The 125,076-nt window shown below is 56.0% G+C and overlaps 9 protein-coding genes and 1 non-coding gene across 19 annotated transcripts; 5 read left to right on the top strand and 5 right to left on the bottom strand.

The window, feature by feature from the left end:
• Positions 1 to 2,567: 2,567 nt before the first annotated feature.
• Positions 2,568 to 5,353, bottom strand: CD209 (CD209 molecule). The gene is made up of 8 exons (XM_061188819.1): positions 5,314 to 5,353; positions 5,060 to 5,134; positions 4,859 to 4,945; positions 4,471 to 4,560; positions 4,115 to 4,207; positions 3,720 to 3,871; positions 3,118 to 3,230; positions 2,568 to 2,709 (listed from the first exon to the last, which is right to left on the bottom strand). Exons 1-8 carry the CDS (start codon positions 5,351 to 5,353, stop codon positions 2,568 to 2,570), a joined length of 792 nt encoding a protein of 263 aa, XP_061044802.1.
• Positions 5,354 to 8,139: 2,786 nt separating this feature from the next.
• Positions 8,140 to 8,246, bottom strand: LOC133091670 (U6 spliceosomal RNA). The gene has a single exon (XR_009700994.1). It is a non-coding gene; the product is annotated as a U6 spliceosomal RNA (small nuclear RNA).
• A 20,758-nt stretch (positions 8,247 to 29,004) lies between these two features.
• On the top strand, positions 29,005 to 58,664 carry EVI5L (ecotropic viral integration site 5 like). 3 transcript variants are annotated; one of them, XM_061190595.1, is made up of 20 exons: positions 29,005 to 29,129; positions 40,074 to 40,257; positions 41,623 to 41,812; positions 42,219 to 42,443; positions 42,528 to 42,602; positions 43,264 to 43,389; positions 44,576 to 44,719; positions 44,868 to 44,957; positions 46,105 to 46,202; positions 46,286 to 46,346; positions 49,572 to 49,625; positions 50,511 to 50,543; positions 51,540 to 51,680; positions 54,514 to 54,642; positions 56,046 to 56,186; positions 56,268 to 56,423; positions 56,510 to 56,656; positions 56,735 to 56,830; positions 56,911 to 57,006; positions 57,196 to 58,664. In XM_061190595.1, the coding sequence occupies exons 2-20, from the start codon at positions 40,121 to 40,123 to the stop codon at positions 57,439 to 57,441; spliced, it is 2,385 nt and encodes a 794-aa protein (XP_061046578.1). In that variant the 5' UTR covers positions 29,005 to 29,129; positions 40,074 to 40,120; the 3' UTR covers positions 57,442 to 58,664. The 3 variants fall into 3 exon arrangements, with proteins under 3 accessions (XP_061046578.1, XP_061046576.1, XP_061046577.1); XM_061190593.1 differs by having other exon boundaries at positions 57,163 to 58,664; XM_061190594.1 differs by lacking the exon at positions 50,511 to 50,543 and having other exon boundaries at positions 29,006 to 29,129; positions 57,163 to 58,664.
• A 3,018-nt stretch (positions 58,665 to 61,682) lies between these two features.
• PRR36 (proline rich 36) lies at positions 61,683 to 68,181 on the bottom strand. Of its 2 annotated transcripts, none has more exons than XM_061188817.1 (6): positions 68,138 to 68,181; positions 65,287 to 65,561; positions 65,071 to 65,170; positions 64,726 to 64,838; positions 62,713 to 64,632; positions 61,683 to 62,511 (listed from the first exon to the last, which is right to left on the bottom strand). In XM_061188817.1, exons 1-6 carry the CDS (start codon positions 68,164 to 68,166, stop codon positions 61,997 to 61,999), a joined length of 2,952 nt encoding a protein of 983 aa, XP_061044800.1. In that variant the 5' UTR covers positions 68,167 to 68,181; the 3' UTR covers positions 61,683 to 61,996. The 2 variants fall into 2 exon arrangements, with proteins under 2 accessions (XP_061044800.1, XP_061044801.1); XM_061188818.1 differs by lacking the exon at positions 68,138 to 68,181 and adding an exon at positions 66,109 to 66,186.
• A 1,777-nt stretch (positions 68,182 to 69,958) lies between these two features.
• On the top strand, positions 69,959 to 77,507 carry LRRC8E (leucine rich repeat containing 8 VRAC subunit E). 3 transcript variants are annotated; one of them, XM_061188814.1, is made up of 3 exons: positions 69,975 to 70,005; positions 73,393 to 73,535; positions 74,182 to 77,507. In XM_061188814.1, the coding sequence occupies exons 2-3, from the start codon at positions 73,398 to 73,400 to the stop codon at positions 76,429 to 76,431; spliced, it is 2,388 nt and encodes a 795-aa protein (XP_061044797.1). In that variant the 5' UTR covers positions 69,975 to 70,005; positions 73,393 to 73,397; the 3' UTR covers positions 76,432 to 77,507. The 3 variants fall into 3 exon arrangements, with proteins under 3 accessions (XP_061044799.1, XP_061044797.1, XP_061044798.1); XM_061188815.1 differs by lacking the exon at positions 69,975 to 70,005 and adding an exon at positions 72,970 to 73,003; XM_061188816.1 differs by lacking the exon at positions 73,393 to 73,535 and having other exon boundaries at positions 69,959 to 70,005.
• A 1,359-nt stretch (positions 77,508 to 78,866) lies between these two features.
• MAP2K7 (mitogen-activated protein kinase kinase 7) lies at positions 78,867 to 88,854 on the top strand. 2 transcript variants are annotated; one of them, XM_061190587.1, is made up of 12 exons: positions 78,867 to 79,041; positions 80,970 to 81,017; positions 84,040 to 84,181; positions 84,351 to 84,417; positions 84,536 to 84,649; positions 84,722 to 84,841; positions 84,989 to 85,096; positions 85,193 to 85,372; positions 85,473 to 85,553; positions 85,676 to 85,818; positions 86,456 to 86,501; positions 86,624 to 88,854. In XM_061190587.1, the coding sequence occupies exons 1-12, from the start codon at positions 78,918 to 78,920 to the stop codon at positions 86,756 to 86,758; spliced, it is 1,308 nt and encodes a 435-aa protein (XP_061046570.1). In that variant the 5' UTR covers positions 78,867 to 78,917; the 3' UTR covers positions 86,759 to 88,854. The 2 variants fall into 2 exon arrangements, with proteins under 2 accessions (XP_061046570.1, XP_061046571.1); XM_061190588.1 differs by lacking the exon at positions 80,970 to 81,017.
• Positions 88,855 to 88,991: 137 nt separating this feature from the next.
• On the top strand, positions 88,992 to 92,473 carry TGFBR3L (transforming growth factor beta receptor 3 like). Of its 4 annotated transcripts, none has more exons than XM_061190591.1 (7): positions 88,992 to 89,340; positions 90,339 to 90,475; positions 90,553 to 90,861; positions 91,203 to 91,329; positions 91,432 to 91,590; positions 91,798 to 91,870; positions 92,327 to 92,473. In XM_061190591.1, the coding sequence occupies exons 1-6, from the start codon at positions 89,157 to 89,159 to the stop codon at positions 91,863 to 91,865; spliced, it is 984 nt and encodes a 327-aa protein (XP_061046574.1). In that variant the 5' UTR covers positions 88,992 to 89,156; the 3' UTR covers positions 91,866 to 91,870; positions 92,327 to 92,473. The 4 variants fall into 4 exon arrangements, with proteins under 4 accessions (XP_061046574.1, XP_061046575.1, XP_061046573.1 ...); XM_061190592.1 differs by lacking the exon at positions 92,327 to 92,473 and adding an exon at positions 91,975 to 92,022; XM_061190590.1 differs by lacking the exons at positions 91,798 to 91,870; positions 92,327 to 92,473 and having other exon boundaries at positions 91,432 to 91,780.
• An 826-nt stretch (positions 92,474 to 93,299) lies between these two features.
• SNAPC2 (small nuclear RNA activating complex polypeptide 2) lies at positions 93,300 to 96,101 on the top strand. The gene is made up of 5 exons (XM_061188812.1): positions 93,300 to 93,525; positions 94,226 to 94,345; positions 94,495 to 94,563; positions 94,857 to 95,187; positions 95,296 to 96,101. Exons 1-5 carry the CDS (start codon positions 93,343 to 93,345, stop codon positions 95,625 to 95,627), a joined length of 1,035 nt encoding a protein of 344 aa, XP_061044795.1. The 5' UTR covers positions 93,300 to 93,342; the 3' UTR covers positions 95,628 to 96,101.
• Positions 96,102 to 97,401: 1,300 nt separating this feature from the next.
• Positions 97,402 to 99,073, bottom strand: CTXN1 (cortexin 1). The gene is made up of 2 exons (XM_061188811.1): positions 98,892 to 99,073; positions 97,402 to 98,521 (listed from the first exon to the last, which is right to left on the bottom strand). The coding sequence occupies exon 2, from the start codon at positions 98,499 to 98,501 to the stop codon at positions 98,253 to 98,255; it is 249 nt and encodes an 82-aa protein (XP_061044794.1). The 5' UTR covers positions 98,502 to 98,521; positions 98,892 to 99,073; the 3' UTR covers positions 97,402 to 98,252.
• A 572-nt stretch (positions 99,074 to 99,645) lies between these two features.
• Positions 99,646 to 113,682, bottom strand: TIMM44 (translocase of inner mitochondrial membrane 44). Its single transcript, XM_061190586.1, has 13 exons — positions 113,571 to 113,682; positions 111,679 to 111,780; positions 108,914 to 109,084; positions 107,830 to 107,910; positions 106,944 to 107,093; positions 105,788 to 105,927; positions 105,408 to 105,493; positions 104,722 to 104,814; positions 104,501 to 104,625; positions 103,066 to 103,116; positions 101,217 to 101,306; positions 100,516 to 100,626; positions 99,646 to 100,195 (listed from the first exon to the last, which is right to left on the bottom strand). The coding sequence occupies exons 1-13, from the start codon at positions 113,616 to 113,618 to the stop codon at positions 100,076 to 100,078; spliced, it is 1,368 nt and encodes a 455-aa protein (XP_061046569.1). The 5' UTR covers positions 113,619 to 113,682; the 3' UTR covers positions 99,646 to 100,075.
• Between the last annotated feature and the right edge of the window lie 11,394 nt (positions 113,683 to 125,076).

Here is a 125,076-nt window from a genome sequence, read left to right as displayed (position 1 = left end):
CATGGGGATCTCTTAATTCTGTCTTTACAAACACAAGCTGGTAAATAGGAATTATAATAATTACTGGAGGGATTTTTCTTGAGAAAAGCCATTCCAGCATTCACTGAATTTGGACAGTGTGATTCCTGGATCATTTTTGTTTTCAACACAGTTCAACGGTTTCCATTTTTTCCCCCTTTGTCCCCTTTTATTTCACTGGAATTATTTTTAATAATCAGTTATGCTAGCCTCATAGAATGAGCTAGGAAGAATTCTCTCCTCTACATGCCAGGTGCATGGCTGGGAGCCGAGGTTCTGGAATTCCTCTGTGGGCAAGTTAATAAGAATCTGCTACACTATGCCACAAATAGCAAATACACCCCAACATCTCAGCAATGTAACACAACACAGTCATGGCCAAAACACGCTCTTGCAAAACTGTTGCAGATCAGAGAAGCTATCTTGCATCCAAGTTGCAATTGTGGGTTCCCGCGTTGGCAAGGGGAGAGAAGAGTGTGCAGGGAGGTGACCACCAATCGTTCTTAAATGTCCCAGTCTGGAAATGACATGGTCAATCTAGTCTCAGCCCATCTATTTACCAGGCGTGTTTCTGATGCACTGCTTGAAATGAGTCCCATGAGCCCAACCTGAATTTGGTTCAGTTCCCCCAGACGCAGGCCTTAAGACAAGGATTTCAGTACAAGAGGTTGATTTGTTGTGTCATCCTCAGAGGGCACTAGGAGAGAAGGGAAGGAAGCCATAAGAAAGCATTATTTTTTTAAAATTTTTATTTATTTTTTGGCTGCATTGGGTCTTCGTTGCTGCACGTGGGCTTTCTCTAGATGCGGCGAGCAGGGGCTACTCTTCATTGCTGTGCGTGGGCTTCTCATTGCGGTGGCTTCTCTTGTTGCGGAGCACAGGCTCTAGGTGTGCGGGCTTCAGTAGTTGCAGCTCACGGGCTCAGTGGTTGCAGCACGTGGGCCCTAGAGTGCGAGGGCTTCAGTAGTTGTGGCTCGCGGGCTCTAGAGCGCAGGCTCAGTAGTTGTGGCACATGGGCTTAGTTGCTCCATGGCATGTGGAATCTTCCCGGACCAGGGATCGAACCGTGTCCCCTGCATTGGCAGGCGTATTCTTAACCACTGTGCCACTAGGGAAACCCCAAGAAAGCATTATTGGCATTATTGAGCAGGTGGTTTATTCCTCTTGCTAACCTCTAAAAGCTCTGAAAAATGCCTCAGAGTTGTGTAAGTCAAGAGCAGAGAGAGTTGGCATATTACCCACCAACTCATTGAGATTTACCTCATACAGCACATCCATAAGAAGTACAACACGTGGTAGACAGAATAACATCCCCCCTAAAGATGCCCATGTCCTAATACCCAGGACTTATGAATAGTTTATGTTACATGGAAAAGCAGGAAGTAAGGTTGCAGGTAGAAATGAGGCCCCTAATCAGCTGATCTGAAAATTGTGAGATTAGACTGCATTATTCAGGTGGGCCCAATGTAATCACCGGGTCTTTTAAATGTGGAAGAGGGAGGGAATTCCTTGGTGGTCCAGTGGTTAGGGCTCCGTTCTTCCACTTCAGGGGGCACAGGTTCGATCCCTGGTCAGGGAACTAGATCCCACGTGCTGCAACTAAGACCCAGCGCAGCCAAATAAATAAATATTTAGAAAAAAAATTTATATGAAGAAAATCATAAAACTTTACTGAAGGACATTTTTAAAGTACCCAAATAGGGGAGGGAGGGTGGGGGAGGGTGGATTGGGAGTTTGGGGTTAGCAGATGAAAATTATTATATATAGAATGGATAAACAAGATCCTACTGTATAGCACAGGGAACTATATTCAATATCCTGTAATAAACCATAATGGAAAAGAATATGAATAAAAAATATATATGTATAAAATCACTTTCCTGTACACTGGAAACTAACACAACATTGTGAATCAACTATACTTCAATAAAATATATTTTGAAAAAATAAAGTACCTGAATAAATAATTGGTTCATGAATCAATGAACACATAGCTAGACAGACACATACATACCTATATGTATTGTATATATATACATATATGTATATATGTACATTCCCAACCAAAATTACAAACTGATTCAAAACTGTATCTGGGAAATAAAATACGCAGTAGTAGAGAAAAACATATTGAAAAAAGGCAATGTCCTAGTGTACATCAAACAGATTATCAAACTATAGTAACTGAAAAAAAAAAAACGATAGTTAACTGAAACAGTGGCAAAGGAACAAAAATAAGTTCAATGGGACACATAATGCAATGTATGACTTTATTAAGGGGATGTCATGGGGGGGCTGAGGGGGGCTGAGACCATCAATAGATGAAAAAAGATGGCCTGTAGCCTATGGTGGGATGGGTCTTAGAGGATAAGGGGGTCTCAGAATCTCCCTCAGGATCTCGAAGACCTCCGTACAGGAGGGGGATGGGAATTCACCAAAGGGAAAAACAGAAACGGGTGGGGCCTGAGAGAAACCAGCAGACCGCATGTCTCAGTCGCCAGGTCTCTGCGAACCAGGACAGGGTGGGGTCGGGGGGGAGGCAGTGACCCTCAGAGGGCTGGGCAGGGAGCCGAGGGCTTCTCACAGATCCAGGAGTTTTGTGTGCTACATTTGCCATCATTCCAGCCATCGTTGTACAATTCCACACAGTCCTCATCTTCGTGGTTGTTGGGTTCCCCTTTTTTCCAGAAGCTGTGAACCCCATGAGAGCTCTGAGCCCCCTACTCCACCCAGAGCCCACCCCCAGGCCCCCCTTTGGAGGAGCTGGTCCCTGGGCTTTGGCGGTAAATTGCCAAGTACCAGCCAGAGGGTGGTGAGGAGTTTGGAGGCAGGGTTTTGGAAATGTGGGTTAGGGTTGGAATCCACCTCCATTAGCATCAGCTCTGGCAAAGTTAAAATGCAGATTCTTGGGCCCTTACCCAGACTTATAGGATCCGAGGTCCCCACCACCACCACTCCCACCCCCAGAATGAAGGCAGGACTCTGCATCTTCACCAAGCGCCTCAGGTGATACTTTCTAGTCCCAGAGTCTGAGCAACCCTGCTTTGAAGGAGGGGCGTCCCTGCCCACACCCTCGGGCCATTGTCACTGGGAGGTCACCTGAGTTGGAGGGGGCTGTTGTCCACCCATTTCCAGGAACCCTCATTGTGGTGGTCACTGAGGCCAATCCAGGTGGGTTTATTATATCTGACATACCAAATCTTCAGGAATTTCTGGGGGTGGGGGTGGGGAGAGGGGTATCAGGAGGAAGATCCCTGAACACCACGCGTCCCATGTTTGCCCACGTTCCCATGGTCCCCTGCCTCCCATGGAAGTTCCTTTCACAGTCTAGCCTATAGCCCCTACTCCAGTTGTATGTGTTCACATGTGCATGGAGGCTGTGGATGTGTGTTAATATACATACATGTGTGGATATGTGTTAACTTGTGTCTCATTTGACATACATTATGTGTGGTCTCAAGGGTGCTCTGAATTCCTTTTCTGTCCAGACATGGACTCCTCTCAAACATGTTCTTCTCTCACTTGACCTTCCCGAGTCCCTTATGGTTCCTCCTCCAGGAAGTCTTCCCTGACTGCCTCTCACCTCTCACCCCCATCTACCCCGTGGACCTCCATCTCTCAGAGGGCAGAGGAGTGCAGCAGAAAGCTCTTTGCTGACCAGTCATATGGCCCAGCCCCAAGGGGAACCTTGCCCAGCCCACCTGCTCCTCAGGACTCTTGATGATCACCAGCTGGGCCCCAATGTCCTGACAGGCGGAGACAGCAGATTTCCAGTCACTCTGGGTCCAGGAGAATAAGTAGCAGCTTCCCTGGAAGAGTCCCCAGTTCCAAGGACAGGGACGGCACAGGCCAGCTGGGAAGGAGGAATGGGGTTGGGACAGAGAGGTCACTTGGCTCCTAGGCCCCAGACACCTGCATCAGATCTTGGGAACCTAGGGCCGGCCCCTGTGCTCAACTGTCAGCTCAGTCCCCAAGAAATCCATGAGAAAGATCCCAGCTCTGCCCTGCCCTCCTCAGCGTGGCAGCCATAGAAGGTGGGTCCCAGCCCCACCCGCAATCCTGTGACTTCCTCTTGACCTTGGCATGGGACCCTTACCCAGGGTGGCATTCATCCAGGTCAGGTGCTGCAGGATCTCCTCCAGGTTTGATTGCATCTGCCCCTGTGCAACATCAACTGGAGGGAGAGGGCCTCAATTATTAAGCACCTACTGTGTGCTTGGTGCAGAGAGGGCCCCATGACAACATTATGTATGGATCTCACAGGGACCTGAAGAGCCCATGACACAAACGAAAAAGTTGAGGCTTAGAGAGTGACTTGCCCAACATTGCCAGCCCCCAGGACCTCTTGCAGGGCTCCAATCCCCTCTCCCGCTCCTGCCCGTTCTCCTTCACCCCTGGTGGTGATGGCTGGTCCAAGGTCATGCTCCCTCGGAGCCCCATCCCCTCTCTGACTCCGGAACCCGGCGTCCAGCCCCTCATCCAGGCTGTTGTTCTCCTCGTGGTGGTCCCCCAAATCTCTCTGCAGGACCTGGATCCTGGAAACTACAACAGAGCAGAGAATTCCCCCTTTATGAGCGCCGACTCTGTACCTGACCCGGTGCCAAGTCCGGTTTCAAGGTCTCAGGGAAACTAAGCTCCCCACAGGGGAGGATGCACTGCATTTCACTTGAGGAAACAGGATCAGAGAGGGGGAGTACTGGTCCACGGTCACACAGAAGGTGACACAGAGCCCAAACGCCCCAGCCCTAGTAGGTCTGGGGAATGTGGAAAAGGGCAAAGACCACCCCAGAGAGAAAACCCAAAGGGACCCAGGACTCCAAACCCCCAGATGCTGACTCACCTTGAACCAGGGTGGTCAGCTGCAGCATGAAGAAACCCAGTGAGATGAAGAGCAGCAGGGGAAGCAGAGGGTTCCGGGTCAGACACCCTGCAGGACCAGCAGATGGGCAGAGCTTGGGGCTCAGGGGCAGACCCTGTCCCACCCCGCCCCCTAACCGCCCCCTTCCCCAACTGCCTGCTCCTGAACCAGCCACTCTGGTACCTGGTGAGCTCCTCAAACTGCATAAGAGTCCAGGGTGTCTCTCAGCCAATCTCTGGCCCCCAAATGTCTCCTCCTCTGAATAGGACAGAGCACATGCAGTTGAACTTGGAAGCCTGCTGAGCCCTCTCTCAGAACTGCAAGCTGGAGACCAGACCCTCCCCCTTCCCTGCAAGCTGAAGGTCAGGCCCCAGCACCCTCAGGACACTGGGGCCCTGTCATCCCACCATCACCCCAGACTGGGAGTCCAGCCTCACCGGAGCCACCTGGCTCCTTGGGGTTACACATCTCTGCCATCCTCCTTTCCTCTCTGCCCCTCTTTCTAACTCCTCTCTGGACTATGGTTTTTATAACCCCACGTATTTCCCTCTGTAGCCCTGCCTCAGATCTGTTCTTTCTCAACTCAGGAAGAATGAGGAACAGGATGGGGATAACGCTTCCTCTCAGAAAAATCCGGGGAGGGATAAAGCGCCTGACACAACTGAGAGGTCAGTTAGGATCAGGCAGAAGCTGTGCAGTCAACTTTGGCGCCAGAAGGCACTGTTCCAACCCCTATCCAGTCCTGGGACCTTCAGCCTCACATTCTCAGAGCCTCAGTTTCCTCAACTGTGAAATGGGACAATTACCCTGCCTCACACTGTAATTGTAAAGTTGAATACAGCGCACTAGTAATGGGTGTAAATTGCCTATTCTAATGATGAATACTCAGTAGTAACAGCACTTAAGCATGTGCCCACTGTTCCCCCTGGTGTGTGTTCTCCCTCACTGTAGCAAGTAATAAGCCCGGATTTGCTAACCACAGGTGTGTTCCTAGTGGTCTAACAGTTCTCACAATAGCCCTATGAGAAAGGTAGTTATTATTCTGCTTTACAGATGAGGAAACTGAGAAACAGAGAGGACAAGCAACTGCCTGAGGTCACGTAGCTCAAAAGCAGTGGGGCTGGGAGTTGACCCATGAGTCCCTGCTTAACCACTACACAAAGCAGTTACCTTTTCCCCCTTTGTAGTTACTAAGTATTTTGTAGAGAGTCACTTTGAAACTTTGTGTATTGAGCTTCCAATTTATTTCTGTATGGACCCTGGTCTCCTATCTTATGCAATTGGGTGTATGTTACAATCTTTTTTTTTTTTAATCTAAAGTGAGTCTCTTGGGGCTTCCCTGGTGGCGCAGTGGTTAAGAATCCGCCTGCCAATGCAGGGAACACAGGTTCAAGCCCTGGTCTGGGAAGATGCCACATGCCGCAACTAAGCCTGTGCACCACAACTACTGGAGTCCGCGTGCCTAGAGCCCATGCTCTGCAACAAGAGAAGCCACAGCAATGAGAAGCCTGTGCGCTGCAACAAAGAGTGGCCCCCCTCGCCACAACTAGAGAAAACCTGTGTGCAGCAACGAAGACCCAATGTAACTAAAAATAAATAAATAGAACAAATAAATTTATTTTAAAAAATAAAGTGAGTCTCTTGTAGACAGCATATAATTGGATCATCTTTTTTATTCATTCTGTCAATCTCTACCTTTTAATTGGATAATTTAACTCTTTTATATTTAATGTAATTACTGATAAGGTAGGGTTTCTATCTGCCATTTTGCTATTTGTTTTTCATCTGTCTTATTTCTTTTTCATTCCTCAGTTCCTTCGTTACTACTTTTCTCATGTTAAATAGATACTTCTTTTTTTTTAAATTGAAATATAGTGATTTACAATGTTGTATTAGTTTCTGGTGTACGTCAAAGTGATTCAGTACATATATATTCTTTTTTCATATTCTTTTCCATTATAGTTTATTACAAGATATTGAATGTACTTCCTTGTGCTATACAGTAAATCGTTGTTGTTTATCTATTTTATATATAGTAGTTTTTTATATAGTAGTTCACCCTCTCCAGCATTTTTTATTAATTAATTAATTTATTTATTTATTTTTGGCTGCGTTGGGTTTTCGTTGCTGCACACGGGCTTTCTCTAGTTGCAGCGAGCAGGGGCTACTCTTTGTTGCCGTGCACAGGCTTCTCATTGTGGTGGCTTCTCTCGTTGCAGAGCATGGTCTCTAGGATGCTCAGGCTTCAGTAGTTGTGGCATGGGCTTAGTTGCTCCGCAGCATAAGGGATCTTCCCTGACCAGGGCTCGAACCCATGTCCCCTGCATTGGTAGGCAGATTCTTAACCACTGCACCACCAGGGAATTCCTCCAGCATTTATTATTTGTAACTTTTTAAATTTATTTTTTGAATTATTTATTTATTTATTTATTTATTTATTTTGGCTGCACCAGATCTTAGTTGCAGCATGTGGGATCTTCATTGCGACATGTATTGCAGGATCAGTTCCCCGACCAGGGACTGAACCCTGGCCCCCTGCATTGGGAGCTCAGAGTCTTACCCACTGGACCACCAAGGAGGTCCCCTGTAAATTTTTAATGGTGGCTATTCTGACCGGTGTGAGGTGGTACCTCACTGTAGTTTTGGTTTGCATTTCTCTAATAATTAGCAATGTTGAGCATATTTTCATGTGCCTATTGGCCATCTGTGCGTCTTCTTTGGAGGAATGTCTATTTAGTTCTTCTGCCCATTTTTTTTAATTCTCTTGTCCTTTTATTTAACCAGTTTTTTTTTAAAAATAGATCTTTATTGGAGTATAATTGCTTCACAATACTGTGTTAGTTTCTGTTGTACATCAAAGTGAATCAGCCATATGCATACATATGTCCCCATATCCCCTCCCTCTTGAGCCTCCCTCTCATCCTCCCTATCCCACCCCTCTCGGTCATCGCAAACACCGAGCTGATCTCCCTGTGCTATGCTGCTGCTTCCAACTAGCTAAATATTTTACATTCAGTAGTGTATATATGTCGATGCTACTCTCACTTCGCCCCAGCTTCCCCCTCCCACCCCGTGTCCTCAAGTCCATTCTCTATGTCTACATCTTTATTCCTGCCCTGCAACTAGGTTCATCAGTGCCTTTTTTTTTTTTTTTTTTAGATTCCATATATATGCGTTAGCATACAGCATTTGTTTTTCTCTTTCTGACTTACTTCACTCTGTATGACAGACTCTAGGTCCATCCACCTCACTACAAATAACTCAAAAATATAGAACACCTCATGAATTTGCGTGTCATCCTTGCGCAGTGGCCATGTTAATCTTCTCTGTATCGTCCCAATTTTAGTATATGTGCTGCCAAAGCGAGCACTTCTGCCCATTTGTTGATTGGGTTGTTTTGTTGTTGTTGTTGAGTTGTATGAGCTGTTTGTATATTTTGGAACTTAAGCCCTTGTCGGTCGTATCATTTACAAATATTTTCTCCCTAGTTGTAGGTTGTATTTTCGTTTTGTTTATGGTTTCCTTAGCTGTGCAAAAGTTTATGAGTTTGATTAGGTCCCATTTGTTTATTTTTGCTTTTATTTCTTTTGCCTTGGTAGACTGACCTAAGGAAACATTGGTACAATTTATGTCAGAGAATGTTTTGCCTATGCTCTCTTCTAGGAGTTTTATGGTGTCATGTCTTATATTTAAGTTTTTAAACCATTTTGAGTTTATTTTTGTGTAGGGTGTGAGGGTGTGTTCTAACTTCATTGATTTACATGTGGCTGTCCAGCTTTCCCAACACCACTTGCTAAAGAGACTGTCTTTTCTTCATTATATATTCTTGCCTCCTTTGTCAAACAGTAATTGACCGTAGGTGTGTGGGTTTGTTTCTGGGCTCTCTATTCTGTTCCATTGATCCTTTTGTCTGTTTCTGTGCCAATACCATGCTGTTTGATTACTGTAGCTTTGTAGTATTGTCTGAAGTCTGGAAGGGTTATGCCTCCAGCTTTGTTCTTTTTCCTCAAGATTGCTTTGGCAATTCTGGTTTTTTTAAGGTTTCATATAAATGTTAGGATTATTTCTACTAGTTCTGTGGAAAATGTCATGGGTAGTATGAGAGGGATCACATTAAATCTGTAGGTTGCTTTGGGTAGTATGGCCATTTTAATCAATATTAATTCTTCCAATCCAAGAGCATGGGATATCTTTCTATCTCTTTGAATCATTTTCAGTTTCCTTTTTCAATGTTGTATAGTTCTCAGCTTATAAGTCTTTCACTTCCTTGGTCAGGTTAATTCCTAAGAACTTCATTTTATTTTGTTGTTGTTGCAGTTTAAAAAGAGATTTTTTTAACTTTTCCTTTTTGATATTTCATTGTTAGTGTAAAGAAATACAACAGATTTCTGTATGTTAATCTTGTATCCTGCTATCTTGCTGAATATGTTTATCAGTTCTAGTAGTTTTTGTGTGGAGTCTTTAGGGTTTTCTATTAAATAGATATTTTCTAGTGTATCATTTTAAATCTCTTGTTTCTTTTACTATATATTTTTGACTTATTTTCTTAGTGGTTGCCCTGGGGTTTACTATTAACATTGTTAATTTATAACAATCTAGTTCAGAGTAATATCAACTTAATTTTAATAATATACAAAACTTTGCTCCTATTTAGTTCAATTTCCGCCTTCTTTTGTGCAGCTGTTATCACAAATTACATCTTTATACACATGTCCCCATCAACTTAGATTTCTAATGATTGCATTAAACAGTTGTTTTTTAAATCAGATGTAGGAAAAAAGGAGTTGCAAACCAAAAATACATGTATACTATCTTTTATATTTACCTGTGTCATTACCTTTGTTGGTGCTTTTTATTTCTTCATGTGGATTTGAGTTACCATCTAGTGTTCTTTCATTTCATCCTGAAATACTCCTTTCATTTCTTTTATTGTGGGAAAATACATGTAACATAGATTTTACCATGTGAACCATACAGTTCAGTAGCATTCAGTACATTCATAATGTTGTCAATTTTGTGCAACCATCACCAATATCTAGTTTCAGAACATTTTCATCACCCCAAAAGGAAACCCCATACCCATTAAGCAGTCCCCACCTCCCCCCAGAGCCAGAAACCACTAATCTACTTTCTGTCTCTATGGATTTACCTATTCTGGATTTACCTATTTCATATATATGGAATCATACAACACCCTTTTGTGTCTGGCTTCTTTTGCTTAGCATAATGTTTTCAAGGCTCATGCATGATGTGACATTTATCAGTACTGTATTCCTGTCTATGGTTGAATGAAGTAGTTTTGCTGGATATAGAATCTTTGATTGACAGGTTTTTTTCTTTCAGCATTTCAAATATGTCTTCCCACTGCCTTCTGGCCTCCACAGTTTCTGATGAGAAATACACTGTTAATCTAATTGAGGATCACTTGTACAAAGTGAGACATTTTTCTCTTGCTGTGTTCAAGATTCTCTTTGTCTTTGAACAGTTTGATTATTATGTGTCTAAGTGTGGATCTCTTTGAATTTATCCTCCTTGGAGTTCATTTAGCTTCTGGATATGTAGCCTAACATTTTCATCAAATGTTGGATGTTTTCAAATGTTATTTCTTCAAACATTCTTTCTGTCCCTTTCTGTCCTTATTCTCCTTCTGACACTCCCATTATGCATATGTTGGTATGCTTGCTGGTGTTCCACATGTCTCTGATGCTCTGTTAATTTTTTTTCTGTTCCTCAGACTGGATAATCTCAATGGATCCATTTTCATTTTTTGCTGATACTTCCTTCTACCTACTCAAATCAATAGCAATTTGCCCTCTAGTAAAATTTTCATTTCAGTTATTGTACTTTTATTTATTTATTTATTTATTTTTGACTGCATTGGGTCTTCATTGCTGTACGTGGGTTTTCTCTAGTTGCAGCGAGCGGGGGCTACCCTTCCTTGTGGTGTGCGGGCTTCTCATTGAGGTGGCTTCTCTTGTTTCAGAGCTCAGGCTCTAAGCACACAGGCTTTGGTAGTTGTGGCACGCAGGCTCAGTAGTTGTGGTGCATGGGCTTAGTTGCTCTGTGGTATGTGGGATCTTCCCAGACCAGGGCTCAAACCCGTGTCCCCTGCATTGGCAGGTGGATTCTTAACCAGTGTGCCACAAGGGAAGTCCCTGTACTTTTTAACCCCAGAATGGTCTACATTGTTCCTTTTTATAATTTCTATCTCTTTATTGATATTCTCTAGTTAGTGATACATTATTCTCATACTTCTCTAGTTTATTAAATATGATTTACTTTTGCTCATTGATCACTTTAAAAACAGCTGATTTGAAGTCTTTGTCTAGTAACCAATATCTGGACTTTCTCAGGGACGGTTTCTATTCACTTTTTTCATGTGTATGGGTAATATTTTCTGGTTTCTTTGTATTTCTCATAATTTTTTGCTGAAAACTGGACATTTCAAATGCAAGCATGCCTCATTTTATGGTGCTTCACTTTATTAGGCTTTGCGATAATGCATTTTTTTACAATTGAAGGTTTTTGGCAACTCTAAGTTGTCAGATGATGATTAGTAATTTTTAGCAATAAAGTATTTTTAATTAAGGTATGTACAGTGTTCTTTTAGACATAATGCTATTGCACACTTAATAGACTACAATATAGTGTAAACATAACTTTTATATGCACTGGGAAACCAAAAAATTTATGTGGCTTGCTTTATTTCAATATTTGCTTTATTGTGCTAGTCTGGAACCAAACCCAAAATATCTCTCAGGTATGCCTTGTAATATAATATGGCAACTATGGAAATTAGATTCTACCTCCTCCTGAAGGTTTGTTACCATTGCTGTTTTTCCATAGTAGTTGTTTTTTTGTTTATTTAATGACTTTTCTGAACTAATTCTGCAGTCTCTATTCTCTGTCATGTACGGTTACTAAAATCTCTACTTAGCTTGGTGCTTAGCTAGTGATTGAACAGACTTCCTTGAAAACCTGAAACTAAAAGTCCCCCAGTCTTCACCCAAGATCTCTGTGTGTTTAGACACAACTTCAACACTCAGCCAGGAAGATTACAACTCTGCCTTCGCCTCCCCTTCCTGCTTTCTCAGAGCCTCAAAGTCTGCCAGAATTAAGAGCTTAGCACCTTTTCAGATCTTTCCTGGGTATGCACACAGCCCTCCACATGCATGTGGCCTTCCAGATTCCCAGGGTATGTTGGAACTTGTCAAAGTCCCTAGGGACATCTCATTCCTTAACGTTTCCTTTTAAGACTTTTTAGTTAAGCTATTATTTACCCCCAACTGTTATCCATCACCTCAGGCAGCTGTGTTGTTAAAGCATTTGACAGGTGCTCCCTGCGGAGAGGTTTTTAGCATTGGGCAAGTTCAAGTGAGGTCAATTAAAGACAAGCTGTTTCAGTGTGGTCTTCTGGGGAACCACTAGACAGATCAGATAATTACTCTTCCTTGGGAATGAGGCTTTGTAAGAGCTCCTTACAAAGAAGGAGAACTTTGTAAGTTCTCCTTCTGTAAGAAGAAGAACTCTGTTCTTCTTCTTCAGTACCAGGAATGTGGGCTGTTATTTTTTAAGGCTATTTCTTTTTTTTTAATATTTTTCTTTTCTTTTTTTCTTCTTTCCTTCTTCCTTTCTTTCTTTCTTCCTTCCTTTCTGGCTGCGTTGGGTCTTCGTTGCTGTGCACGGGCTTTCTCTAGTTGCGGTGAGTGGGAGCCACTCTTCACTGCGGTGCGAGGGCTTCCCATTTGGGTGGCTTCTTTTGTTGCAGAGCACGGGCTCTAGGCACGCGGGCTTCAGTAGTCGTGGCACCTGGGCTCAGTAGCTGTGGCTCAAGAGCTCTAGACCACAGGCTCAGTAGTTGTGGCACACGGGCTTAGTTGCTCTGCGGCATGTGGGATCTTCCCGGACCAGGGCTCGAACCTGTGTCCCCTGCATTGGCAGGAGGATTCTTTACCACTGTGCCACCAGGGAAGTCCCAAGGCTATTTCTTTTTTTTAAATTTATTTTATTGAAGTATAGTTGATTTACGGTGTTGTGTTAATTTCTACTGTACAGCAAAGTGATTCAATTATACATATATATACATTCTTTTTCATATTCTTTTCCATTATGGTTTATCACAGGATATTGAATATAGTTCCCTGTGCTGTACAGTAGGACTTTGTTGTTTATCCATTCTCTATATAATAGTTTGCATCTACTAGTCCCAAACTTCCAATCCATTCCCCCCGACCCCCACCCCTTGGCAACCACAAGTCAGTTCTCTATGTCTGTGAGTCTGTAAGGCTATTTCTGAGTTGGAGAGTGGGGAATGGGACTAGGGTACGTTAAAATTCCACCACGCTCATTGTTCTTTACTGAGATTCAGGCTTGACTAAATACTCCCTGAATTACTGTACGCTTTTGGTTGATTGCCAGAGTTCTAAAAGTGTTGATTCTGACAAATTCTGTGGTTTTTTTCATTGTTTTTATGGAAAGGCAAATTTTACTCGCCATTTCTGCTGACATTCCTTTTTTCCTTTCTGTTTTTTGATGCTTAAATTTTCTTTGATTTGGCCAGTGGAAGCCTTTCATGCTGGCTTCTGTGTCCTTTTGACATGTGCCTATCAGTTTTTTGCTGAACAGACTTTCCTTGTCTGAACCCTGGAATCAACCATTTTTCCAAAGAGCCCTGGTTGCTTTTAAGTGGAGAATGGCATTCAGAAACCAAGACCTGAGTATTAAGTATGCTCATTATTATTGGGGGTGTCACTTATCCCAGGACTTCTGAGTAGGCAGATGAGAAAACACACACAGACACACACACACATTTATTTCTCTATATATTTTGAAAACCATGAGTTCACACCAACACCTCCCATTAAATACAATAAGGTTCATTCTAACTTTCCCTTCATTCACTTTTTTTTTTTTTTTTTTTGGCCACACAGCTTGCAGCATCTCAGTTCCCCAAGCAGGGACTGAACCCTGGGCATGGCAGTGAAAGCCTGGAATCCTAACCACTAGGCCACCAGGGAACTCCCGCTCCATTCATCTTTGTAACACTCTTTTCCGATGGTGGGAAACCTGGTTCCCATTACCCTGCAGGATTTATTTATTTCATCAATCCCCCTATATATAGCCAATCTCATTTTCCCATCACTATCCCCTACGCCAGCGGTCCCCAACCTTTTTGGCACCAGGGACCAGTTTTGTGGAAGATGATTTTTACACGGACCAGGGTGGGGGTCGGGGGATGGTTCAGGCGGTAATGCAAGCAATGGGGAGCGGCAGATGAAGATTCTCTCACTGGCCTGCCACTCACCTCCTGCTGTGCAGCCCAGTTCCTAACGGGCCATGAACCGGGTGTTGGGGACCCCTGCCCTACGCTATATAGATGCCCTCCTCACTGCACTTGGACACTGACCCTCTCCCTCCAGGTAGACAGACTCCCATGTTGTTGTCCTGCTTACCTCACTTGGGCTCTGACATCATCCCATACCAGCCATCCCTCCACGAGGATGCTCTCCTCACCAAGTTTGGACTCCAGCACTCTGGTGCCCACCATTTGGAATGCTTACTCTTGTCATCTAAGAACTGGATGATTTACCCTGTCCCCTAAACACCTCTCCATCTATGCAAGTCCATCCATACCCAGAGCTGATGTCTGCCTGCCCCCTGGTATGGACGCTAAAACTGCTCTTGGCTCACCTATGAAGAGTTCTTTTTTTTTTAATTGTTTTTTAATTTTTTGGCCACGCCACTTGGCATGTGAGATCTTTGTTCCCCGACCAGGGATCGAACCTGTGCCCCCTGCAGTGGAAGCTCAGAGTCTTAACCACTGGACCACCAGGGAAGTCCCTGAAGGGCTCATTTTTATGTCTGAAACCTGGCTCATCAAGGCTTCCTTGCATTCACTCTTGACTAGTCCTATTGAAAAGTATGGGTTTTTCTAGTTATCACCATGGAAGGGAGGGTCTTTGGGGGACTTCTACATTCTCAACAGAAATGGAAATCCTGCCAGCACTCCTTCACCACTTACTTTGTGCTAAAGCCAGGAGGGTGTGGGGTGGGAATTGATAGTTTTGCCTCTCTTAATTAGGAAGTCAGAGAGAGAGAGAGAGAGAGAGAGAGAGAGAGAGAGAGAGAGAGAGGGCCAGATTCAGGTTCAAAGTTTTATCTGTCTACTAGCTGTCTCACCCTGAATGTAACCTTCTAGACCAAGAATTGGCAAATGTTTTCTGAAAAGGGACAGATAGCAAGTATTTTTCGGCCCTGTGGGTCAGTCAGTCTCTGACACAGCTCCTCCACTCTGCCCCTGCAACATGAAAGCACCCGGACAATATGTCAGTGAATGGGTGGGGCTGAGTTTCGCTAAACTATTTATAAAAACAGCTGGGAGCCAGCTGTTCAGAGGGAGGAGACTGAGTCTATTTTCTTCACTGCTACATCCCCAAAGTCAAGAACACTGCCTGGCAGGTAGTGGGCACTCCAACAATGATAATAAATGAGTTATTATCACTTGTATATTCTTTTTTTTTCTTTTAAGTTTTTTTAGCCACGCCGGGCAGCTTGTGGGATCTTAATTCCCCGACCAGGGATTGAACCCACGCCCCCTACAGTGGAAGCATGGAGTCTTAACCGCTGGACCACCAGGGAAGTCCCTCCCTTGTATATTCTTGATGGAAAAGTAATGACACAACCAGAGTGACCAGTGCTGGTGGATGGTTGAACAGAGCATGGGAGATCCAACTGTGCGGCATGTTCAAGGTCTTTCGGAGGGGTTTTTGTTCCTTAAAGAAAGGAGGAGGGGGACTGCCCTGGCGGTCTAGTGGTTAAGACTCCGTGCTTCCACTGCAGGGGGCGAGGGTTCGATCCCTGGTCAGGGAAGTAGATCCCACATGCTGCCTGCCCAGCACGGCCAAAAAAATAAAAGAAGAAGAAGAAAAAAAAAAGAAAGAAAGAAAGGAGGAGGGAAAGAACTTTTATTGGGCATCTGTTTGGTACCAAGAGACCTAACTTTTCTCATGACAGCCCTGTGAGGTGGGTTTGTATCATCGACTGGATGTTTGTGTCCCACTCCGCCACATCCCTATATTGAAACCTAATCCCTAAGGGGATGATATTCTGAAGTGGGCATTTGGGAAGTGATTAGCTCGTGAATGACATTAGTGCTCTTATAAAAGAGACCCCAGAGAGCTCTCTCACCCCTTCTGCCATGTGAAGACACAGCCAGAAGATGGTCTTCTGTGAATCAGGAGGCGAGTCCTCACCAGACACCAAATCTCCCCACACGTTGATCTTAGACTTCCAGCCTCCAGAACTGTGAGAAATAAATGTTGGTTGTTTAAGCCCCCCGTCTATGGCATTGTGTTATCGCAGCCTGAAAGGACTAAGACGCTCTGTGTCCCCATTTCACATATGGGGAAAACTGAGGCTCAGGATTTGAGGAGACACGCTCACGGCCTCACAGCTGGAGGCAGATCTGGGGAGGTGGTGGCTTTCCTATCTCCAGAGACACATGAACAGAGCTGGAACACCAACCTCTCAGGAAGATGAAACAAGATACCTCTCTTGGATGGGCTATGCCTACTACTGTTCATTATAAACCCCTCCGCCTGGTGTTCAACACTTTGTGATTGGATCCTGGACCAGCCATCCCGTTTTTCCTCCTGGGGCTCTAAAGTCCTGCTGAAAAACTTTCAGTTCCTCTAGGAAGCCACATTCTCTTTCACTTCCTGACCTTTGCACGTGCGGATCGCTCGAACTGAAAACACCCTTTCTCCTACCACCCTGTTGCATCTCCTCTCAAACAACTCGTCCTTCGGCATGTAACCTTTCCCCTAGAACGTGACCGTCAGAAAGCTCTGGAGTATTTTCCAACATCACCAAGCCACTCTCCCAGTCTCACCCGACTCCGACTGGATGTCCTACAGATTGAACGCAGTCCTGACACTATCCACCTGGAGACAGCATCAGATCTGTTTAAAAAAAAAAAAAAAAGCAACTGTGTACACGTTAAAGATCTTATTGGCTTTATTCAATGATTCATGAATTGGGCAGCAACCAGTCTAGCAGATAGAAAGGAGCCCTGAAGGGCTGTACAAGGCTAGAGGTTTTTTGGTTTGGGGTTTTTTTGTTTTTTATTTTCTATTTTGGGGCCGCACCGCGCGGCATGCGGGATCTTAGCTGCCCAACCAGGGATCGAACCCATGCCCCCTGCAATGGAAGAGCAGTCTCTTAACCACTGGACCACCAGGGAAGTCCCAAGCTAGAGGTTTTATAGGCAGAAGGGAGCAGGATCAAGGAAGTCGTACCGACAAAAAAGTGGGTGGGTCACTGTAAGATTATTTTCCTGTAAGGGGATGGCAGGGGTCTATCAGACGATTCCTTATTGGCTGGTTTAAGATTCCATTGCTGAGAGAGCTCTGTCATTAAGACTGAGTTTGGTGATGTGAGGCTCACTATAAGTGACTCCATTTTGGCTCTGTTGTCTTGTTTTTAACAGATCCCACAGGTTAAGGGGTCAGTCCCACAAAACTGTCCTCAACTTCAGACACGAAGTGTAGATCCAGGCCATGCATACTTCTGACCCACCCACTACAAATCAGGGTTTCCCATGACTCCCTCCTCAAGTCTGATAATTTGTTAGAATGCACAAATCTTAGGGAAACATTTACTTACCAAAACATTTACTGGTTTGTTATAAAGGATATTATAAAGGAGACAGATGAGCAACCAGATAAAGTACATAAGGCAAGGTCCAGAAGGATCCTGCGTGGAGGTGCTTCTGTCCCCGTGGAACTGGTGTGTGCCACCCTTACCAACTGGGAAGCTCATCAGATCTCAACAAATGTCTAGTAAACAGATGACATGAGTGAGGAAATACTGTTTCACTCCATTACCTAGTTCATCTTCTGTACCACACAGACATATGTAGCTGCCCAGTCCTACATTCCCGCCTGGATTCTCATCTCTCCCTTCCACCGACAAATCGCATCATCTTTTAATACCACCTCCCCCAGGAAGTCTTCCTTGCCTACCCACGTGGACCTCCTTCCCAGACCAGTTGAGCTGCACAGACTCTGTCATACCTTATAAGCTTTGATCTGACAGCAGAAGGATTTCCCCAAAGATCTGCCCCAGGTTATACCCCACCTTCCTCCCTGATTCTCAGACAAGTGCCACCTGCTGCTTTAGAGGTGTCATTGAAATGGGACCCAGGCTGGGCTGGCCTCACAGAAACCTGCCAGCACCAGAATTCCAGAACCTCAGCTAACATACACAGACCAGGAGGAGACAACTGTGGGCTGTGGGCAGGAATCAGGGAATGCACAGCCTACTGTGTTTCTCGCCAGGCTGGACAGCACCACCCAGTGGTCAAAGAGGCTTCAGCACAGGTTTACAGAACAGATACCTTCCTGCCTCCTTGCCTTTGCATTAGCTGGTCCCTCTGCCTGGCATGCTGCCCTTCCTCCCTCTCTCAGTATTTTACCTATTCTTGAGAGTGACTTCACAATCTTCCGGGTTTGCTCATTTCCTCATCTTGAGCCTTAGACCCTCCTGAGCACTGATGACCTCCAGAGCCCCAGGAAGGAAGGCGTGCCCCATCACACATTCTGCCCTGCAGTAAAGGGTCCTGGGTGAGCTGTTGCTCCAGCCTCGAAGGCTCCATTCCTGGTGATGTGGATGAGTTGTGCCTCACGTCTTGGAACAGGAAGACTTCCAGGAACAGAGGCACGCTTCTTCCATCTTTGGGGAAAAACCTCTAGGTGTCACCACACTTCTTAGAAAAGGGCTGTTCTCACTCCTGCCTTCACCCCTCCCAAAACCACCAATGGCAGTATCTACTTTTCCTTTGAGAACACCAGCAGACCCATTTTTGTCTTGGCCTCACCCTTGATAAAGGTGGCCACTCCCTCCTTCGTGCTTGAACCCCACTTTCCTGGGACTCCCCTGATGGCTTCACTTGCTGGGTCTCCTCCTTCCTCCCAGCCCGCTCTTGGTCCATCTCCTTCCTCTTCTTTTGCCTGACCTTGCAATTTGCCTGTCATTTATGAACCTTTGCAATCCAAATCCCCTTCTGCTGTTGGAAGGACGAGAAAGGAAGAGAACCAGGGGTGGACTGATTGTCCAGTTTCTCCAGGATTACAGCCAGCCTGAGGCTGCAGAGGGCAGCAAAGTCAGAGGGAGACACCAAGACCAGAACTGAGTGAGAAACCACCCAAGATCCAATAGGTCAAAAGTGAAAGCCCAAGGTGGTTATAAACACCAAATGGCCACAAGCTGGGGTATAGGGAGACAAGGGTAAGGCTATAAAACAATCTTGTTCTGATGTTGTTTTAGGTACTAGATCTTTAATTACTTTCCTTTCTAGTGTCTTGTATGATATTTAGTCTGCTCAGTTTTTTTGTTTGTTTGTTTTTTGTTTGTTTATTTAGTCTGCACTAGGTCTTTTTTTTAATATAAATTTATCTATTTTATTTATTTTATTTTTGGCTCTGTTAGGTCTTCATTGCTGTGTACAGGCTTTCTCCAGTTGCGGTGAGCGGAGGCTACTCTTCATTGCGGTGCACGGGCTTCTCATTTCGGTGGCTTCTCTTGTTGTGGAACACAGGCTCTAGGGGTGCGGGTTTCAGTAGTTATGGCACGCAGGCTCAGTAGTTGTGGTGCATGGGCTTAGTTGTTCCGTGGCATGTGGGATCTTCCCAGATCAGGGCTCTAACCCATGTCCCCTGCATTAGCAGGCATATTCTTAAACACTGCGCCACCAGGGAAGCCCCTGCGCTGGGTCTTAGTTGCAGAGTGCTGGATCTTTTAATTGCAGCATGCAGACTCTTAGTTGCAGCATGCATGCAGGATCTAGTTCCCCGACCAAGGATTCAACACGGGTCCCCTGCATTGGGAGCACAGAGTCTTACCCACTGGACCTCCAGGGAAGCCCCAGTTGGCTCGGATTTCAAGCTTCTTCTTGGGTCCCTTTGGATATCTTGTATCACTCTGTGATCTATCTCCAAATTGTTCATTGATTTGCTTGTTTCACCTCTGGCTCCCCTACATAGAAGTTATCTGTTACTATATAACAAATTGCCACAAACTGAATGGATTAAAACAACACACATTTGTTATCCCAGGTTTTTGCAGGTCAGGAATCTAGCCATGACTTAGTGGATCCTTTGCCTGGGATCTCTCTTGAGGCTGCAATTAGGGGGATGGTCAGGAGGACTAGGGTTTCATCTGAAAGTTGGATAGGGGAAGGATTCACTTCCAACCTCACTCATGTGGGTTTTGATCAGATTTGTTTCCTGTGGGATGTTGGACTGAGTCTCAGTTCCTAGCTATCTGTTGGTCAAAGGATGCCTTTAGTTATTTACCACATGAGTTTCTCCAACAAGGCAACTTCATCAAAGCCAGCAAGGAAGAAAGTGCCAGCAAGACAGCAGTCAGAATCTTTTGTAACCTAATTTCCGAAATGGCATTTCTTCATGATGAGATATTCTACTGGTTAGAAGCAAATTACTCTTTAGTAGAGGATTACACAAGGCCATGAATACCAAGAGGTAGGGACCATTTTAGAAATGGCTTACCATATCCCACCAGACTATAATTCTGTTAGTGCTGGGACCGTTTTGTTCACATTAACTATCATGTCTCCAGTGTTTTCGAGTGAATGGCATATAGTAGATGCTCAATTAATATCTGTAAAATGAGAGACTAAATGGAGTAAGCTGTATAGTCTAAGAGTAGAACAGCTAAGGAGTGCTTCAACATTTCTTTTATTATGTTCAGGGTTCTGTTCACGGGTTGTTGAAACTAATCAAGGAGCAGTGGGATGGGTGGAATTGTCATGGCAGGTAAAACCAAGGGCAGTGGACTGTAGGGTGAACACAGACAGGGAGGAGTCATTGAACTACAGAAGCCATGGGTCTGCTCATTTGCATCACCTTGCAGGGCTCCAGGAAGTGATCAGCAGATATTAGGCATGGTGAGTGCTATGTACCTGCCAAGATGTATCAGTTAGCATTTGCTGCATAACAAACTGCCCCTCCCCAAAAATTAATGATTCAAAATAAAAACTATTTAGTTCATAATTGTGTGGTTCAGCAGTTCGGGTCTGGCTCTGTTGGAAAGTTCTGCTGAGCACAGGTGAGCTCATTCATGCATCTGTGGTCAGCTGGTGGGTCGATTAAGTCTGGCTACGTAGCCAGTGCAGTTTTACAAGATAAGTGAAAATACTTTGACAATGCTCCCATCAAGAGAGGAGGTCTTGATCCCCCTGAATCTGGGTGGGCTTGGACTGCTTCAACGAATAGAGTATAGCAGAAGCAATATTATATGATCTCCAACACTAGATCATAAAAGACCATGCAAGCTGCTTCCTTGTTTGCTGGAAGACTCACTCCCAGAGACTTGAGACATCATGTAAGGAGTCCAACTACCTTGAAGCTGCCATGCTAGAGATGCCATGTGGAGGGAACTACATGGAGACACCCTGAGACTACAGAAAAAAAGAGGGATTCCCCCCCAAGAGATCCCAATCATTTGAGTGATCCCAGCCCAGAAACCAGACATGTGAATAGAAATACCACCAGATAATTCCAGCTCCCAGCCATTCTAGGCAGCCCCCAGCCCTTCAAGTCTTCCCAGCTTAAGTCCTAGATGCCATGGAGCAGAAACAAGCCATCCCTGTTGTGCCCTGTCCAGGCTCCTGACCCACAGAACCCATGAATATATTTTAAATGGTTGCTATTTTATGTTACTGAGTTCTACGGTGGTTTGTTGCACAGCAATAGAAAATGGGAACAGATGGACTTATTCATAGCTGGAGGTTGATTGGTTGGTGATTGAGGCCACAGGGGTGACTGAGTCATGTGCCTCTCATCACCCAGGTTACTGGGCTAAATGGCAGAGTAGGCAGCTCTCTCATCAACCCCCAACAGAAACATCAAAAAACAAGCAGAAACTGTCATAACCAAATTTCTCAACAGTCAAAGGTTTATAGCAACCCTACCCAGTAAAGAGTTTAAGGTATTGATCACAATGATGCTCAAAGAACTAAGGAGGAAAATGGATGAACAGAGTGAGAAGTTAGGCTTTTTTTTTTTTTTTTTGGCTGTGCTGCACAGCTTATAGGATCTTAGTTCCCTGACCAGCGATTGAACCTGAGCCTTCAGCAGTGAAAGCGCAGAGTCCTAACCACTGGACTGCCAGGGAATTCCCAGAAGTTAGGCATTTTAAAAAAAAGTTGGAAAATATAAAGAAAAAACCAACAGAGCTGAAGAGTACAATAACTGAAATTAAAAATACACTTGAGGGACTTCCCTGGTGGTCCAGGGGTTAAGACTCCGCACTCCTAATGCAGGGGGTCGGGGTTTGATCCCTGGTCATGGAACTAGATCCCGTATGCCACAACTAAGAGATCCTGTACACCGCAACGAAGATCCTGCGTGCCGCAAATAAGACCCAGGGCAGCCAAATAAATAAATATTTTTTTAAAAAATACACTTGAAGGAATCAACAGTAGATTAGATGATACAGAAGAATGGATCGGTGAACTGGAAGAAAGAATAGTGGAAATCACTCAAGCTGAACAGAAAAAAAGAAAAAAGAATTTTTAAAAATGAGGACAGTTTAAGAGACCTCTGGAACAACATCAAGCGTACTGACATTCACATTATAGGGGTCCCAGAAGGAGAAGAGAGAGAGAGAAAGGGGCAGAGAACATATTTGAAGACATAATAGCTGAAAACTTCCCTAACCTGGGAAAGGAAACAAACATGCAGGTCCAGGAATCACAGAGAGTCCCAATCAGGATCAACCCAAAGAGGACCATAAAAAGACATGTTGTAATTAAGATGGCAAAAATTAAAGACAAAGGGAGAATATTAAAAGCAGCAATAGAAAAGCAAGAAGTTATGTACAAGAGAAGTCCCATAAAGCTATCAGCTGACTCTTCAGCAGAAACTCTGCAGGTCAGAAGAGAGTGGCATAATATATTTTAAGCGATGAAATGGAAAAACCTACAACCAAGAATACTCTACCCAGCAAGGTTCTCGTTCAGATTTGAAGGAGAGATCAAAAGTTTTACAGACAAGCAAAACTAAAAGACTTCAGCACCACCAAACCAGCTTTACAAGAAATGTTAAAGGGACTTCTCTAAGCGGAAAAGTCCATAACTAAAACTGTGAAATTATGAAAGGAAAAATCTCATTGTTAAAGGCAAATATACAGTAAAGGTAGTAGATCAACCACTTATAAAGCTACTAGGGGGTTTCCCTGGTGGCGCAGTGGTTAAGAATCCGCCTGACAATGCAGGGGACACGGGTTCAAGCCCTGGCCCGGGAAGATCCCACATGCCGCGGAGCAACTAAGCCGGTGCGCCACAACTACTGAGCCTGAGCTCTAGAGCCCGCAAACCACAACTACTGAGCCCACGTGCCACAACTACTGAAGCCTGTGCGCCTAGAGCCCGTGCTCCGCAACAAGATAAGCCACGACAATGAGAAGCCTGTGCACCGCAACGAACGGTAGCCCCCGCTCACCGCAACTAGAGAAAGCCTGCGCACAGCAACAACGACCCAACAGAGCCAAAAATAAATAAATAAATAAATAAATACATTTATTAAAAAAAAAAAAGCTAGTAGGAAGGTTAAAAGACAAAAGTAATAAAGTAATCTATATCCACAATAAGTAGTTGAGGGATACACGAAACAAAAATATGTAAAATATGATGTCAAAAACAGTAAACATTGCGGGGGGAGGAAAAATGCAGGGTTGTTAAAATATGATCAAACTGAAGAGATCAGCAACTTAAAATAATCATGTACATACACAGATTTCTATATATAAACCTCATGGTAACCACAAACCAAAAATCTATAATAGATACATACACAAAAAAAGAGAAAGGAATCCAAACATAACTCTAAAGATACTCATCAAATCACAAGCAAAGAGAGCAAAAGAAGAAAGGAAGAAAGAAGAACTACAAAACACCACCACAACAATTAACAAAATTGCAATAAGTACATCAATAACTACCTTAAATGTAAAGCTGACAGGACTCATACGTTCTGATTTTAAACTTAATACAAAGCTACAGTAACAAAACAGTTCGAAACAGTGTGGTCTGGCACAAGGATAGATGTATTACCAATGGAATAGAATTGAAAATCCAGAAATAAACCCATACATCTATGGCCAGTTGATTTTTCACAACAGTGCCAAGTCCATTCAATGGGGAAAAAAATAGTGTCTTCAACAAATGGTGCTGGGACAACTGGATTTCCACATGCAAAAGAATGAAATTGGACCTTTACTTCACATCATATATAAAAATTAACTAAAAGTGGAAAAACAACCTAAATATAAGAGCTAAAACTATTAAACTCTTAGAAGAAAACATAGGAGTAAATCTGTATGATATTGAATTTGGCAATGGATTTTTAGATATGACATCCAAAGCATAGGCGACAAAAGAAAAAATAAATTGGACTTCATCAAAATTTAAAACTTTTATGCATCAAAGGATGTCTTCAAGAAGGTGAAAAGACAACATACAGAATGGGAGGAAATACTTGCAAATCATATATCTGATAAGAGCGTAATATCCAGAACATATAAAGAAATCCTGCAACTCAATAACAACAACAAAAAACATACAACTCAGTTTAAAAATGGGCAAAAGACTTGAATAGACATTTCCCCAAAGATGATATATGACATTTCCCCAAAGATGATATACGAACGGCCGATAAGCACATAAAAAGATGCTCAATATTATTAGTCACTAGGTAAATGCAAGTCAAAGCCACAGTGAGATAACAGTTCACACCTACTAGGATAGCTATAGTTTTTTTTTAATAACAAATATTGGCAAGGATGTAGAGAAATTGGAACCCCCATGCATTGCTGGTGGGAATTTAAAATGGTGCAGCCACTGTAGAAAACACTTTGGCGGTTGCTCAAAAAGCTAAACATAGAAGTACCATAGGATCCAGCAGTTTCACTCCTGGGTATATATCAAAATAATAGAAAGCAGGGTCTCAAACAGATACTTTTGCACCCGTGTTCATAGCAGCATTATTCACAGTAACCAAAAGGTGGAAACAACCCAAGCGTCCATTGACAGATGAATGGATAAGCAAAATATAGTTCATACAAACATCAGAATATGATTTAGCTTTTAGTAAAAAGGAATGAAGTTCTAATACAACATGGATGAACCTGAAAATATTTGCTAAGTGAAATAAACCAGACGAAAAGACAAATATTGTATGATTCCACTTAGGTGAACTACCTAGAATAGATAAATTCATAGAGACAGAAAGTGGAATAGAGGTTACCAGGGGCTGGGGGTGGGGCAGGGGGGAATGAGGAGTTATTGTTTCATGGGGACAGAGTTTCTACTTGGGAATGATGAAAAAATTTTGGAAGTAGGTAGTGATGATTGCAGAGCATTGTGAATGCAGCGAATGCCACTGAATTGTACACTTAAAAATGGCAAATGTTAGGTTATATATATTTTACCACAATTAAAAATTCTCCAAAAAACAAAAAGAGCAGAAGCTGCTAAGCCTCTTAAGATCTAGGCTCAGAACTAGCCCAGCATCACTTCTGATGCATTCTGTTGGTCAGAACAAGTGATAAAGCCAGCTCAAATTCAAGTGATGGGGAAACAGACTCTACTTCTTCATAGGAGGAGCTACATATATTGTCCCCTTTTTCGCTCTTTATAAGACAAAGTATCAAGTCTGAGCCCATATTAATCAATATTCCCAACAAACAAATTTTGAGTCCAAAGCTTAGTCCAGAAAAAAATTTTTGATTGTGCTAAAACTTATCTGCTAAATACTGAGAAGAGTCTTTTAATAAATTTAAATATGCAAAATTTGACTCTGAAGAAATGACAACCACTCCCCCCAAAAAAATCACAGAGGTAGAATTGACAGCTGGTAAAAATTGGACAAAAAGAGTCCAATTAATGAATCAAATGTTTACTGCAAAAATCACATGGAAAAAAACGTTCCTGATAAAAATGATTTCAATCAAGTAAAAATGAACACTGAAAAAAAATTGGGAACGGTTTAAGTGCACTGAATAGCAAAGTGATCCAGCAATCTAATTGGCTAGATTCAGCTTAGGATTCAAAAGTCTTTTCCAACAGAAATGTGTTGGATTTTTTTTCCCACTGTGCTTATAAAAATGGAATCAAAGTGTCCCCAGAATAAAACCATCCTTTGTGTGAATACGGCAGAGTAAGGATGAGAGGGTCAGATGCCCTGTGCATCTTCCTAGTGTTTAACTTTATTCCCCAGACACCAGATGCCACTTATCTCCTAGGCAAGGTCCCAGAAACGATCTGGTCATGACCTCTATCTAGGTGGCCTTGGACCCCACCCAGGTCTGTGCCTCTGCAGAGCCCTCTGTCCCCCACCTTCTGTACCAGCCCAGGTTCTTCTGTTCCTTGGAAGTTGTGGGTCACATCAAACTGTTCTTTTCTGAAGGCAAACCCCAAGATTTGTCCTTTATGATGGCTTCTCACTCCTCCGCACTGAGGGACCACGGGCAGCCAGCTCAGAGATTGTCCTTTGGTGACTACTTGACCCTCACCACATCCTGGTGTCACTCTTGCCCTCCTGACTTACCCTGCATCCTATCTCTAACGTGCCCATAGGGGTCCTCGCCCCGCCTCCCAAGTCCACCCAGGAATCAGAGGACAATGTCCATAAGATTCTCTTCAGCTTCATACTCTGCAAATCCAAGGTCACCTTGGATTTGTCAAGGACTATGAAACGTCCAGCACATAAGCTTTAAAAGAAGGAAGGCAAATAGGGACTCCCCTGGCGGTCCAGTGGTTAAGACTCCACCCTTCCACTGCAAAGGGCATGGGTTCCATCCCTGGCCCGGGAACTAAGATCCCCCCACCAAAAAAAAAAGGGAGGAGGAGGCAAAGATATGCTTTTCTTTTTTTTTTTTTTTTTCGGCCCTGCGGCACATGGGATCTTAGTTCCCCAACCAGGAATGGAACCTGGGCCCTCGGCAGTGAAAGCATGGAGTCCTAACCACTGGACAGCCAGGGGATCAAAGATATGTTCTTTTTTTATATATATATAATTTCATTTATTTATTTTTGGCTGCGTTGGGTCTTTGTTGCTGTGCATGGGCTTTCTCTAGTTGCAGTGAGCAGGGGCTACTCTTCCTTACGGTGCGCGTGCTTCTCATTGCAGTGGCTTCTCTAGTTGCGAAGCATGGGCTTTAGGCGCACGGGCTTCAGTAGTTGTGGCACAAGGGCTCAGTAGTTGGGCACACAGGCTTAGTTGCTCCGCAGCATGTGGGATCTTCCTGGACCAGGACTCAAACCCATGTCCCCTGCACTGACAGGCAGATTCTTAACCACTGCGCCACCAGGAAAGTCCCAAAGATATGTTCTTTTTTTTAAAAATGGGATATGCGGGTATATGGGCATGTGGGGGAGAAGGAATTCATTATAATTATTTTTACCACAGAGTTTTTAGAAATACGCTTGGAAGCTTTTCTTAACAGTTCCAAAATTTTAATAGATGCAATGTACAATAGATAGTAAAAGAGAGGGAGAGAGGGAAGACACAGAGAGGGAGTATAGACAGCGGCAGAGAGGGTGTAGACAGATTCAGAGTAGAGACAGAGACAAAGAGAGAATAGACAGAGGCAAAATGTAGACGGGACAGAGCGTAGACAGAGGCGGAGACGGATGGACAGGGGCAGAAAGCGTGGCTGTATGGCATTCACCGCTCCCAAAACCAGAAGGAACCCCCTACCTACTATTTAGAAGGTTGAGATCTCAAACCTCAGAAGGTCCTGACACTCCCCACTCTGGGTGCCAGCCTTCCCCGTTTCCATTTCTGTCTCTCCGTTTTGAACTTACTATGTCGCCCTCTCTTCTGTGACAGGGTCCTTCCCTGCCCCACCCCCCTCCAGGGCCCACCCCTGCATCTTGGGGTGGAAACTTGTCCTTTTCTCTAAGTCTTGCCCCCTTTACGTAACTGCCTCTACATCTCCCTCCCCAGCCTGAGCGATCCCCCCACCCTTCCCTTTCCTGTGAATAATCTTGGGCCCGCCATTCATTCATTCATCAGACATTTATAAGCAGTTCCCATGTTCTGGGCCCCTGCTCAGCAATGCCAGGGACGCCCTGACCTAGGCCCTGCCTTCCCCCGCCCCCATCTATCTAGGAGGGGTGGGGGATGGGAGGGCCATGTAAACAGTGATAACAGCGTGCTCTGAGTTTGATGGGGGAACATAAGACACTGTCAGCCTCAGAGAAGATACCTAACCCGGCCTAGACTAGAGAATGGGACAGGCCTGAGTCTCCGGTGTGACACCCTGACCACCCAAAGCCCCGCCCTCAGCACAGAGCCGGGCTCAGAGAAGATGTGGTCCCTCAGCCTAAGGGATTTCTGGCAACGCCCCTTCTCAGACCCAACCCATTAGCCTCTACCTGATCTGCCCCCGCCCCATCACTGATCTAGGCCACGCCCTTCTCAGCCCCTCCCGTACTTCATTCACACCGGGTCTCAAGCCCCACCGCCCGGGAGGCTAACCTCACACGATCTCGTTGGCCAGAGAGCGTCACTTCACCGCCCTCCTTCAGTGTCATTGGCTCCCTAGGTGTCAATCTTCTTTATAGAGGCCCAAGAGTTACCATGGCCGAGGTTTGAGGGGCAGATAATAATGGCCGTCCCAGGAAGTCTCGTTATTGGGCAAAAAGCCCTGCTCTGGGCGGGGCTTAGAGCCAAACGCTGGCCTGCCTCTGGGGTTCCTCAGGGACGCAGCCTTCCCTCAGAGACACACCCCTCTCTCCTTCCTATTGGCCCTGCCAAGTGTTGATCAACAGGATTCCACATTCCGATAGGCAAAACACCCCGTCCTTCACTGCTTCCCTAATTTCAATTCGCTTCTCTCCTTAAAGGCGGCAACCTTCTGGCCGTAGCCAGGGCCCTCGCCCTCCTTACGGAGTGACCATGGATTGGCCAGACACCCCGTCACTCCTGGCCAGCGGGCGGAGCCAGAGCGCCTGGGGGCGGTGAATTGGCTGACTGGGCCTCGGGGGCGGGGCAGCGGCTCCTGTCAGCGGGTGAAATGGCAGCGACAGAGCCGGTGGCGGCCGCGGTCCCGGGGGGCGGCTGAGGGGGCCGGGCCGGGCTGCGGGGCGAGAGACGCGGCGGGGCCCGGGACGGCGGCGCGGCCCGGGACGGCGAGGCTCGGCATGGCTATGGCGGCGCGCTCTTCGCAGGTAGGTAGGCGGCGCGGGCCGGGCCTCCCGGGCGCCTTCTCAGGCCCGCGGCTCCGCGCTGCGGCCCACGGGGGCCGGGCAAGACTGGGACTCGGGCCCCCTCGCCCCGGAACCCGCGCCGGGAGCCCTCGGCACTCCCAGCACGGACCCTGGCCGTCAGCCTCGGGCCCTGGCCCCTGTCCATCCTCGTTCCGAAGCTTCCCGACCCCTCAGGGCCCCTCCCACGACTCCTCCGGGCGCCCTCCTCCCCCACGCCGCCCCCTCCCCGGGAGGCCCCCTCAGGCCCGTGACCCCCGCTGACCCTCTTTACTGACCCTCAGGACCCCTTCCCGGACCCTTCAGGGCTCCCCCAGTCCCCACCCCGCAGACCCGGCCCCTACGAGCGCCCCCGCAAGCCCAGGACCTCCGCCCTCTCTCTGTCCCGATCCCTCAAGACCCCCTTCATCTGTAGACCCCTTGCCACGCCATCCCTCCCCTCACTTCACATCCTATCTCTGGGCCCAGACCTGCCCCCGCCCCCAAGGATGCCCGTCTTAGAGCCATACCCCTCCCTTCTGACCGCACAGGACCCCTCCCCAGCCTCTGTAAATCCGGATTCCTGCCCGCAGGCCTCACCTCAGCCTGCTGGGCCATCTCCCACCCCCAGCAGCCCCATGCCCAAGGGCACCCCTGAAAGCCACTCCTCAGGGTCCTCGTCGCACACACACCCTGATCCTGACTCGTCTTGATCCCTACTTCCTGAAAATCCACCCTCACCTCATGCTCAGGACCTCCCAGCAGATGTTCTGAACCCCACTCCCAAGGGACACCCACCTCTGTGAGGGCCCCACTCACACACACAAGCGCGCGCGCACACACACACACACACACACACACATCTGGGATGCAACAGAGCAAAACCCATGAACCCCCAACATCTCATACTGATAGACACCCTGGGCCCCTCACACACAGACATTCAGGAGCCCTTCACACACGCGCACACACACACACGGACAGACACACACACACACGGACAGACACTTGGATCCCCAACCCACGCAGAAAAACTTAAGACCTCCAACACAGAGCCAGGCAATTGGGACCTGCCCCCCTCCATGCGCACACACACACACACACACACACACACACACACACACACACACAGGGCTCCTCAGCACTTTAGCACCCCTCCTTGGAATTCACCTGCCCAGGTCCTCCTGGAGGCCCCAACAGCTCCCAGCTCAGGCAGAGACTCAGAGACATGAGCTACCTGCCCTGCCCCAGGCAGCCAGCCTTCCCATCCACACCAGCCTCCCTGAGCCCGTGCCCCCACTGGGGCCCTGGAGGTGGTGGGGTGACCCAGAATCTCCCAGCACCCCTGTGGACACCTGCCCCAGGCCTCTTCCCCTTTATTCATCTCCCCCGCTTTACCCTTCTTCAAAGGGAAGGATGCTCCCTCTCTCTCCTACACCAGTCTCCCCAAAAGAACCACTGCCTGCCCCCTGATTTCTGCCACCCCTGGCAGAGGGGTAGGCGTACCGCCTGCTCCTGGCCCCGGTCCTAAAGTCTGACCAGACTGGTAGGACCAGCATCCTGACCCCATCACGCCCGCTGGCCTCAGATGGCAGGGCCAGCCCCTGACAGCCCCGAGAACTCTTTCACCCACGACTGGCGTGTCATGCCAAGATGAAACAGCTTCCTTCGATCCTGGCATTTGAGACCCAGTGGGGCTGGGTTTGGGCCTGCCAGAAGCAGACAGCTCTTTGTTAAGGAATATTTTCAGAAGGGAAAAATGTGTTGAAGAGGCTCTGGTGGAACACGAGTGAGGAGTTGGCTTGGTTTTTTTTCCCTCAGCCAGGCTGGGATGGATCTGGGGGACCCATGTCGTCGTGTCTTTCCAGGTGTACTGGCTCTTCCCGCCCATACAGCCCACACCCTCGGGTCCAACCTGTGGGTTCCCCTGGGCTTCTGTGGTTGGCTGCAGGTGGTTTGGTTTGACTGCAGGTTGGGATGAGGCAAGTCAAAGAGGAGGGCAGATCACAGAACTGGCGAGACAGCGCAGCCAGGACCGCAGGGACTGAGAAGGAGCCCCAGGTCCTGCCTGGGGGGAATCCAGATCAGGCCAGCACTGCCTGTCTGACATAAGCGTGCCTGGAAAACCCCAGAGGAACAAGCCCAGGCTTCTTTGTGGATATTTACCAGTGGATTCTGGATGGCTCTGAGGAAAAGCGCATCTAAGCTTGGGGCCTTGACTTACCCATCTAGAAAATGGGGAGAGAAATCCCGAGACCAGGACTTTGTACTTCAGGGGAGCCAGAGAGGTTAGGATGTGGCCCTGAATGTCCCCTGGGCACCATGTGGAAGGGGTCAGTGGGGTCCAGGAGGGCAGTCGCCCACCTGTGGGTGCTAGCAGAGTCACTGGGCATCCTGGGCCCCTGGTTGGAATTAGCTGATGCCTCAGTGGATAATGGCTGTCTTTCCATGGCTGAGCCAGTTTACATCAGGGCTAAGAGACAGTTGGTTGTGGGATTTGTGGCCCCACAGGGACCTCCCAGGGGGGCAGAGGGCAGTCGGGTGCCTGCTTGCTGGCAGTGCCCACACCCCACATAGACCTCTGACGCTGGGCGGGGAGAGGTTTGTTCTGCCCACGTGCTGAAGGGAGGAGTGAACGAAGAGACTTCTGAAGGTCACGAGGCACACAGGAAACAAACTCCACGGCCTCCCCAGGGGGTACTTTGTGCAGATGCAGTGGGGTCAGAAGCCTCCCCGGGATAGACTGTGGACTCCTTAGGAAAACACGAGAAGGCTCCCGGGAAGGGCTGGTGAAAGACATCAGTGCCCTTTACCCTAGACTGGGGGGCCGGGGCCGGGTCTTTGTGCATGTGCTTTTGATGGGTGCAGGGGGAACGGAGGATTGTGCTCTAGTTTCTTCTTGCAGAATATGGGTGCTGGTTGTTCCGGATGAGGCCCCCACCACGTACTGGGAATCGAGTCAGGGGCTGGGGTGTGAAGGAACGTCAGGGGTGGCCCCTGCCCTGCATCTAAAGACCCTCTCCACGTCAGCAGGCAAGAGCTGAAACCAGGAGCGCACACTGATCAGGCCGTGCTGCGCACCAGGCCCTGTACCAAGCCCCACTGACATACTATCTCATTTAATCCCCCCAAACCACCCGGAGGGACCAGCATTCCAGCCCGTGCCCTTACCGTCCCATCCCATGTGGAAGCAGGAGACAGATTAACGGACAGCATGCTGTGGAGCAGAGAAAAGGGCCTGGCGCATCCCCGGGGCATCAGGGAAGGTGGAGCAGAGATGACATACGAGTTGGGAGAGGAGCTCTCTGGGCAGGCGTGGCAGGGAGGGGTGTTCCAGGCAGCCCAAGTGCTTGGAAGATGCCCAGGCGGCAGGAGCAAGCATGGTGCATGCAGGGAAGCGTGCCTTGTTTGGTGGGTTTCATCCTATAGGCCTTCGTGTCCCAAATGCCATCCACGGGGCACACACCATGGGACGCTCCCTGGTCAAAGGGACCAGTATTTGGAATTGAACTTGGAAAGGCAGCAAACCTCTCCCCCCCGCCCCCCACCCAGGGATGTCTGCTGCACACATGTTCTAGAAGCCAAACAGAGGGCAAGAGGGAGGTTAGTTAGGAGAACTAACAACTCACCAGGGCTGGGGAAGACATTGATCCCTTCCAGGGAGATTTCAAGAGCCCCACTGGCACTTTTCTTTCATTTCTCAGCGCACCGTGATGTGTTTGTGAGATTGTTTTTTGTTGTTGTTTTTTATCTTTTGGCCACGCCACGCGGCCTGTGGGATCTTAGTTCCCCACCGAGGATGGAACCCGTGCCCCCTGCGTTGGAAGCATGGAGTCTTAACCACTGGACTGCCAGGGAAGTCCCTGTGAGATTGTTTCATTGAGGGCTATCTCCCAGCCCAAGAGTCCCACGAGGGCAGGGCACATGTCTGTTTGTTCATGGTTGAGTCCTAGGCAAGAACAGGGCACGTAACAGATGCCTAGTAGACACTTGGTTGATTTTAGGAGCTGACAGTCCTCCCTACTCACCCACTTCTGAAAGAGGGCCTGGATCTCTTCTGCAGAAAGAGGTCAGATCCATCTGCTTGGAGAGCCCCCAAAGGCAGGGCCGACCCACCTCGCCCTGGGCCCTGGCCCAGCCAGCCTTTGCAGCAGGAAAGATACCATCTTGGCTTTGAAGAGCCGAGAGCCTTTACAAGATGCCACTTCTCTTATCCACCTGTCCCTTGAAGGCTTATGAGGGCTTTAAATTGTTTCCTTTGTCATTCTCAGGGATACTGAAATATAGAGAAATCAGGGATTTGCCAGGAAGGAACCTGTGATGGTGGCAGAAAGTAGCTGCTGACATGCAAGGTAGTAAACTTTTTTTTTAGGTCAGAAGGGATTCCACAGGTCCTAGGTCAGAAGGGATTCCACAGGTCCTTCCACAGCTGATTTTAGCCTGAAGGTACCTGCCGCTGCTGCTATTACTACCAATAACAATGATTTTAGTTTTATTGCGTTTAATATTTAAACAGGGCCGCCACGTAAGGGGTGGGCCTGCTGAGGAGGGGAAGTTTGTTTATTCAGTCCACAAATATCAGATGCCTGATGGTACACTAGACTCTGGGGATCCACTAGTAGGCTAGCCAGCCCCTGCCCTCATGGAACTTTCCACCCAGGGGGAAATAAATATCATGGGCCAGCTCCTGTACTAAGTACTTGACAGGTTTTAGCTCATCTATTCCTCCCAACAAAACCTGTGAGGTCGGTACTATCATCAGCCCTGTTTTCAGATGAGGAAACTGAGACAAAGCACATTGTACCCAGATCAGAAAGATAGAAAAGTAGGTGAGGAGGGATTTGAACCCAGGCTGCTGGCCCTGAAGTCCTCCTGGGAGGCCAAGAGATCTGGGATCATTTATCCACACACACAGCCATGGAGGAAGGTACATCGATGTGGAAACATCCCGGGTGGCACGGAGGAGCGGCTAGAACTGGGGACAAGAGGAGGGCCGGCAGTGACTGCTGAATTCCAGCAGCCGTCCTTGTTACCTGAGGGGCAGCTCGCCCATCAAATGCCCACCCCATGGCCAAGGAAAAGACCCGGAGACGTCAGGCCGTCTCCCCAGGAGTCGGGGTGGTCTGAGTGGCCCAGCTGATAGTCTGTCCGTCTGGGCAGATGGGGTCATGTGGCATCTCTCAAGGCTTCAGATTTAGAAATGACTCTGGGTCCCCATAATCATTAGAGGTAGAGGATCAGAAGCTGGGCTGGTAGGGGGTGGGGCATGGAGGAGGGGTAGGTAGGAAAGCAAAATTAAAGGAGTCTTGGGGTCTTCTGCCTGCCTCTGAAAGATGGCACACACACACTCACTCACTCTCCCTGTTGAAAAAGAGTAACTCATTTACTGAGTGCTCACTGCACTCGGTGTTTTACGTAGGTTGTTTCTAAAGTCATTGAATGCAGAGTGACAGCTCAGCTGATCAACTTGGGGCAAAGGCTCTGGAGTCAGAAATCCAAGTGCAGGGAATTCCCTGGTAGTCCAGTGGTTAGGACTCTGCACTTTCACTGCTGAGGGCACAGGTTCAGTCCCTGGTCGGGGAACTAAGATCCTGCAAGCCGCTCAGTGAAAATAAAATGAAATGGTTTTCTTAAAAATACGTGGGTCACTCCGTATTTAAAGAAAAAAAAAAGAAAGAGAAAAGAAATCCAAGTGCAAATCCTTCTTCCTCTACGGCCTCGTCAGGAGACCCAGTGAGCAACTCTCTACTCGCTAGGGCACCTCTCACATGTTATAAAACTGTCCTTTACGTTTCTGTCTACGCTGGTACAGAACCTTCTTTTTTTTTTTTTTTTTAATTTTAAAAATAGACTTTAGTTTTCAAAACAGTTTTAGCTTTACAGAAAAATTGAGAAGATCGGGACTTCCCTGGTGGCGCAGTGGTTAAGAATCCGCCTGCCAATGCAGGGAACACGGGTTCGAGCCTTGGTCCAGGAAGATCCCACATGCTGCAGAGCAACTAAGCCTATGCTCCACAACTACTGAGCCTGCGTTCTAGAGCCTGCGAGCCACAACTACTGAGCCCGCGTGCCAAGAACCTGGTCTCTGCAGCAAGAAAAGCCACGGCAATGAGAAGCCCGCGCACCGCCACGAAGGGTAGCCCCTGCTCGCCGCAACTAAAAAAGCCCACGCACAGCAATGAAGACCCAATGCAGCCAAAAATAAATAAATAAATAGATGTAATCTCTCATCATTTCTTAAAAAAAAAAAAGAAAAATTGAGAAGATAGTACAAAGCATTCCCACAGACCCCACACTCACAGCCAGTTTCCCCATATTAGTAACATCGTCTGGTAAGTTTGTTATAATTTATGGACCAATATTGATACATTATTATTAACTAAAGTCCATACTTTATGCAGATCTCCTTAGTTTTTCCCTAATTTCCTTTTTCTTTCCCAGGGCCCCTTCCTGGATCCCATAGGACATTTTGTCCTCACATCTCCTGAGGTTCCTCTTATCTGGGACAGTTTTCTTAGGCTTTCCTTGTTTTTGATGACTTTGACAGTTTTGAGGAGGACTAGTCAGGAATTTTCTAAAGTGTCTCCTAATCTGGATTGGTCACATGTTTTCCTCATAGTCTTGGGGAGAAAGGCCCAGAGATGAAGTGCCCTTCTCATGTCAGCGTTATCAAGTGCACATGCTCTCAACATGACTTATCACTGATGGTGTTGACCTTGATCACCTGGCTGAGCAGCACAGGGGTTTTTCTCTTCCTTCGTCCAGCAGACATTGATTGAGCACCTACTAACGGCCAGATGCTGCATTAGGGGCTTGGAGTAGAAAATTAAGAAGATAGGCCTTTGCCCCCAGAAGGTTCATGACCCAGTAGGGCAGGCAGGCGTGTATAGTAGGAATTGCCATAGAATGTGTCTTGGGCTGGGGTATAAGGGTAGGTATTTTCGGGGAGAGGGGAGAGAAGTGAGCCAGAACCCTGGAGGTGGTCAGGGGCAGGGGGTGGTTTGCCAGGAAAGAGTTCACCGAAAAAAATCAGTTTCCTTCTTTTTTATGGTTGAATACCATTCCATTGTCTGGATGGACCACATTTCATTTATCCATTCATCCATCGACGTTTGGGTTGTTTCCACTTTCTGGCTATTGTGAATCGCGCTGCTGTGAACAATTGTGTACAGGTGGGACTTCCCTGCAGGTCTAGTGGTTAAGACTCCACGCTTCCAATGCAGGGGGCGCTGGTTCGATCCCTGGTTGAGGAGCTAAGATCCCACGTGCCGTGCGGCCCGGCCAGGAAAAAAAAAAAAAAAAGAATTAAAAAAAGAACTGTGTACAGGTTTTCCTGTGAATGTACGTTTTCCATTCTCTCAGGTAGATAACCTAGAAGCGGAATTGCTGGGTCATATTGGCAACTCTCTGTCTACCTTTTTGAGGAACTGCCAGACTGTTTTCCACTCTACCTCATCTTTTATTCCATGCGTTTCTCTCAGTCTGTAATAGAAAGTGCAGATGATCATCTCTTGGTCTCTGCCCGCCCCCCACCCCCGTATGCTCTGGGCGTGCAGGGGCTGCTTCTGTCTTTGCCCAGCAGTATTCAGCCCTCAGCATGGTGCCCAGGACCTGGCTGGCACTAAGGAAATACCGGTGGGTGGGCAGGCAGGTTCTATTCCTCCAATATTTCTCGACTCTCACGTTGTACCAGGCTCAGTGCGGGTCGCAGAAGTAGCAGGGACCCAGACAGTGGTGATTCCTACCCCGGTGGTGGATCTGATTGAGCCATCCTGGAGCCAGTTGGCAATCTTGGCTGGTGCTCAGGAGAAAGGAGAAGATGGGGACGAGGGTGTCACAATCACCGACATGTATCTGGTCATTTAAGTCCTGAAAGTGAGCTCACCGAGGGCATGAAGGGATAAGAGCCAAAGCAGGGCCTGTGGAGGAAGGGGCGCCAGGCTGGGCCGAGGCAGGAGGAGCCTCAGGAACCTGGCCTCTTGGAAACTAGATGGGAGAGGACTTCAAGAAGGAGGAAGCATGGCTGGCAGTGTCCAAACGCCCCTGCGAGGGAGAGGAAAAGGGAGGTGGGGGGTCCCCAGCATCTGGACCTTTCTGCCCCCCGACCCCACCCCCAGCTCACCGGCAGTCTTCTCCCACCCCTCTGGCTTGGCGCAGCTTCCTAAGCCATGGGCCACCTTATAAGGACGTGGCGGGCGGTGGTGCCAGCAGGGACGGCATTAGGTGGCCCACTGCCCACTCCGCAGGAGCCAGGAACCCCCTTCGGGTGGCTGCAGTGAAGCAGAAGCAAAGGGCATTGAAATGGGGCCGTTGAGAGACTGGGACCCCAGACCTGGAGGGCCTGTGTGTGGATCTCAGAGGCCAGTGGCCCCTCAGCACTTGAGGGGACCTGCCTTGTCTCTGCGACTCTGCCCATCCAGCAAGGGTAGGGCGGCTGCGTGCCCTGGGGAGATGGGGGCTCATTCACCTCGTTCCACTCCACATCCCTGCCCCTAGAACAGTGCCCGGCCCTCAGACGGCCCCCAGTAAGCGCCAGGGAAGGAGGGACTGAGGCAGTAAGAGTCCGGGCGCTCTGGAGAAGGGACAGGGCTGCTCACAGAGCTAGGAGGGCAGTGAGCCCATGTCCATCCGTATGTACTCGGTTCCAGGCGTGGCGAGACCTGGTCAGTGCAGGAAGCGTGCGTGTGTGTGTGTACGTGTGCACGTATGGGCAAAGGGGTGTGTGGGTGTGAGATAGTGTGTGATTGTGTATCTGACCGTGTAGGTGTGCGACTGTGTGAGTGTATGTCAGAGCGTGTGTGCATGTGCACGCAAGACTGTGTGAGGTGGTTTGTGAGTGTGAATGTATCTGAGTGTGTGGGGTGTGAGGTTGTGGGTAAGTGTGAGTGTGTGAGTGTGAAGGAGTGTGTGTCTCTGTGCGTGCATCAGGAGGATGGCTTCTGGGGCTGCGCAGCATTTAGAGAGTATGGGGATGAGTCAAGAGAAAGTTCCTGAGGGACCAGAAGGTTCTGCCTCTCAGACTGCAAATTTAAGCCCTGGGTATTGAATACATTTTATTTCTTGTATGAAATACACATTAATTTGTGATAAGTATCTGAGCAAACTCTGCTAGTGGATTGCCCTAGTAGTTTCTTTTAATCGGAAACTCAGAGCTGAACCATTCTCTTGGGCTCTTTGCAGGCCAGGGTTGTGGTTGGGGGGGAAGGCAATGCGCTTCTGAGGCTGGGGTCCCCTGGGCTCAGCATGGAGACAGTGGGCCCCAGCCCCAGCCCTGGCCACGTGTGGTCTTTGTCTCTGAGGCCCCCACTACTCCCCAAATCCAGCTGTGCTTATGGGGCTCCAGTCCTCGCCTCCACCACCTACTCCCCTCTCCCAGCTCTGAAGTTGGGAAACCTACGTGGCCTTCCCAGCCCCTCCCTGCCCAGAGAGATCCTTCCAAGTCAGCACTCCTTGTCCATGGCCCCTCTCTGCCCCGGGCCAGCCACAGACTTTGCGGGAAGCCCCGGAGCGGCCCCCACTGTCCCTCTCTCAGGAATGATTAACTCCTGGCTTGGTGGCGCACCGTGGCTTGGTCTTTGGGGCAGGTTGTCCCTGGCCAGCTGGGCAACAGGAGGAAAAGGTCTTCTGCTTCTGATGGGAGCTATCGCCTAGAGTTTGTACCACTCACCAAAAGCTAGAGCCCTCAGTGCCCGACAAACTCGGGGGGCCGTCAGGGGCCAGAAGCAGAACCAGTGGCCCTGGGGAGCCACAGAGTCCTGGGGTGGGAGGGTTATGAGCCCCCCACTAGGTGAAAGAAAAATGGTGCCCCCTGCCCCTTGACAGGGGAGCACAAGGGAAGGAGACTAGAATCAAGTGCATGGCCAGGATCAAGTCCAGCTGACCTGTGGACCCTCAGGTGTTGGTTGGGGGCTGAGCTTGGGCTGTGGGAAGGTGCTCAGTGACCTGAGGGTGCCAGGCAGGTGCAAAATGGGCTGCTTTTGTTCTGTGACTGTCCTCCTGCTGCCTGGAGACCAGATGCCCCCTCTCCAGGAACTGGGCGAGGGCCCCTCTGTGGCTGAGCTGTCAGAGCCAGGTCAGGTGAGGTCCAAGGGGAGCCACACTTCAGACACTGTTCCATTTGAGTCCAGAGCCTTTGCTTTCGGCACAGCCAGTGTCCCTGAAGCTCCCAGGAGGGTGGGGCTGGACCATCCCCAGGAGGAGTAGGAGAGATGGGCCGGCACCCACCCAGCACATGTCAGGCCAAGATCAGGATACTGATCAGAGCCTGTAGCTCTCACTCTGAGGCCATCAGAGCACAGATTCCTAGCACTTTGACATGTCCCTGGCTTCCCAGCCCAAGGGGAGTTGACTCTTCTGGCCATTGGCAGCACCAGACAATCAACAGTAGAGAATAATTGCTTGTGGCTGTGCCAGCAGCCCACTTTGGTTGATGAGACAGGGAAGGTCAGATGCCGAGGCAGGGCTCCCAGGACAGGCCGCAGCTGGGGACAGGGACCAAAGCTGTCAGGAACAGCCACCAAAGCAGGGGCATCGGCACCCCCAAGGTCGCAGCAGGGACCCTGAGTGTGACGGGGAGCCTTGGCCCCTGGCCCTGCTGAAGACTCAAGGGTGTCAGTTGAGACTTGGTGCTCATGCGCAGGGACAGCAGGACAGCTCAGGCGCTGGCCGTTGCCCTCCTGATCCCATCCAGGCATCTGGACTACCAAGGCAGGGATCCCAGTAGCCAGCCCCCAGAGCAGAACAAGCCGGCCAGGCCGTCAACTAGACTGGGCTGCGTGGGGATGAGGAGTGACCAAGTGGACAGACCAGAGGTGGGAAGCCCCGGGTGAGGAAATGTCTCTGGGTGACCAGCAGGCTCACTGGTCCAGAGCCGGCGGGACAGTGTGGGCACCCTGCTCAAAGCTGACCACACATGTCTCTGGTCCCCAGACAGAGCTGTGACCGGGCCCTGCTCGCGGCTGAGGAGCCTGCCCACCATGGCGAGCCCCACTCTGAGCCCCGACTCCTCGTCCCAGGAGGCCCTGTCGGGCCCCACCTGCTCCCCCACCTCTGACTCCGAGAACCTCAGCCCCGATGAGCTAGAGCTGCTGGCCAAACTCGAAGAGCAGAACCGGTGAGTTGGGACCTGAGGGAAAGGGAGAGGCCCCAGGGGTACAGCCTGGGCCCCAAACAGAAGTTACTGGTGCCACCTCACACTCAGAGCTAGGCCTGGCCCTGGGCCAAGTGACAGCTCCCACCAGAGGCTTGACAAGGATGTTTGCCGTCACCTCCCACCGGAGGGTTCTCCCACTCAGATGAGGAGACCACGGTATCAGGGGGCCCAGTGAACCTGGCCTTCACTTCTCTAGCCTTTGTTGAAGGGAAGAGTAAATCCTCTGAGTCTGAAGTTGGCCCTTCCCACTTCTCCTCTGGCCCACCCCCTGTTTTAAAGTGTAGGTTTTATTATTATGCCAGTATGGCGAGGCCAGCAGATCAGGAGATGACTGCCATTAAAAAGACAGTTTGGGGAATTCCCTGGTGGTCCAGTGGTTAAGACTCCATGCTTCCACTGCAGGGGGCATGGGTTCGATCCCTGGTCAGGGAACTAACATCCCACGTGCCTCGCGGCATGGCCCAAAAAAAAAAAAAAAAAGACAGTTTGTTACGCACAGATTCCAAGAGGAGGGGCACAACACGCCATGCACCATGCAGGGCCATCCAGGGAAGCACCAGGGTCAGTCAGGAGGCAGAGGGAATGAGAAAAATGTGGGCAAGAGCCTTTATTGTGGTTTCTGCCAGAAGGAACGGTGAGGCAATGTAATCAGGCTTAGGACTGGCTAGTCTGAATACCTTCAGCAAGCTGGGGGCATAGGGGCTGGGCCTATTTGTCTAGTAGCCGGCCCTGGGGTGATTAGGGCAGAGGGATAGTGGCCCTGAGTGCAAGAGCCTAACAGAGGTGGGTGGTTTGTGGGTTCTGGATTGGTTGGTTTGCATATGAAAAGTGCACTAGCAGGCAAGTCCTTAATTATCTCTAGGAATCTGCTAGGCCTGGGAGGGGCAGTCTCTCCTGGGTAAGGGAGGCCCCAGATGTCAAAGCCTCAGAAATAGGTGGTTAATGCAACCCCTTGCTAGTTGGGTGCCCCCAGCCGGCATCTCACCCTCTCTGTACCTCGTCTGTAAACAAATCTTTACAAAACCCGCCCCACAGGGTTGGTACGAGACTAAGTGAGCTACTCCCCATGCTTCTCAGCCCAGGGCCGGGCACAGAATGGGACGCATGAATGGCAGCCTCTCCAGGGCTCCCGGGATCAGGACCAGGGCTCAGAGAGGTTAGGGCACTGGCCAAAGTCACTCAGCACGTGCCGCTCAGGAAAAATAACTTAGACCCAATCCCTGGTATCCTCTGGGACCCCAGGGAGGAGGGGCCAGGCTCTTTGGGACCCAGGGGCCAGGGTGGGAAGCTCCTGCAGCCTCCACCCTCCCCCCCTGCCACACCCAGGCTCCTGGAAGCCGACTCCAAGTCCATGCGCTCCATGAATGGCTCCCGGCGGAACAGCGGCTCCTCGCTGGTGTCCAGCTCCTCAGCCTCCTCCAACCTGAGCCACCTGGAGGAGGACACATGGATCCTGTGGGGCCGGATCGCCAACGAGTGGGAGGAGTGGCGGCGCAGGAAGGAGAAGCTGCTCAAGGTGGCGCAGGCGGCGGGGCTGGGCGGGCGGCCAGAGGGTGGGCAAGGTCTGCCAGGGGCCCCAGCACGAGCAAAGGGCAGGACTGGAGGTGTGTGGGCACTTTCGGGGTGCCTTGCCAGGGCCGGGGGGATGGGTGTGGAGATGAGGGAGGGGCTGGCACCCCAGGCACCCTCCTGCTTCCCGCCCGTGAGTTCCATGATGGGTTGGGGCGGCGCATTCAGCCTCGTGGACTCCATGTGCCGTGCAGTGGCTCGGCCGAGCTCTGGGCCCCGGGTGAGGCGTGGGTGGACCCGATCTCAGAGGCCGGGTTGGGCGGCCGTGGGGAGGCTGCACTGGGATGGGGTCCAGCCCGGACTCCCGATCCCACCCCCCGACCCCCCCCACCCCGTTCTGACCCTGTCGCCAGGAGCTGATCCGCAAGGGCATCCCGCACCATTTCCGGGCCATCGTGTGGCAGCTCCTGTGCAGCGCCACGGACATGCCAGTCAAGAACCAGTACTCGGAGCTGCTCAAGATGTCCTCACCTTGCGAGAAGCTGATCCGCAGGGACATCGCCCGCACCTACCCGGAGCACGAGTTCTTCAAGGGCCAGGACAGCCTCGGCCAGGAGGTGCTCTTCAACGTCATGAAGGTGAGGCCCCCTGGCCCCACGGAGAGCCGCTGCGGTCACCAGCCCGGCAGAACCCTGCCCTGACTCGCACGTGTTCCCTCGCAGGCCTACTCCCTGGTGGACCGGGAGGTGGGCTACTGCCAGGGCAGCGCCTTCATCGTGGGCCTACTCCTCATGCAGGTAGGTGGCCTGGGCCCGGTCCCTCCTGGCTCTGTCTGCCCCCAGAAGGTGGACAAAAGGAGAGTGTTTTCCCTCCATCCAGTGTCCTCCTAGGTCAGAACCTCCCTCTGTGTCCACCTGTGACCTCTGACAGTCTCCCAGCCAGGCCTCCAGGGGGTGAGCACAGAGGGCTGGCCACCTGTTCTGTCCCCTATCCCGTCCCAAGATTGGAGGGAGGGGTAGGCCGTCCTACTCAGTCACCTCCCAGGGTTGGATGGGACACTCAGGCTTAGGTCAGCCAGTGTGATGTTTATGGGGCTTGGGGTTTCCTCCAGAGAATCCAGCAGGCTTAGGAGGGGGAGAGTGGAGATGGCTGGGAATGGACCAGAGGATGCCTCCACCGTGGGCTCTGGAGGTGACCAGACCTGGGGTTCAAGTCCCAGCTCCACTGTTTCCTGCCAGGCTGCCTTGGGCAGGTGACTTCAGCCTCAGGAGGCTTCCTGTCATTGAAACAGGGTGATGATATTTACCAGAGAGGTTTGCTGTGTGGGTCCGGGCAGCCCGGCACTGTCCACGTTCAATAAAAGTAAATGGAGCAGAGACAAGCAAAGCCATAAGAAGAGCAGTGGGCGCCCCCGCCCCCCCCACCCCCACTCACAGCCCCCTGCCCGCCCACCCCCAGATGCCTGAGGAGGAGGCCTTCTGTGTGTTCGTGCGGCTGATGCAGGAGTACCGCCTGCGGGAGCTCTTCAAGCCCAGCATGGCAGAGCTGGGGCTCTGCATCTACCAGTTCGAGTACATGCTACAGGTGAGTGGGCCCAGGGGCGGTCCCGCCTGCCCCACCCCTCTCCAGCAGCCCACACGTACGGGTGCTAACGTCGGCCGTCCCGGTGAGTCTCTTTGACTGAAAATTCCACGCCTGAGAAATCACATCCAGACGTTCCAGCTCAGAGAGGGGCTCTACTCCCCAAGGAGCCGTAAAGCACTGCCCTGAAGGATGCTTTGAGGGACCAGGCAGGGGCCAGCCCCTTCCAGTGGGGGCTCCTCAGAGCTCGGGGCTCCCAGAGCCATTGCGGCCAGGGTGGAGGGGTCAGTCCGGCTCAGACACACCCACTGCGCCCTCCTGTCTGCTCCCCGGTGTGGCAGAAGGAGGGAAGGTGTTGTCTGCCTGCCTTTGCTGATTACTGGAGAACCGCAGCCGCCTCTGTTTATAAATAGCAGCCCCACAGGGCCCGCTCCTGGCTGGCAGAGAGAGCCGGTATACGTGTGTACACACACACACACACACACACACACACTGGCCTGCTCTGGAAGCCGGTCGCAGGTGGGGCTGTGCAGCTCTGCGCCACAGTGGGCAGGACGCGCCCAGTTGTGAAAGCCCCCTTCCTCAGGCCCAGAGGATGGGGAGGTGCCGTCGGTCGAGGGAACCGGTAGTGCCAGCAAGCAGGTGTTCCAGGGCCACAGAGAAGGAGCAATCCCACCCCAGGCTGGGGAGCTGACAGCTCCCGTGGCGAAGGAGCTGGCCGCCACCAGAGAGCTCCTGAGGCAGGAAGCCCAGGGCAGGCCGGGGGACAGCCCGAGGGTCTGTTCTCCCAGTGAAGGACCTCCAGGGAGTCCTACCGCCTTCTCCAGCCTCAGTTCCCCAAGTTTCTGTCGCTTTCCAGCAGTCTGAAGTTCAGACCAGTCAGACAGGCATCCCTTGAGCATTGCTGGGCACAAAGCACAGAGCATTGTGGGGGGCAGTGGTGAGGGTCCCAGGGACAGCTGGGCCTCTTGCCATCCCTGCCATGTCCCCACCCAGTGCTACTCAGAGCTCTGGGGTGCTGCCGCCCCACCCAGAGACAGTGCGGGGGGCTGCCCAGGGCAGGTCAGGGAAGGCTCCCTGGAGGTGCAGGCACTGAGGCCTAGCACTTCCGGGTGGAGGGAGCCTGTGGGTGCTGACAGCTGTGCCCAGCACCCTCCTCATGGTGCCTGGCCTCCTCCCCCCACCCCAGGAGCAGCTCCCGGACCTGAACACCCACTTCCGCTCCCAGAGCTTCCACACGTCCATGTATGCCTCCTCCTGGTTCCTCACGCTCTTCCTGACCACCTTCCCACTGCCCGTCGCCACGCGTGTCTTTGACATCTTCATGTACGAGGTGAGGACCACATGCCCCTTCCTCTCCTGGCCACTCTGGATGGAGTGACTCACGCCCCCAGTGGAAACGATTCCAGGGCTCAGGGAGGGGTCAGGCGGCTCCCCAGGAGAGCGTGACCAGAGACGCACTACCCCCGCCTCCTTCGCAGGGCCTGGAGGTCGTGTTCCGGGTGGGCCTTGCCCTGCTGCAGGTGAACCAGATGGAGCTGATGCAGCTGGACATGGAGGGGATGTCCCAGGTGGGCCAGGAGGGCCAGGGCGGGCAGGCTTGCCCCCCAGCAGGGCACCTGGGCAGGTGGAGCCCTTCTGAGAGATGGGGAGGCCCTGGACTTGCTGAGCGCCCTGATCCTTTCTCATCACCTCTGCCCCCCCGAGGTCTCCATGGAGGACCGGGGTGGGGGCTGTGCCCGAGGAGCCCCAGGCTCTGCCAGATACAGCCCAGGGCCAGCAACCTGGCAGCAGGGAGAGAGGAAGGCCTAGGCCGAGCCCTGGGAGTCCCCCCGCTTCACCTGCCCCCAGCTCTGTGTCCCCAGAGCCTAACATGGCAAATAGTAATACTGGCCAAACCAGGAGGCGTTGGGTGTGGTTTCGGCCCCAGCAACTAGGTCGGGCGAGGGCACAGGAGGGAGTGAGGGGTCTGGGGCAGACTCTCGCCCTGCCCCACCACAGCCTACCCCAGCTGCCCTGCCTGCTGAGAAGAGGCCGGCCTGCATCTCACCGCCATGTCCCCATCATGCAGGCCCCCGCCCCCTCCCAGCGTCCTCCAGCTGGTGCTTCGGGGAAGAATGCACAAAGGCCACAGTTGTGTCCACGAACACGGGCATCCATTGTCCGCAGCTGCCAGAGGGGGCCAGCTGGGCTAGGGAGCGGGAGCCAGCCTGGCCCCGAACTGCAGCAAGCTGTGTCCACCCGGCAGCTTGCACTTAACTCTTTGCGGAGGTTCCAGGGGCCCCAGGCGAGCAGGCAGACCACTGAGGGGTCCTCCCTCTGGCTTCCTCCGCACCACCCCGATCCTTCAGCCTCTTCCGTCTCCTCCCACTGCCCTGGGGCAGCGGCATGTCTCCCCCTTCCTCCATGAAGGTCCTCTGTGCTCGGACCCCACCCCCACCCACACCTGGCCTTCGCCCTCAGGAGCTCCCGAAGCCCGCTTTCCCTGCAAACAGAGGTCCTGGCTGCAGGCAGCTCCTTCTCACGATTCCTGCTTCTCACACTCGCTCACTCGATCCACACAACAGGCCAGGTGATGGCGAGCGCCCAGGCCGACCGGCTCTGGCCGTCCCTCCTGGTGTACCCAGGCCCTCCTCCAGGGAAGCAGGGTGCCGCAGGGACTCGGGTGGCCCCAGGCGGTCAGGGCCCGTGTGTCCGTGACCACCCGTGTCCCCACAGTACTTCCAGAGGGTAATCCCCCATCAGTTCGACAGCTGCCCGGACAAGCTGATCCTCAAGGCTTACCAGGTCAAGTACAACCCCAAGAAGATGAAGAGGTCAGTACCGGGAGGCCAGGGTGCTGGCAGAAAGTGGGTCCCCAAGGGTGAGACAGTGAGCACGTCGGCCTTCCCCTCTGCAGGCTGGAGAAGGAGTACGCAGCCATGAAGAGCAAGGAGATGGAAGAGCAGATCGAGATCAAAGTGAGTCCCCGGTTGGCCTGGGCAGGGCTGGCGGGAAGCAGGGGGGCGGTTGAGGGGGGGGGCTTGATGGTGGTGGTGGATATGCCCTTGGGAGCCCCCTCGACGGCTGCTAGAGGGCAGCCCACCCAGCGTGGACCACACAGCAGGGGGTACTTAGGCTCTGAGAGGTGGTCCCTCGGCCTGCCTGTCCTTTCACTCACCACCAGGCCGGCATGGGAGCAAGGGCCACCCCCACCCCCAGCATTGGGGACACGGTGGTGAACAGGTCCACTGAGATTCAACCTCCAGCCCTTTCCCCTCCCAGGGGTCTGAGGGTGGGACTGAAAGGTCCAACCCTCTCATCAGAGGACTGGATCCCCTGGCAACCAGCACCATCCTTAGGTGATGGGGGGGTGGGGGGCGTGGGGAGGGCTTTCCAAAAGTCATCTCATTAACATAACAAAGACGCCTTTATTCCTCTCCTCACTTAGGAAATTCCCAGGGTTTTAGGAGCCTGTGCCAGGACCAGGGACAAAGACCAAGTATATATTCCTTGTAAATCACAACATCATAGAGGGTTTTCTGGGTGTGCAGAACCTCTGAACCCAGACGTCTGTCCATCTCCTTCCCTCTGCTTTCATCCCTCCAGACGTGATTTTGGTTATTCCCTCAACAGGCGTTTAGTGAGCACTATGTGTCAGAGTCACAGCAGGACTGAGGGCCCCCAGTCCAGTGGAGGTGGGGGACAGACACAAACACAAACACCAGCACAGCCTGGCTCTGTCCTCTTCAGGGGCAGAGTCCCACAGTGGCTGGGACTAGAGTCCCACAGACCAGAGTTCAAATCCCAACTCCTGCAGACCAGCTATGTGACCTGCCGGGAAGGTGAATTCACCTCTCTGAGCCTCAGTGTCCCCTTCTGCAAAATAGGGATGACGCTCTTCTGTTCAAATAATTATTATTATTAACCACCACCATCATCGTCATCCCTACCTCCTCTAGAAAAGCAGAGACAGAACCTAGATTAGAATCCAGGTCACCTGCCACCCATACCTGAGTGGCGAAAGAGGGCATCATTGTCCCAGCCCTGTTTGTAAGTTTTTGAGAAATAGTCTTGTGTCCTGAGTTTTTAAGCATCTCCCTTTCTCAGGAATGGCAGCTTTACTGATGCACCAGTCCAAACGTGTATGTTTTGCTCATGCACAGACAAGGGCCTGCTGCCATATGGTGACCATGATGGCTCAGCAGTAGGGAAGGACACAGCGGATCCTTAAACCACATGCCCAGCCTGGAAATTTATCACGAGAGGAGACTGCGTGCCCAAGGGCAGGGCAGATGCCTTCTCCCCTGACCCTGCCCTGTGCCCTTTCACCTTTCACCTGTTTAAAAATGTACCTGGGATTTGTTTTAATCAGGTATGGTGAGGTGACAGACACAGAGACAACTGCCTTCAAAAGAAGAGTTTATTACTCACAGGAGGGGGCACACCTCTGCACGCAGGGCCACATGGGGAAGCACCAGGGTGGGTCAGGAGGCAGAAGAAGAAAAGCATGGGCCAGAGCCCTTATTGTGGTTTCCACAGGAAGGGATGGGCGAGGCAGGGTAGGCAAGTTCAAGAGAGTTCAGGATTGGCTAGTTTGAATAATTTCCAGGCTCTGGGCTATAGGGGTGGTTCCTAGCTGTCCTGGAACAATTGAGAGCAGGGGAAATACTAGCTTGGTGTGCGAGAGTTAGATAAGGGAGGTGGGTGGGGGCATGGGCTCTGGATTGGCTGGTTTGCCTGTGGAAGGCAAGCTAGCAGGCAGGTTGCCTACTCTCCCTAGGAATTAGCTAGCCCTGGGAGGGGCAGTGTCTCCAGGATTAGCAAGGCCGCAGGATGTCAAGACATCAAAAATACAGAAAAAAAGGGACTTCCCCGGTGGTCCAGTGGTTAAGACTCTGCGCCCCCACTGCAGGGGCCACAGGTTCAATCCCTGGTTGGGGAACTAAGAGCCCGCATGCCGCATGGCAAAAAAAGAAAAAAAAAGTTTAATAGTGTGATTAGTACATAGGCCCCCGTAGTCCTTTTTCACTCTCTGTCTGGTTTTCCCTTGGGAGGAAGAGGAGAGAGGCTAGTTGTTGGTCGGTACATCCAGCTCCTCCAGGGATGGCTGAGCTTGTGGCATCAATGCGTTGAGGCCAGAAAGGGGGCATACATTCCAGGGGTCAGGAGTCAGGGGTCAGGACTCTGGTTCTGGATCCCTATGAGCAACAGAGACCTGTGCCGGCAACAGCTCTGACCCCAGCGAGCCGGGAGCCTCGGGCAAGACACTGCCTGCCTCTGACTCAGTTTCCCCTCCCATGAAATGAGTCCTTGCCCATCAATCAAGTCTGCAATTCTCTCTGACCACAGTTGCTTCCTGGGAGTGTTCTGGGTGTTTCCATCACCTTTTTCTCCCCCGGTAGAAACCAGGCAATGTTCTGTGTGATCCACAGGGAAGCAGGACCCTCACTAATCCGCCGATCAAAACTATTTCTGTACCCACTGCTTAAGGGGTACGTAGTTAGAAACTAGGTGCAAGGCAGATGTGAACCTCCCCTGCTTCCCAAAAGGCTGTGAGGGAACCTAAAACCACAAATATATAACCAAGACTACCAGCACAGGATGGAAGGCGGAAGCAAGGAGACCATCTCCAGAATCCCAGCCGTGGGAAAGTGACAACTCTTGGGTACAGCTGGCTCTCAGTGGGTTGCGGAAATGTAGTTGTCAAACTGAAAGAAGCATGTGTTCAGCAAGACCTCTTCCCCTGGACCCAGACTCTGAGTTTGTCCTCCGAGAATTCAACCCTGGCACTCCAAGTGAAGCAGTGAGGGGTGGGGCCTGTTTGCGACCGGCTTCCCCCAAAACACAGAGGCCTTTGCCCTGTGGGAGGCGTCACATTGGCCCTTGACAGGCTCAAGCGTGGGGTAGAAACAGACTCCGGAGGAGGGACCACCGCCCCCAAAGCCCCCACCTCCCGCACACACAGTGCATAGCCACCAAAGTGATCACATTGTTTTTACTGAACCAGAGTTTGTTTTTTAAAAAACACCTGGTGGACCATTCCCAACGGGAATTGGCCTTGACTGTTTTCTGGAATCACTGACCCAGAGCATGAGACACTGGCGCCGTCCTGCCTGGAAGTGGCCTAGCCCTGAAGGGACAGACCTCTGTGCGTACAGGAGCAGGCGGCGGGCTCTGACGTGCTCTCCCCTCTCCCCGCATAGAGGCTTCGGACAGAGAACCGGCTCCTGAAGCAGCGGATTGAGACCCTGGAGAAGGTGAGGGGTGCGGCCACCAGCCTGTGGCACCGAACCCTCCCAGCCCCAAGCAGGACCCAGCAGCCAGAGGGCCAGCCAGCCTCCTGCCCCGGGCGCCGCGCCCCACCCCACCCCCACCCCCCCAAGCCTGTGGCGTAAATCCCAGAGGCCCCACCACAAGCCCCACTGAGATTTGGGCTGCTGTATAAATTTGGGACTGTGGCGAAACTTTGCCTGAGGAGGGATTGAGTTATAACCCTGTTAACTGCAAACACGGAAATCCATTTGTGCCCGGTGCCCTCCCGGGCTGCCTGGGTGCGGGCTACTGGGACAAAAGAAAGGAGACAGGGTGGGGGAGGAGGGGGCGGCCTTGCACTCCGGAGGGGGTGCCATAGCCTTGACCCTGGCCCCCAACCTGTTTTTAAAGATAGGAGTAGAGACGGGGATCCTCTCCTTCCAGCTCCCCACTCAGTCTTGCTTGACCCTCCGCTGACCACAGGGAGTAGGTGGAATTTGTTGCCCTTGCCCCAAAGCCTTGATTCTTGCTTTGCCTCCAAATTAAAATGCACCCACCGGGCCCAGTGCTTCCCTCCCCTGCCCCCTCCCCGGATGGCACCTCCTCACTCACGAGTGAGGCCCCCGCCTGGCGGCCCCCGTGAGTGACACTGCCCTCCCCACTCACACGCAGACCCCTCTCCAGGACGGAGCTGGCTCTGGCTTTGGTCTTCCTCTGGGTCCTCTCCTGCTGGTTCTCTGGTTCTCTGGTCTCACTCCTCTCTCCCTGCTTCTAGAGACAGGCCACTGCGTTAGTGACAAGTGGTTCTTGTCTGTCTCTCCCTCTCTCCTGTCCCCGCGTCTTCTGCTCTGCCTCTTCCCCCTGTCGCTCGGAACCCCTCCACCGGGTAGGAGAGCGCTGCTCTGGCTGATAGGCTAATCCAGGTACTGTAGCTTTTCGTCTCCCGCTCCCACTTCTTCCTGGTCCCCGCACATGACCACCAGACCACCTCTTCCCTGGCCGCTGCCATCCCCCGGGGGGTGAGGGGGGCAGGCCTGGAGCTGCGCATGGGGGTGACTGGGGACCGCTTCTCCTGGGAGACGGAGGCTTCCCTCTGGGGGAGGGGGCGTGCGTGTGAACGCGTGGTGCGTGTGGGCGCATCTGTGAGTGTTCCCACACGCACATGCACAGGTTTCCTCCCTCCAGGGGACACAAGTGGGGACCCAGGAGGGCTCGGGGACCCTGAGGCTGCATCAGCAACAGGCCCTGGTGTGTGCACGGCTGAGCCTCCGCAATACACACACACACACCCACACACACCCCCATTCTGGCCCCTCACGCTCTCCTCTGCTCCCACCTGCAAGGCCTGCCATCTTCTTTCACTCACCTGCTTCTGCTGCTGCCTCATCTTGAATGGCTTTATCTGGAAGCTTCTGCCCACTACCTAGTGGCTCTGAGCCTGGAATGGGGGGCCTAAATTGGGTGGGCTGAAGGGATGAGGCTGGGGGGGCCTCGGGCAGGTGGAAGTCCCGGGCTCCAGGACTGGAGAAGGCCCTGGGAGAGGTGTATCCCACCCCCCGACCAGGCCCTAAGGAGCCAGCCCTGAGCCTCTGGGCCCTTGGCTACCCCCACATCCCCAGCGTCACCAGCAGAGCCCAGCCTCTGCTGTGCCATGTGCCCTGGATAAGGACTTCTTTCTCCTCACCTGGGACAGAGGCTGAGAGCCAGAGCCTGGGCCCCGGCTGGCTGTGTCCCTCCAGGTTCCTCCCAGTGTCCTGTTCCTGCCGGTCCCCCCATCCCCAGGCCCCGCGGGGCGCCCCATCCCAGGCTCTGAGTGTGGGAGGCCTCACCCCTCTTCCTTCCACCCCACCTCCACCCTCTCTGGGCCTCGCCTGGGGTGTGAGCAGAGGGTCACGGGCCCCTGTCCTCGCTGTGCTCAGGGGCAGGTGACACGAGCGCAGGAGGCTGAGGAGAACTACGTCATCAAGCGGGAGCTGGCAGTGGTGCGGCAGCAGTGCAGCTCAGCGGCCGAGGACCTGCAGAAGGCACAGAGCACCATCCGGCAACTGCAGGAGCAGCAGGTAGCAGGCTGGGTGGGCGGGGCCACCCGGGCCAGGCCACGCCCCGTGCCCAGCTGCCTGCAGGGCTCTTGAGCAAATGGCTCCAAATCAGCCCTGCCTCAGCCCCTGGCCCGCCTGTTCCTTGCTGGGGGGCAGGGGACCCAGAGCAGAGTGCAGATTCTCCCCCATCCTCAGCAGCGAACTGCCCCACACCCAGGGGGGATCCCGTGTTTTCCGTTTCCCACCCCCCAATAGGGTGTCTGGCCTACCACACTGAGAGGAAAGCAGTCACCCTCCCTGGCCCCCAGCCTCAGCACAAGAGCCCCTGGGAGCCAGCTGTCCCTGCCGGGACCCCTCCTTCCACTGATGGGGCTGTGATTCCTTGGGGGAGCCCTGGTGTCTCCCCAGGGTCTGAAGGGCTGTTGGGCTGTTATCGAACTAAGCCCGGGTCCGCTCACCTGACATGCAGCAAAGCCAATCCACCAACACTGGGTTGTGGCCAAGGAAAGTAAAGCATCTATTGCAAACAACGAGAACAGGCAGCTCATGCTCAAAAGAACCCATAAAGTCCCCAATGGCTTTTAGGCAGGGGTTTTTAAAGACGGTGTTAGGGGAGAGGGTCCTAGGATGCATGATCAGCTCATGGACCTCCTTCCGATTGGCTGGTGGTGAGGTAACAGAGTGATGTTTCGGGAATCTTCGGCATCAGCCTTCTGGCTCCAGCCAGTCTGGCGTGTGCGTGCTTGTGTTCAGCATGCAGTCACTGTCTTCCACCTGGCTGGGGGTCTCAGTTTCTGCAGAACAGCTCAAAGATCCGTGTCAGACGGTTATCTGTGTCCCTTCAGGAGGACCTAGGCGTCCTGTGACCTACCGCCCTCATCATTAACTGCTTGCTGCGCTCTGGAACTCAGGGAAGGCCTAGGAGACTAAAGCCTTTTTCTACAAGCAAGCAACGGGGACACCGAAGGGTTTTTGTACCCGGGAAGGCCCCACAGGGTCCTGCTCGGTTTCAATCCCCCCTTTTCTTTGAAACTTGTCAATCCTGACGGGGGGAGGGGTGGCACAGAAAAGCAGTAAAGTCTTGGATGGAGAGGTTAATCCTAAGCTTGGCAGGGGAACTCAGCATTAGGGGGACTCAGTTTCAGGGCTTCCCCGGGGGGGCCAGCCATGCAGGGCAGGAGCTGGGACAAGGGAGAGGGTAACCCCTTCCAGCACCCAGCACTTTGCCCTCGGAAGAGGGTCTGGCCTGTGCCCACCAGTCTGAGCCGGTGGGATGGGGGTGAGGGGGCAGCCCAAGTCTGTTGTGGGGTCATGAACTTCGGATGGGTAGTGGGAGGACCCATGGGCTGGAGCACTGCAGAGAGTCAGCTTCTCCCAGAGAGGGCTTTCAGAACTTTCCTCCAGCCGTACCCAGCAGGCTGCCTGCCTTATGTGGCAACCCACCAGCAGCTGCAGCCTGCAAACTCAGCATGCATGCCCCAGCGCAGGTCCCAGAGGGGCAGGGAAGGATGCTGTAGGCTCCCTGCGATCCAGGGCTGAACCCAGCAGGGCCTGGCAGTGAGCTGGGGGCGGGGGGGGTGGGTCCCTGATTTGGAGAAACCACAGGGTGCTCAAGAAACAGTGGGTGGAGAGACGGAAGGGTCATTCGCTGAGGAGGGCCCCCTCACCCAGGCCTGGAGACCTGGCCTGAGGGATGCAAGCTGATTCTTCGCTCCCAGGTACAGGGGGGTGGAACTTCACCGTTGCTCACCTGCATCCACCTCCTGCCCCGCAACTTCGAGTGCTGTAGCCCCACCTGGCTCTAAAGCAGCCAGGGCAGTGGGGAAACTGAGGCTGGGCTAACCCCACCCATGGCATGATGCCCCCTCTCAGGCCAGTCAGAGAGACATTCACCCGCCACCTCTGAGCTCTGGCCTTTAGGGTCTAATCAGAGCTGGGTGAGGCAGGGAGGCCGCTGCAGGCAGAGGGAGGGAGTGCGGGAGGTGCCAGTGCAGCCCCTGAGCACCGTCTCCAGAGGCTCCTGGAGGAGGTGCAGCCTGGCAAGAGGTTGGCATGGGGCCTGGAGCCCATCTGAGCCAAGGGAGAGCCACTGGTACCCATGGGCCTCAGAGACCCCCAGTGGTCAAGGGCAGCGAGCAGACCTGGGCAGCTAAGCAGGTGGGGGAAGAGGGTGGCAGCTGCCCTGCCAGGCTCCCCAAGCAGCAAGATGCAGGCCCCGCTCTGACCCCAGGGGCTACCCTCCCCCACTGGCCAGGTTTGTTTTGTTTTGTTCTGGCTGCACCACGCGGCATGCGGGATCCTATTTCCCCGACCAGGGATCGAACCTGTGCCCCCTGCAGTGGAAGTGCGGAGTCTTAACCACAGGACCGCCAGGGAAGTCCCACGGCCAGGTCTTCTTTATTGGGCCCACCCATCACCCCTGGGACTCCTAGCGTACCTTTGAGAAGCCCCTGGGCACTGACCAAGAAAGGAGTCTCAGCAAACTCTTTCCCCATCTGCCCCATGGCATGTGGGCCACGGGCCACACAGCAGGAAGGGGTCCCCGGAGAACTCACCCTCCGTCCTCATCCCAGTGATCCTGGGAACCAGTCACTGGTGTCCCTTTCCATGGTGTCCTGAGGCCATGGAAAGTCCCCTCTGTTCCCAGGACCCCTAGACACAGAGCATCAGGGCCCCCATGGCATCCGGCCCCTCCGGCGGATCCGGAGTTTCTCCTCACCCCGCTCTCCACCCACAGCCCGGCCCTGGAGGTGGACGGGGTGGGGCCAGGCCTGGGCCCACAGCCGGCTGGCAGGAAGGCTGCCCACCTCTGGCCGCAGCCTGGGGCCCAACGCAGCCCTCTGCCCGCCCCCAGGATAACCCGCGCCTCACCGAGGACTTTGTGGCCCACCTGGAGACGGAGCTGGAGCAGTCACGGCTGCGGGAGACCGAGACTCTGGGGGCCCTGCGGGAGATGCAGGACAAGGTTCTAGACATGGAGAAGGTGCGACTGGGCAGGTGCTGGGGGAACCCTGGGGAAGGGGAGGTGACAAGAGGCCCTAGCCAAGGAGAAGGGGCGGCCAGGGGGACCAGTGGGACAGGCCCTGGAGTCAGAGCCCCCTGCCCCAGCAGCCCCCACGGAGCTCAGGGCACCTCCCTCGGCCCCTGCCTCCTTCTCCTTGGTCTCCACACCAGGGTCTGGGCAGATGGGAAGTTGGGCCCCTCACCCTCAGACCCTCTCAAGCCCTGGAAGTACACACGTGCGTGCGCACACACACACACGAGCATACAAAAAGCAACACGACTCCACAAGGGGTGTGCCCGCCCTCATGTGTCAGGCACCAGGCCACCAGTGCGGTGGCCTTCATGGGCTCCCTGGGCTGTATGTGTCCCCCTCAGGCCCTGGGTTCCAGGATGGAGAGAGGGGAAGGGAAGGCCAAGGCCCAGGCCCATCAGGGCTGCTCCCCTCCATGGAGACACCACCCAGGGGGCCATCCTCTCCCACCTGCAGCCCTGCAGGGGGCACCAGGCCTCATGGTCCCTTCCCAGCCCCTTCCACACCGGTTATTGTCTCAATTCCCAGTGCGCTGCCAGAAGGGAGGTGCCCCGGCCACCAGAGGGCAGCACTCACCCACTGGCAGGAGCCATGCCCCCCACCTCCAAGCTGCGCTATTTTGGGTGCCCTCCCAGGTGGGGTGTCTCTGCCACAGCCTTGCATGGGGCCATCGGCCTCTCGGTCCCCAACTGCCCGCCTGCCCAGAGCTGGGCTTCCCACCCCCCTCCCTCCACATCAGAGGGAAATGTGGGCCCAGTAGGTCTGCCACCACCCCCCCACCCCAACTCCCAGACTCAAACAAGGGTCAGGGAGAACCTCATGCAGCGAGTTGGCTTTTGGTCCAAGAGGCTGGAGCACGAATCTCTCATCACTGAGCCCTTGGGAGGCCAGGATAGGGCCTAAGGCGGCCCTCAGTGCATCCCCAGGGAGACGGTGCTGAAATCCACGGTCTTCTCTGCTCCAGCTGGGCCAGGTCCCGGGTCTGGGCCCGGAGGGTGTGGATCTCAGATTCCCAGGTGGGTAGCGCCCGTCCTCTCCCAGCCCACCCAGTGTTACTAGCAGTCACATGTTGTGAGGGGGTTGCCCTAGGCCAGTCGTGCCAGAGAGCAGGTGCTGTTATTACACCGATTTTACAGACCAGGATGTCCAGCTGGGGCGGCAAGGGCGGGGTCTCCTCCCCTCGGGCCTGGTCCTTGTTCCCCCGGCGCATCCTGGGGTCCAGGGTGCGCCCTCTCCCAGCCGGGCCGCCCAAGGCGGAGCGCAGAGGAGAGGGGAGCCGGGGCGTGGGGCCTGCGGGAAGGGCCGCGTGGCCGCGCAGCTCCCCTGGGCTCTGACCGCTCCTCTCCCCGCAGAGGAACAGCTCGCTGCCCGACGAGAACAACGTGGCGCGGCTGCAGGAGGAGCTGAAGGCGCTCAAGGTGCGGGAGGGTGAGGCCGTGGCCTCGGCGCGGGAACTGAAACTGCAGCTGCAGGAGCTCTCGGACACCTGGCAGGTGAGGGAGGGCCTCGTCCGACGCGCACGAAGCGGCCTCGGGGCTCCCAGGCGGAGGCCGACCGCCGACCTCTCCCCGCAGGCCCATCTGTCCCGCGGCGGCCGCTGGAAGGAGTCCCCGCGGAAGCTGGTCGTGGGCGAGCTGCAGGACGAACTGATGAGCGTGCGGCTGCGCGAGGCCCAGGCTCTGGCCGAGGGCCGCGAGCTGCGGCAGCGCGTGGTGGAGCTCGAGACGCAGGTGGGCCGCTGCCCGCCTGGGGAGGGGACTCGGAGCCCGGGGCCGGCCCCGCGGCGAGGCCGTGACCCCCGCCCGTCCGCCCCCAGGACCACATCCACCGCAACCTGCTGAACCGCGTGGAGGCGGAGCGAGCGGCGCTGCAGGAGAAGCTGCAGTATCTGGCGGCGCAGAACAAGGGGCTGCAGACGCAGCTCAGCGAGAGCCGCCGCAAGCAGGCGGAGGCCGAGTGCAAGGTGCCGCGCCCCCGCCCCCGCGCCCGCGCCCCCGCCCGCCCCGCCGCGCCCCTTGACCGCGTGTCCCCCCGCCCCCAGAGCAAGGAGGAGGTGATGGCCGTGCGCCTGAGGGAGGCGGACAGCATGGCGGCGGTGGCCGAGATGCGGCAGCGCATCGCCGAGCTGGAAATCCAGGTAAGCGGCGGGGCCGGGGCTGGGGCCGGGCTGCGGGGCGGGACCCCGCGCTGAAGTCCGGCGACCTGGCCCGCCCGCAGAGGGAGGAGGGCCGCATCCAGGGCCAGCTGAACCACTCGGACTCGTCGCAGTACATCCGCGAGCTCAAGGACCAGATCGAGGAGCTGAAAGCCGAGGTGAGCGCGGGAGGGGCGTAAGAGCCCCGGTGTCCTCGGCCGGTCACGGGCCGGGAGTCGGCGCCTCGGGGAGCGGGAGAGGAGGGGGCCCGGCGGCCGGACTCCGTCCGTGGGTACGTCGGTCCACGCCTCCAGCGCGCGGGTCCCCCGCCCCAGGTGCGGCTTCTGAAGGGCCCGCCGCCCTTCGAGGACCCGCTGGCCTTCGATGGGCTCGGCCTGGCGCGGCACCTGGATGAGGACTCGCTGCCGTCGTCGGACGAGGAGCTGCTCGGCGTGGGCGTGGGCGCGGCGCTGCAGGACGCGCTCTACCCGCTGTCCCCGCGCGACGCGCGCTTCTTCCGCCGTCTGGAGCGGCCGGCCAAGGACAGTGAGGGCAGCTCAGACAGCGATGCCGACGAGCTGGCCGCGCCCTACAGCCAGGGCCTGGACAACTGAGGCAGTGCCCCGCGTGCTCGGAGCCCGGGGCCGCCGCCTGCCCGCTCCTTCGCCGCCACCCGCACTTAACAAACTCCAGGCCCTCGGCGGTCCCGCCCACCCCGAGGGCCAGGACCAGCGCGGCAGGGCGCAGAGGGTAGGACCGAAGTCTGGGGATCCTGAGTCCCCTGGCAGGCCGACTCTCCCCAGCAGTGTTTATCCATCTTGGTCCATACCCCTCTGGGCCCAGTTACCTGGAGGGTCTGCCCCTCTTAACAGCCAGGGCAGGGGAGGACCCAGGGGTCCCAGGACTGGAGGAGCAGGAACGTCCCCCCTCCTAGCTGGCCTCCTTCTGGGACAAGGGTGGCCCGGCTGGGAAGGACCCAGGAGCTAGAGGAGGCCTGAGGAAGAAGAGGCCGCTCTAGGCCCGTCGTTACCACCCCGAACCACCCTCGGGACCCTTGGCCTCTGGGGACAGATGGCCAGGCTGGGTTTTCCTGCCTGGTGCAGGCATTGTGGCCCCTGCGACAGAAACCAAAGTCCCCCCTACTGTGTGCAGGGCCGCGCAGGGTGTGAGTGGCCAGCCGGAACCAGCCAGGGCCTGGGTAGTGTCTGTCCCTGCTTCTTGGGGGTCAGAGCAGCTGTAAGGAAGTGAAGAGACCCCCCCTCTCCCCAGCACACCACATCTTCCTCTGTGACAGTCCCATCACCCCAGGCTGGCCAGTAATGAAGGGGCTCCCCGACCCAGGCTAGCCTCCTCTCCAGGGGGTCCCCAGCCTCCACTTCCGTTCCTTCTCAGTATCCCCGGCCCCACTCTCTGGCCAGAGCCAGGCCCCAGGGGAGGAGGCCTCCCAGTTGAGTTGCCTCCCCGCGCCTGCTCATGGTGGTCCCGTGGTCTCTGCTGAGTCAGAACCAAGAACGGTGCCAAAATCCAACGATGCCCCCAGACCCCTACCCCCTGGGGCCTCACGCCCCTCGGGCTGACCCTCTCGGTGCTCCTGGCGCCTAGAGCAGCGTTACGAGCAGTCTCCCCGGCACTTCCTGGGGTGGGGACCCATGCCCAGTACCCCCTTCCCGCTCGCCCACTCCTCAGTGTTACAAAGCCTGGGGACCAGGGTGGGCATCCGAGGGGCTCTCCCACGTGCCCCCCACACTGCCCACCACCATTTTGCACACTGCCTGTTCACACTCCACATGTCGCCCAGGCGGGAAAGATGGAAAATAAAGTGTATTTACACAGTCACGGAAAAGGGATGCTGAGTGGGGCAGGCCTTGGGGTAGGGGAATCACCAGCAGCCATGGGTCCCCGGCCCCTTGTCCAGTGACGCAGCGGGGAAGCGAGCAGGCTGTCCTTGCCCTTGGGAGCCTCCCACCATCGAAGAGAACCAGAGGTGGAGATCATAGCAGTCCAGTAGGGGGGGCCAAAGAGGCTGTCCAGGTCGGGTGCGGCGTGGAAGAGGAAAGGACATTCACACGTACAGTGTGAGCATAAGTGTGGGCGTCGGAAGAGACGGTTAGTATTGTAGGAACGAGTCACCAAGGACCTGGGACGTCAGGCATACGGACAGACCCTTAGAGCAGGGCTTTTTCAGGAGGGTGGCTCTGGAGATGGGGAGGGAGGATGGGCCATGATTTCCCACCTGGGTGACTCAGCTGGGGCCTCCCCTGAGAGACACAGAGGAATGAAGGGTCTTAGGGCCTCAGGAAGATTCAGGATCTGGTTTATTCGGCACCCACTTCCCAAGGCCTTCCGGGTGCTCCACTGTGCCTGGTTCTGAGGGGTCCCAAGTGTAGTGGAGCAGACAGACATTGGGGTGGGGGCGGGGACTTAGCCTGCACAGTAGTGTGGCAAGTGCCTAGACGAACGTGTAAGGAGATCAGGGAAGGCTTCCTGGAGGTGTAGGGGGGGATCTGCAAGGGCAGAAGCATAACGGTGAGATGTCGCAGGGACCAGCAGGAGGCACATGAGGTCTGTGAAGAAGGAACAGGAGAGAGTGGGCATGGCCAGACCGGGAAGGGGCTTTTCTAGTCAGGAGAAAGAGTTTGCACTATGAACTAAGGGCGCTGGGGAGCCATGGAGGGCTTAAGTGAGAGGGGCACCATCAGGTAGACTACAGTGTTGGGGGGCAGTGCAGAGGCAAAACAGCCAGACAGTGGGGGTTCCCCTGGGGGAAGAAGGCCCAGAGAGGCAGCATCCTTTGTGGGGTTGCCCATGGAGCTGAGGCGGAGTCCCAGCTAGCACAGGGGTGACAGAGCCAGGAATGGCAAAGGAAGGCTTCCTAGGAGGAGACATTTAATTGGGTCCAGCCAGGTTCCAGCCAGGCCCTACCCTCTACACCCAGTGTGGACCCACCAACTGTCCCCCACTCTGCTGCCTGATACCTGCCAAGCGGCAGGGCAGGACACTGGTTATGCACCAGGACAGCCGAATCCCAGTTCTATTCCCTCCCACGACAGCTCCTGTGGGCCCATGCATCATTCCCATCACACAGATTTAACACTGAGACCCCGACAGTTGCTGTCTGCCTCTCCTGCTGCCACCGGGTAATTCCACCTGGCTGGCTCCCAGGAGGGGGCACGGCCTTGGGGGAAGTGTCTGAGGTTCTGCCCTGCACCCTCACAGAGGCTGGCCTTGGAGCCCTGGCTGCCCAGCATATCAGGAGTCAGCCCCTACCCTTGGGCTTGTCTCAGCATCTGGAAACAAGGACACCTGGGTCCTCACCAGGGCCCAGCTTAAAAAAGGGACCTCTGTGGACTTCCCTGGCAGTCCAGTGGTTAAGACTCTGCACTTCCAATGCAGGGTGCATGGGTTCGATCCCTGGTCAGGAGAACTAAGATCCCACATGCCACTAGGTGTGGCCAAAAAAAAAAAAAAAAAAGGAACTTCTGTAGTTTTCCACCTAACTGATTGGCTCCCAGGCGTGGAGGTGGCAGTGTCCCACTGCGACAGCGCCAATGTCTCTTCAGACGCCAGGTTGGGAGGCAGCCGCTTCTGGGGTGGGGGACAGGCAGGACTTGGTGATTCCTGTCTGACAGGAACCTGGCTTCAGGGACTGGGTCTAGGAGCAGAGATAGGGCTGAGGGCCCAACACAGGGTCCCACTCTGTCCTTCTACCTGCCCCGGGGATTGTGGTTCTCCTCGGGCCTCCATCATTCTTGGTATGAAGCAGGACACCCTCAGGGAGGGAAGGCGTAAGGGGTGCATTTCCGGCAGGGGCACTTGGAAAGGAGAGCCTGGGCTGGGGCTTAAAGGGTCCAGGGTCAGGGTGACTGGACTGCAGGACAGCAAGGAATTCTGACTGGGGGAAACAAGTGAAGACATTGGTTGCCTCTGGTGAGGACCCTTGACTCTGGGACACAGGCAAGAATGCCTGGCTGGAGGGGCTTGGGGAGGACACCCGAAGTTGGGATGAAAGGCGAGGCCCATGGTTGGGAGGCACAGAGGGGCATGATGAGGGCACCTGGAGAGGAGTGGGCGTTGTGAGGACTCCCTGATCTCCCACCCAGCCTTCGGAGAGGCTGCTCCTTCCCTGCAGGCCCTCCTAGTGCGGTCCACCCAGGAGGCAGGGAATGCCCTTCATGAGCCCTGGACCCAGCTGCAGGCCCGCCTTTTGCACTGCCGCCTCCTCGGTGAGCAGAGGGCAGTGCGCGCGCTTGAGAGGCCCTGGAGGGACCCGAGATGGCCATGGGTCTCAGGCCACCCCTGTCTCCCTCCTACACCCCAGGGTGTGCAAAGTAGGGCGATGCACACTGTGAGGAGGGACCTCAGGAAGGGGCCCCCCATCTTCTCCTTGGATCCAAGCAAGCCTTTCCCACGTCTTTCCCCTCCCCCCAGGAGTGCCCGCTCCCCTGGCCGAGCGTGGGAAGAGCTTGGTCAACTGGCCACACCGCCCACGCCTTGCTCACTCGGTCGCGCGGCCCCACCTGGGCCCCTCCTGCACCTAATTTTTCCATGAGAAATTGGGCATGAGAAAACCTACGTTCACGAAAGTGGGTGGGTGCGCGGCGCTGGACCACGGGGACTCGGCATCGCCTGGTCCCACCCCAGCCCCTCCTCGCGCGCCCCTATCCTCAATGGAGAAGACGCAAGGCCGGGGAGTGTTCGGGAAGGCCTTCAACCAGAGCTACAACCTGCTGTGCACAGCTGCCAGCACAGCCCGGCCGGCCCCTCTCGCCGCCCTGCGGTCAGCTGCGCCGCTGGAGGGCCCCAGCCCGCGACCGCGAAGGCGAAAGTGAACAGGCTTCAGTGTCCCGGCTTTATTGCAAACTCGGGCTGCGCGCGGTAGACGATACACTGGACTCCGGGCAGGGCCTAGGCCGAGGGAGGGACGAGGCTCGAGGGGAGCGGGAGCTTGTCCTAAGCCAAAGGGGCGGGGCTCAAGGGTGAGCCTTGGCCAAAGGTGTGGGTGGGTCGCAAGCCTGGGCCAAAATTCTAGGGCTCTAAGGGGTCTGAGACCAATCCACAGGGAGCCGGACTCCAGGAGGAGGGGAGGGGGAGATCTAAGACAAAGATGTGCAACCTGAGGGACGGATCCTAAGGCAGGGGTGGGGCGGGTGGGCGGGGCTAGGGTCTGGCTCAGTGGAAGGTCTCCACCTCTACCACGGTCCAGTCACCCTGCGGGGAAGTCACGTCATCCGGGGAGAAGCTAGTGACTGAGGTGATGCTGGCGCGGGACTCGTCCAGGGGAGACAATAGTTCGGCCCAGCGGCCCAGTTCGGCGTCGCTGAGCGCAGTGCGGGCTCCCCCCGCGCTGCCGGCACCCCCCGCGTCCCCTGAGCCACCGGTGCCGCCCGCGGCACCCTCGGCCGCAGCTAGCAGCAGCGTCCGGCTCAGCAGGTGCTGCACGACGCTCGCCTGCAGCGCCCCCAGCGGCAGCTCGCCCAGACGCGCCGGCTTCGCGCCCCGCGAGGCCGCTCCAGCCCCAGCCCCAGCCCCAGCCGCCGCCTTCCCACCGCCCGCGCCAGGCCCGGGCCCCGGATCCAGCGCGCCTGTGGCGGGAGTCGCCGACTCGGGCCCTTCAGCCTCGTAGATGGTGCACAAGCCGTCAGCTGAGCCCGACCCGGCAGCAGGAGACCAAGGCAGGGGCGCTCCTGCGGGGAGAGGAGCCAGGCTGGGCAAAGGGAGCGGGAAGCCCCGCCCCCGACACAAGACCCCGCCCCTTCCTTCAACTCCGCCCTCAGACCCAACGGTCCTGCCCCCCGAGTTGCAAAGCCTCGCCTCCGACCTCGCACTCCTACCGTCCCCAGACCTCGCCCCTCCTACTGGTCCGCAGTGTCCGGAGGGCTGCTTACCTGAGGTGCCGCGGATGGCCAGCGGCGGAGCGGAACCTCGGCTCCAGGCGGCCGGGTGGCAGGCGGCGAGCTCCGCATCGGCGGGCGGGGAAGTTGCGGCGCCGCCCTCGGGCCCACTGTCGTAGCCGCGCAGCTCTTCGGGCGTGCTCGTGGCGCTGCTGCTGTGGCCCGCCAGGTCCGGGCCGCTCAGCGTACTGGACGGGCTGCGCGAGGGTGGCGGCGGTGGGCCCGGGGCCAGCGCCAGGGTCAGCCGTGGGCCCGAGATTGGGGCATCGGGACCCGGGGTTGGGGGGCGGCGTGGGGCTTGCAGAGAGGGTGAGGCAGGGGGAGAGGGAGGGGTCTGCAAAGCGGGCAAGGCCAGGGAAGGTGGAGCCCGCGGAGGGGGCGTGGCCAGGGGAAGTGGAGGGTCTTGCCTAGGGGGTGAGGCAGGGGGAGAGGGAGGAACTTGCAGAAGGGGTGAGGCAGGGGGAGAGGGAGGGGCCTGCAGAGGAGGTGAGGCCAGAGAAGGTGGAGCCCGCGGAGGGGGCGTGGCCAGGGGAGAGGGAGGGTCTTGCAGAGGGGGTGAAGCAGGGGGAGATAGAGGGGCCTGCAGAGGGAGCGAGGCCAGAGGAGGTGGAGGCTGCAGAGGAGGCAAGCTCTGAGGAGAGGGAGCGGCCTGAAGGGGAGGCGTGGCCAGAGAAGGTGGAGTGTGTGTGGGGGGCACGGCCAGTGGAGGAGGGGCCTGCAGAGGCTGTGAGGCCAGAGATGATGTCTGTATAGGAGGAGCGGCCTGTAGAGGGGGAGCGGCCAGAGGCGTGGCCAGGGGGGAGTGTGAGCCTAGAGGAGGAGCACCTGGCAGAGAGAGTGTGGTCGGAAGAGAGGAAGGGGGAGAGGTCTGTGGAGGGGATGTGGCCAGAGAAGGGTCCTGTGTGGGAGGCGTGGCCAGTGTATAAGGCGTGGCCTGAAGAGGTGGAGACAGAGAAGGACCGGCCTGCGGAGGGGGCGTGGGCAGAGCAGAAGGAGCCTGAAGAGGGGGTGTGGTTAGGGAAGAAGGCGGGTTCCTCAGAGATGTTGCTTGAGATAGAGGGGCTTGTAGAGGGGCAGTGGCTGGTGGCAGAGGACCCGACAAAGGAGGTGTGGCCAAGGGAGAGGGGAGAGCTGGAAAAGGGGGTAAAGCCAAAGACGCCTCGGTGGGGGGCATACTCTGCAGAGCGGGTGAAACTGATGGAGGGACTGAAGTCAGAAAAGTGGCCGTGGCCAAGGAAGAGGCGGATACCTCCGGAAAAGATGTGCCCAGATGTGCGGGGGGAGCTTGCAAAGGAGGTGTGGCCGGTGGAGAGGGGAGGGTCTGCAGAGAGGGTGGAGCAGAGGGAAGAGGGGCCAGTGGAGGGGGCGTGGCCAGTGGGTGGATAAGGGCCTGGGGAGGGGGCGTGGTCGGTGGAGATGGAGGGAGCGAGCCCCGCAAGGGAGTGGCTGTGATATGGGAAGGCGGTGCAATAGGACAGGGTAGGGAGGAGGTGGCCAAAGGAGGAGAAAAGCCCTGTGCGGGGACTGCGCCCTTCCTTGGGGGTGTGGCCTGCGGGGGGCGTAGAGCCTGCAGTCCTCTGGACTTGGGCTGCGAGGGATGCCCCAGAGCCCGGGGTGTTCCAGCTGGGGAAGCCCCGGAGCGGGCTGGGGAGGACAGAGGAGTGGCGCTGGAGCCCATGGGGCGCAAGGTTGGCCTCTGCAGGCCCCCGCCGGCGCTGGGTCGCTTCCTGGTGGCAGGGCTCGGCTCCGCGGCGCTGCGCTCTGGGGCGCTGCTCACTGATTTCCTGGAAGCCTCGGTCGGGGGCCGGGGCCGGGCACTCGGAGCTGCCCGGGGGACACCCACCTCAGCGCCCGCAGCCCGGGACCGACGGGAGATGGCCGAGGAGGAGACGGCTGGAGTAGACCCAGAAGAGTCTGGGGACAAAGCAGAAGACCGAAGGGTCGCTGATACTTCTAGGCTGGTCCCCCTCACATCCGAGGAACCCCATTCCTCCCCAGATCACGTACCTCTCCGTGCCCCAGCGCTCAGGGCGCTCCTTCTGGGCCCTTCAGGGGCTTTTCCTCTGGCCACAGGTTCCTCAGCTGGGGGCCGGAGCCCCTTCTGCCCAAGGGGGCCTGGCCTGGGGACAAAAGGGTCTGCTCTCAGGACAGCGCTCCAGATCCTTGTTTCGTCTCCCAAGTCTACATTTCCCCATCTGTGAAACGGGGCATATGCCCTCTCTGCCAACCAATAATAGCTTTCACCAATTTGCGCCCAGTGATGAGCAAGTACTCCCACACACTTTAATTAAAAGCTTCCAGATGGAGACACTAACCCTTGACCAAGGCACCAGGGGAGAGGGGGCTTGTTACCTGGTGGGCCCGCTGGCATGTCCCGAGCTAGAGATACAGCCTGGGCCTGGGGTCTTCGCAGGGGCCCGCTCCCCTCTCCCAGCTGCTGGGGGCCTGGAGGCTGTGGGCAGAAGGCCGAGTCAACGCAGGTGCCCCGGAAAGGAAGGAGAGGCTGGTGCCTCAGAGGAGAGGGGGGCAAGAAGATGGGGTCCGAATCAGGGAAAGAGGCTGGAGTACCTGGGCTCCGGGGGCCTGTCCCAGCACTCCGCAGTGGTCCCCCCCGGGGAGTAGCCTCCGGGAGAGCGGCTCCCCGGCTGCCCCCCGCTCGCTCTGCCAGAGGCCCTCGCCCTGAAGCCCCCGCTGCTCCCAGAACTCGAAGAGCCGCGCTGGTTACGGGGGGAGGGGGTCGTGGAGACCCTGGGGGCTTGGGGGTCGGAAGGTTGGGAGGGCGAGAAGAGGGCGTCCGACCGGCGGCCCCTGCCCTGGACGTGTCCCTCTTGTCCATCTCGCACCTGATGAGGAGACAGACCGATCAGCATCCCAGGTCCTGGACAGCTACGCTGCCTGCAGGGATCTGGGTCCTGGCACCTCTCGGCTCTTTCCCCAGCGTCGCCACCCATGGGCGCCCAAACCTCTGCCTGGATCCACTTCCTTCCCACCCACCCACCACTCACCAGCGCAGCTGCTCATGGCTGTCCCCAAGTCCCACCCTCACCGCCTTCCTCCAGGCCATGCCAGCCTCAGCCAACCCCCCCTGCTCCCTCTCAGGACCGGAGATCCACCCCCCTACCCCTCGCCCCCTCAGGGACCCTGACCACCAGCGTCGGGACAGGGGGCTGCCACAGGTTCCAGATGAAGGGGACGGGAGCACACGCCCAGGTCCCCCTCGCCAGCCACCAGCGCCGTCCCGGAGGGATGTCGGCACCTGCCGGGAGGAGGAGCGGCCCTGGCTGCCCGCGCACGGGCTCGGGGAGACAAAGAGCCGCGTCCCGAGCCCTTCCCCTCCCCCAGCTGGGCCCTGGTCCGCGCCACCCTTCCACCTGCTCGAGCCGAGCTCACCTTGGGCTCCGGCCTCCCGCCGCTCCACGCTGGGTCGCCTGGGGTGGGACAGGGTGGGAGCGCCGCGGCGGCCGCGAGCGGAGGGCAGGCGAGGGGAGGGGGCGGCGGGCGGCGGCGGCGCGGGGAGGCCGTCCGGCCCCTCGGCGGCGGGCGGGGGAGAAGGGGGCGCGCGCGCTGGATGCAGACCCGGCAGGCAACGGCGGGAGCGCGCCGAGTAGGGCGGCCGGGAGCGCGTAGGAGGGAGGGGCTGGTTCTCCGCGGCTGCGCCTGAGGACCCCAGACACCCAACCGGTCGGGCTTCGGGGGGAATCCTTTGGGGTCCCGGACTCAGCCTAACCTCCTCTCCCCACCCCCTGCCATACACACCTGCCTCGGCCCCCACCCCAACTACTTGGCGACCAAGGCCCGCCTGGACGCGGATAGGCTGGACCCTGGCAACCAGGGGGCGGGACCATCGCGCCTCGTGCCCAATTGACCAATCCGGCCGCTCGGTGTCCCAGGCCCTCTCCCCGCTTTTGCGATCGCAGAGGCGGGCCCCCCAGGATTCTTGGGGCTTCCGCCCCTCTCATACCCCAAGGGTTTTCACAGACCCCAGGAAACCCCGTACCTGGTTGGGCTGGGGGGACTGGTGGGAGAATGCAGCCCTGGGAATGTAGGGGTAGACCTCAGGTTTGGGGGAAGAGAGGAAGAAAGGACGAGAGGGAGAGGCCGAGGATGGTGAGAGATGACCCAGCCTTCTGCAGGGCAGAGCACCCCCCACTCGCCACACCCTCCCAGGTCACACGAAGTCAAGTCAGCAAAGGCTTCCTGGCAGAGCCGGGCTTTGGGGGGATGAGATTATGGGGGGCCTGGAGGTGTAAAAACGGGTGCATGAGGAGCCGAGAAGGTCCCGTCCGAGGTTTCCCAGCCCAGCCTGAGGGAGTGAGAGGTGTCATTTTGGTGACCCGCCAAACTGGTGCAGAGGCCTCATGGAGGACCTTGATAGGGGACTGTGGCATTGAGGGGGTTGAAGCGAGAAGAGGAAGATGGCCATACTCAGTTGCCCAGAGCTGGCCAACAATGCCAGGTGCCCTCTTGCACCTCTACTTATACTCAAGGCCACATGGCTCCCCACACACACACTGTGCTCTCTGCCCCCAAGCCCCATCTCTTCAGACTCTTAGCCACTCACTACCCCATCCCAAAGAACCAGCTCCCTCTGCCTCACCCCTTCCCCCATCACATTTGTACACACACACACACACACACACACACACACACACACACACAGAGTATCCACTGTATGATTCCATTTATATAATATTCTGGAAAACACAAGCTAATCTATAGTGACAGAAAGCAAATCAGTGGTTGTTGGGGACCACTGGGGGAGGGAAACTTTTGAACCACCAATTGAAGCCACTCTGATTGATTCCTGACCCTCAGAAACTATGTGAGACAATAAATTCTTGTTGTCTTAAGGTGCTAGGTTTGGGGGCAATTTGTTACACAGCACAGTAATATGTAACTACCTCAGGCTCACAAAACCTTAAAAGCTGGGTATAAAATATCAAGTGTTGGTGAGAATGTGGAGAAATTAGAAGAGTTGTGTACTGTTGGTGGGAATGTAAAATGGTGCAACCACTGTGATTCCACTTATATGGGGTCCCCAGAGGATTCAAATTCATAGAGATGGATGGTAGAATGGTGGGTGCCAGGAGATGGGGAGAGGAATGAGGAATATAAGTTCAATGGGGACAGGGTTTCAGTTCTGCAAAACAAAAATAGTTCTGAAGATGGATGGTGGTGATGGTTGCCCAACACTGAATGTACTTAATGGCACTGAACTGTAAACTTAAAAATGGTTAGGATGACAAATTCTATGTTATGTGTGTGTTCTACCGCAATTGTTTAAAACCTGGACAGTGTCCATGCGAGAAAACTCACAAACTACCTGTGGGAATGTAAAGGGGGCAGGCTTTCTGGAGGACAACTGGAAAGCATTGTATGTGTGTCATATGACTGAGACATTCCACTCAAGCGTCTGTACCTGTGGCAGTGCCATACAGCTCCTTCCATGTCTCCTGAGCACACACAGTCCCCACCTGCAGGAAAGTCAGAAGTGTCAGGGCATTAACACTCCCTCCATCCCCTTCTCCAGAGCAGCCCTCAGCCATGACAGGCAGGAGCTGGTACCTCAATGCTTCAACTCCCTCACCTCTTGGGTGGGAAAACTTGGAGGTGCGTCCTCCACCATCTCCCAGAGCTCCCCAGCACAATGGAACCCCAGTTGCCCATATTGGCAGCCTGCTCCTTCACCCTCATTAACACTACTGGCTTCCTTCCCTTCCCCACTGCCTCACCTTCCAGAGAAACTATTTGCATCTAATTCCTTGCCTCAGGATCTGCATCTAGAAGGGCCCGAACTAAGCATCCATCCATCCATCATTTACTGAATGCCCACTATGTGCCAGGCACCATCCTAAGTGCTGGGGACACAGTAGGGAACAGAAGAGACAAGTGTCTGGGGATCACGGGGCTTCGATTCCAGTCACCACAGAGACTCTTGCACAAGTGTGCAAAGCGTCGTTTATGAAAACACTTATCCCAACATAAAGCTGGAAACAAACCGCCAGGGTATGGATCTCAAGGAGCTTCTCCCGAGGCTAGAGGAAAGGGAGAAACTATTCACCTCAAAAGGCCCCTGTACCTTGCCACCACTTCACCCCACCCTACTTTGTTATATACACAGCATTTGTCACAAGCTGACATTATCTTTTTCCTTACTTATTTGCTTTCTTACCTCTGTCTCCGCCCACCCCACCCCACCCCCAATCCACACACACACCAATAGAGCAGAAGCTCTGAGAGAGAAGGTAACCTCTCTTATCTTGTCCACACAATGAAGGTTTGCCTTTGGGCAGCCTGTGGTCGAGCCCACAGGGACTTCTTCAAGGGTCGCGCCCATTGCAGGGTTTCACAGGGGAACCTAAGCTTAGGGGATCCCAACCCTCAAGGTTTCGGAGTGTCTCTACTCTGGTGAACTTGTTTTCTTTTCCCCATGGGAGATGGGGTTTCACTCTGCCACCTGGTCCAGGTCCCCTCTCCCTTGAGTTTTGCAGACAGGGCAGATCAAGGTCAACTGTCGTCTAAGACCCAGCTCAGGCCTCCCAAAGTGGGGAGGAAATCGTGGTGGGGGGGAGGCAGAGTCTCCCTTTGAGAAGCCGGCCTCCCAGACTGGACTCCAACCCCGGCTCCCAGAGCCCTCTGACCCCCGTGCCCAACCCCACCAGGACCCGGGAGCGGCTCACTCCCTCTCCTCCCCCAGTGGAGAGCTTCCCCTGGCTGGGTGGTCAGAGCAGGAAGGGGGAAGCGCCCTGCCCTCTCTTGGGCCCTGGTCACTGATTCCTTGGTTGAGCCTCAAGGCCAGGTAGCTGCACCTGGGAGTGAAGGGAGGAGGAGGGGGAGGAGGACTTCCACGCGTTCCTGACAGGGTCTATACAGCTTGGCTCCCGGAAGGGTGCCTTCAGGTCGGCTTTGGGAGCCCAGCGCCTCCAGTCCTCCTCAGTTTCCCCCGTGCCAGGTTTGCCCCACGGAAGCGGAGCCCAGAATTCTTACGGTCCCTGCTCCTCCGACCAGCCCCTCGCCCACCTCGGAGACATCAGGATTAGGATCGCCCTCCTCCCGCGATCCCGCGGTACCAGGAGTCGGGGGCGACCTGTGAGCGCCCTAAGGGAGGCGGGGCCGAGACGGCTGGTGGGCGGGGCCGGGAGGGGCGGAGCTGCTCCCGGCTCCTGTCCAGCTCGCTCTCCCGCCCACCCGCCCTGACTCACCCAGCCCGTCCCGCGAACTCTGCGGGAGTCCCGGCCGCTCCGCTCCCAGGGACACAGGAGTTGGAACAAGCGTCCGGCCCGTGAGGTGAGTAGGTGGCTCTCCGCCCCTGGGGACCAGGTGGCGGGGTGAGGATCTGGCCCACGGGAGGACCGCCCCAGGTGCGGCTGGCCCTGTGACCTGAGCCCAACGCCGTCCGGGGCACAGAAGGAGCTGGGGGGTGGGGTGGGGGGTGCAGAGAGAGGCCCCGCCCTGGCCAGCCCAAGGGCGCCTGTCAGGGAGCCCTGCAGGCCTGGCCAAGGACGGAGTGCAGATCAACAGGCTGGGGTCCACCCTGAGGGTCTTGACCATGTTCCCCTCTCCTCCGCTGCTGACGACTCAACCCTGTGAGCCCCTCAATTCCCAGAACCCTACCACTTGGGAGCCTCACCAGGCTGTCCCTTCTGGGACTCTTGAACCTCAGGACACCCCAGACCCCCCTAGTCCTGGCAGGACAGCTTGGAAAAGTACTGGGTTGGGAGTCCCCAGGCCTGGGGCCCAGAACAGGATCTGCTACTACGGGGCCACCCTCCCCCACCCAGGCCACAGTTTCTCACTTGTGTAAAAGTCCAAAGTTGGACCCTGTGTCCTCCAAGACCCATTTCAGGGCTGACAACAGTCACTGTTTCTTCTTCGCCCCTTAGCATGGGCTGTGGGTGGGGACGGTGTGGGATGGGGCACCGGACCAGGAGCACCCGCCACCGCCACGTGTTCAGAGGCAAGATGGGGGCTTGGGGAAGGCCTGAGAGAGAAGCAGCAGCAGGGGTGAGGCATGGGTGGGCGGAGCTAAGGCTGGGTAAGGGCCATGTTCCTGGCCCTAGGCTGAGGAGGACAACTCAGCCTGCTGGGCAGAGCAGCCATCCTCCCTCCATTTCTTCTCTGCCTGAAGGAACCCCTTCTGAGGTTCTTTTGGCAAAGATGCTTCATCTCAGCGAGACGTTCTCGCTCAACAACGTGATCAGACAGACGGGACTTGGGGGTCTCGCCTCGAATGCTACTTGTCACAAGCTGTGACACCTTGAGCAAGTTATTTCACTCTCCTGAGTCTGGAAAAGGAGGGTCCCAACATCCACGCTCCCAGAGCTGGGATAAAACGAGACACTGAAAGCATCTGGTGGTCATAAGTTCTCTGCCAACACAGCCCCATGAAGCCTTCTCCCCAAGCCCTCCCACCAGCCCTGTTCAGACACAGGGGGGCCAGCCTTGTGTCTGGGGAAACTTAATGGCAGGTTCGGGACAATCAAGATTGAGTCATGGAGACAGATAATGATAACCCCATGTCTGCTTCTGAGGCTGTTGTGTATACACTTTGCTCTGTGGGCGCATCCTCTGGGCCATCTGCTGGGGACCCTGGGTGTGTCTCTGCCTTCTTGCCTTTGATTGTGGACCCGGGATGGCCAGTGGGGAGCTTCCACCATTGTGAGATGGGTCCTGAAGGGTGGCAAGGACTCGGGGGCAGGAAGTTGGTCCCTGACCGTCTGTGTGGCATTTTTGCTAACAGTTACCATTCTCAGGTGAAGCAGCTAAGCAGTGTCCCTCGCAGGGGTAGGTGGCCAGGGCAGGGAGAACAGTGGGTGGCCAGAACTGGAAGAGGGCATATGGCCGGCTCCCTGGTCCTGGGTCTCTCCTCAACTCAGTGTGTACTTGCCCTTTGTACACACATGCCCTGAGGTGCACACTCCAGAATGCCCCCAGGGTGTCCCTTTTGGTGGCTGCAATTTGGCTCCTGGGGGCTGTTGAGCTGCCCTGAGTGTGTTTCTAGCAGATTCCCTGGTGTTTGAGCCTGTGATGCACTGGAGGCATCTTTACTCAGCTTGTTGTTTAGGACAGGGTGTGAAACTGAGCACGAGGGATGGGCCATTGGGTGAGGGATCCTGTGCTCTGTCTGCACACCCCCTTGCATGTGCCGGCTGCTGGGTGAGTCAGGGCCTGAGTCAGGGGGCCCCGGAGACTGGGTGTGGGCAGGCGTGTCCCTATCCCTTGCTGTCCCTATCCCTTGTATGTTATCTCTGGTACTGAGGTGGGAGCCTCTGATGGGATTAAGGGGTGTGGCGGACTGCCCCGACTTCAGCCTGGTGGGCGGGGCCTGCATCCCATATCCCCACCCACTTCCACCTTGTCCTCACACAGGAGTAACCCTAATGCCTTCAAGGGTTGTGGGGACCAAAAAGGGAGGCAAGGAGGTGTCAGAGCGATTGACTGAGGTGTGGGACAGAGGCCAGGTTCCCTCCCCCCCAGGAGATGGGTGGGAGGCTGGAGGACCCGCTGGTCGCCCAGATGCCTCCCTTCTTTGCCCAGCCTGTGCCCAGTGACAGGCTATCAGGATGATGACCACAGGCCGCAGGAAACCTGAGTGATATAAAACAGGATCTTTATATTTGGGAGCATGGATGCTGGGGAGGGAGGCAGACTGCCTAGGAGCCCCCTCAGAGGCGGTGAGGGGCTTGCTGCCTCCCTTTTCTTCCCCGCTCCAGCCTCGGAGGTGGGGGAAAAGGCTCCCGACTGCCTGTCAGGGAGGGTGATGTCCCAGCCCGTGGCCTGCGCCCCCGTGTCTGTATCTGGAATGATGATACCTTGGTCTAAAATGATGATACCTTGGTCTAAAATGAAAGCCAGGGACAGACAGGAGCCTGGCAGCCTAGCCCTGTCCCAGTCGTAGGTGTCACCCTGGCTCTCTCCCTGTGAGTTTTCCATTTCCTGATCCTCTGCCCCATCCTCGCGCCCCCCTGCCCCTGCCTCTCAGAGGCCAGGTCTCTGTTTTCTGCCGCAGATCCTAGGCACTTGCCCCACTAGAAACCCAGGTGTCCGAGTCACTCCCACCCCCCAGGACTGACCAGCCTTCAGCTTTGCCACTCCCTGCCCCTGGGGCCCGCAACCAGAGCCACGCTCCAGCCGGCTTTTCCGGTTGGAGGTCGGAGGTGGTGCCCGGAGCGCCCCTGAAGGGGGTGCGGGGCCCACGCCCCGGAAGTCCCTGAGTCTCTGGGACTCTCTCTGATCCAGTGGTGGAGGGAGCCGGGGCTGGCCGTCTGGATTCCGGGTACCTGGGGTCAGAGAAGCAGAGGGAAGTGTTTCGGATTGGCGTCAAGGGTGGGAGGAGATGCCTGGGCTCCGGGAGAAGGCCGCACGGGCACGCTGTGGGGCAGCGGCCCCGTGGACTGCCCCTCCTGAGCTCTGAGAGGGCAGGCAGAGTCCGACCGGGGCAGGGGTCCCTGGGAGCAGAGGTGGTGAGGACAGTAGTTGCCCGGCTCCAGGAAGGAGGCGAGGTCTGTGGGGGGAGGGGAAGGAAGCGCACAGCTGGTGGGTTCTGCCAGAGTTTGGCAGGGCCGAGCGCGGAGTGGGAGCAGATGCGTGTGTCTGGCTCTTCTGGGGACCCGGCACCAGGCGCGCTTTCCTGAGGGTCTCTCTCTGCACCCTCCACTTCCTGCTCTCCCACAGGCGGGATGATTCCGGTGGCGGAGCTCAAGCAGTTCGCGGAGCAGCAGCCCGCCTTCAAGGTGCTCAAACCTTGGTGGGATGTGCTGGCCGAGTACCTCACCGTGGCTATGCTCATGATCGGGGTCTTCGGCTGCACCCTCCAGGTAAGGGGCGGGGCAGGGGCGGGGTCTCTAGGGGCGGGGTCTGGGAGGTTCCGGAAGTCTTCCATTACTGTCTCTTAGTTCTGGAGACTGGAAGTCTGAAATCAAAGTGTTGACAGGGTTGGTTCCTTCCGAAAGTTGTGAGGGAGAATGTGTTCCACGCCTCCCTTCTAGACTCTGGTGGCCTCAGGCATTCCTTGGTTTATAGATAACCTGTATCTATTCTCCCTGTATCTTAAAAGCATCTTCCTTGTGTGTATGTCTGTGTGTCTGTGTGTGTCTGTGTCCAGATTTCTCCCTTTTATAAGGCCAAAGTCCTATTGGGTTAGGGCCCACCCCCAATGACCTCATCTTAACTTGATTACATCTGCTCTGCAACGACTATTTCCAAACAAGGCAACATTCACAGGTATTTCGGGGTTAGGACTTCAACATCTTTTCAAAGGACACAAATCAACCCAGCTCTTTTTTTCAGACAAAGTCGGATGCTCAGAGGTTTATTGACTCTTCCAAAGCTGGGGAACAAACTGGGGACAGTTGGAGGTTGATGGAAACCTCTTTTGCCTTCGGCCTGCTTCCTCCCCCACCCCACAACTTCCCAGGCCGCCCCAGATCCTTCACCATCTTTCACCCTCTCTCCCATCCCCAGGTGACACAGGACAAGATCATCTGTCTGCCCAGTCATGAACCCCGGGAGAACTTATCAGAGGCCCCGTGCCAGCAACTGCTGCCACGGGGGGTCTCCGAGCACATGGGGGACCTCCGGGAGTTGAGCGGCCTCAGGAACAACCTGGACCTGCAGCAATACAGCTTCATTAACCAGCTCTGCTACGAGACGGCCCTCCACTGGTACGCCAAGTACTTCCCCTACCTGGTCGTCATCCACACGCTCATCTTCATGGTCTGCACCAGCTTCTGGTTCAAGTTCCCCAGCACCAGCTCCAAGATCGAGCACTTCATCTCCATCCTGGGCAAGTGTTTCGACTCTCCGTGGACCACGCGGGCCCTATCCGAGGTCTCCGGGGAGAACCACAAGAACCCTGCCGCCACCAGGCGGGCAATGGTGACCATGGCAGCAGCGGCGGCAGGACCGGGGAAGGCAGGTGAGGGTGAGAAGGAGAAGGTGCTGGCGGAGCCCGAGAAGGTGGTGACGGAGCCACCGGCTGTCACCCTGCTGGACAAAAAGGAAGGTGAGCAGGCCAAAGCCCTGTTTGAGAAGGTCAAGAAATTCCGCATGCACGTGGAAGAGGGGGACATCCTGTACACCATGTACATCCGGCAGACAGTGCTCAAGGTCTGCAAGTTCTTGGCCATCCTGGTCTACAACCTCGTCTACGTGGGGAAGATCAGCTTCCTGGTGACCTGTAGGGTGGAGACCTCGGAGGTCACGGGCTATGCCAGCTTCTGCTGCAACCACACCAAGGCCCACCTCTTCTCCAAGCTGGCTTTCTGCTACATCTCCTTCGTGTGCGTCTACGGGATCACCTGCTTCTACACACTCTGCTGGCTCTTCCACCGGCCCCTCAAGGAGTACTCCTTCCGATCCGTGCGGGAAGAGACGGGCATGGGCGACATCCCCGACGTCAAGAACGACTTCGCCTTCATGCTGCACCTCATCGACCAGTACGACTCACTCTACTCCAAGCGCTTCGCTGTCTTCCTCTCCGAGGTCAGCGAGAGCCGCCTAAAGCAGCTCAACCTCAACCACGAGTGGACGACCGAGAAGCTGCGGCAGAAGCTGCAGCGCAACGCCTGGGGCCGGCTCGAGCTGGCCCTCTGCATGCTCCCGGGGCTGCCCGACACGGTCTTCGAGCTCAGCGAGGTGGAGGCACTGCGCCTGGAGGCCATCTGTGACATCACCTTCCCCCCAGGCCTCGCACAGCTGGTGCACCTGCAGGAGCTCAGCCTGCTCCACTCGCCGGCCAGGCTGCCCTTCTCCTTGCAGATCTTCCTGCGGGACCACCTGAAGGTCATCCGGGTCAAGTGCGAGGAGCTCCGAGAGGTGCCCCTCTGGGTGTTCGGGCTGCGCGGCCTGGAGGAGCTGCACCTGGAGGGGCTCTTCCCCCTGGACCTGGCCCGGGCGGCGACCCTCGAGAGCCTCCGGGAGCTGAAGCAGCTGAAGGTGCTGTCGCTGCAGAGCAATGCCGGCAAGGTGCCCGCCAGCGTGACCGACGTGGCCGGTCACCTGCAGCGGCTCAGCCTGCACAACGACGGGGCCCGCCTGCTGGCACTGAACAGCCTCAAGAAGCTGGTGGTGCTTCGGGAGCTGGAGCTGGTGGCCTGTGGGCTGGAGCGCATCCCCCATGCCGTCTTCAGCCTGGGCGCACTGCAGGAACTGGACCTCAAGGACAACCACCTGCGGTCCATCGAGGAGATCCTCAGCTTCCAGCACTGTCGCAAACTGGTCACACTCCGGCTGTGGCACAACCGGATCGCCTACATCCCCGAGCACGTACGGAAGCTCCGGGGCCTTGAGCAGCTCTATCTCAGCCACAACAAGCTGGAGACACTGCCCACCCAGCTCGGCATGTGCTATGGCCTCCGCCTGCTGGACGTCTCCCATAACGGGCTGCACTCCCTGCCGGCCGAGCTGGGCCTCCTCCAGAACCTGCAGCACCTGGCTCTCTCCTACAACGCCCTGGAGCTTCTGCCCGACGAGCTCTTCTTCTGCCGCAAGCTGCGGACGCTGCTCCTCGGCTACAACAACCTGAGCCAGCTCTCGCCCCAGGTGGGGGCCCTCAGGGCCCTCAGCCGCCTGGAGCTCAAGGGCAACCGGCTGGAGGCGCTGCCGGAAGAACTCGGCAACTGTGGGGGGCTGAAGAAGTCGGGGCTCCTGGTGGAGGACACCCTTTACGAAGGGCTGCCGGCAGAGGTGCGGGACAGGATGGAGGTGGAGTGAAGCCAGGGAGGGGCAGGTTGCGGTAGAGGCCTTCCGGATGCTACCATCCTGGAATCTCTACCGTTATCTTCAAGGGAGGGGGCCAAGTGAGCCCAGGCCAGGAGAGGAGGAGCAGACGTGGCAGGCTGGTGGAGCCCAGGCAAGATCCTGGGATTGGTTTGTCTGGGAGGCTGTGGATCTGGGGTGGAACATCCTGGAGGGATTAACTCAGTCATAAGACTCTCAGAGCAAAACCACACCTGTGCCTTTGGCTAGCTGGCCCGCCCCCAGCCCTGGGCCAGAGCTGCTGCTGCCCCCAACCCACTCCGAACATTCTGGCTCAATCAATGCCACGTATGAGGGTGGGGCTCATCCCAATGGGATTTCAACCCTCTCTCCCTGACCAAAACAGCTTACATCTGGGGTTCTCTCCCAAGGAGGGGACACAGACACAACGGACAAGCTCCCCCCTCCTCCACCCCCAACTTGGATGTTAATCCCCTATTTATAAGTTGTTTGCTATAGACACCTGAACTCAGAAAAATGGTTTTCATATTTGACTAGGCATCAAAATCAACATCACCAAAACAAAACATCCCAGGCCCCACCCCTGAAAGACTGACTCAGGAGGTTCAGCTGGAGGCCAGGAACTTGCCGGTAAATATAAGCATCCCAGGTAATTCTGACACAGACGGTCCCAGGCCTGTGTGTTGGGAAATGCTGACCTGCAGAGTAGATATCTGGGTGTCTAGAGGAGGGATTCTCCTCCCTCTAGAGGAGGGATACTTTTTTTTAGATCCCTAGATGCTTTGAGAAATCTGGTGAAAGCTGGGCACCTCCTTCCTCAGGAAAATGCTCACGTACACATACATGAAAAGTTCTGCAAACAACTTGAGGCAATCAACAGATTCCCCCAGATCCCCTAGAGGGCTGTTTATGGACATCCTAAGGATCGGGGACCCCAGGTTAAGAACACCTGCTGTGGAGGGTACGTTTTTCAGAAAACAGGCTGGGACTTTGTCTTTCAAATGTTCCCTGTGCGAGGGAGTGTATATCAGTGGGTGCTTAATAAATGATACTAACTATGAGAACTATAATCTTGGTCCCTTGTGTCCACTCCGGTCATAGTCTAAGCCTTCGATTCCACCAGACCAAGTATAGGCAAGTGGCGACAGTCACATTCCAGAATCAAGGGTATGAGTCTATCCCGGAAGCAGAGGCAGAGAGAGACCTCAGCTAACCAGGAGAAATCAGGTGGCATCGTCTGCCTAGCTTTTTTCCTGGAGAACTGCTCTTCCTCTACCTTCCCTGTTAGTCTCCCGGCTCCACAGTTTTGGATCTGCTCCACCTGTAAGTTGTCACCAGAGGAGTCGCCACAAGCCTTCAACGCCCATCACAGTGTCCCTATGCTGGAGCGGGCAGGGCACAGCCTGCCCAACCCTGACCTCCTGGGATCACCACCTCCATGGTGTCTGCAAAATGCGAGCCTCCTCCTGGCACCAGAGAGCAGAGGCAAGGTGCTCTCTCCGGGGGCCCCAGGGTTCCAGATGGGGACATTTTCCCAGCACTCTGCAGACCAGTTAAAGAAAATGTGTAGGCCGCGGAGGCACCAAGTAGAGGCACCAAACACCGGGGCCTATCTTCTGCGTTGTCCAGGAGCTGGGCGCAAATTCTGGGGGCAGGGCAGTTGAGGGAAGTCTTAAAATGTCCCACGCAAGTCTGATTTGGAACTCTCTGGCCTTGACCTTGGCCCCCCTCCCGGCCCCCTCCCCCCACCCCCGTCGCCAAGGGCAGGGGTCACGCCACTGGATTCCCAGGGTCCTGACAGTGGCCCGAGCCCTACCCCGCCCATCCTACATGTCCTCGGCCAACCCTGAGCCTGCTGAAATGGAAAGGGCTTGCCCCGGGTGCCTAATTATGGTGAGGGGGCAGCAATTAAGCATAACAGGGATCCTAATGAAGCACTCTCCGAGATGAGAAAGGCAGTTCCGAGAGAGAGTGGGTGCCAGCGAGGGCCGGGCCAGGAAGAGAAAGAACGAGGCTGAGGACACACAACCGTGGCGACCACCGGGGACAGCGACAGATAAAAAAAAAAAAAAAAAAAAAGTCACGACTGCGCATGCGCAGTAGAGGCCAGGGGGGGCGTGACCTCCTCTCGTCCTCTGTACGCTTGCGCGCTGCTTTCTCCGCCCACCGCTCTAAGCGGAACGGTGAGTGGGTTTCCACACAGCGCCTCTTGCCGGAGCGCTCGGGAATTCACGCATGCGCCTCACACTGAGAGGATTCGCACGTTGCCAGCAGCGAGCTCTAGGCGGCGTCATCCCTCCGGCCGGGACGAAGCACGCACGCGCGGAGGTTCGCACGCGGGAAGGGCGGGTGTGCACCGCGAGCATGCGCCCTGCGGAGCGAGACGGCGGCTCGGCGGGGTCATCCAGGCGCAGGCGCAGTGCGGTGTTTGTCTGCGGGACTGACGGGCGGCCGGGCGGTGCGCGGCGGCGGCGGGGAAGATGGCGGCGTCCTCCCTGGAGCAGAAGCTGTCCCGCCTGGAAGCAAAGCTGAAGCAGGAGAACCGCGAGGCCCGGCGGAGGATCGACCTCAACCTGGATATCAGCCCCCAGCGGCCCAGGCCCAGTAAGCACGGCGGCGTGGGGGAGGGGGCGAGCGGGGCGGGGCGCGCGCCGCGGGAGGCCCCGCCCCCGCCTCCAGGCCCCGCCCCCGCTTCCGGGGCGCTCTAGCTCCTCCTCTCCGCCGCACTCCCCGCTATCGGCCAGCGGTGAGAGGGTCACGGTGACCCGGGGGGCGTGGGGCCCGCGGGTTCCCGGGTAGCCCTCCCCCCTGCTTGGGGGTTCCCCCTTAACGGGGCCTGGGAGCCTAGTTACCCGGCTCCAGGCGAGGCCCCCCACCTGATGACCCGCCCCCAATCACCGGGATCCTCGGAGCCTCTGTCACCTACCCTGAGCCTTGCTTCTCCTACTTCATGCGACCGTGATCACATCCAGGTTCTCCGCTAAGATGTACACATCCCTTTTCGCCAGCTGATTCTACTCCCGCCATCTCAGTGATTGTGTCAAGAGGTTCCCCCACCCCCGCTCCGCACCTGGGTCCTTGTCATCGGGGTTCAGCAGATGAGCCACTCACGCTCACACACGCGCACCTGGCCAGGGGACACCTGAGGTCGCGTGACCATATTATAACCATCCCTGTGGTTGTGTCTGGTGCTCCATTCTCCCCCCTCTGGGATCTTGTCATTGGGCTCAGTGGACTCCCTCCCACATACAGTTTGCCCACATACACCAGGCCCCCTCATACTCCTCTGACTCGTTTCACTGTTGCCATCTTTCTGGCTCCTCCAGAAATAAACACGCAACTCCCAAGCGTGGCAACTTTGTCATTTAGAATCAAGTGACTTCCCCATTCTTACACACCCACACCCACCCAGCCCGGGGACACCTGAGGCCAATGCGACTCTATCTAGGCATCCCAGGGCACATACACCTCCTTTCTGATCCCACAATCTCAGTGCCTGTCTCCCTGGCGTCTTGTCATCTGGAGTCAAGAGCTACCCCCCAGCACCCACACCTGGCTCGGAATCACCATGACCACATCTAGTCTCCTTGTGATTTCCTGCATGATCCCCTCCCCATATCCTTGAAGCTCAGAGAGAGTCAGATTTTTACCCTCCCTACAGACCTGATGAACAGCAGCCCACACACATGCTTTCTGTTTTTGTTTTTGGCCGCACCGCGTGGCATGTGGCATCTTAGTTCCCCCACCAAGGATCGAACCCGTGCCCCCTGCATTGGAAGTGCAGTCTTAACCACTGGACCACCAGGGAATTCCCCTGCCCACACACACGCTTTCTGTGTCTCTCTTGACCCAGCAAATTGCTCTCCTTTTTATCCCCTCTGATATGATTCCTGTGGCTTATGTAGCTCCCTGTGAGGTCATCCTGACAGGAGGGGGAAGACACCTCCTCATCGGGGTTCCCCCATCACTGCCTGCTCGCCCAGCCTGGCGCCCCCATCCTTGTGTAGGGTCCACTCCCCATCCTCCCTTTCCTGACCTGGGTCCGTGTGGGTTCCTCACTGGATTGGGGGGGGTGTGTCTCTTGGGGCCCAGAAAAAACCCCAAGGTGGCAGTGCTGGCATTGGACACTGCCTGGGGTAGGAAGCCCAGCCAGGACTGGAGGGTCCCCGCTGGGCTCTGCAGTGCCGCTCCCCCTCCAACCCCAGCGTGGACGAGACAAGCCTAGGTACGGGGCCTGGGGTGCCTTGCAGGGTGGCTGTCCCAGATGCAGAGCGAGGCACGGTGAGACCCATGGCGAGCAGGCCCCGGGGAGCCCCCTCCAGGCGTCTGTGTCTGTGTCAGCTCCATCCCATCCTCCCAGTTCTCCCATCTCTGTCGGTTTCTACCCATCTCTGCAGTTTGGTGCCGCGTGCCTCCCCCTCCTCTTCGTTATGATTTGATTTGATTTCTTTTCTTTTGGACAAATCGGTTGTTTCCGTTGTGATTTATCGTGGTGTTGTTTTTTTTTTTTTTTCTTCCTTTTCCCCATCCAGTTATTGTGATCACTCTAAGCCCTGCTCCTGCCCCGTCCCAACGAGCAGGTACCAGCCTTTTTATCATCGCTGCTTGGACCTCTGCACCATTGACCTAACCGCTGCCCCGGCCGCAGAATGCCATCCCCTCCTCCCCCCTCCCACGTGCTCCGTGTGTGCGTGTGCGCGTGCGCATCCCCCCCCCCACCCTCACTCTCTGTCCATCCACACCGTCAACGTCCGGCCCACCCGGCCACTTCCTCTGTCTTCTCACCTCCCGCTCCTCCCTTCCTCTCGGGCTCAGGTTTGGACTCCCTGGAGGAGGAAACAGACTCCCTCAGCGGCCGGGAGTCTGTCGCCTGCCAAGGGGGTCACGAGTGTCCGTGCGTGTGCCTGCAGGCGTGTGCATGAGCGGAGGGAGGGAGAGCTGGGCCCTGCGCCTGCTGGTCCCCCTCAGCAGCTCAGCGAAGCCGTGTCGCCCCCTGGGCTGAGCCGTGCTAGGCTTGGACTGAGTCCCTGTCCTCTCGGGGCTGGCGCTCCCCAGGGGGTGGGGGGCCCTGGGGGTTGGAGGGCTGTGAGCACTGAGGGCCTCCGGGCAGGAAGTGGAGGAGGCCCCTGCGCCTTGGAGGGAAGGCCGGGTGGAGCAGGGGAGCAGGGTTGCGGTTGGGAAGCCTCTGGAGAAGGTGGAATTTGAGCCAAGTCTCCTGGGAGGTGGGGGCAGCGCAGGGATGGAAGTAGAGGAAGCAGCCCCCCCAGGGCCCGAGGGCAGGTGCCAGTGGGTCTGGGAGCAGATGGGTGTGGGACATGCCTGTGCGAAGGGCGGGGGTGGTGAGAGAGATGGGGTGGGGGTCTGGCCTCGTTGGTTCTTGTGCGTGTGAGCAGGACTAGGTTGGGAAGTGTGTGTGTGTGTGTGTGCGCGCGCGCACGCGTGCGTGTGTGTCGGAAGGTGAGGGGCTCTGTGGCTCTGCTGGAGACCCTGTGGCATGTTGTCTCCCCGTCTGCATGGGTTTGTGCCATGCCCTGTGTGCGTGTGCCTACGTGTGTCGACTGACAGCCTGGTACGTGTGTGGCTCCTGATGGCCGCATGCCCTCCCCACACCCGCCCCGTGTCCTTTCTCGTTCTCTCTCATTCATTCTACTCTCTCTCTCTCCCCTTCAGCCTCTCGCTCTCATTCTGCCTTCCTGACCTGCTGTGGGCCCAGTACCACCTCTGTGACTTCTGTTTTCAGGGTCTTTGTCTACCTCCCTCCACCCCACCTTAGCCACCCCGCGCCGGCCCCGCTCAGACGCCTACCGTGCGTCAGTTTGTGGGCCTGGCTGGAAGCCTCTGTCCCCCTACAGCCTTGGCCACGGGCTCTGGGGCAGCCCTCAGAGGGCCCGGTGGACTGTGTAAGGGAGGGGACTGACAGGACACCACACCGAGAGGTGTGGGGAGGAGAGGGGTGTGGTCCTCACTCAGAAAGGTGGCACTGGTGCCCCCAGGGAACCTGAACCTGACAGGGATCCAGGGTCCCGGTGTAGGGGGAGCTCGAGGGTCCTCGGGAGCCCCGGAGGTTGTCCAGCCAGAGAGGAGGGATTAGGACTGGGATTCTGGCCCTGGCAGAGCAGCGGGGAGGGCACGGGAGGAGAGGCCTCCGGGCCAGTGGAGGGGACTGGGCCCGGCCACATCCCCGGGGTCCCCAGAGCTCTTCCATCACTCCCGCCAGGCCCTCCTAGGACTGCAGGCCAGGCTCATAGACCTGCCCCTCGCTCTGGCTGCGGTCAGGGTTGCAGGCCAGCAAAGCGCCCGGGCCCCAGGTGCTGCACCATACCCGTCTCTACCCGTTGATCACTGGGCCCACGTCACCAGGTGCCTGGAGAACTGTAGGAGGAGAAGGTGGGCTGTGCGGGAAGTGTGGAGAGAGAGGAGGGGGCGTCAGCCAAGGGCTAAGGAGAATGGCAGGCCCCCAGCTCCTGGCCTGCTCTCCAGGGGAAGGTGAACCTGGGAGGTGCTTGTAGCCTACAGCCTCCCCAGCCAGGGGCTCCCCTTCTGGAGGCCGAGTGCCAGGGTCTCCGGGGTTCACTGGAGGGTTGTCACCCTGGCCCCCACTCCCCACCCTGTGGCCTGCCCAGCCAGGAGGCTCCTAGACCCTCAGGGAATCTGCTCTCCTTTCCCAGGCCCCTCTCCGGCCTGTCTCTGCAGCGCCTCCTCTGGGCAGCTGGGCCCCAAGTCTCAGCTCCCGTCTGTCTGTCTCCTGCCCTCCCGTCCCCTAATGCCGCCTGCCCGTCCTGGGGTGCCCGCTGCCTCCCTGCTGCCTGCCTGCCTGCCTGCCTGTAGCATGCCCGAGCTGTCCGCATGCAGGCTTCTGGAAAGAACCAAACTCGCCGCCTGGCCCGGCCCCTGCCCCCCACGTCCCGCTAGCCCCTGGAGGGGCTGTGCCACCTGGATCCCCTCACCCGGAGGACACAGGCCCAGCCTGGGGTCCTGCCCCTGACTCGTCGGCCCTAGCTCCGCAGGCCAGGCTGGGAGGCTCACCGATGAGCCCGCTGGCCAGAGGGCGGCCCTCCCTGACCCTGAAACAGAATGCTGGGCGAGGCAGCTGGAAGCCTGGGTCCCTTGCCCACTCTCTCCCCAGGGTGGTCCAGCCAAGGTCAGCGCTGCCCACAGCGCCAGAGCTCGGGCTGATCCCAGCGGGCATTCCTGCCTTGTGTGGTCCAGAGTGTGGGCGTGGTGGCCCTGGGCCTGCTTCCCGGGCGGAGGTGGGGAGGAAAGGGACACAGCGGGGAGGCTGCCTGCCCGAGGGAAGGCATCCGCCTCTGGGCCTCCGTTTTCTGTCAGGGGAGGCTTGGGGATGAACCCTCAGCCTCTGGGGACCACCCCACCTCAACAGCCCACCGCAAGCCCTTCCAGGTTGGAGGAGTGGGGGGGGGCGTGGGAAAAGGCACCCTAAGAGTGGTCTGGGAGCGGGGAGCTCCTCCAGCCTAGCAGGGCAGGGGGCTGTGCCGGCCTACCTGAGGGATGCCAGGGAGGGGAAGATGAGGGTGCCAGGCCCTTGAGTTGGGGCCAGCTGGGAGCTAACCTCCTCCCCGCCCCTGGTTCTCACCACCCCAGCCCTGCAGCTCCCACTGGCCAATGATGGGGGCAGCCGCTCACCGTCCTCCGAGAGCTCCCCACAGCACCCCACGCCCCCGGCCCGGCCCCGCCACATGCTGGGGCTCCCGTCAACCTTGTTCACACCCCGCAGCATGGAGAGGTGAGCGGCTAGGGTGGCTGGTGGGAGGGCTGGAAAGTCGGGGCTGGGGCGGGGCGCAGGGCCAGCCTCAGGGTGGTGAGCTCTGTGGAACCCCTGTGTGTTAGGGGCTGGGGTGGCCTCAGGTTGGTCAGGACCCCCATTCACCGGCATCCACTCTCTGTCACCTCAGCATCGAGATTGACCAGAAGCTGCAGGAGATCATGAAGCAGACGGGCTACCTGACCATTGGGGGCCAGGTACCGCCCTTCCCTCGGCCCCCCCCAGGGAGGATGGGCAGGACGCAGCTGGTAGGGTCTGGGCTGGGGGTGGAGGGCAGAGGCCCGGTGGACCCCCAGCCCTGGCTGTCCTCGCCAGCGCTACCAGGCGGAAATCAACGACCTGGAGAACCTGGGGGAGATGGGCAGCGGCACCTGTGGCCAGGTGTGGAAGATGCGTTTCCGGAAGACGGGGCACGTCATCGCTGTCAAGGTGAGCCCGCCCCTGCCCCGGGTGGGCCCCGCGCCCCAGGCTCGGCGCTAAGGCCCCTGCTGTCCCGTGCAGCAAATGCGGCGCTCGGGGAACAAGGAAGAGAACAAGCGGATCCTCATGGACCTGGACGTGGTGCTCAAGAGCCACGACTGCCCCTACATTGTGCAGTGCTTCGGGACCTTCATCACCAACGTGAGCCGGCCGCCCGCCCCCCAAGCCTCCCATGCTGGTCTCTGAGCCAGCCCTGTGCCCCCCGCCCCTCACCCAGGACCCGAGCGTGTCTGGGGTGGGCAGGAGGGTACAGCCACCCCGCCAAGCCGCCACCTGCTGTCCCCGCAGACGGACGTCTTCATTGCCATGGAGCTCATGGGCACATGCGCCGAGAAGCTCAAGAAGCGGATGCAGGGCCCTATCCCTGAGCGGATCCTGGGCAAGATGACGGTGGCGGTGAGCAGCTGGGTGGGGCGCGGGCGGGCGGGTGGTCCCCCCCCCCCCAGGCCCCGTCCCTGCCATCACTGGTGCCCTCCTCTGCCCGCGCTACAGATCGTGAAGGCACTCTACTACCTGAAGGAGAAGCACGGCGTGATCCACCGGGACGTCAAGCCCTCCAACATCCTGCTAGATGAGCGGGGCCAGATCAAGCTCTGCGACTTCGGCATCAGCGGCCGCCTCGTTGACTCCAAAGCCAAAACGCGGAGCGCAGGTTGCGCTGCCTACATGGCAGTAAGTGGGGCCCAGCAGCGTCCGGCGGGCGGGCGTGAGGGGCGGCGCACCCACCCCAGCCACAGGGGTACATCCACCCTCTCCTACTTCCCACCGGCAGCCTGAGCGCATCGACCCCCCAGACCCCACCAAGCCCGACTACGACATCCGGGCCGATGTGTGGAGCCTGGGCATCTCCTTGGTGAGTTGGGGCCCCTGCTCTCCGAGGCCAGGGGTGGGGTCTTCTCGGGGTACGGAGTCAGGTGGCGGGAAAGGGCAGGATCCTGTCCTTGGCCGGCCCAGCCCTGCTCATCTCTCTCCCAGGTGGAGCTGGCGACGGGACAGTTTCCCTACAAGAACTGCAAGACGGACTTTGAGGTCCTCACCAAAGTCCTACAGGAAGAACCCCCGCTCTTGCCCGGTCACATGGGCTTCTCGGGGGACTTTCAGTCCTTCGTCAAAGACTGGTGAGGGGACTTCCCTGGTGGCACAGCGGTTAAGACTCCATGCTCCCGATGCAGGGAGCCCGGGTTCGATCCCTGGTCAGGGAACTAGATCCCACATGCATGCCGCCACTAAGAGTTAAAGACTGGTGAGGAGCCCCGGCGCCGCCCTCCGCTCTGGAAGGCAGGGCGAGGTCAGATGTGGCCCTGCACCCAGGCCACTGGGGAGGGGAGAGGGGCCCCAGGATGGGGTGGGGGCTGGAGCCCGAGCCCCGGGAGCTAGGAGTTGGGTTTGGACTCAGCCTGAGGGGACACCTGGCCCCAGGGGTACTTGGCAGGGTAGCCCTTGGGCTTCACCTTGGGGGAGCTGTGAACAAGCAGAGGCACCCCAGGGCTAAGGGCTCTGAGTGTCCTGCACCAACTGGCAAGAGTAGCGCACGCGGGACGTCCACATTGGAGCCTCCCGTGGGGGAGCCCACCCACCTCTCCCATGGGTGTCTCACGGCGCACGTTGGGCTTCTGTCACGTTGGGGGGCCCAAGCGCAGGGGCGGGAGGGTGCGGGCTTCTGCCCACAGATCTTGCAGACCCGACTCAGCCACGAGGGCGGCCAGGCCTCTCCTCCCTGCTCTCACTTCTCTTCCTCTCCTCTTCTCCCTCCAGCCTTACTAAAGATCACAGGAAGAGACCAAAGTATAATAAGCTACTTGTGAGTACCCGGGGCCCTCCCCAGCCCCCATCCTAAGCCCCCCGCCACACTGGACGCCGGGCCTGAGCAAGGCCAGCAGGGAAGACGCCCTTGCCCTAAGTGCCCCGCCTTGGGCCCCACAGGAACACAGCTTCATCAAGCGCTACGAGACGCTGGAGGTGGACGTGGCATCCTGGTTCAAGGATGTCATGGCGAAGACCGAGTCGCCGCGGGCGAGCGGGGTCCTGAGCCAGCACCACCTGCCCTTCTTCAGGTAGCCGCACAGCGGCGGCCAGCCCACTGGGGGCCGGGGGCGTGGCCACCGGCCCCCCCTTCCCCACCCGGCCACCCAGCTGCCCGCCAGGGGAGCCCTGGGACCTGGACGGCCGCCGAGGGCTGAGGACAGAAAGTAGGGGGCGCCGACCCACCCCTGACTCCCTGCCCACCAGCCATGGACAGATGGGCCCGCCAGGCCCCAGCCCTTCCCGTCCCAGGATCAGCCGGCTGTGCGCATCCCCCCGACAGACACTGTGAACGGAAGACAGCAGGCCGCGAGCAGACTCGCTATTTATTCAGTTGTAACCTCTGGGCTGGGGCGGCCCCCGGGGGCCGGGAGAGAGCCGCCCGTCCTGTCCCCTCCCCTCCACGCCGCGCTGTCCCACTGCCGCCTCGCACGCACATGCACCCTGGCTCCGTCTCCCTCTCTCTGTCCCCTCCCTCTCTACCTCTCTGGCTTTCCCTGTCTCCCTCCCTGCCTCTGCCTCTCTCCTGGCCCAGGCCCTGCCACCCCCGGCAGGACCCCTGGGTCCGTTTAGGTCTCCGGCAAGCCATGAGTCAGTTGGCTGGCGTCCTCGCCCTGGGCAGGCGGGCTGGACGTTGTGACTGCAGCCAGACCCGGGCTGGTCTCTCTCTCTTTCTCTTTTTGATCTCAGGGGGTCCTTTTTGGAGTTTATCGTATTTTATTGTACTTGGTGGGGTGTTTGGGGGGTGGGGGGAGGAGAAGAGCTTGTTCTCATGGGGTTTGTCGGTACCTTCAGAAACTTTTACCAAAGTCATGTTTAGCTGCTTGTGGTGGCAGCCCCCCGATGGCCCACGGGCGCTGGGGGGCTGGGGGCCGAGCCGTGGGGGCCTGGGCCACCCCGCTGGGGAGAGACTAGTCCCAAAGGTGGGCTCTGGGGGGGCGGAGTGCCCCTCCCTCGGGGCTGGAGACTGGCCACAGCTTGTAGGGGTGAGTTGAGGACCTCGGGGGGTTTGGAGGGAGCCCAAGGGGCCGTGGCCACACAGGGTGGCCTTCAGGGAAGGCAGGCATGGGGCATGGTGGAGGGCAGCAGGTGCCGGTGAGGCAGAGGCGGAGGAGGGAATGGGTGACAGGAGCGGGGGCCATAGGGCCCAGGGAGGCAGGGATTGAGGGTGTGTGGAGTGGACGTGGGGGTCTGAGGATGTGTGACAGGGACAGAGGTGGGGCAGGCCGAGGGCTGGGCGTGTGGAGGCAGTCACGCCCTCGTAGTGGCCCTGAGCGCCCCTCGACTCACCCAGAGCTGGCCAGTCCCCAGCCCACGCTGAGGCCCGGGCCCCGGCATCCCCGGGGCCCTGGGGAGCAGCCAGAGCAGGAGGGGGTGTGTTTCCTTTTTGTTGGTGATGCATGCAAATCAAGTGGACAACGAAATAACAGAACAAAAAAAAAAGAAAACTCCAGAAAAACCACAAAAAGCAACCAACACCAAAGGTGAGGAAGCTAGCTGGATGTAGCTGAAGCAATCTAGACTAGGCATCACTGTACCCTCCATCTATCTCACTGACTGTAGTTACTACTAGGATAGTCACAAAACGCCGCATGTTTTAAAAAGTACTCGAAGTCATCTTTTCTCTGCCCCCCCCCCTCGGGGGTGGCCACCTTCTCTAGCTCCAATCCCCTTTGTGAGGGGAGGGGACAGGGTGCGGGGCCAGTAGGCCTGGCCCCCGCCCTCCCTCATGGGCCCCAGCCACAGGGGCCTTTGTGGGTAGCCGGGAAGGTTGTGTGGCTGGCCCCAAGGGCCAGCTGCCTGAGTTTATTTTTATTTAACTTTATTTTCTGTTTTGTGAGTGTGTGTCGGCCCGTTCCCCCTCCCCACCTTCAGTGTTAAATGGGAGCTTCTCCTTCCCCCCTGCCTTTTCCATGTCTCCCCGCCCCCCACCCCAGTCACCAGTCACCAGCCATCCCTCTCCATCAGGCAGAGGGTGAAGTGGGCAGGTGGGGGCCTGGGGCGGCCTGGGCCCAGCCCACGGTCCACAACCCCTTCTCAGGCCGCCAGTACTGCCCCATCCCTTTTTAAAACGAAACGCCCTCGTTTGTAAATCCTTAGACGCTTGAGAATAAAACCCCTCCCTTTTCTTCTGCTGTGTCTGTGGTGTGTGTCGTGAGCCTGGCAGGGCCTGGCAGTGAGGTGGGGGAAGGGGCCGGGGAAGGGGTCGTGAGCCCCAACCTTGGGGCTGGGGGGCTGGGGGATCGGGACCATTCTGGTGGATGGGGCCTCTGCAGCGAAGAGAGGCAGGCAGGGCTGGGGGCTGGTGGGGTGGTGTTTGTAGTGACTAGCCCCATATCTAAATGGCCAGTGTGAGGGACCTCCCCCCAACCCGATAGCTACAGGTCTGGCCAGAGAGCCCTTAATCCCCAGCAGGCCTTGGCCGTGGGCTCTGATGTCGGCCCATCAGTGTGCCGCCCCCGCTCCCTGCCTCCCCAAATGGCCCCCCAGCCAAGGCCAGAGCCGCCTGCCCACCTGCTGGGCCCAGTGCTGCCTCAGCCGGTCCAGCATGCTGGGCACCGTGATCCTGCTGCTGGCCCTGCTCCCAGGGACGACCACCGTGCCCAGCGAGCCAGCTGGTATGTACAGGCAAGGGGACATGGCCCAGCACACCTCCATTCCCGTGTTACCCTTTCTCAGTGCACCCTCTCATCCACCCCCCTGGGGGAATGGGGGTGGGTGGGAGGTGGGGTCTGCCCCGTCCCCCGTTTTCCAGGTTCTCTGGGATCCCCAACTTCTTCAAAGTCCCGGCAGCCATGGTGAGACCAAGGGCTGTGGGAGGGGAGCAGTCTGCGCCAATGCTTTTAGGGAATGTCTGTGCCGGTGATCCTGGACATTTGAGAACATCCTTTGATGAGGACCCCAGCTGAGCGCCTCCTTAAGGCAGAGGTCTGTGTCATTGTGGTGCATGTGTGTGTGATCACACACCCCAGTGGAGGCTCCCCTGTGCCTCTACCCTTTGCCGCTGCTGCCCTCAGCCTGCGAGTGAGTGAGGAACACCGACAAAGGGAAAAGGCCCAGACCCTGGCGGCCAGGCTGGGCCTCCACGATGCCCAAAGGGCTGGGGGCAGAGCACCTTGCTATTCTTCTCTCCCCTTAGAAAGGCAAGAATGGGGCCGGCACCCTCCCCCCAAACGGCCCTGCTGTGACCCCAGAGGGGCCCCTGGTCCTCGGTGGGTGAGCAGGGGGTTCAGACTCCAGAAGGGGAAGACCTTTGACCTCACCCAGGCAGACCCTCCACCATCAGGTGCCCCTCGACCCCTTCCCGGCCAGGGATTCCCTCGCTCACTGGGGGTGGAGAAGTAGAGGTCTGGGAAGGGGGCTCCTCCCCAGGAAGGCGCAGCTTTGCGCCCAGGCTCAGGGGCTGGGCTGGGATGTCCCCCGGGTCTCCAGGGGGTACATCACAGCTGCTTTTCAGCTGGCGGTGGGAAGCGCGGAGCCGAGCGCGGGTGAATCCTCCACCGCAACTGCATCCATTTTCCAAAGTAGGCAGTGGAGGCGAGGTTGGCTCACTTGCCAGGGGGGCCTAAGGGACAGCGCATCCTCCTTCCCCTGTGCCACCCTTTCTCCCTGCCAGCGTCCCTGTTCCCCGCGGCGCCAGGGCCCAGGCTGCGCCGACCCCTTTTCAGTCTGGAGCTGTCGGATGCGGAGGACGCCTTCCCGCGCCGCGCGGGGCCGCTGGAGGTCCCGGCCGACAGCCGCGTGTTCGTGCAGGTACGGACGCGGGGCTCACCGAGGCCGGGTGGCAGCCGGTGGGGGCAGCCGACCCTGACCGCGACCCCGCCCCCCAGGCGGCCCTGGCCCGTCCCTCCCCGCGCTGGGGCATGGCCCTGCACCGCTGCTCGGTGACACCATCCTCACGCCCGACCCCGGGCCCCGCTCTGGCGCTGCTGCGCGGGGGCTGTTCCGCCGACTCCTCGGTCACCTTCCCGACACCGCGGCCGCTCCCAGGTGCCGCTCGCCCCGCGCGCTTCAGCTTCCGCCTGCGCCCGGTCTTCAACGCCTCTGTGCAGTTCCTGCACTGCCAGCTGAGCCGCTGCCGCCGCTTCCGGGGAGCCCGCCAGTCGCCTGCGCCTCTGACGCTGTCTCCACCGTCGCCGGTGCTTGGGCACGGGGCGGGGAATCTGGGCGCCCGGGCCCGTCGGGGGCTGGGCACAAGAGCCTCTGGCATCTGAGGGAGAAGCCCCTTAGGGTTTGGGGATCTGGGGGTCTGGGAGCTTTTGGACCTGGGGGAGGAGGTACCTCGAAACTGGGAGTAGGCACTGGGTCTCAGGCTGGGGTTGGGCGCAGGGACGTCCGAAGGGGCCGAATTTCCAGGGGTCTAGTGGTGCGACACCTGGTTGCAATATAGTGCTGGACACAGATCTCTTGGGAGCCCTGGGGACCCGCCCCTGGAGCCGGGGCCCTGACGTCCCCGCCTCTTGCCTCCCCCTCCTCCCAGTGTCTGCCTCAGGATGAGGCGTGCGCGGGCGCCGGCAGTGGCCGCGATGAGAGTCTGGGTGCCGACAGCCCTCACCTGCACACGCTGACGCAGCCCATCGTGGTCACGGTGCCGCGGCTGCCCCCCAGTGAGCACGCAGTAGTCCTCAGCGGGGGTCTCTGGGGTCGGGAAGGGGGATGGCGAGGACATCTGAGGCATGAGCCCAGTCTCTGCGTTGTACTCCTCACAGGGCCACCCAAGGGCGTCCCCGGCACAGCCGTGCGACCCGAGCCTCCCGCGCCGGCCCCGGGGGTCCTGGAGCCCGCGCCGGTGGTAGCACTTGTGTTGGCCGCCTTCGTGCTGGGCGCCGCTCTGGCCGCCGGGCTCGGCCTCGTCTGCGCTCACTCAGGTACCAACCTGGGTCCGCCGGGATCTCCGCCTGGCCCCCAGCCTATTCCCACGAGTCCGGACCCCTGGTCGCGGCGATCCCAGCCTGCTCGGGCCTGACCATCCCTAGACCTGCTTCCGCTACGCCTGCAGCAGCCCCCCAGGGGGCGCCCTTGCCCCGGCCCAGCGCGCGGCAACCCCTACTCCTCAGCCTGCCTCTCCTCTCCAGCGCCCCCGCCCCCCGGCCCACCCCCGAGAGCCTCGCCCAGCGGCCCACCGCCCAGGAGGCCCCAGTGAGGCAGGTAAGTGTTAGGGGGAGGGAAGAGAGGGAGTGTAACCTGGGGCCGGTAGGACGGATGGAGGAGGGAGGTGATAATAACTCTTCATAGCGTGTTCTCTCTGCCAGGCGGAGTACCAAATGTTTTACGCATATTAATCCTTGTAACAAGCTTCAGGTAGATACTCTTATAATCCCCATAATAGAGATTTTAAAATGAGGCACTCTCTGAAATTAACTTGCCAAAGGTCACAAAATTTGGTGGAGCTGGGATTCGAAATCACGTAGTGGGTGACCCGCGGCCGACTGCGGGCTTAGTGTCATAAGAAAGGACCTCAACACCTCAGACAGGCACACTAGGCAAGGAGAATTCGGGTTTCAGACCTAGCACCCACTCTCGCCCCGGCACACAGACTGATGGGACGGCCAATGATCGGTTGGGAAGGGGGTGACCTGACGTAGCGTCCTCTCCCCTGCTCAGCCTGAGTCGCCCCTCTCCAGAGTTAGCGCGCCCCCAACAGGGTCCGGAGACATACCAGCGACAGCCTTGGACCAGGCCCGCCAGGACCTGAGACTCGATGGGACTAAGATCCCTGCGCCCCGCGCCCCCTCTTGCTCCTCCTCCCACCCTCCCACCTGGGCTCAGAATAAACATCTGGCCTGAACTGCAGCGTTCTGAAGTCTGCGTGTGCGCGTGGCGCGGGGGTGGGGATTCCAGGGTGGAAAAGGTCCAGACTGGAGGGGTGGAGCTTTGGGGCGGGGCTCATACGCCCTTATATATACGTGTGCGGTTACCGCCCAGGGGAGCCCCAAGGGCATTTTGTCCCAAACAAAAAGGGGACACCCAACCCCACCAGCTTAAATTTAAAAATAAGCTTCGTTTCCTTCTCCACCCCTGCACCGCCCACCTGCCTTCTCAACCCCAGGATTTCTCCGCTCTCCACGCCCACCGCCCGGACCCTGCCCTCGCTAGGGCCTCGAGCTCAGGCCTCTGCTCCAGTCTCCTCTCCGTCTAGCCTAAAGGTCCTTAAATCCCTCCTGCCCGATCTCCCCCCTCCCCAGAGCATAGACAAGGGGGGGACTATTAGCTCCATTTTACGGTTGAGGAAACTGAGGCTCGGCAAGGCCAAATCACTTGCTCACCAGTCAGGGCTGGCCGACCCCACAGCCCAGGCTCTTGGCTACAAAGCACATAATAGGAGTCTCACAAGACGTAGTCCTGGAAGGGAGGGAGGGCACGAGATCTAAGAACTTGGCTCCAGTTCACGAATGAGATAGAATGCGGGCGGGGGGTCTCGTTCGCCCCCGCCTCAGTTAGATGCCAGTCTCCCCATTACTTCCCGAGGAGGCAGTTCCCTTCGGCCCGCAAACGCAGAGCCACGCCCCCATCTACTTCTGCTTCCGCGCGGGGTCCTTTGGCCCCAGCGGCCGCCGTAACCCCGCCCTCTAGGGAAACGGCCCCGGAACGACGACACAGCCCTCACCCGCCTCACCGGCATGAAGCCCCCGCAGCGGCGGCGAGCGGCCCCGGCGCGCTATCTGGGTGAGGTGACCGGCCCCGCGGCCTGGAGCGCCCGCGAGAAGCGGCAGCTGTTACGACTACTGCAGGCGCGACGGGGCCAGCCGGAGCCGGACGCCGCCGAACTGGCCCGGCAGCTGTCGGGCCGGAGCGAGGTCGAGGTGAGAGGGGTCTCGGGATGGGAGCGAGGCTGGAGGCGGGGCTAGGATGTGTTCGGGGCTGGCGGAGGGGCGGGCCCTGGGAGTTGGCGGGACGAGAGTGAGGCTTGGGGGCGGGGCCTTGGAGTGGACGGGTCGAGGGTGAGGCGGGGGCGAGGTTGAGGAACCGGAAGAACGCCGGAGGAGGCGGGACTAGTGCAAGGCTGGGCCTTGTGTGCCTGCGAGAAGCTGAGGGCGGGGCGAGGGCGGAACATAGCCGAGGGGCGGGGCGAGAAGGAGGCAGTGCTGCGGCAGGCTGAGGGGCGGGGCGAAGCCAAGATTTAGGGGCGGGGCGAACTCTGAGTTAGAGCGGAGGCCCCGGACTGGGTCGGAGGCGCAGAGGGACTGGGCGGGAATGAGGTTGAAGTGAGAGTCAGGAAATGGGGCGGAGTGGACGAAGCGGGTAGGTGACTAGGGTAGTACTTAGCACGGGGGTGGGCCCTGGCTGCGGGGAGGAGCCAGAACCGGCCAGGGCCTTACATCTTTGTCAGGTAGCTGGTCACACCTGGGGCCTTGGCCCAAGACCCCTGGGCAGAGTCCCTGTGACCCTTAACTCCGGGCCAGCGGGAGGCTAGGAGCAGTGGCCGGCCCTGGAGCAGGCAGTGGACTGCCTAGCCCTGGGCTTCTAGAAGGTCCATTTGGCCTCATCCTCTCACTTCCCCAGATCCAGGACTTTCTCCGGCACCTCAAGGGTCGAGTGGTCCGAAAGGCCACTCAGAGGATGCATCCAGGTGGCCCACAGGGTCCAAGGCGCCGGGAAACACAGACCCCGGCCCCCATCGAGGTGAGGCGGGGCGAGGCTCCCCAGGGCCGGCCCCTGGAGGATGAGGTGGGAGTTGGGGGGATAACCTGGTCAGGGGAGCCCCAGGAGGGGTAGGGCTTGGGGGACTCCTGAGGGTTGATCCCTGAGCACCTTCTGGTTGCTCTACCCAGGTGTGGATGGATCTGGCTGAGAAGATAACAGGCCCGCTGGAGGAGGCCCTGACCGTGGCTTTCTCACAGGTACAGCCATCCCCCAGGCAGGATGGGGGTATCCCGGGGACGGGATCATATATGTGAGTCTAATTAAGCTGGACCTGGTTCCTGGGTCCCTTCCTCTTGCCAGCTCTGTGACTCTCGTCCGTCACCGGGCACCCTAGCCTCAGTGTCCGCACTTCTGAGGCCCTCTGCTGAATGTGACGCCTTCCTCAGGGTGGCAGGGAGGATTTGGAGGTGGAAGGCTGTCTCCTGCAGGGCAGGGGAGTAGCCCACGGGGACACTTCTGCCTTTTCTTGCCTGATGTCTCTGCCTGCCAGGTGCTCACCATCGCGGCCACGGAGCCCAACAGCCTCCTGCACTCCAAGCCCCCCAAGCCCACGCAGGCTCGTGGAAAGCTACTGCTCCTCAGCGCCCCTGGAGGGCAGGAGGACCTGGGCCCTGAGGCTCCTGGCCCCGCCCCTGAGGCCCCTCGACGGCAGGAGTCTCCTGGCCCCGCCCCCAAGACGCAAGGCCCTGCCCCTGAGGCATCCTCTGAGTCCCTGGCTGGCCCGTCCGCTGAGGAAGACTTTTCTGTGGACTTTGAGAAGATCTACAAGTACCTGTCGTCCATCTCCCGCGGCGGCCAAGGCCCCGAGCTTTCCGCAGCTGGTGAGAAGGGAGGGGCCGACGATCTGGGGGTGGGAGTCTCTGGCCGTGGGAGTCTCCGGCGGCAAGCCCCGCCCTTCCGTCACCCGTCCCCTTTCCATCCATCACCAGAGTCAGCTGTGGTCCTTGACCTGCTCATGGCACTTCCTGAGGAGTTGTCCCGCCTGCCCTGCACCGCCCTGGTTGAACATATGTCGGATATGTACCTACACCTGATGGCCCCCCAGCCCAACCCTGCCAGTGGGGGCCTGGGGTCTGGGGCTGAGGCTGACGGGACAGGTTCCAGGGGGCAAGAGGAGGCTGGCCAGGCCACTCCTCAGGCCCCTGAGAATGCTGGGCCCAGCGAACCGATACCCACTTGGCAAGCAGCTGGGATCTGCCCCCTGAACCCATTCCTGGTACCCCTGGAGCTTCTGGGCCGGGTGGCCACCCCTGCAAGGTGAGGGGCCCGGCACCTCACCAGACACACCAGACATCGGTGAGCCCCCAGGCCCTCAATCCTGCTTGGGCTGGCACTGGGTTGTCATTGAGGATCTTGCCACGGTGGAAGGTCCCTGATGCAGTGTGCAGTATAGGTCGCCTTTAAGATGCTCGATACAGCATGGGTCTCAGAAATGGAAGCACAGGGAATTCCCTGGCGATCCAGTGGTTGGACTACACGCTCTCCCTGCCGAGGGCCTGTGTTCAGTCCCTGGTCAGGGAACTAAAAACCCACAAGCTGTGCAACACGGCCAAAAAAAAAAAACCGAAGCAAAGTTGTACAGGGTTTCAGCCATAGAACTGGGGTGAGGGGGTTCCAGCCAGATGGCTGGGCTAAAAATCACCCTCAAATACTCCCCCCACTGGTTCCTCATCCCTCCTGAAGTCCTGTATCCAGTGTCCTGTAACTGTGAATAAAGTTCTGGTCTATCCTCCTGGCTCTCTTTCTCCTGTGAGTTAAAGGTGGGAGGGGGCCCAGAATCAGAGGTAGGGAGCCATAGCTTGGAGTCCTGGGGACGGAGCGGGGACATGCCAGGGAGGAGGGTGTGGTCTTCGGTAAAGGCCACTGCACCAGGTCCAGTCTGATGCCATCTGGAGCGACCCTGGCTTGGCTGTGAGGGGACACTTGGTGATTGTTTGGAGGGTCTAGGCCTGAGCCTGACCCGTGTCGGGGAAAGGTTTTCAGAGCCCGATGACTCTCCATCATACAGATGGAGGGGAGAGGCTAGCAGAGTGAGGGCGGCCAGGTCAGGGGAGCTGGACTCCTGACCACGGGAGGTGGGCTGCCCATGTGGCAGAAAGTTGGAGGGAGGGGAGTGAGTCCCTGAGGTAGCCTTGGGGAAGCAAGTGGGGGAGGAAGGGAGAGCTGGAGGGGCCTTAGGAGCAGGGAAGGGGGAGCAGAGCTGGGTGGAGGAGTGGGCTGGGGTCCTGGCTGTTGCCAAAGGCCTCCAATTCCCAGAGGTGCTGCCAGGTCTCCCTGCACGGGGCCCCCCTCCCTCAGCCTCCCTGAGCGTGTGGCTTCAGGGGCAGGTTGGTGAGGGGTCGGGTGGGGGAACCGGGTGTCCTCCTACAGCACCACCTTCCCCCAAATTGAACCAGTCCTCTGAGAGCCAGTGAATTTTCTGTTCGCGGAGCCTGTGCAGTCACACAGCCTTCCTTTTATAGCAACGCTCGTCTCTCCCCACACACACTGCACACGGCTCCCCCCCGGGGGCGCACAACACATCTCGCAGGCGGGCCGTGGAGCGGAGCCAGCCCACTCCATGACCAAGGCCTCACAGCACCAGCCCCGTGGTGTCCAAAGTGTACATGCTGAGGGTGGGACGGAGGGACCAGGTCAGAGACATTTGGGGCTGCGGGTGTGGTCACAGTACCAGAAGGCCGTGCCAGTTCTTGGAGACAACCTCCAGGGCTGGCTGAGGGCACCCCATCCCGGCTCCCTACCAGGCTAAGTCCATTCCATGGCCCCCAGCGTCTCCTCAAGTCAAGGGAAAGAAGGGTGGTCTTGGCTGTTCCTGGAGCGAGGGGGATGGAGATGGTTACGCCTTGGGCCCCCAGAGTGTACATCTGGGTGTTTCGCAGCCCTGGGCAGCTGAGTGTGCAGAAGTCAGCCCTAGGTTCAAATTCTAGCCTGGCTAGAAGCCAGCTATAGGCAGGTCACTCAACCTGCCTGGACCCTAGTCCCCTGGCCTGTAGAATGAGGATGCTAACAGGGTTCTGAAAAGAGAACAGACCAAGTACGGGAGGAGCTACCTCAGCACGCTGCTTGGCATGCAGTAAGCGCTCAATAATAGCTTTTATTAATACCATGGGCTCAGAGGCAGGGAGGAGTGAGAAAGCAAGAGGAGGGCCTGGGAGGGGGGGTTGCAGGAGGGATCTGGGGGAGGTGGCAGGAGGGCCAATGAGGGGTGGAGGTGGTGACAGAGGGAGGGGCGCGCTGACCTGAACTGGGGCCTGGGCTGGGGGCGGGAGGGAGCCTGTCCGCGCTCTTCCCCCCATGGAAGGAGCCTCGCATCCTGGACACAGCAGCCATTGTCGCTCTTCAGTCTCTGTCTCCGGAGCAGGCCGAGCAGGGCATATTGGTATGCAGCGTCCACCTCGTGGGCCCAGGAGAGCCCGCAGGGCCGGAGCCCGAGGAGGGGCTCAACACTTAGGGGGGCGGGCGGCGGGGGAGTGAGGATGGCCAGAGGACAGGGGAGGGAGGGAAAGGGACACGGGGGTCCCCGAACCCGGGAGCGGACATGACACTCATGCTCGGCGGCAGGACAATAGCAGAGCCACCTACACGCTGGGGGCGGAGGGGCGGGCGTCCTCTTCCCACAGGCTTTAAAGTCGGGGGCCAGCCAGGCCGGTGAGTTACGGAGAGAGGACAGGGCGGGATAAAGGCACGAAGTGGGGCTCCGGCCTGGCCAGGAGGGAAGATGGGAGGGGTGTGAGGGGGGAGGGGTTGGACTTCTCCTGACGCCCTCCCCCCTCGGGCTGCGGGCTCGGGGGCAGGATCCTGAGCGCGGTCCAGGCCCAGCGGCGCCCCGTCGGATCGGCCCCGGGAGAGAGACCCCGCGGAGGGCCGGCCGAGGGCGCCGCACCGCTCAGACCAGCGCGTAGTCGAACTGCCCGCGCTCGAGCGCCTCCTTGTGGTCGGTCCAGGACGAGGCGGGCATGCGGCTGTAGGGGTCGAGCAGGATACGCACGCAGCGCACCATCAGCAGCACCAGCACCACGAGCAGGCACAGCACGAAGGCGAACACGGTGCGCTGCTCTGCATCCAGGCCCACGCCCACCGGGGGCCCCGTCGATGGCGGCAGCGGCTCGGGGGACAGCGTCCACGTCGCGCTCATGGCTCACATCGCCGCGCGCCCTGCGGAGGAGGGGGCCCGCCCGGGAAGCAGGGATGAAGCTGCGCCCTCCCGCGCCCCCGCGTCGTCCCCACCCGCCGCAGCCCCCCCTACCCTGCCGAGCCCCAGCCCCCGCCCGCGCCTTTGTCCCCGGGCTACGCCCATGCCTGGCCCGCGGGCACCCAACTCCCGGCGTGCGCGCAGGTGGGGACGCTAAGAGCAAGGAGAAGGAAACCCCGACCCGGCCGGCCCGCGCACAACAGGTGCGAACGCGCGGCCCGGGCTGCCTGGTGGGGGGCGAGACGCGGTTCCCCCACCCCGCTCTCTTTGTTCTTGCGTCCTGGGGACCCCCCTCCCCCACCGCCCCCGCTCCCGCCCCGCCGCGCCCCTCACCCTGGCCTCGACCGGGACCGGGACCAAGCGGCCGGCAGCCGCGCTCTCTTCCGGGACCCGCACCCGCTCCTGGTCTCTCCCCGGTGGCCGCGGCGGCGGCCCGGACTCTACCACCCCACCCGCCCCTGGAGCGGCGGAGACCGAGGCAGGCGAGCTCCGCGCCAGCCGGGCCGCCGCGGCTGTTCCCATGGCGACGGGGGCGGGGCCGCCGCGGGGGGCGGAGGCTGCGCAGGGAGCGGCGCTCGGGCCCGCGACCCCGCCCCGTCCTCTGGGAGAACCGGGCCCCGCCCAGAGGCGCCGGGGAGACCAGCGGCCCAAAAGAACCATGAGCACCGAGGGCCTCGCCCTCCCACCCCCACAGGCACCCCCCCCAAACCACCCAGCCCGACTTAAGCTCCCACATTCTCCTCTGCAACCGACCCCTCAGACTCCCTGTTTGGGGGATCCCAGTGCCCCAAAACTCATACAGACGCTTAAGGTCCTCCAGCCTCGGGGACCCCAACCCTCAAGCGACCCCAGCCAGGTCACTGAAAACCTCCGTAGCTTTTCCAGTTTCCTTCCTCCCCCCCCCTCCCCCCGCCCGACAACATACTCAGGGTGGGCAGGGTCCCGTCCAGGTGAGTCCTCCCCCTCTTCTGTTAAGAGTTCCTTCAGTGACCATGACCGCTGCCCCATGACCACTGGGCTGCCCCCCCATTCCCAGCTCCCCCCACCCCAGTGACAGACACCTTGGACTACCCAGGTTGCTCTCCTGCACTTTGGTGTTTTATTATTTCCAAATCTCTGCATATGTACAGGATAATAATAAGGGCACTGTTAAAAAAAAAAAAAAAAAAAAAAAAAAGGCTGAAACAGCCTGGCTGACGTGGCCAGTGGGCCCAGGCTGCACCACTGGGTCCTGGGAGGGTACCCCTGGGCTGGGGGCCTCTGGGCACTGCGTGGCCTGGATGCCCGTGGCCCGAGCAGCCCCCATGGGGCAGAGGGGCGGTGCGGGCGCTGGCGTTGTGCACAGCAGCCCCTCCCTGCCCCGCCCCATCCCGCTAGCTCTGCAGCAGTCCTGGCACGGCAGGGGCACAGCTGACAGTCTTGTCCCCAGAGGTCTAGTTGCTGCAAGTGGACAACAGTCTCCCCTGTGTCTGCAGTGATGTGATCCAGCCCCGAGGCCCCAGTCGTGGCTGCTGCGCTCAGAGGACCTGCTCTGTGCTGGAGGCGGAGATGTCCAAGAGCCGCCAGGCTGCATAGGGGTTGAGCTCGCCCTGGTCTCGGCAGAGAGCCCACACGCACAGCATTCGCAGTACCTTGTCCTGCAGAATCGGGGAAGGGTGAGGGCTGGAGGCAGGGTGCGAGCCCGGCACCCGCTCCAGGACGAGCGCAGGGCAGGGAGAGAGGCGCTGCCAGGTCAGGGAACTGGGAGGGACCAGGGAGTGATGCTGCGGGGTCGGCCTGGGTCTGGGGTCCAGAGCAGAGGCAGGGACAGAGGCTGTAACTCAGGAATTGGTCAAACCAGAGAGATCAGCTACCCTCCGCCAGGCCCAGCTCAAGGTGCTGCCCTGCCACGCCGCATCCTGACTCTCAACTGGCCTCACTGCGTGTTCCCGCCCCATCCCCTCCCCCGCTCACTCACCGGGTCACCCTCGACCACCTCGCCTTTGGGATTCTTGATCACCATCACCAGCTGGGCCTGGAAGGTGATGATCAGCACAGGGCCCTGCTCCATCATCTTGCCCATGGCCAACTGCAGGGGCGGGGCACGACAGGGCAGGCAGGTCTCAGAGAATGGTCCCCATCCCCTTCACTGCTGCTGCCCCTCCAGGTGCAGACCCCTGCTTCAGCACCCCAGGGCTGCCACCTCCCACTGGCCCGTTTCCGGGCGGGCACTTCCCAATTGTGAGGCAGAATGTGAACCCCTGAGGACCCACACAGGCTCCCCGGACTGAGGCTGTGCAGGCGTGTAATGGCCTCTCAGAGCCGGCTGTCTCGCGCACAGATGTGGGCGTGCCTTCAGCTCCCCACGGGGAGACCAGTGGGGGGCCTGAGTAGTCCTGACAAAGCCTCCCCAGTGAAGGTGCAGGGATAGCCCTGGCTTCAGGGGCCTCAGGGGACCCTGGGTCTGGGCAACAGCACCCCCTGGGCCACCACTTGCCTGAGAATTCCCGACAGCAAGACTGTGGAAACCTTCCACTGAAAGGGACCCTGGAGGTCATTTAGTCCAAGCACTGGAACTCCTCCAGGGAGGGGGACCTCAACCCTCCCAGCTGAGCGCAATTCAGAGAAGCACCCCTGCCCACCCTGGGGTCCACCTGGCCCCCTGGAAGAGGCACTCACGTCGATGTTGTCGATGTCCAGGATGCGGGAGTGGAACTGGAGGCCCAGCGCCTTGGCCTGCTGGATCGGGTGGGCCAACTGGCTGTAGGTCTGCAACAAGAAGCCAGACACACCCGTATGGCTGGCCACCTGTGCGTGCGAGCCACGCCAAGGCACTGCACCGCAGGGGAGCCGGGGGCTGCTGCGGTGTCTCGGGAAGCTCCCTGCGGGTGAGCTCACCATGGGGTTTCAGGCTTTCAGCTCTTGTACCTTCCAGAAATGGCTCCCGGCTCCTGGGTGTGCGGCGCCAGGAGTGGCAGATGCCAGGAGCACGGGTCCAAGCAGGGAGGCCGGTGCCACCCGTTGGCTGGCTCGAATCACACACTGCCCTCTCATTATAAAGACAGCACCGTATCAACGCTACTGAAAGCGGTATTAATCAGTGAGGCTGGTAATTCTCCTGGAACGCGATCTGGAATACACTCCCAGAGGTAAGTTGAGGCCTCTCTGGCTGATCCTGAACATTCCCATGTTCACCTCACTGTGAACCGTGGCCTGGAACCAAACGCTTTTTCTAGGATTCATCCTACCCCACGGCTGCTCTGGGGTGAACTGCCCGGGCCTACCGCCTTCTCACTGACCAGCCCCTGTGGGCGGGTCTCGGCCACTGGCAGCCTGTTCCTCTTACGGGGGCAGTGGCGCCCCAAACGACACCCTAACCCTCTTGTGCCTGCTCCCAGGCCCGGGACACAGCAGCCAGCAGCCTTGTATCTCAACAAGCAACCATGACAGAAGACATTCCAACAGCATCCACTCTTTATGGAAGTAACTGATCCACCAAGTGAAAAAAACAAAAAACAAAAAAGTGCCAATCCGACTTCTTGTGTGGTTTCTTAAAGATGACATTTTCAAAACACCCCTGTGTGAGTGGCTGCAACTTCAGCTGCGTTTCCAGGGGCACCAGCGGCAGCTTGCTGGCAAAGATAACCAGCCACATCCTAATGGTCCCAAAGTAAAAAAAAACCAAAACAAACAACAAAAAAAACCAAACCACTCATAAATGCCCGCTGGATTAGTCACCGTGCAGGGGAGTATTTAACAAGAAAACCTGACATCTTCTCCTCTGCTTTTTCCAAGTTGTTTGTGAGCTGGGTACAGAATAAAATCAGCTAAAAGAGACTCTGGATTGCTCAGTATCAAGAAGCTGGTGGGGGAGGGAGGGGGGTAACAAACGCCGTGAAGACGCAGGTCAGGGAGCGAGCAGGGTGGGGTGAGGTGGCCTGATGACGGGGATGGGGAGGCTGCCAGGAAGGGGCAGTGCAGACAGCGTGCTCCCAAGGACGCCTGACCCGCCGCCATGCAGCCCAGCACGGCCTGTGGCCCGGGGCCCAGAGCCCCGACTCCAGGAAGCAGCCGGGCCTCGTCAGGACATGTGGCTCTTCCCCAGGTGGGAATCTATCAGTGTCTGTTTGGATGTGTTCGAGGATCTTGCAATGAGAACAGCTAATGAATACATCCAGCGCCGCATGTGCTGGAGCGCTGCCCTTGTGTCCCCGAAGCATCCTCACGACCCCCATGAGATGAGCCCGATGATGCAACTCCGGCCCAGGGAAGGGAGGCTGTGGGGCCTCAAACCCCACTTGCCGGCCAGCACCCACGACCCCCGTGCACTGAGGGAACATCGAATGCACCCCCCGAGTTATCCGCCGTCCCTTTCCACCCACCCCCTGACCCCTGGGCCCCCAGCCTGTAGCCACCCCTGCCCCTGACACCCCAGCCCTTCCCGGACTGAGCCACCCAAGCAGATCTCCTCTGAACTGTGATTTCTTCTTAGGCCTAAATAGCAGGGGGAAAGCAAGCAAGCACTTACAGCTTCATAGCACCAATCTTTGAGAATGTCGAGCTCTCCAGAAATCATGGCCTAAAAAGGGAAAGACAAAAAAAAAAAAGTGTGAGAATGAGAGTGGGCTTTTGAGGCAGGTAAACTCTGGAGAATGTTCTCCAGTTAGAACCTTTCCTCTGCAGACCCCCGGCCTCAGCCTCCGGGTCCTAGTCTGGGGAAGGGAGACCGGGCCAGGCTGCAGCAGTGGGAGCAGAGCCCCCACAAGTGACAACGGGGCAGCCCAGGCTGGGTCCCAACAGCCTGCTGGAAGGAAAAGGAAGGTGGCAGCATTTGGGGCTCTCGCCCTGGCCGGGAAACCGACCCAAGGAGGCCAGGCAGGGCATTCTACCTCCCCTGGGGACGAAGAAGCCTTAGACAGCCAGGCCCACGTGGGACGGGGCAGAGGGGGAGTGCAGGGGAGGGTTCCCAGGGTGCAATGAGAGAAGCTTCCACAGGAACCCAGAGACAGGGCTGGATCTGGTGAGGGAGAGGGTGGCTTTTCAGGGGGGGTGGGGGGGTGAGATGCTGGTGGGAAACCACAGGGAATCTGGGGGCTGAGAGAATCTCAGCCCAGAAGATTCTGCCCGTACTTGGGCTGCTGCTTTGGGGAAATGCTACACTTTCACCTCCTCCCAACCCCGCCAAGTGTCGTGAGGGACCTGGGAACTCGGAGGAGGGAGAGGGGGCCAGGCGGAGGCGGAGCAGGAGGAAGGGACAGACATTCACACGGGGCTGGACGGGCTGCCTGCGGTCCCACTAAGGCCGTGCCAAAGGCCCCTGACTTGGCTGGGCTGCAGGATGCTTAGGCCCCACTGCAGGATGCCTAGGCTCCAGCCCCAGCTTGGGGGGGCCTCGAGGAGGGTGACCTTGAGCAAGTCGCCTCCTCCTTGTTTATGTGCCAAAAGGAGAGGCGAGAAGACCAGAAGATGGGCTTCAGGGTTCCCAGAGAGGAAAGGCCCCTGGGCTGCTGTGCTGGTCCCGCCTCCCTGCCCTGAGTCATGCGCTGCCCCCGCGCCCTTGAAGCAGCAGCCGGCTTCTCCCAACTCCTGAAAGGCCTTGGCCCCTGGGAGACAAACACCTGGCCCCTGGCAGCTTCAAGGGAACAACTTCAGGAAGAGAGCTCGAGGGAAACAAGCCACGGGGCTCCAGGCTCCAGTGGGTGAGAAACTCCGTCCCTGGGGCAGACACATCCCGTTGGCGAGGCAAGAATGGTCAGGGCACCGGCCCAGGGACCAGCGGGGACTGCAGGTGACCACAGCGGCCTGGCTTTCTCGAGCTGCTTGACTAACAAGGGCTGGGCGTGTGGGGTGGTCAGGCCTCTGTAAACACTGGAGCCACCTCTCCGCTCAGGAGCCCCCTCCACAGCCAAGCGGCCCTGGCAGAACTCTCCACGGGGCTGCAGCCCTGCCAGGCGCACACCCACCTCCAGGACATTGGGGATGATGTCGTTCTCACACTGCTGCAGGAAGCGGTCCTTGTCGAAGGCGGGGTCCACCCGCAGGATCTCCGTGAGCACCTCCGACATCTCCGTCTTCGAGAACAGGCCCCCTGGGGCAGCCGAGCCAGGAGTGGGGTGAGGGCCCGGGACCCCCTCCCACCGCCGGCTCGGGCTGTGGGGGGACGGTCCCGGGGCAGCCCACTCACCCAGCAAGTCTGTGACCTTGTCTGTCAGCACGCGGGACGCCCGGATGAAAGCGTTGTCGCTTTCGTCATACTTCATCTTCATCTCGAAGAACCCTGCGGGGGGTGGCAGATGGGGTCAGGGGCCCCTTCCGGAGAGACACACCCACTCCATCGCAGCCCCCTCCGAGCCTGCTGGCCAGGGGCTGAGGGGAGCTGAGTGATCGCCCGGCGCCACCCCTGCTGGCTGCGGCTTTCGCTGCCGAGGGAACACAGGCCTCTGGACGTCCTCATTTGAGGAGGGCCAGGGCTCCCTGTCAGCACCTGGGAAGCCACGTGCCCCAGACTGAGCAGAGAGCTCTGGGCCCTGAGCTGGCTCCTGGCCCGTGAGGGGGTGTGTCGAGGCCAAGTTCACATGGGGGGGTGGCTGGCGCGTGCACCCGGCTGCCTCACGACGACACTGGCTCCAGCCAAGATGGTGGCCCAGCCCTGACGGCGGTAGCCTGCCGCCCGAGAGGTACTGGGCGCTTCCCCTCAGGCCGCCTGAGGCCTGCGCTCCGCTGCTCACTCGCTGGGCAGCCCTGTGGGAGTGACTGGTCCTCTCTGACCCCGGCCTCCTCCTCTGTCTTGTGCCCGGCCCTCGGGGAGCACTCGGTAAGTGTCCATCACCGGCCTGCCGTCAGGCAATTCTCTGAGATGCGAACACTCACGATTAAACACCACGTTGTTGTCCCTGAAGTCCTTCCACTGCTGATACCACTTGGAGTCCTTGTGCAGCACGACCCCCAGGGCCTCCCTGGGGAAGATCGGGGAAGCCAGTGAGCGCGGCCCGGGAGCCGCTCTGCTCACGGGGAGAGGGGCCAGCAGGACGGTGTGATGACCCCGGCCTCTTGCCTTCTCTTTCCCCCTTCCTGCCACCCTACCCTTCCCCTCCCAGTTCTCTCAGGGTGCCTGGGAACCTCGAGCAGAAAGAAACCCCACAACCTGACTTGGGTAGGAACCCTCTGTGGGTCCTGGGAAACGGACAGCAGTGCAGGTGCTGCAAAGGGAGGTGGTGAGAGGTGGGCCCCTTGGCCGGTCTGGTACCTACTCATTGGCCTCAAACACTTTCTCTTCCTTGAATTTCTCTCCCGAGAACTCTTTCCTTTTCCTGAGCCGCTCGGGCCGCCGGTAGGGCCCAGTCTGCCCCAGGACGCTCTCATCGATCTCCTTCTTGACGGACTCCACGCCCTGCAGAGCACAGCCGGCTATGTGGGAGCTGGGGCTCCCCAACACCCCAGACCAGCAGCTGTGGACCCACCCCGGGGCCATGCCTCCCAGGTCTCAAGGTCACGTGACTCTCGCAGGTGCAGGGCAAAGACACGCCCAAGCCTCAGGGGGCGGGGGGGAGGCAGAGGCAAGAGGCAGAGGGGAGACCCCAGCTCTGACTTCTGCCCCCACCCGCGCCCCGCCAAGAGGTGCTCCCAGACGACCCTCACATTCTGAGGCCGATTCCGCACTCTCCCTGGCAACATTCCTTCACATGGACCAGAAACCGGACGGGCATCCTGAGAGCTGCCTCTGCCCCACCACCTCCATCCGAGCTGACCCAGCCTGTGGATCCCACCTCCGCAAACCTCTGGAACCCATTTCCCTCCTGGCTCCACCACCCAAGACACTATCCGGCCTCCTCTGAGCTGCTGCCGGAATACTCGCTGGGAGGCTGGGCTTTCAGGATGAACCTAAACTCCCCTGCACAGCCTCCAGGACCCTCTGGTGTCCCTGCAGCCACTCTGGCCACACCTAGCTGCGCGGGGCGCCCCGAGCCAGTGATGCCCGCTCCCCTGGCCTGGCGCCCTCCCCGAGCGTTCCTCTGTCATGTGTTACTTGGAACTGCCTGCCCCTTCCCTGTCCCCATTCCTGTCCCGGGATCCTTTGAGAGCAAGAACTCGAACCTTCTCTCCTGAGGCCCCATGGCCAGTAGAGGGCCCAGCGTGTGGTAAGTGGTATTTACGGAATGAATTCAGGACCTCAAGTGACCCAGAGCCCGACAGTCTCTGGGTTCTGGACGTGAGCTAAGGGTGTCAGCAGCTGACATCGGGTTGGAGGTTCTTGGTATGTTAACGTGTAGCTCCCTAGGGGCAGTGACTTGCCCGAGGCTGCTCAGCCAGGAGGGGCTGAGGCCTGGTGTGCCCTGCAGCCCTCAGTGAGGCCTCTCTGGGGCTGAGCCCAGAGCGCCCGCGGGCACGAGCCCCGGCCCAGCTCACCTGGGAGAGGGCTTTGAAGGCAGCGGTCCTGCCAAGCTTCTCCCCACCTTTGGACACAGACTCAGCCGACTGCTTGGCGGTCTTGGCTGCTTCTTCCACACCCTCCTTGATTTTCCGGCCAAGGTCACTTTTACTGACTTCGTCAAGACTCTACTGAGACAGAGAAGAGGGAGGTGTTGGCGTGGCACCCGGTGGGGGCCTGCAGGAGCCCCCCCCGAGCTAACAGCAGACCCGGCCTCCAGAGGGCGGGAGCAGGCGTCCTGAGCCCACCTGGCTCATGGAGCCGAGACTGGGGTGCACATGCCCCAGAAGGCTGCCTACGATGTCTGGGGCGCTGGACCCTAGGGCTCCGGCCTGGAACAGGCAGGAAGGACAGCACAGGAGCAGCAGCCCCGGGGTCAGGACGAAGGGGAGGGAGGTGTGTCCAGCGCTGGGCTGGCCTCCAAGCAAAGCCCTGCCCCTCTCTCCAGCCCAGGAGAACAGCAAAGCAAAACAGAAGCAACAAAAAGAAAGTCTCCCAGGCCCTCCAGGAGTCTCACTCCCACCTCCACCCTCCCGGGGGCGGGGTGTGCAGTGCCCCAGCTTCCTTCTAGCCTAAGGCAGGAAGGAAAACATCCTCATTTCACCCTCCTCCTGTTCTTGCTCGTAGTACAGAGGCTTCTAACTTAAGTGGTGAATCGCAGGCCGGTGGGTTAGTCTGACCTCTCCCTCCTTCCTGAGGGCGTCCTGGACTTTAATTCCGGAAGCCTCCCGCCTGCTCATCCCCGGCTGCCAGCTCCTCCTGCGGCTCCCAGCACTGCCCCCTGCCCCCGACTCCTCCACCGGAGGTGAGGAGCAGTTGGGCTCCGGAGGTCCTAAGGGGCCTTGGGGGTCCTGAGGCCATTACCTCCTTCACGGTGCCGGTGATCTCCCCCAGCTTCTTCCTGATCACCTCGCCCGTCCGCATGGTTTCTGATTCGATGGTTCTCTAGGGTAAAGGATGTTGTATCTTTGTGGTGCGACACACAGTCCAAAGAAGTGTTTTCTCAGCAGTCCCTTCCTCCCGAGACACACCCTGTTCTCCCACCCCCTCAGCCTGTCCACCCGGCCCCTCCCGTCCCCCCAGGGTCCCTGGCTGTCCCTGGCTGAAGGCTGGGGCAGGGACCCTCCTGAGCACAGAGCCCCAGGCCCCGCATCTGTCTCTGGGCGGCAGGGGGTGATCTTGCCCATATGTTCATCAGTGATACACTGGGGGCGGGGCGGGGCATTCTCAGCGTTCTCCTGCCCCGCTCTGCCCCCTCCCCATCACCCGGCCCCAAGCTCGGCCTGCGCTGCCCTCAGACGACCCCTCGGCTCACTCCTCTTCCTTAATGAAAAGGGCGGGCGATCTCCCGCAGGGTCGAATCCCTCACAGGTAGTTACATCCAAGTGAGTGACCTGGGGAGACTCAGGGGGAACAGGCGTCGCCCATGACCTGGGAGGGGCGCCAACAGAACAAAACCTCCGAGGGGCCTGGGGCAAATGCCCACAACCCCAGGCTCAGCTGCCCACAGGTGAGATGGGGGTGCCGCCAGGCAGAGCCCTCACGGGCAGACAAATAAAGGGCGCCAAGCCCATCCGCTGGCGGGCGCTTGGCAGCTGCTCGGTGAGAGATGGCGGCAGTGATTAATATAATAATTACACCAGCCCCGCAACCCACTTTCTACCCATTTCAGTCAGAGGCCCTCAGGAGCAGCGCATCTCAAACCTAGTGCCCGAGGGACCCGTGGAGATGCAGATTCTGATGCAGCAGGTCAAGAGGGCTCTGAAACCCCATCAGTGCTGCTGGGCCATGTGTAGAGGAGGCTGCAGTCTCAAGGCTGAACTGGAAGGCTGGGGGCCCGCTCCTGTCCCCTCACCCCCCGGCCGCCCCAGCACTGCACTGGGAGGGAATTCCTGGCTCTGAGAGCAAGTGTGACTGCCCAGGGAGACTCAAAGCAAAGGGGACTCACGTATTTCCTTCTGGCTTCCTGGAGCGCATCTGACTCTTCCAGCTTCCTGGCCTCGTCTCGGAACTTTTTTATACTTTCTTTCATTTCTTTGTTTTTGGCTAACTCTTGTTTGACATTATCTAGCAAGCCGGAGAGAAAGCCTTTCCTGTTTCCAGAAGAATAGGATTTGGACTAGAAAGAATGTAAAAGAAATGAAGAATTTTTTCATTTTCTCCTTTCTGTTGATACAGGTTTAACAATGAATACAAGCCGCACGGCGTGGCCAAAAATAAAGAAATAAATAAAATCTTAAAAATAAATAAAAACAATATTTGGGAATTCCCTGGCAGTTCAGTGGTTAGGACTCTGCGCTTTCACTGCCGAGGGCCCGGGGTTCAATCCCTGGTTGGGGCACTAGGATCCTGCAAGCTGCTCGGTGCGACCAAAAACAACAACGAAAACAAAACAAAGCAAAACAAAAACCAAAAAAACCTCACAATGAATAGTTATCTCTTTTAGAAGAGTATAACAGACAAAGTAAAAAGCCACCAGGCGGTAAACTGTGGCACAAGATATTATTCAACAAGAAAAAGAAATGAGTTATCAAGCCATGAAAACATACAGAGGAGTCACATGACATGTTATGTCAATTACATCGCAGTTCAAATAAGAAACAAGACAAGATGCAGAGGAACCTTAAGGGCATATCACTAAAGGAGAGAGACCAATCTGCAAAGGCTACAGGCTGTAGGATTCCAACTCTAAGATCCTGGAAAAGGTGAAACTATGAAGACAAGGAAAAGGCGAAGCTATGCAGACGAGGAAAAGGCCGGTGGTTGCCAGGGGCTGGAGGAGGGGAGGGAGGGTGGGCAGAGCACAGAGGATTTTTACCACAATGAAACTACTCTGTAACCATACTGTTAACGGTAGATACAACATTATACATGTGTTCGAACCCATGAAATGTACAACACAGAGAGTGAACCCAATGTCAACCACAGACCAAAGTCAACAATAACGTGTCAATACTGGCTCATCAGTTTTAACAAATGTACCACCCTAACTGCAAGATGTACAACCCGAGGAAAACTGCATGCCCGGTGGGAGGAGAAGGAGACAGGAGGTTGATGGGCACGCCCTGTACTTTCCACTCAATATCCCTGTAAAACTAAAACTGCTCAAAAAAATAAAGTCTATTAAAAAACAAAAGAAAATGCCAGGCCCCTTCTCTCACTGGGGTGAGAGAAACAGGCGCAGCTTAGAATCCTCATGGGGACTCACACACGCCCACCCAAGGACAAGGCCAACACCCAAAGGGACTCTTGTCCCAGGACTAGAGTTGAAAGGACTCTGTGGCCCCTTATCCCAAAAGAGCCGGCACAGGACCTACTCCAGGGGCTTCTGTGCCCAGGGTAACTTCTTCTTTTGGAGCCGCTCCCAAGTCCCCAGCTGGGCTTTACATGTCACCCAAGGGCCTGGGGACTGGCACAAAACGCCCTCTCTTGGCCCACAGGATCACAGTCACCGAGAGCCCGAGCTCAGGGTCCCCCCTCCAATCCCCACAGGAAAACCCAACCGAACACACCCAGAGGCCAGAATACAGCGTGAGGCCCCGCTCCAGGCACTGCCCTACCCGAGATGCAGGCTTCGGGGTCAGACACAGCCGGCTTTAGATGCCTGCTTCGCCCCCTGTGTAACTAAGTGCAGGCTCGGGAAAGGGAAAGCGTAAAGAACGACTGTGAGCCAGTCAAGTCCCAGGGAAATAGCCGCACGTGCTCAGCTGCTCCCACCACTCTTGCCGGTGCGCGGGGTCCGCTGCAGCGGCTGGGGGTTCACCCTACCAGTTTCAGGGGCGACTGCCTCCCCGGTCCCCGTCCGGCCCCAGGGAGAGCAGCAGCAAGTCTGGGTGCTGCCCCACAGGTGCGGTGGCCCGGCCTGGCACTGGCAGGCCGCTGTCTGGTCCAGATGTGCCCCGACCAGCCTTTCTCCAGGGGAAGTCCAAGTTCTAAGACTGTCAGGGACCGCGCCAGGTCGCGGCAGCCCCACCGCTCACTCCAGGGCTGCAAACTGGGGGTGAGGGCGGGGCTGGACAACTAAGGGGAAGCGCCAAAGGGGCATGTCCCAAGCCCACAAGAGCCCCAGGACAGGATCTGGGAGATAAAGCATGCTGAGGCTAGAGGGCTGAGATGAGACTCAGAAGGGAAGGGAGGGTGTGGGCTGCCTGAGCATGTGGATTGGAGAGTGTGAGATTTGGGGCTTTCTTCCCCATGGTGGTGAGGCACCAACAGAACTGTGGTTGAAGAGGAGTGACAGGGAGGGCAAAAAAGCTCTAGAAAATGCTCTCTGTGAGGAACAGCATAAAGAGTAAGGGAGATATGGCCTGGGGAAACCCAGCTCCAGGAGATGGATGGGTGACTCTGCTCAAGTGCCCAGAGGGCTGTCACCCAGCAGAGGGCACAGCCTTGCTCAGTGAAGGACCCACACGTGGGCGCCACCGGGAGGTGGATTTCAGCTCAGAGGAATGCCCTTCTAGCCATCAGAGCTGAGACACGCTACTTTGTGTGAGGCAGGAGCCCTACCCCTAACAGTGTCGAGCACTTCCCGGGATACCAAGAGGACCAGGCCCACTGGGCTCTGTAACTCCGGAAGACCTTGGATGTGGAATGCCTGCCAATCAGACACCCCCAGCAGTGTGGACAGCATCCTGCAGCCCTCTCTCCTGTCAACTAGATCTGATTTTCACACCTCCCCCTCCTGCCGGCTTGCTTGTATCCTGAGTCACTCACCAGGGTCAGCTCTCCACTCGGCCGGGGCATCTGAAAGGTACCATGGGGTAGTGGCACTAGGTTGTGGCCGGAGAGAAAATGGACTCTACCTCCAAGGCATCTCTAATTGAGGGAGAAAAGAGAAAGATCCGTTTAGACTAGAGAGTGACGAGGAAGTAGGCCACGCTAAAAGAGCAGGCGTCGTCTGAGACTCATTTGACGATTCTTATCACATGTCTGCTGCATGCTAGATGCTTGACCATCTTCCCAAATTCTGAGAAGCCAGTGGAATCTGGTGGAAAAAGAAAACGCTGGATTTGCACCTCCGGGGCCCATATCTACCCTCCTGCCTCTGAACGTGGGGGAAACCGATGGGTCCTAGGAAATGCCAACCTATGGTGGAAGAAGGCTAAATGTGCCAGTCTGGCTGAACACCTTAGTCTGAAAATGGGCAGGCTAAGACTCGATGCTGGTGGCAAGCAGTCTTCTCTCACCAGTCCACCCTACTTCTGCCAGCCTTGGAAGACCAGAGGCCCGGGCTTCAAGGGGTAAACACTGCTAACTTGTCCCAGGCACAACCCTGGAATAAAGCTACCATGTCCTGGTCCAGGGTTGAGATGTGAGCAGAGCAACTTAGGGGAGTCACCTGGGCAAAGATGCTGCTAACCTCATGTGCAGCACCTCTTTGGTAGGCATTTCTTCTCCTACCAAATGATGAACTTAAAGCTCCATGAGGGAAGCTCCATGCAGGTCCTGTTCAACGCTACACCTTAGCACCCAGCACGGAGCTAGGTACACTGATGTCAATGATCTGACAGAACCACTCTTCCATTTCCACATCCCCTGGGCCCTTCCTCTCCCCATTCCATGCTTCCTGTCTCCAGTCACTCTAAGCAACACCCCAAACTTACACAGATGCCACACTCTCCTATAGCTACTCAAGAGTAACTCTTGGGAGTTTAAGTAACTTGTTTTACTCCTCTGAATGCCTACATCCATTAATCCTGGAGCCACTGACTTCAGCAACAGCCTGAAATAGAAGTGGATGGCTGTCTCACTGGGGAGAAAAATCCCCCAGCAGAACCAAACCTGAGGGTGGTTCTCCTTGGGACTTGTGCCCAAGTCCAAACACGTGTACATTCAACCTGTAAAACCTGTCTCAAAAGACAAGCAAGCCCAGAAAAAAAGCTCAGTCCTGAGTCAAAAACACCTTCTTTCTCCTGACACTCAGATTCCTGGGAGATATTTTCCTTCCTCCAGAGTCTGGCTCTGGAGTCAGACTGACCTGAGCTTTGGACCAGGTCAGCCACCCCAGTAAACTCTTGAAACTGTGCGCAGCTTGCTTAACACTTCTGAGTTCCCAGCTTCCTACCCTGTGAAATAGCGACAAACAGCTGCAACGTGAGTACTATTTTCTGAAGCCGCTTTACACGCCTTGACCCCCAGAGCATCTATGAGCCCAGGCTCTTAGCCAGGGCGACAACTACCTCCCACACTTTCAGAGGATTAAGAGAGGCGATGCAGGCAATGCTCCCGGTAGGGGGACGTGGCATATAAAGGTGAGCTGTGACTGTCACGGTTTTTTGCCTTTTCCTCGCTACTTTTTCTCCACTGAGCACCACGGACACCATTCACTCCTCGGTACACATGGGGTCAGCCAGGAAGTGAGGGGCGATCCGCTCCCGGCCCGGCACGCCCGGCCCCGCCCTCAGGCCTCGCTTCGGGACCCACGTTCCGAGGGCTCGCTCCGGGGCCCCCGCCCCGGCCTCGGCTGACCCAGCGACCAAACTCCGAGCCTCTCGCCGAGCTCAGGGAAGGGCCAAAGGGGTCAAAGGCCTGGGGAGAACGAGGCCCTGGAGGTCACGGGTCCGGAGCTCCCTAAGCCCGCCCCCCCGGCCCCGCACTCTGCTCACCCGCGGGCAGCGGCACCAGCCTCGCCGCAGCGCCGCCGCCGCCGCCATGCTGGAAGATCCCGTGTGACCTTCTCGCGGCGTTATCCGATGGCGTCATTCGCCGCGTCGGCCTAGTGCGGCCTGGGCCTGGGAAAAGCGAGACCTGCGGGTGGGGTTTGTGGGAGGGAAAGGCCTATCACTGGACAGGGCTCCCAAGGAGGGCGGAGCCGTGGAGGGAAATCCACGACGGGGGCGTGGCCTAATAGTGGGCGGGGATTTCTAGAGAGCTAGGCCTCTGATAGGGCAGAATTTAGGAAGAGCGGGGCCTGTGACTGGATGTGACCTGGGGGGCGGGTACTCCTGTGAGACAGAGACGTATGGTTGGATAAAACAGCGAGGGGGCGGAGCCTGAGGGTGTGGATTTTGTCGCGAGCGGTGATTCTCTTACTGGCAACCCGGGGTTCGCGTGGCCGGAAGAACGGGTAAACAGAGCGACCCACATCGACGCACGAGTCTGATAGCCACTGGCTCTGGCTCTCCCTGACAGTGATGGAAAGTGACCAACAGACGGGCAAGTGAGTTGCTTCACGAGCAAGAGCGAATGAGCCCACTTTTGTACAGAACTTTGGGAAGGCGCCTGTTGGTTTTGGTCCAGAAAAGGAACGGGAAGCTGAGACCTGGCTGGGGGTGGACTACTCCTCCCTCCATCGATTCAGTGTGAATTGACACACCTGGCCCGGAAGAAGCTCAAGCCTCTGTCATGTCAGCACCCAGATACTATTTTCCATTTGGAGAATGCCGCCACCAAGTGGCGGTACCTTGACATGGCCATGCAATCTGAGGCTGGGGAGGGGTGGTGGGCTGGTACCGTGGGGAGAGTTAATGTATGTTGCCTTTGTCCTATTGAAACCTTTTGCATTACTAAACTGTGATAAGGTCTATGGGACTTGAAAGGGAGGCAACATACATTCCCGGGCTTCAGGATTGGACAGATCTGCGTTTTCTGTAACTCAGGACCTCCACGTCGAGGTGACAGAAGGGATGAGGGCTTCCACTCGGCTTTGTTTGAAATGTCTTTACTGGAAGAGGAGCAAACTAGTTAAGAGGTTGGGATATACAGGTTTGTTGTTGAGAAGAAGGTCTGGGCTTCTTAGTTGTAGTTGAAACCGTGGAGTTGGACAAGGGCACCCAGGGGGAGTATGTCAGAGGGGCACATCAAAGCCCCATAGTCAAATGGAGGAAGAAGAGCCCTTAAAGGAGACTGGGAAGGACTGGTCAACAGGTCAGAAGAGGACCTAGAGGGCCTTGGAGAAGGCAGGTAGAGTAAACAGTGCTAAATGTTGCAGAGAACTCAAGCAAGGCAGGCCAGGCCAGAACTCTATCTATCGTCCTTTGCATTTTGTAATATGGAGGAGGTCCCTGGGGAGACAGGCTAGAGGGTTTTGGTTGAATGATGGCTGTGGAAGCCAGGTTTCAGTGGGCTGAGATTTTTTCTTTTTTCTTTTTTTTACAGAGGTGTTCTGGAGCCAGCTTGTACTGCCTGGCAAGAGCCAACTATCAAATTTTCAGGAATTTTGGAGCCAGTTGTTAAACACAGCCATTATTTAAAAATTGATTGTATAAACTTACGATCAACTGGATTATATTAAAACAAAGGTAATAAATACTCAAAACTCAGCACTTCTTAATTATGTTACTATCTATGCTACTGAGGTTATTTGCATATATCACATCTGTAGGCTGGAAATACCATATTATATGCGGTGCATCTCTTATGCATTTTGTCTTTAATGACACCACATTAATAGCCTGAAATTGGCCGTGGTGGGAGTATTTACACCATAGGAATTGACAAACACTACAGATCGGTAGCTTTCTAGTTTGTTTGGAGGGCCAGTTATTAAATGTTTAACCACCACACAGAGAGGGAGAACAGAGACGCCTCCAAGGAATCTTTGCCGTGCTTAGAAGGTGAAATGATGACAGCTGGAGGGACATATGGGGTAGAGTGAGGGTGGTTTGTGTGTATTCCCACCTTTTTATTTTGAAAATTTTCAAAGCTACAAAAAAGTTGCAAGAATAGTATAATGAACACTCATATACCCTTCACCTAGATTCATTTTGCTACACTTGCTTTAGCATTCTTTCTCTATGTATATGCAAACAAATGTATATGTGTTGTCAAAGGTTGTGTGCCCAAGGTTGTGTGCCCAAGGAACAGTGAGGCAAACAAACTGAAACATTGGACTTTGGAGCAGAGAAAGGTTAATTAGTTGAAGAGGCACCAACCTGGAAGATGGGAGACCTAGACTCATCTCAAATCCATCTTGCTGGCTGGCTGGGGGCACAAGGTTTTTGTTTTTACTGAAGTATAGTTAATTTACAGTATTGTGTTACTTTCAGATGTACAGCTAAGTGATTCAATTATATACATATATGTATATGTGTAATTATTAAAAAAATTTTTTTTCCATTATAGTTTGTTACAAGACATTGGAAATAGTTCCCTGTGCTATACAGTAGGTCCTTGCTGTTTATCTATTTTATATATAGTAGTGTGTATCTGTTAATCCCATACTCCCAATTTATCCCTCCCCCCTTCCCCTTTGGTAAACATAAATTTGTTTTCTATGTGTGTGAGTCTGTTTCTGTTTTGTAAATAAGTTCATTTGTACTGTTTTTTAGATTCCACATATAAGTGACATCATATGGTATTTGCCTTTCTCTTTCTGACTTACTTCGCTTAGTAAGCTTTTCTCTAGGCCCTTGCATGTTGCTGCAAATGGCATTATTTCATTCTTTTTTATGACTGAGTAATATTCCATTACTTATTATATATACCACATCTTCTTTATCCATTCATCTGTTGATGGGCACTTAGGTTGCCTCCATGTCTTGGCTATTGTAAATAGTGCTGCTCTGAACATTGGGGTGCATGTATCTTTTCAAATTAGAGCTTTTGTCTTTTCTGGATATATGCCCAGGAGTGGGATTGCTGGATCATATGGCAACTCTATTTTTAGTTTTTTAAGGAACCTCTATACTGTTCTCCATAGTGGCTGCACCAATTTACATTCCCACCAAAGTGTAGGAGGGTTCCCTTTTCTCCACACCCTCTCCAGCATTTGTTATTTGTAGCCTTTCTAACGATGGCCATTCTGACCAGTGTGAGGTGGTACCTCACTGTAGTTTTGATTTGCATTTCTCTAATAATTAGCGATGTTGAGCATCTTTTCATGTGCCTGTTGGCCATCTGTTTGTCTTCTTTGGAGAAATGTCTGTTTAGGTCTTCTTAAAGGCAAAAAAAGGTAAAAGGGAAGGGGTCCTTGTGATTTCAGCTCCCTGATAAGACCTCAGTTGCAGACTTACCAGCTTCGTCTTGTGACTTGGTGTGTCATTGGTGATTGTGATTGATCTACATGTTCCTGCAAAGCATACTAGTAAATCATGGTCTGTTGTTGAAGCCACCAGTGGGTGTGGTGTTTTGTTATAGCTGCCCTAGCTGACTAAGACAGTCTGTTCTCCCGGATCCGTAGACTAACCCCAGGCTGCCTGGAAACCTTCCCAATGCCGTCCAGTGAGTGTGTGTTACAGTGGGCTGGGCACAGTCAACAGCAAGGCCAGGAGTAGGACATGGACCAAGGCAATGGGGAGCCACCCTCCAGAGGAGCATCCAGAAAGCCCGTTCTTGGCAGTGTGTGCATGGTGTCCCCGGAAGGGCAAGATTTGGGGCCAAGATGATCACAGAAAGACTCTTTGTATTATTCATCTACTGCTCTGTAACAAATTACCCAAAATGTAACGGCTTAACAGAGAGTAGGATGGTGGTTGCCAGGTATTGGGGGTAGATACACAAGATGCGTGAATTCTAGAGCTCTCTTGTACAGCCAGCTTGGTGCCTACAGTTAATAGTCTTGTACTGTGCACTTAAAACATTTCTTAAGAGGGTGGATCTCAGTAAGGCAGAGAAAGAGAAATATCATATGATATCACTTATATGCGGAATCTAAAAAAAAGTGATACAAATGAACTTATTTACAAAACAGAAACAGACTCACAGACTTAGAGAACGAACTTATGGCTACCAGGGGGGAAAGGTGGGGGGCAGGGATAGATAGCAAGTTTGGGATTGACACACAAAAAAATTGTACATCACTATATTGTACACCTGTAACTTATATGATATTGTACATCAACTATACATCAATAAAAAAGAAAGTGAAACAAAAAAGAGGGTAGATCTCATCCTCCCCACGCCCCGCAAAACAAACAAACAAATAAAACAAACAAACAAAAAACCACACATAAAACACAAAACAAAGGGATACATAGAAAACTTTGGAAATGATGGACATGTTCGTCACCTTGATTGTGGCGACGGGGTCTGTGTGCAGATGCCCCAACTCATCAAATTGTATACACTGAATATGTGCAGGTTGTGTATATCAATGGTACCTCAGTAAAGCTGCGTGTCCTCACATGGTGGAAGGGGCAAGGGATCTCTCTGGGGCCTCTTTTATAAAGGTACTGGGGCACTTTGATAAGAAGCATCCAGAAGTTTGCCCCCCTAGGCCCAACTGGGGGAAGGTTCTGCTCCAAGGTCACTCACGTGGCTGTTGGCAGGATTCAGTCCCTTGCTGGCTGATGGATGAAGGGCCTCCGTTTCCCACCGACTGTTGCCTGGCGACCCTCTTCAGTCTCTGCTTCCATTATGGCAGTCGGCTCCCATCCGAGGGTGCAAGAGAGGGCCAGCAAGACAGTCTTTTGTAACCAAATCTTGGCTGTGACATCCCACCACATTTGTCATATTCTGTTAGTTAAAAGGGACTCACTAGGTCCTGCCCACACTCAAGGGGACAGGATCAGACCAGAGCGTGAATATAGGAGGTAGGGGTCCTGGAGGCTACTTTAGAGGCTGCCCCTCACCTACACTCTTCGTAAGTGTTAGAGCAATTTGATTCTATGGCCTGGGGAGGCCAAGACTGAGGGCTAACTCAAACGTTATTTGTTACAGTTGTACCAAACAGAACCTGGGGCAGAAAAAGGACATTAGGGGAAATCTGAGAAAATCTGAGTAAAGTATGGACTTCAGTTCATTATAATGTATCGGTATCAGTTCCTTAATTGTAACAAATGTCTCCTACCAGTCTAAGATATTGCTAATAGGGGAAATGGTGTCTGTGTCATTATTTTTTATGAATAGATGCATAATTTTAATGTATTCGCCTTACTAGTCTCAATATAGGCATTAACGTAAAAAAAATAATTAGGGACCATTCTTCGTTTTTTGTTGGTTTTTTTTTTCGTAACATAAAACTTTATTTTTTAGAGTTTTAGGCTCATAGCAAAATTGGGCAGAAAGTCCAGGGAGTTCCCATATAATCCCTGCCCCACCAGCCGCCCCACACAGCCTCCCCGCCACTGTCAACCTGGCACCAGAGTGGTGCCTTTGTAACAATCAATGAACCTGCACTGACACATCATCACCACCCAGAGTCCATGGTTTACATTAGGGTTCACTCTTGGTGTTGAACATTCTATGGGTTTGGACAAATGAACAATGACATGTATCCACCATCACAGTATCAGACAATAATTTCATTGTCCTAAAAATCCTCTGTGCTCTGCCTATTCATCCCTCCCTGCCCCATAACCCCTGGAAACCACTGATCTTTTTACTGTCTCCATAGGTTTGCCTTTTCCAGAATATCATAGAGTTGGAATCATACATCACGTAGCCTTTCCTGATGGGCTTCTTTCACTTAGTCACGTGCATTTAAGTTTCCTCCATGTTTTCATGGCTGGATAGGTCATTTCTTTTGAGTGCTGTCCAGATATACCACAGTTTATTTAGCCACTTACCTGCTGAAGGACATCTTGGTTGCTTCCTTGGTTGGTAATTATGAATAAAGCTGCTGTAAACATCCACGTGCAGGTTTTTGTGTGCTGGTAAGTTTTAACCTCGTTTGGAAAAATACCAACAGGGGCAACTGCTGGATCAATTACTTCTTTTTTATACACTCAATAGGATGATATTCAGTTCTCACTGCAATTAACGTCTCTGTCAATTTCTTCTATTCCTAACATTTTTTTCCATTTTATTATTGTATTTTATGAAGCCTCTAGGTTTAATAATGCCACAGCTCCAATTTTACGGTAACGGTAATCATTATATAATCAGGTTCTTAATATTTTTGACCTAATTGATATTTTTTTCTGAAATTAATATTACCGATCAAATAATTCTTAGAACAATAATAGCTACGATTTGTAGAGCTCTTACTGGGCTAGGCAGTGTGCCAAGTGCTTCACACACTGGTTTAGGGAGGCCCTCTGTGGCTGGAAGGAGCCTGAGTTGGGGGGACGGGCATCTAACCCTGCAGCTGTGCCTCATGGGCAGAAGTGAACTGTCCCTCCAGCCTCAGATTGGGATGCAGGCACTTCGTTATTAAGAGAAATCTGTTGTCTCCAGCCTAACGCTCTTCCTGCTCCCCTTCTCCCAACGAGCCCCTCACCAGCTGTTATCGGCTGAGTGATGTCCCTCCAAAGTCATGTATTGAAGTCCTAACCCCAGGACCTCAGGATGTGTGTTTGGAGGGAGGGCCTTTAAGGTGGTAATTACGGTAAAATGAGGTCACTGGGGTGGGACCTAAGCCAATATGACTGGTGTCCGTATAAGAAGAGGAGATTAGGACTCAGACACACACAGAGGGACGACCATGTAAAGACACAGGGAGAAGACAGCTGTCTGCAAGGCTAGCAGAGACGCCTCAGGAGAAACCAACCCTACAGACACCTTGACTGTGGACTTGCAGCTTCCAAAACGGCGAGAAAATAAATTTCTGTTGTGTAAGCTGCCCAGACTGTGGTCCTCTGTTAGGGCAGCCCATGCAAACTCAGACAACAGATCCTCTACGTCTCCCCTCAGGCTCGGAGCCCCTGCACACACCTAGCTTCTGGTGCCCACGGGCCTCCGCCATCTGTCTGCCTTCTGTCTGGCCTCCTTCCCACTTCTGCTCCGCCCCCCCTACCCGGCTGACTCTCTCCTCCTTCTCCTGTTCTCCTTCCCCAGGAATAATAATAGCTGCTGGCACTGGCTGTGTGCCTTCCCTGTTCCAGACGGCGCGCTAAGCCCCAGGAAGCGGTGTCTTATTTAGCGCCAGCCCACGAGCCTTCAAGGCGGATGCTATCATTAACATACAGACCGTACAGACCGTACAGACCGGCACCCAAAGCTCGCAGAGGGAAAGGAAGCTGCCCACACTGACCACGTCAACAAAGAGAATCTTGCTCGCCCGGTTAGGGCAGAGCCTCGGACCCAGGTCACAGCATAGACCCCTGGCCCGTCGGCTGTGCCCAGACCGGGTGATGTGAAAGCAAGGGCTGTCGGTAAGACAGGCTTTGAATCCTCCTTAATATCTGTGAAGCTGGTGGCATCATTCCCTTTCCTGGCAAGGAAGCAGAGGCCTCCAGAAGTTAAGCCACTCAAGGGCTAGGATGGGGAAATCGAAGACGTTTGAAAGGAGCCATAAAGGGCAGCTAGACTAGAAGGCTTGCTGTGGGGACAGCACCAGCAGGGGATGAGGACAGATTGGGGAAATGTCAGGGGGAGCAAAAGAGCTTGGCGGGAGAGACTAGGCAGGGACAAGATCACGAGGGTCGCCTAAGCCAGGAGCGCTGGAGAGTTTTCAATGGGGCATGGCGGGGTGTCGTGTGAGCCATACGGTCAGTTCTGTTTTGTGGAAGATCCCCCTCTGGCTCCAGTGAGGCCACTGTGGTTGCTAGGAGATCACAGTGTCCCAAACGAGGGGACGTGGCAGATGCGCCTGCTGAGCAGCCAGGAGTCAGGGCGCTCAGGGCTCAGGGACAAGGAAACCTTTTATGGTGCAGGTCGGTGGCACCCCTGGCTGTCAACCTCCAGGCGCGGCCGTGGCGCAGGGCAGTGCCCTTGGCCATCGCAGGCGGGCGATCGGGAGGGGCTTCTAGCATCTCCCGTGGTCCTGGAGGACTCTCTCTCTCTGGAACCTCATCTCTCTTCTCACAATTATTTGCGCTTATTAGAGTCTGTGGAGGGTGTGGGTGGAACAGTTAGGCAGCAGATGCAGGGCTTCTAAGGCAATCAGGCCTTTCAGAGAACCAGGCCTGACCTCTTAGCAGGGCTGACCTACCTATTAGTTGCCTAGGGCCCACGATACTTTGGGGGCCCTTGCAAATGTTTCACTTTTTTTTTAAATAAGAAGGAAAATATATATAATCTAGCTGGAATTATAGTCATCTTTATGCCAACTTAGTTGTAAAATATAATTTAAAAATTTTTTTCTTTTTTTCGTGAAGGATGGGACCCATGAAGGCAAAAGTGCCTGGGACCCATGAAAGTCACAGTGGGGCATGATTTTAGCATACTTCTTTGGCCTTATCATGCTAAGGTCTGTCTCTTCGGTCTTGGGTGCCATTATCAACTCCTTTGTTACCATGACCCAGGAAGGGGAGGTGGGGAGAGAAGAGAGAAAAAAATAAACAGTGGGACCAAAGAGGTATTGGCACACCCATGTTCATAGCAGCGTTATTCGTCATAACACAAAGGTGGAAGCAATGCAGGTGTCCACTGATGAATGAATGGAAAAACGAAATGTGGTCCATCCATACGATGGAATGTTATTCAGCCTTAAAAAGGAATGAAGTTCTTTTCTCTTTCCTTTTCTTTCTTTTTTTTTTTTTTTTTTTTTTGGCCGTGTGGATTGCAGGATCTTAGTTCCCTGACCAGGGATGAACCCGGGCCCTGGCAGTGAAAGCACTGAGTCCTAACCACTGGACCGCCAGGGAATTCCCAGGAATGAAGTTCTGGTACATGCTACAGCATGGATGAATCTGAAAACATTTGTTAAATAAGCCTACAGTTTCTGAGATGCACAAAACTGTACATGTAAAGAGCCATTGTCCTCTCAGCATTTGGGTGGGCTTAAAACACAGATCTGGTGGCCTCGCCTCCCCTCCCCCACTTAAAATACAGCATAGACCTATATAGTTGGCTTGAATGTACAGAGTTTTTCTGGAGGGATACACACAGGCAGCTCGAGAGAGGAAAGCCAGGTGGCTGGGAAACCAGAGAGAGGGGGAGCTTTCCTTCACTCATCTTTGGACCTTGTATGCTTTGAACAGTGAACATTACCTATTAAGAATAAACACAGGGTTCCAAAGAAGACATACAGATGGCCAATAGGCACATGAAAGGCTGCTCATCATCACTAATTATTAGAGAAATGCAAATCAAAACTACAATGAGGTACCACCTCACACCTGTCAGAATGGCCATCATTAAAAAGTCTACAAATAACAGATGCTGGAGAGGGTGTGGAGAAAAGAGAACCCTCCTACACTGTTGGTGGGAATGTAGTAAACTGGTGCAGGCACTGTGGAAAACAGTGTGGAGGTTCCTCAAAAAACTAAAAACAGAGTTGCCATATGATCCAGCAATCCCACTCCTGGGCATATACCCAGACGAAACTATAATTTGAAAAGATACATGCACCCCAATGTTTCTGGCAGCACTATTTACAATAGCCAAGATATGGAAACAATCTAAATGTCCATCGACAGACGACTGGATAAAGAAGATGTGGTATACTTATACAATGGAATATTACTCAGCCAGTAAAAAGAATGAAATAATGCCATTTGCAGCAACATGGTTGGACCTAGAGATTATCATACTAAGCCAAGTAAGTCAGAAAGAGAAAGAAAAATACCATATGATATAATTTATATGTGGAATCAAAAATATGACACAAATGAACATATTTACAAAACAGAAACAGACTCACAGATATAGAGAACAGACTTGTGGTTGCAAAGGGGGAGGGGGAGTGGGGGAGGGAAGTATTGGGAGTTTGGGATTAGCAGATACAAACTATTATATATAGGATACATAAACAACAAGGTCCTACTGTACAGCATAGGGAACTATATTCAATATCCTGTGATAAACCATAATGGAAAAGAATATGAAACAGAATATATGTATGAATAACTGAATCTCTTTGCTGTACAGCAGATATTAACACAACATTGTAAATCAACTATACTTCAGTAAATTAAAAAAAAAGAATATACGCAGGAAATGGCAAGTTAGTGATTAATGGGGTAGAGTTTCAGTTTGGGGTGATGAGGAAATTCTGGAGATGGAGGGTGGGGATGGTTGCCCAATAAAGTGAATGTACTGAATGCCACTGAACTGGACACTTAAAAATAGTTAAAATGGAATCTAAAAAGTGACACATATTTACAGAGCAGAAATAGACTCACAGACATAGAAAACTTATGGTTACCAAAGGGTAAAGGGGGGGAGGGATAAATTAGGAGTTTGGAATTAACAGATACACACTACTATATATAAAATAGATAAACAACAAGGACCTACTGTATAGCACAGGGAACTATATTCAATATCTTGTAATAACCTATAATGGAAAAGAATCTGAAAAAGAATATATATATATATTGAAACTAACACAACATTGTAAACCAACTATACTTCAATAAAAAAAATTCTTAAGATGGTAAATTTTATGTTACATGTATTGGGTTGGCCAAAAAGTGCCTTCAGTTTTTAAGTAAAAATAAAAGACACATTTTTCATTTACACGACCAACTTTATTGAACAACGTATTCACCCTTTTGTTCCACTACCCTCTGCCATTTTTCAGGCAACTTCACAATTCCATCTTCTCAAAACTTTTTATCTTTTTGAGCAAAGAACTTTTCCAGGTGCCTTTTACAGTCTTCCAGGGAATTGAAATTTTTTCCATTAAGAGAATTTTGTAAAGACCGAAATAAATGGAAATCCGAAGGTGTAATGTCTGGTGAATACGGCGGATGAATCAGAACTTCCCAGCCAAGCTGTAACAGTTTTTGCCTGGTCATCAAAGAAACATGTGGTCTTGTGTTATCCTGATGGAAGATTATGCGTTTTCTGTCAACTAATTCCAGACGTTTTTCATCGAGTGCTGCTTTCAGTTGGTCTAATTGGGAGCAGTACTTGTTGGAATTAATCATTTGTTTTTCCGGAAGGAGCTCATAATAGAGGACTCCCTTCCAATCCCACCATATACACAACATCATCTTCTTTGGATGAAGACCGGCCTTTTGTGTGATTGGTGGTGGTTCATTTCGCTTGCCCCACGATCTCTTCCGTTCCACATTATTGGACAGTATCCACTTGTCATCGCCCGTCACAATTTGTTTTAAAAACGGAACGTTTTCATTACGTTTAAGTAGAGAATCACATGAGGAAATACGGTCAAGAAGGGTTTTTTTGCTTAACTTATGTGGAACCCAAACATCAAAGCGATTCACATAACCAAGCTGGTGCAAATGATTTTCAGTGCTTGATTTGGATATTTTGAGTATGCCGGCTATCTCCTGCGTGGTATAACGTTGATTGTTCTCAATTAATGTGTCGATTTGATCGCTATCAACTTCAACTGGTCTCCCCGACCGTGGAGCATCATCCAGCGAGAAATCTCCAGCA

Source organism: Eubalaena glacialis, chromosome 4, assembly GCF_028564815.1.
Source record: "Eubalaena glacialis isolate mEubGla1 chromosome 4, mEubGla1.1.hap2.+ XY, whole genome shotgun sequence".
Lineage (NCBI taxonomy): Eukaryota > Metazoa > Chordata > Mammalia > Artiodactyla > Balaenidae > Eubalaena > Eubalaena glacialis.
Note: the sequence above shows the minus strand (reverse complement) of the source record. Positions and strands in the feature narration are given on the sequence as shown.

Bases quoted from the DNA above. Each gene is read 5' to 3' on its own strand.
- PRR36 (XM_061188817.1), bottom strand. From the start codon at position 68,166: ATGGAAGGAGCTGTATGGCACTGCCACAG. The intron at 65,562-68,137 runs GTACAGACGCTT...TCTCCTCATCAG, and splicing joins GCTGTATGGCACTGCCACAG to GTGCGAGATGGACAAGAGGG. The intron at 64,839-65,070 runs GTAACAAGCCCC...TTTTGTCCCCAG, and splicing joins CATGCCAGCGGGCCCACCAG to GCCAGGCCCCCTTGGGCAGA.
- CD209 (XM_061188819.1), bottom strand. From the start codon at position 5,353: ATGGCAGAGATGTGTAACCCCAAGGAGCCAGGTGGCTCCG. The intron at 4,561-4,858 runs GTGAGTCAGCAT...GCTCTGTTGTAG, and splicing joins GCTGACCACCCTGGTTCAAG to TTTCCAGGATCCAGGTCCTG. The intron at 2,710-3,117 runs GTGACCTCCCAG...TGGGGTTCACAG, and splicing joins AACAGCCCCCTCCAACTCAG to CTTCTGGAAAAAAGGGGAAC.
- LRRC8E (XM_061188814.1), top strand. From the start codon at position 73,398: ATGATTCCGGTGGCGGAGCTCAAGCAGTTCGCGGAGCAGCAGCCCGCC. The intron at 73,536-74,181 runs GTAAGGGGCGGG...TCCCATCCCCAG, and splicing joins TCTTCGGCTGCACCCTCCAG to GTGACACAGGACAAGATCAT.
- TIMM44 (XM_061190586.1), bottom strand. From the start codon at position 113,618: ATGGCGGCGGCGGCGGCGCTGCGGCGAGGCTGGTGCCGCTGCCCGCGG. The intron at 104,626-104,721 runs GTGAGTGGGCTG...CGGCTGCCCCAG, and splicing joins CAAGGTCACAGACTTGCTGG to GGGGCCTGTTCTCGAAGACG. The intron at 101,307-103,065 runs GTAAGTGCTTGC...TTCTTGTTGCAG, and splicing joins AAGATTGGTGCTATGAAGCT to ACCTACAGCCAGTTGGCCCA.
- SNAPC2 (XM_061188812.1), top strand. From the start codon at position 93,343: ATGAAGCCCCCGCAGCGGCGGCGAGCGGCCCCGGCGCGCTATCTGGGT. The intron at 93,526-94,225 runs GTGAGAGGGGTC...TCACTTCCCCAG, and splicing joins CGGGCCGGAGCGAGGTCGAG to ATCCAGGACTTTCTCCGGCA. The intron at 94,564-94,856 runs GTACAGCCATCC...TCTGCCTGCCAG, and splicing joins TGACCGTGGCTTTCTCACAG to GTGCTCACCATCGCGGCCAC.
- CTXN1 (XM_061188811.1), bottom strand. From the start codon at position 98,501: ATGAGCGCGACGTGGACGCTGTCCCCCGAGCCGCTGCCGCCATCGACG.
- TGFBR3L (XM_061190589.1), top strand. From the start codon at position 89,157: ATGTCGGCCCATCAGTGTGCCGCCCCCGCTCCCTGCCTCCCCAAATGG. The intron at 89,341-90,338 runs GTATGTACAGGC...TCTCCCTGCCAG, and splicing joins CGTGCCCAGCGAGCCAGCTG to CGTCCCTGTTCCCCGCGGCG. The intron at 90,476-90,552 runs GTACGGACGCGG...CCCGCCCCCCAG, and splicing joins ACAGCCGCGTGTTCGTGCAG to GCGGCCCTGGCCCGTCCCTC.
- EVI5L (XM_061190593.1), top strand. From the start codon at position 40,121: ATGGCGAGCCCCACTCTGAGCCCCGACTCCTCGTCCCAGGAGGCCCTG. The intron at 44,958-46,104 runs GTGGGCCAGGAG...GTGTCCCCACAG, and splicing joins ACATGGAGGGGATGTCCCAG to TACTTCCAGAGGGTAATCCC. The intron at 46,347-49,571 runs GTGAGTCCCCGG...CTCCCCGCATAG, and splicing joins AAGAGCAGATCGAGATCAAA to AGGCTTCGGACAGAGAACCG.
- MAP2K7 (XM_061190587.1), top strand. From the start codon at position 78,918: ATGGCGGCGTCCTCCCTGGAGCAGAAGCTGTCCCGCCTGGAAGCAAAG. The intron at 79,042-80,969 runs GTAAGCACGGCG...TTCCCCATCCAG, and splicing joins CCCCCAGCGGCCCAGGCCCA to TTATTGTGATCACTCTAAGC. The intron at 81,018-84,039 runs GTACCAGCCTTT...TCACCACCCCAG, and splicing joins TGCCCCGTCCCAACGAGCAG to CCCTGCAGCTCCCACTGGCC.